The sequence below is a fragment of the Myxocyprinus asiaticus genome, chromosome 35 (assembly GCF_019703515.2).
Source record: "Myxocyprinus asiaticus isolate MX2 ecotype Aquarium Trade chromosome 35, UBuf_Myxa_2, whole genome shotgun sequence".
NCBI lineage: Eukaryota > Metazoa > Chordata > Actinopteri > Cypriniformes > Catostomidae > Myxocyprinus > Myxocyprinus asiaticus.
The window spans coordinates 6,388,699-6,510,594 of record NC_059378.1 but is presented as its reverse complement, the minus strand read 5'-3'; the positions used below and the strand labels follow the sequence as shown (position 1 = coordinate 6,510,594).

At 37.4% G+C, this 121,896-nt stretch overlaps 1 protein-coding gene and 1 long non-coding RNA gene across 4 annotated transcripts; one reads left to right on the top strand and one right to left on the bottom strand.

The window, feature by feature from the left end:
- The first annotated feature begins 2,762 nt into the window (after nucleotides 1–2,762).
- On the top strand, nucleotides 2,763–91,303 carry LOC127426167 (fibulin-2-like). 3 transcript variants are annotated; one of them, XM_051672769.1, is made up of 18 exons: nucleotides 2,763–2,849; nucleotides 4,677–6,546; nucleotides 33,840–33,948; nucleotides 35,266–35,395; nucleotides 36,588–36,774; nucleotides 45,927–46,133; nucleotides 49,331–49,441; nucleotides 55,697–55,798; nucleotides 63,126–63,266; nucleotides 67,686–67,820; nucleotides 73,869–74,006; nucleotides 74,237–74,380; nucleotides 74,912–75,040; nucleotides 79,333–79,458; nucleotides 81,125–81,241; nucleotides 82,669–82,797; nucleotides 87,649–87,772; nucleotides 90,295–91,303. In XM_051672769.1, the coding sequence occupies exons 2-18, from the start codon at nucleotides 4,791–4,793 to the stop codon at nucleotides 90,650–90,652; spliced, it is 4,143 nt and encodes a 1,380-aa protein (XP_051528729.1). In that variant the 5' UTR covers nucleotides 2,763–2,849; nucleotides 4,677–4,790; the 3' UTR covers nucleotides 90,653–91,303. The 3 variants fall into 3 exon arrangements, with proteins under 3 accessions (XP_051528729.1, XP_051528728.1, XP_051528730.1); XM_051672768.1 differs by lacking the exon at nucleotides 2,763–2,849 and having other exon boundaries at nucleotides 4,611–6,546; XM_051672770.1 differs by lacking the exons at nucleotides 2,763–2,849; nucleotides 63,126–63,266 and having other exon boundaries at nucleotides 4,611–6,546.
- On the bottom strand, nucleotides 19,282–20,905 carry LOC127426250 (uncharacterized). The gene is made up of 3 exons (XR_007894759.1): nucleotides 20,768–20,905; nucleotides 20,180–20,234; nucleotides 19,282–19,650 (listed from the first exon to the last, which is right to left on the bottom strand). It is a non-coding gene; the product is annotated as an uncharacterized LOC127426250 (long non-coding RNA).
- Nucleotides 91,304–121,896: the final 30,593 nt, after the last annotated feature.

Below are 121,896 nucleotides of genomic sequence, written 5' to 3'. Positions count from 1 at the left end.
CAGCTTCGACCACTGGGGGCAGTGATTCGAATTTCGGTTAGCACAGACCAGTTTCAAAAGCAGGGCACAATTTTATCCATTTGGAATTGATTGAATCTCAAATGAGATTTTTAGCGCCAGGTGTTTGGAGGGGAGTGGCTTCAAATTGTCATTTGTTTAAAAGGCAGAGGAAGTTATTATATATTTTGATAAAAGATAACAAATATATACAGTATTTTCTTTTTTATTATTATTAAAAATAAGACCAGAAAAGTGCATAAAAAACTAAATAGGGCCAAATCCATTGGGCAACAAACAAAACAAACTCGCACACTTGTTTCTAAATGTCATTGCACTGAATGTCTCAAAATGAACAGACAGCTCCAGCCTTTGTAGCTGCTCATTACAAACAGCTTTGCATTTCGACACATTTGCTTCAAGAATTAATCCTGCTAATGCACATTTAACGGAGGACCTTTTCTTGCTCCAGTTGAGCAAATCAAAACAGAGCATCTAAATGCATTTGAAAGTATGTTAATTTCACTGTCTCATCTCCCTGCTCTGTACGCTGCTGAAGATGTGTAGACCTGGAAAGAGAAGTATCAGTTACAAGGATCAGAGTAAAGCTCATTTATCTTTGCAGCAGACAGACTGCTCTGCTGTCCTAAAGCTAGGTCATTAGAGGGGCCTCATTGGAGCCCTGGGTCAGAATCCTGAACAGGTCATTGCACGAGCAAGATCATTTAGCACATTCAAAGCCAACAAAGAGAAAAATTCCACCACTGAAATTCCTACCAAGTGACAAATTTACGAAACCATACAGATAAAAGACATGGTTGTTTCAGTATAAGTGTAAAACTAAATGTTTTAGCTGGCTTTAACCGGTGGAAAGAGTGGTTTAAACTATTATATTTAGTTTTTCAATGTATTGTTTTTGTATGCTTTTATATAACATTAAATCCATAATATTCTCTATGGAATATCAGGTTCATGTTTACCAATCTTTTTCACAGCTACTTTTATATTTCTGAAAATAATTCCTGCTTTGTGTTAAATGAATCAAGAGTAATTTTTTCTGGATGTCTTTGTAAAAGTAAACCATTTCCAGGATGTCAGATGTAATTATCCTGCTGCGTTTTGTGCTGAGTTGTAAACACAAGAGTTTAGACATATGTTTGATAGCACCTCATATTCTCTGTTTGCGGGAACACTGTTTCTTTCTTCATCCTGCACTACATTTTTAGGACTTCGGTCATGGCAAAATTGAATGGAATTTGAACTTTTATGGATTACTATGGGGCTTTTGTCTTAAGAAACACACATGCACACATACTCACACATACATCACTAAGTTATATGAGGAATTTGAGCAATAGTACATCTTCGTTGCACCTTTCATTGTGATGTTGTTCCAAAACTGTATGACCTTAGGGAGAATGTTAGCCTCAGTCACCATTCACTTTCATTGGATGGAAAAAAGACTAAATGAAAGTGAATGGTGACTGAGGCTAACATTCTGACTAACATCTTTTGTGTTCCATAGAAGAAAGAAATTATGACAGAATGATCCTTTTTGGGTTGAACTGTCCCATTAAAAAATTCCTAGATATGCAGAGCAGTACTGACTGTAAACTATTACAATTGTGGAGACTGAATTGTTCAACATATCTGTATGTTATGTATGTATTAGTGCAACATAGTTCAACATATAGTGCTAAAATGTTATCAAACACCCTGAACAGTGAACAAAATTAGGACATGCATGGTAAGGAAAAATGCATTTCCATTCTAAATGTAAAAGAGTCCAATTCTCACTTTCTTGAGTCTAAACAAGTGTCTAATGTTGTAAGACATTCAACAACTTGGGTGACGATGTTGGCACAAGGTCCTTGTTTAAACAAGGATGCACCCTGCTCTGGGGAGGTACATGTAAGGTACTTTAAAACAGCGTAGGGGACATAAGAAAAGTTTGTCATGGTGTCGATTTCAAGCCCCAAATCCGACTTGGCTTTGAAGGGAAGAACCTGAGAGCACGAGAAACAATTTAACAAGATAAACAAAAGATGTTGTAAAGAAATTTCCCGAGTTTGATCTGTTTGTGATGTTAAGAATTTCACACATGGGTTGGGAAAACCCAACAGAGTTTCACAGCTGTGTCTGAGGTTGAATGTATCTTTTATTTGAGATGAGCAAGAGCCGCAGCCTGTATTTACTGTATTTAAGTTTAATGCTAAGATTGCTGGGACTGGGAATAAAATTGAATCTTATGAATTAAATGAATGCCATATGGGCATTATGTTAAACCTTGTTAACAGTTTTAATTACATTTTTTTGTAAGGAAGGTATTAATTTACTCACTGATGCATTTTGGGAGGTCACCAGGTAAGGTCAAGATCAAGACATGGATTTCCTGCCTAATATTAGTATTTAGTAATATTATGGACTACATCTATTTTAATATATCATTAGTTTGAAGAGCTGCATGCAATTATATATTGTTATTGTGATTAATTAGTACTTACAACTTGTAAAGTGTCACAAGATATAGTTGCTATAAGAGGAATATTATTAACACATGCCTATTAATAGATGGCCTAGGCAGATAATTTTATTCTCATAATAACATAATTGATCATTGATGGAGTGTTGCTTTCAAGTGCAAATACAGCAGGATTTGTGCATCTCATATTCAGACTGAATGGATGGATTCCAGAGGCTACAATGTACTACTGTAGGTATAGAGGTCTTCAACTTTGTCCCTCCCCTTTACAATTCTCAAGGCAGTTTAAGCTGCACTATGTAGGCTTGGTAAGGCTAGTTCGCTGGAACTTCTAATGTATGGACGGACGAAAGAAAATGACTAAAGCGAGGTAAGTCAGCAAAACAATGCTCATCACGTGCACTAAATTCGAAGCTCATAAAAATGACCAAAAGCAAGTTTTATGTTGCAGTGGAATACTATAAAAGTTACAACACCGACGCCTGCATATTGTTTATATAACTTTTTTTGTGTGTGCAAGGGGACAGGTAAAATTGAAAGGGAGCTCGCGCTGCTGTTTGAACGCGCGCTTGAGATCTCTTTCATACTGACGCCTTGTTGTCTCTGACAGTTCTTACGAAAATGTACTATGGTGACCACAATTTCCGTCAAAACTCCACATTTACCTCAGTTACTACTGTAAAACCAGGAAACTTATTATTATTATTATTATTATTATTATTTATTATTAATATTTATATGGGATCCCTTTCAGTCCGTGCCATTTTTTTAAAAAAACGGTTTGCTAATACCAAGTTAATCTTTTTTATTGTAAAAACAATAACTGATTAGGCTATATTTTGACGGAAACTACGGTTAACATAATAATTTTCAAATGTATTTTGAAAAATCGATTCTTGTGAAAAACCTGCGTGTGGTGATTGTCTTAAAGTAATATTCCAGGTTCAGTACAAGTTAAGATCAATCGACAGTATTTGTGGCATGATGTTGATTACAACAAAAATTAAGTTTGACTTGCGCCTCCTTTTCTAAATATAAAAAAAATAAAATAAAAAAAATAAAAAAATAAAAAAATCTGGGTTACAGTGAGGCACTTACAATGGAAGTGAATTGGGGCCAGTTTTTGAAAGTAAAATACTTTTCCAAAAGTATAGCCACAAGACAAACAATATGCGTGTTTACATGATTTTAGTATAGTAAAATCATTTACTAACCTTATCTGTGTAAAGTTATATCCAATTTTACAACTGCATTGCCATGTTGACATAATGCCGTAAACCGGAATTGCTTTAAACAACTATAAAAGCAATGAGTTACACAACTAATATTGTTGACTTCCAAATGGCAATTTGCTGTGTAGTAGAAACAAAGTATTTTGCTTTGTCTTTTAGATATTATGGCAAATTATGTTTTTTTGGGAATCAATAAAGCAGTTCCTTTCATTTTCTATGAAATCTGAACGTTCAGGACTCCATAAGTTTTCCAAAGTAAAGGGAACGTGTCTCAGCTGCTGAAAGAAATCGATTCAATGCAAATGACTCACAACACTTGAAGCAACAGAACACAGTCTATGCTGTAGTCATCACTACTACAGAGAAACACAGCTTTGTTGAATTATTTCAAATCCCTTCTGTGTTTAACCCACAAAACACCTCATCAACTACAAAAGTGGTTTTGTGTCTCGACTGAATGGCTCAAATTAAGTTAATCTCAGTTGGCTTTGCCATCTGCGAATAAGAGTTCAGTATGACTTGCTTCATTATAGTCCTGTACTAACTGAAATGCGGAGCAAAGAAAATCACAGTTGTCCCATAAATGTCAAACGAATCAGAAAAAAACAATAAAAAATAATAGAGAAATCGGATGGTGTGGTTAAGCTTTAGAAGTCCCATCAAATGGAGCATAATTGCTTTATGACAACTCTAATGCTGCTGAAATAATACACTGCTCTGCTTGTCGTATGTCTTTCACTTTATGGTAATGAGGATGAATGGTGCTTCATGATTAAGGGGGAACTTGCTCATGAGATCAGGCTTGGACAACCCTGTGATTTTCAAATGTGGGATGGTCTTAAGAGAGTGAGCTCAACTATGAAGCCAGATGTTGGCTTTTACACAGTGACTTTGGGCTGGCTGGAAGAGCTCCACAGGAAATTTTCAGAGCACTTTCTAACTTGACTCTCCCTTTGTCCTCCAAGGTTTCACTGACTGTTTGCAGTTCATGAGAGGAGAGGTGACTATTTGGGTCTGAAGAGCATAGAGTGTACCGGATACTTTCTCCAGCTGCATTGAACACCAGGTACCAAGTTAAAATGGCCAGTGGCCTCTTGAACTTGGTCCTTTTGCTGAGTATAAGTGGCTGTCTTTGTCAAAGGGATTGCACTGGCGTGAATTGTCCTGTACTGAACAACTGCATCGAAGAGGTCTTGGACACTGGTGCATGTTGCGCCACCTGCGTGCAAACAGGCTGCATGTGCGAGGGCTACCAGTATTATGACTGCATCAGTGCTGGCTTCAGAAATGGTAAGGTTCCAGAGGGCGAGTCGTACTTTGTGGATTTTGGAAGCACCGAATGCTCCTGCCCGCAGGGCGGAGGAAGGATCAGGTGCCATTTTATTCCATGCCCTGAGATTCCAGCTAACTGCATCCAATTGACAGAACCGGCAGACGGGTGCATTCAGTGTGAGCGCGTTGGATGCGTTCACGAGGAGCAGAAGTATGAAGCAGGACACTCTTTCCAAATTGACCCCTGCCAAGTCTGCCACTGCCCGAATGATGGCGGGAACCTAATGTGCTATCCAATTCCGAACTGTGACCCAAGTAGCGTTCTGAAGCCTATGCTCGAAACAACAACTGAAGAAAGCACACCAGAGAGGCGCTACAGAGACCCCATACAGCACATTTTTAACCATCAAGGTTCTAGGGGTGCCTTTACAAAACACCTTCCCGCTTTGCACAGTGATGGAAATCGTTCTTTAAAGCTGCGCCCGAGCCAAGTGGGTGAGGAGGTCGAGGATGTAGAAGACTATGATTATCCACCCACTGATTCTTTAGATCCATCTCTGCGTGATTTTGCCTTTCCTACTGAGTCATCCATCACTTTAACCCCCCACCAGGCCTTCCACAGGGGAGCCAAACAAGAACTAAGGGAGATGTTTGGTTTTCGTAAATCCACAACAGACAGGCCAGAGCTTCCCTTCCATAAAGATGATACAGACAGGATGAAAATTGGCATTCATAAAGACAAACCAAATAAAGAGCTATTCAGCCCTCTGAAATTTAAAACAGACCTAGAACAATTCATCCACCCTGTGGAAACTACAAACAGAGTGGGATTCTCCAATCACAAAGATGCCACAGAGACCCAGAGCTTTAGTCTGTACAAAGACAACTTAAGTCAGGAGGCTTTAACTGACATGGACAGCAATATTGATAATGAGCTGCTTGCATATCCTACAGAAACTACTGATGGGGATATTGTTTATTCACTGGAAGACACTACATACAGTGAAGTGGCTACAGACTCTCCAATGACTGTTGAGGAAACCACAGCTTCATGGCACACCGCTTGGAATAGCGTATCAAAGAGTTCGATTAATATACTTCTCCCCAATACAGTGGAAACAGACAGCTCCAAACAAGAGGAAAGCACGTCAAAGGATGAAGTAGCCATTTTAAATGAAACTGCAAGCGATGATGGCATTCCACCAATCGACGTTGATGAGAATGAAAGTCTCCTGAGCAGTCCAGGTCCTGTTGAGCAAAGTGTGACTGTGTCAGGTATTGACCCCAGCGAAACTTTACCAACACCTTTAGAGGACCACAGAGAACCTTCTGTAGACCATAAACAACATCATGTAGAACACAGAAAACCTGCAGCAGAACATGTGCAGTCCTTTGAAGAAAACAATACCAAGCTTGACGGGAAACATGAGTGGCAGTTGCTCTCTACTGTCAAGTTTAGTCCAACCAGCCCACCTCCTAACAAACAGTCCCACAGTTTGTTTAACTTCAGAGAGGAGGAAGAGGCAGACAACACCCTCGGCTCTCATTCCAGGATGGAGGAGGGTGAGTTAACAAGCAATCGTTTGTCATTTAATCTGTGTTTTGAGTGCTGAACTGTTGTTGAAGAGCTTGAGTGCATAATTAATACTAATGTGATTTATAGCTGACATTCACCAGGTACCACTAACCCTTATTCTGAGTACTTGGCAAACTGCCAAAGACGATCGCAGCTGTGTAAAGATGACGGTGATACATTGCCGAGGAATACAGTGGGTCCTGTGCCCTGCTGTACGACAAGACAAAACAAACAGTCCTCTCTTGAGATGTCTACGGTGACTTGTTTTCATAGCTCACATGGCAGGTTACCAATTAAAGTATTTCTGGTATCACGCAGCGCTTAAGAAAACTGTTTGCTGTCATGTTTGATTTCAGCACGTAAGTGGTAAAAGCCTCTCGCTAGTCCCAGGAATTGTGAGCTGGAGCATAAATATTCAACTCAGGGGGGCCGTCTGGATCGCAAAACCAAACATTGCTCCCGCTGGGTACATCCTCTCTGCTCAGTCATCATATTCACGCGGACACCACCTAACACCCTTGTGTTTTTCAATTAGCGGAAAACATTGCTAGCTATACTATAAACACACCATTGAGTGGAAAATGGCTTGTGACTTTGAACTAAAGGTTTTTGTAGGTTTTTTCTGCGTAATTCATCTTGACTTGTACTGGAACTGTGAAATATTTAATTGGGCCTTTGAATAAGGCACCTAGGTAACGATACGTGACTTCATATGTTCTATAACATCAACGACTTCAACAATACAAGACTCATGAGTGGTGAGGTCAGACAAAATATTAGTTAAAATGGAAAATATATCCCACACAATGTAATGGTGAATGTGAATCTCACAAAACCTGTAAAGAACATATTTACTCAAAAGATAATCAAAAGAAAGAAATAAGAAATTATATTTTTTCTATTGATACAGCAAGACCATTAAAGGGATAGTTCACCCAAAAATGAAAATTCACTCATCATTTACTCATTCTGCATGCCATTCCAGATGTTTGTGACTTTCTTTCTTCTACAGAACACAAATAAAAGGTTTTTTAGAAGAATATAGCTCTGTAGTCCTTTCAATGCACGTGAATGGTGGCCTATAAAGACAAATCCATTAAAGTAATACATAAGATTCCAGTGGTAATAATAGGTGTGGGTAACAAACAGATCAATATTTAAGTAATTTTGTACTATAAATCTCCACTTTCTCCAGCAATGCGCATTCACGAGAGGACCGAGTTCTACATCGTAAGTGTTTTTTGCCAATTCACATTCTTCATGCATATCGCCACCTACTAGGAGGAGGGAGAGAGAAAAAAGGGAAGGATAAAGCAAAGGAAATGAAAAAATAAATCATATTTGCACAATAGCCCAGTAGATGGCGATATGCATGAAGGAAGCAAATTGGCAAAAAACAGAAAAAGAACTCTCGTGAATGAACTCTCGTAGGAGGGCTGGTGAAATCAGATTTATAGTTCAAAAGGACTTAAATATTCTTCTGTTTCTCACCTACACGAATCATACCGGTCCTCAAGAAATGTATTTAACCAATGGAGTCGTATGGATTTCATTTATCTATGTGCTTTTTGGACCTTCAAAGTTCTGGCCACCATTCTCTTGTATTGTATGGAACTACAGAGCTGAGATATTCATCTAAAAATGTTTAATTGTGTTCAGCAGTCATACACATCTAGGATGGCATGAGGGTGTGTAAATAATGAGAGAATTTTCATTTTTGGGTGAACTATCTCTTAAAGATTTTTTCCGTTGTTCCCTCTAAACTGCTCACATTCGCAGCCATGCACTTAAATATCCACATTGATTGCAGACTAAAATGGGTGTTGGAAAACCATGTCCATTGATTCAATTTTCGGTATGATGCTGAAGCTGTGATAAATATTGGAAACAAGGTGGAAATAAGCAGCAAAATGCTGTGTATGCTGTAATGTGTTTACTCAAATATGTTTCATGGTCATAATGCCACAGTTGGTTAAGTCTTGCGTTAATGCATACAGATGCAACTTCAAAAATCAGGTAGGCGACGTATGTGTCAAAATATCGGATCTGTGCTTCAGTCTTTGCTGTTTAAATGCAACCTTTCTATTATGTTTTTTAATAGCCTTTTAATCAAACAACAATATTAAAAAGAAAACAACTCACTTTTAATTTATTTCTTTGTTTTTTACTGCAAAGTTCTTAGTTTAATTATTTATTATTATGACATTTACCTGAGTAATTAAAAACCTGAAGCAATCCTAACTTCATTGAGGAATACTTGAAGGTAACATGCCATTGTTATTTACAGTAATAGCCTAAAAAAATACATATTTTATTTGCTCAGGTTGCCAAAGGTTCCACCCAATAGAAAAAGGGTCTGTTCAGAAAGAACAAAAATTAGAGGGAACATTAGTTGTGACATTATTTTCGTGACAAATGCACACATACCCCTGCCCATATTCATTATTATGTTCCATTCATTACAGTATATGAGAACATAATGAGAATTACCATTCAGAATAATTAGAATTACAAAAAATTAGGCAGACCACTGCCTAGTAAAACATCTGGACACATTTTGTTAATGGGAATTTGGGGAGAAATGTGTGTAATTGTCATGAAAATAATGTCGCAATGCAAAACATCTTAATGGTCCTGAAATAAAGCATAATTATCTATAATTTCTAATTGCTTTTCTTTGATTTTGGGGTGAAATGTGACCTGGCTTTGTTTTCACAAGATTCATCCAAATAGAAGTTGAATGAACGATCATTCTGTTGCCAAATGCAAAACTCTTTTTTCTAAAACTGTTGTTTGCATAAGGTTGATAAATGTATCCCTTTGCATAAGATCTAATAACTCATTCTGTTATCATTTCTCATTGTTTAGTTACTATATAGCGGCCAAGTCACACCATTTTGTCTTGTGTGAGCTTTCATTGTTTATGCATGGTCAGCAGCATATTTCCATAAGATTAATGAACCTCTATTTTTGTATGACCAAGACATTAACTAAAAAAAATTCTCTAAGTTAAGTGTCTTTCCTGATAATACTAAGAGTGAAGTCTTAGACTGGAGAGGTCGGTCCAGATCATTGTGACAAGGCTACTTCAACCAAAAGGCAACATTGCACAATTAGTTAGATAAGCAGAGGAATTAGTTATCTTGCAGAATGCCAGTTGGCCATTGCTCAAAATAAACAGCTCTCACCGGATAGAAACACTTGGAGCTCTCAACAGTTTGCCTGTCGGCATTGCATGAGTGCGATAATCAGGGAAAGTGGAGGCATACTGTACTGATAATACGTTTGGCAGGTTTTGCAGACACCAATATTACCAACATGTGCATTGAATTTAAAGTCAGAGGTAGTGATCTAAACTGGTTCTTTTGCAAGATGCATCACACCCGCCAATTATGATTGTCTGGTATGTGCGATAAGTTTTATGGGAGACTTGTTATCTGGAATCAAAAGACGGATGCAGATTTTGTGGTGGAAAAAAAGTGATGGAAAGATTTCCAAAACTGCTTTAAAAGCAAAAGCTTAGGCAAAATCCAAGATGCCACTATGTATGAATTTTTTAACATTTAAAACACACGATGGACAAGTTAAACACACATATGCTTGCTCATGGACTGTCTGTTGTGAACGTTATTGATAAGTTCTGAACCAAGGCTGTTATTTAAGGAGAGTACTTAATGAGGTTCCAGCTTAATTCAGAGGAGCCCATGTTCGCACTTTTGAAATGTTCAAAACTGAGAGAAACTTCTAACTTTAGGCACTGAAAATAAATAATAAATGATATGTTAATAAATGATATCTGCATTCACCTCATTCAAATGCATCTAGGCTCTGTTCCCATTAAGACTTAAAGAGAGTCAGAGCCACACTGAGATAATGATAAGGACGGCACTCAAGAGATTTATTTTTAACCTCAAGGTTGACACTTATTGCAGGAAGTAGAGTCTACATTTATGTTTATACCCATATTTGTTTGTTTTGTCACATTTCTAGCCTCACACAGCAACACTGTTATCCGTGAATTTGTTTTTTTATCTTTTATTGAACATGCTATAAGATTGTGAATTAAGTGTGCTGAGATCCATATTGATTTGATCCTTTAAAATATATAATGAAGTCAAGATGGTGATTTCTTTGCCAGAGGTGTATAAAAGTAACGTACATCCACTTAAAGGGACAGTTTACCCAAAAACGAAAATTCTTTTTCATGTTGTTCCAAACCAGTATTACTTTCTTCAGTGGAACACAAAAGATGTTAGGCAGAATGTTAGCCTTAAGGATGGTTTCTGCTTCTCCGTCGAACCTATGTCGTATGCTCCGCGTACTGGCCAACGTGTTGGTTAGCATTTATAGTTCTGCGCTGGAGTGTCTGTGTTGTTTTGTGAGTACAAATCCAAAATGCTATTGTACTGAGAAAATATTCCTTCATTTCTGAAATAACTGTACATTTCATTAATAAGCAAATGCAATTAATGGATCCAAAAGTATTTATTAAGTTATTAAAGCATTAAAACAAGTTCATAAAAGTATGTAATATTTAGGTACATAATATGTATTAAACATGTTGCCTGCCATGAAGAGAGAGAATAAATCAGGCATATAATGTATGCTTGCTTTTGTGTCGCTTAAATAATATTAAATAAATATTGTGGCATACTATGACGCTCCATGCTGAAAAAGACCAACACGCAATGTTTGTTGTTTTAAACTCTACTATGCATTTAGGCAAAATAACCAACTCTTACCACAAACTCGTGTTTACAGGGATCCTGAGAGCATACATTAGCCACAGTGATCTGTTTGTTCAATTCCATATGATTTGGACACAAACACGGAGGCCATTCATCTCAGAAATTGCTGAGATGAATCGTCTCAGGCTCTGTTTCTCCTCATGGAATAAAATATTTCTGGCATCAGCTCTTGAACAAAGTGGCCAACATGATTAAATTGAACTATCAATCTTTCTAGTTTAAACATGTCTGATTTGTTAAAATCCAATAACATGCATTTTAATACTACAGTAATACATTATAAGCTGTGATGAGCAACATTAGGAATAAGGAAGAACATAAGGAATATTCTGGGTTCAATACAAATTAAGCTCAATCAACAGCATTTGTGGCATAATGCTGATTAACACAAAAATTTATTTCGTCTCCTCCTTATTTTCTTTAACCAAAAAGCACAAATCGAGGTTACAGTGATGCGCTTACAATGGAAGTGAATGGGGGGTGATTTTTGCAGGATTTAAAGGAAGAAATGTGAATCTAATAATAATAATATAAAAGCACTTCTTCTGTTAAAACTTGTGCATCGGTGGTCCTGGGTAGCTCAGCGAGTATTGACGATGACTACCACCCCTGGAGTCGCGAGTTCGAATCCAGGGCGTGCTGAGTGACTCCAGCCAGGTCTCCTAAGCAACCAAATTGGCCCAGTTGCTAGGGAGGGTAGAGTCACATGGGGTAACCTCCTCGTGGTCACTATAATGTGGTTCTCGCTCTCGGTGGGGCGCGTGGTGAGTTGCACGTGAATGCGCTATGTTTCTGCGGTAACGTTCTCAACAAGCCACGTGATAAGATGCACGGACTGACGGTCTCAGACGCGGAGGCAACTGAGATTCATCCTCCGCCACTCGGATTGAGGCGAGTCACTACCCCATAATGAGGACTTAGAGCACATTGGGAATTGGGGATTCCAAATTGGGGAGAAAAGCAAAACAACAACTTGTGCATCATGTGAGCCGTAAAGTTGTTTTAATCATAATTTTTACGGTTGTTTTAGAGTTTACGCCATTACATCATCATAGCAATGAAGATGTCAAGTTGGATATAACTTTACACCGAAAAGGTAAACAATTGTATCACACTAAAATCATGTTAACACGCATTCTTTTTACGTCTTGTGGTTATACTTTTGAAACAGTGACTTTTTTAATGTTTACGGATTAGCCCTATTCACTTCCATTGTAAGTGGCTCACTGTAACCCAGATATTATTATTTGTTATTTTTTTTTAAGAAAACGAGGGACACGTCAAAATTAATTTTTAGTTGTAATAAACATTTTTAGAGGATACCAACAATGGAATCGATTGAGCAGAAGTACTCAATCAACATGACTGAGCTTAACTTGTACTGAACTCGGAATATTCCTTTAAGGACTCGCCTTTAATAAATACTAAAACACTACAAATGTTGCTCATCACAGCTTATAATGTATTACTGTAGTATTAAAATGCATGTTATTGGATTTTAACAAATCAGACATGTTTAAACTAGAAAGATTGATAGTTCAATTTAATCATGTTGGCCACTTTGTTCAAGAGCTGATGCCAGAAATATTTTATTCCATGTGGAGAAATAGAGCCTGAGATGATTCATCTCAGCGATTTCTGAGATGAATGGCCTCCGTGTTTGTATCCAAATCATATGGAATAGAACAAACAGATCATTGTGGCTAATATATGCTCTCTGGATCCCTGAAAATATGAGTTTGTGGTAAAAGAGCTGGCATGGTAGAGCTCCTCATGCATTGTACTTTGTAAAAATGCACATTTATTCCAATCTTGCCTGTCAACCAAAGACTTTATTCTGCTCAGTGTAAATTGCTGGTGATTGTATTTTACATTCATCTGTGAATAAAATATCTCACTGTCCCCAATGCATGCAAATTCAGATTCAGAATATGATATCAGAGTGCATTAGATATAACAGTAGAGATCTCAATGCCTTCGTGGACTGGGGATGGAGCTTTGCGTTATGAACTTCAGAGTTTGTCTTAAGTAGATCAGAATCTTTAATTTTTTAAATAAGCAAAGAAAATCCACAGTCCTTTAAAAATGCTTGTTCATTCTACCATGCTGCAGCTGAATGGGATAGAGGTAGTGGATAACACAGACACGGGTGATCAATCATCTTCAATCATGGATGCACTCAAAGCAATGTACAGATAGTGTTGTTTTCCTGAGGACTCTGATGGAGCAGAGCTTGGAGATTAAATGTTCAACAGAGATTCCGGCACCATCTGAAACATATCAGCACAGCACAATAGAGTTATGACACAAAAGACAACACTGAGATGAGTCAATGGATGTCAGTCATGGGTGCAGTGTGATCGTTCCTTGTTTGTGATAAATATTACAGGAGCAGCAGAGTCTGTTGTGGAGTAGATTTATCTCTCTAGGATTTTCGCTGTTTTCTGTTCATATTGGAAAGGGCTGGGAGCAAACCGGCATTCTTTCCCCATGTTTCGGCTGAAAGAGTTGAGAAATACAGTTTGATTGAGGGTGTGTTATGTCCCCATATAAAGTCTGAACTCTCGTCAGTGTTTTCAGAATGTTCAAAATGCCTGTCGAGTTGGCACATATGGCTTTGAAGTTGTACTTCCTTTGTTGTATGTAATGGATTTGTTTTTTCAGCATTCACGTGGTACACGTCTTTTGCTAGTCTTGTGGGTGAATATACTGGACTACAGACTTCCCTTGGGCTGGGAACTTGTTAGTGTTTAATGTTTTGTTTTATTTAGACCTTGTTTCCACCTGGTATAAAGATGCATCTCGGGTGATCCGATCACATGTGGTCAGGTGAGACACATGGCTGTTTACACCTGGTTACTTAAATGGGTCTCCTGTGACCACTTGTGTTCAGATTTGGAGGAGAGGGTTTCTGTTTCATGATGACATACATCAATCACTATGTCAGTTTGTTACTGCATGATACTGTATTAGAGCACAACAAAGTCAGAAAAGACAAAAAAAAAGTGCGAAAAAAACCCCTGGCGCAGTGGAAATTTAATGCAAGCACAAACGCAACATGTCAAGCAGAATTATCTGTTATTTTAATGGATTGCCTGTATTAAATGGGCTTCAGGTGTTCGTGCTTGTCATCTGTGTTGATATCAGACACACTAAAGAAGATCTGTGAAGCTTTCGTGATGTATCCGCTTTTTAAAATGTTCAGATCGGACGGTTACTTCGTTTTAAAGCCACTCGTAAATGGCAAAGTTTAAACTCATGTTTTAGCACAGCGGTTGATTGACAGTTGAGGGGTGCCACTTCACTGCTGCCGGTACGCGTACAGGACGAATTAGCGTTTACACCTCAAATGCGAAGTGGTCACATGAATTTTTGACCACTTTCATGTGTGGTTTCTGTAATTCAATCACAAAATGTTTCCATCTGGTATTAAGATGCGTTTCTGGTGACCCAATCACATGTGGTCAGTCCTAAATACAGGTCTAAAAGGTCTGAACGGGGTCTAAAAGTTTTGTGATCGGATTACAAAAAAAACACATACAAATGTGGTCAAAAAACGCAAGTGACCAGATCGCATTTGAGGAGCAAACGCTAATTAGCGTTTGCACCTCAAATGCGATCTGGACACATGCGTTTTGACTACATTCGTATGTGGTTTTTGTAAGTAACCAGGTGTAAACCGCAATGTGTCTCACCTGAACACGTGCGATCAGATCACCTGAAACGCATCTTAATACCAGGTGGAAACGGGGTCTTAGAAGAGTTACCATTACATTGTAGTTTTGGGGTTGCCATTATTGTGAATAGTGGTGCTTAAGCTTAGGTTGAGGACAGGTACAAGTAAAGAATATTCTTAAATGCTTTACTCATTGATAATTACCATGGTAATCAAAGTATAGTGTTTACAATTAACGTAAATCTAATGTACTAGCTAGTTTATAACGGAAAGAGATTATTTTAATTTAACATTCTAATTAGTTGGGTTTATTAAATACTTCAAGGAGAGTGAACCTCATTGAATTAGTTGAGATTACATGGAAATTTTAAGTTCAGCCAAATAATTAAATTTCAAGTTAGTGCCATCAGCATGTATGTGTAGTACAAAATCTGTAAGTTCTACTAACTTGAATTTAGAGTTATTGGCTTAAAAAAATGTATTTAACTGATTACCATACATTTTTTGAGTTCTGCTAATTTCTTTAGGTTTACAGTGTAGCACACATGAAGTGCTTTTACTTTGAAATTTCTCTGTCACTCTTGTGTGGATCCAATGTGAGCATCAAACTGACTGCTTCCAGTTTACTCGGTCTAGATCGCCTGCTTGGAATGTCACTGACTGACCATCATGAAACATTTGTGAGTCAGAGGGACACAGTTTTGATCCAGTTCTGCGAGCACTTTAACATCATGAGCTCATACGTATGTGTCTCTGATATGCGGGTCCATTTAAATGAGACTGTGTTGCACAATGGTCTATTATTGTGGTAACACGATGGCACTAACAACAACGAACTGTGATTGAACTGTCATTTATATGTCTTAGAAGACACCTTCATGTGCATGCAGGTCATTCTCGGTGCTGTCATGGCATAAACTAATCAGCCAAATAGGAAAATTTATCGGCCGATGTGATAATTAATAAATACCAAATATCGGCCGATTTATTCAAGTGTATCTGTCTGCTTCTGCAAGGACAGCCACTTCACAACACTCCCACTACATGTAACGACCCCCCTTGGATCATAAAGCGATGCTGTTGGCTACAAGATCTTTTAAAATCCTATGCAATTGCAGTATGATTCATATTCTCTTAACTCTTTAATATGACAAAAGAATAACTTTTAAATTATATGTCACATATATTATTAAACCGAAGATATAAATGGTAAACTGAACTTAATTGTTTAATATGATATTTTGTGAAAGTGCTCTTTACTGAATTCCTGAAGGTGTTTGTACAATTTTTGCTTGTACAACAATACAATATATATATATATAAATGATAAAATAAACATGTATCTTTTCTGTTTTCTCCAGTTATCTTACAAGCTAATCAGTTAGCCTATTAGCTTAGCATACTGCAAGCTTCTTCTCTTCATTTTCATCACATTTCTCTTCACTGTTGCCACCTAGTGATACGGAGGTATGATTGCATTCAAAATTACATTTAATTTGCTGTATATTTAATGATTTTACAAACTTTTCATTTTTTAAATCTTTGTGATTATGGTTAGGTTTAGAATTATGGATAGGTGAATGTGTAGGGTTGCTGCAGGACTCCAAATAACACAACAAACAGTGTATGAATGTGGCATCCAACTGTTCCAAGACTTAAGGATTTCGTTGGTTATTTGGAGGGGGCGTAACTTGTAGTGGGCGTGTTTTGTAGTAATCTTGCAGGATGCAGACAGACCCTTCTCGATTTATTGGCCTTGGCAATATACCGGTCGACCACTAGAGAGAATGTAAAACTTATATTGAAGGGACGTAAAATATTGCGAGGGAACATAAAACGTTTTGTGAGAGAACTATTTCAGAAAATAGATTCCCTCCCTGTCCTCTGGGGCTCCATTGTTAGCTGTCCTGTGTTGATGTATTTCCTATTGAAACAGGAATTTTGGGTGGGACATATTGAAGGGATTGTGCCTTTTTTTTTATAGCTTATACTGTAGTCTTTTGATTCCTAGTTGGAGGGAGGTGGCATTAAGGGAAGAGGCATTCTCATTCTAGAAAGCATTTTATTGGACAAATCTTAGTTTACACCCTTGAGTGCAACATGAGTCATCAATATTTTTGGGCTGTTTTCCTGAAAGATTGGATTTTAAATGTGTATATCTGCTTAAATTTAATTCAGTCCACTTTTGGAGTACACTGGCATATAGATGGCTTCAAAGCTAACAGACATGGACTAAAAGCCACAAAAATCCCGTTTTGATTCAATAAGGTCTTTAAGCCATCCGAAAACTGACTGGCAAGCGCACATAAAGCAATCACATGACAGCACATAGTTTTAGTAAAATTACAAGCTGAATATTCTTTGTAATTGTAATATACTGTATATACTGTGTGTGTGTGTGTGTGTGTGTGTGTGTGTGTGTGTGTGTATATATATATATACACTCTACTGGTCAAAACTTTTGAAACACTTGACTGAAATGTTTCTCATGATCTTAAAAATCTTTTGATCTGAAGGTGTATGCTTAAATGTTTGAAATTAGTTTTGTAGAAAAAAATATAATTGTGCCACCATATTAATTTATTTCATTATAAAACTAAAATTTAATTGAAAAAAAAAAAGTTTTTGAAATGGATGACTTGGACCAAATAATAAAGAAAAGCAGCCAGTAAGTGCCCAGCATAGATGGGAACTCCTTCAATACTGTTTAAAAAGCATCCCAGGGTGATACCTCAAGAAGTTGGTTGAGAAAATGTCAAGAGTACATGTCTGCAAAATCTAGGCGAAGGGTGACTACTTTGAAGATGCCAAAATATAACACAGTTTTGATTTATTTTGGATTTTGGTTAGCCGCAACATAATTCCCATAGTTCCATTTATGTTATTCTATAGTTTTGATGACTTTACTATTATTCTAAAATGTGAAAAAAAAAAAAAAAAAAAAAAAAAACAATTATAATGAAGAATGAGTAAGTGTTTCAAAATTTTGACCAGTATATACAGTATATACATACAAAAAAAGTGATGACATGAAATGGAGAAAACAGAAAATTCAGAGCCTTGTGAAATATTATATGCCCTATTAAACCCTGTCCTTATGCCTAGTTTGACTGGAGCATTTAAAGTCACAGTCAGAATACATCATTTCACAAAATGGTTGAAAAAATCCAGTTATTGCCTCTTGAAACCTACCGACTGGGTGCTGCTTTCTCAGTAAAAGTGGTTTCTCTATTCCCGTGGGCCCACAATGCTTCAAAAAACCTTGCAAATACCAAAGACCATCTGTAAGTTTACGTTCTTTAATGAAGGTCTCAATCAAATGTTCTTGTTTCAAGTGGACATCTATCCACCAACATATGAAAATTGACCAAACATGTGCTTCTGCTTTTGAAAATAGACGCCCATTACTCTTTGAGACAATGTCGTAGGAAATATAATTATGTGTGTGACTTCTGCCAGAGTGCCTCAATGTTTTACTGTCCTTGAGAAATTGCCCTTTTATTCTCTCTGCACCTCTTGCTAAAAAAATGTGAGCTGTAGCAGTAATTCTCTTTTCTAAGCTGACAGACCGAGTAGAAAAGCAGCCATGACTCTTTCTGAAGGAAATGAATTCAAGACAGCCTCTGAAGCAGGGCATTTACAATACAAACCCCATATGAGATTTTTGAGGGGTGAATAATGCCACAGTCGAGGAATGACTTTTTCTATGGTGAATTTTTTTTATGCCAATTTCAAGCACATACACACCAAAGTTTGACTTGTAGGTCAGTGGCACTTTTGCTTTATTAAAGTCTTTTGGCTTATCTTTGAACGCAGTAAGACAAATGGGCATGCTTGGTGCTTTCCTCCCTTTGTTTCTGGTTTTACATTTACATTTGGACACTTAGCAGATGCTTTTATCCAAAGAGGAACATAAGCAATTCGTAATAAAAAAGCCAACAATATCTGCAGTATCGCACTGCTAAATTCTAATCATAGCTTTGTAGCCACTTTTCACTTCACCCTGGCCTTTTGTGCATGTAGTCCATAAACCAGAGCATCACTACTAGCCATTAGCAACTATTGTTAGTTTGGTAGTAGTGAGTAAAAGGTCTGTGTTGAATATCATATCTGGAAATCACTCATTGAGTTCTTTAAATGCCATAAGAAATCAAGGTTTTTTTGCACAAGAGAGTTGATTGCACACTTTTATTTTCAAGAGCAATTAAGATAGGAATCTTTCCCAATGTGGAACAATGCCACTCTCAGCAAAGATTTATCCATCACAATCAGTAAACAAACATAGGATTTGAATGTGTGTTTTACACTAGTCTACACAAGAGCATTGCACATTGTCTTGTAAGGAGTCTCTCTGGCCACTTACACACTGCAGGATAAATATGGTTGTCTATTCAACTTTGAGTGCTTAATCCTGTTCTGTACACACACAGTTCAGAAATTACGGGAGTGAGAACCGCATTCTATATCTGAGTTAACAAGTAGTTGTTAATTAAATCGTGTTGTAGGAGTGCAATGCATAATATCATGCAGATATGGGTCAGGAGCTTCAGTTAATGTTCACATCAACCATCAGAATGGGGGAAAAAATTTGATCTCAGTGATTTCAACCGTGCATCATTGTTGGTGCCAGATGGGCTGGTTTGAGTATTTCTGTAACTGCTGATCTCCTGGGAAAACAAAAAACATCCAGTGAGTGGCAGTTCTGCGGACGGAAACACCTTGTTGATGAGAGAGGTCAATGGAGAATGTCCAGACTGGTTTGAGCTGACAGAAAGGCTACAGTAACTCAGATAACCGCTCTGTACAATTGTAGTGAACAGAATAGCATAATTGATAAAATAGAGATAATTGGTAAAAGATTTCTGATTATGATACTGAGGTCAAAATGACATTCCATCTGCTGAAACATAAACCAGTTAATGTCATTGTCTGTCTTTACAGTCACATACAACTAATTTTGTCTGCTGTTTGCTATAGGTGAGACCGAAGCTAGTTTTCACACTTTTTATTCCAGTGAATATTTCTCAGGTTGCATAGCCACATACCTTGAAGTCTTGGCTACAAAATAGTTAATAATCAGTTTTGCCGTTATTGCCCAGTAAAAAAGATACAGTTCAACTGTATCCTTTTGTGACAACCTGCATCAGTAGTGGGGTATGTTGTCACAATATATGAGGTTGTCGCAGTGGAACTTACCATTTAAGCAGTAGTGTAGGTTTCATGTAAACATTGATGAATTCTTCGCCCGCATCTTTTCAGGAAAATTGAAAAAGTAAATAAAAAAAATAAATAAAAAAATGTATTAATAAATTGTGTATACAGTATAAACCATAACGACATTATGACATTTAAAATGCGTGTGACAACGGATTTAAAATGACATTACTTTTTTAAGCAAGTGAACTAGAACACCCTAGAAACCAACTACAGTAGCAATGCCCTAGCAACCACTTAGAACATCCTAACAACAATATAGCAACGCTCTGGCAACGATTCAAAACACCCTAGCACTGTGGCAGCCACTTTTGCACAGGCAACCACCAGTCATTTTTTTCTCAAAATGTTAAAATCTAGTTTTACATTTTTAAAGATATGATTTGTAGTGGCTAAACATCAGAGGGTCTATTTTGCACAACCTAAAAGATCAGTCTAAGCAGTTCTGTATTAGTTTTAATTTGTTAATTTTGTTAATTCTTTAAATAAAGTTTATCACTGGGCAGTGTGCAAAAATGTTTGTGTTACGTTAGTAGTGATATCGCTTAGCAGAATAGGAAATTACTTGACCTGAAATGCAAGTGCTGGAATGCGGGACTCCAGACTAATTCCTCCGCAACTTCATATTATTAGAAACTCAAGACTCTTACACATGCTGGCTTCACCTCAGCCTCTTTCCTGGATGTTTCTTTGTACGCACAGGCTTTGTTGATGTGTGCCTGAGAGTGATAGATTACTAGATGCAAATGACTTAATGTAGGCCAGAGAACAGGATGAGGATGCAAGTCACAGCGAGAGATTAGATTAGTTAACAAAGAGACTTTATAAACAACAAAGCCTGGGAGTTCATTGTTTTGGGAAGTGCACTATGCATCTGTTTTGAACGCTTTAGTACACTTAGAAAAGGGCGTCTTGTGTAATTTAAAAGGAGGAGTTGATGCTGAATTTAATATTAATAGTGACTATGTTTTCATGGACACCAGAAAGCAGCTTATTGCGAGAAAGTGATGTATTGTGAGAAAGTAGCATTCCTGTTTACACACACTATATAAGCAGCTCACTCTTTACTCCCGTATACATGCGGCTCGGTCAGTAAATTTTCCCACAACATTTCTGTAAATAGCAAACATGGTATTCGAGGAAGACTTCACTATTCTTTTTCCACGTTGCTTCGCTTTATTTCCAGAGTTGTTGCTGTGTTCGTTTTCTTAACTTTCTATCACAACCTGCAGTGAAATTGCGCTGCAATAGTGGGGTTTCCCTCTTACGTAAAACTCTGGGATTCCCCCATTGTACGAGCGCATATACGGTATGTGAACGTGAGGGACCATCGATATTTGACACTGGTCTGTATAAATGGGTATAGTTTAGAGTGCATGTGCTTTTCCCACTGTACCCTCAGAAATGTTGAATTATTTCCACTTTGTTGACTTGGGCTCCATCCCATGACGTCTGTTATCCGGTCTGTTCAAGCACATGCACACTCTTCAAAAACCTGTTACAACACCGCTCATGTGTTTACATGACCACTTTTTAATTAGCAGCCATATCACCCTGCAGCTCTCACCTAGTTGCCCACTAAAGCTAAGCAGGGTTGAGCCTGGCCAGAACCTGGATGGGTGACCTCCTGGGGAAAACTAAGGTTGCTGCTGGAAGTGGTATTAGGGAGGGCAGCAGGGGGTGCTCACCCTGTAGTCTGTGTGGGTCCTAATGCCCCAGTATAGTGACGTGGACACTATACTGTAAAAAAAAAAAAAAAAAAAGCACTGTCTTTTGCATGAGACGTTAAACTGACGTTCCAAGGCACTTCTCGTAAAGAGTAGGGCTATAACCCCGGTGTCCTGGCCAAATTCCCCCCATTGGCCCTTATTTATCATGGTCTCCCAATAATCCTCATTCCTGAATTGGCTACATAACTACTCTCCTCTCCACCAATAACTAGTGTGTGGTAAGCGTTCTGGTGCACTATGGCTGCCGTCACATCATCCAGGTGGATGCTGCACACTGGTGGTGTTTGAGGAGATTACCCCCTATACTATGTAAAGCGCTTTGAGTGCCTAGAAAAGTGCTATATAAATGTAAGGAATTATTATTAATTATTATTATTATCATTACATAAGCCACGTTCTGCAGGAGAAACCTGGGTGTTTAACCATTTTCTCTTAATCCCTTAAACGGCGTTCTTGTTTACATGATGTTTCAGTACGCCACTTTCCGCAAAAACCTGGAATAAACCGTTTACTTAAGTGCATGTAAATGTGGTCGAGTGCTGTTGAGCATAATTTTACACTCACAGTCGAGAGTTAACATGAACAGAGACTGTCAAAATGCAGTCAAACTTGAACACAAATATTAATGAAAAATGTTCAGGTGTATGTTCCAAACCCAAATAGCTTGCTGTCCTCTGTGAAACACAAAACGAGATGTTGGGCAGAATTAAACTGTGTTAATCTCATCAGTGAAATTACTGACCAAACTGTTTGTTGATGAAGGTTTTTTTATTTTTTATTTTGTTAGCGATAACAAAGAGGATATGGAAAAGAATGCAATATCCGAAACTGTCTAAATGTGAGGAATTTACAAAAGAGTAATTTCTAAAAAGTAGCCAATACTTCAGTGATATGATTATAAGCTATCAAGAGCTAAGGTTTTCAGGACAGTTTTCTAATGTTGTTTAATCTTAGATATTAAAAATGAATGTTTAATATGTTTAATCTATGTTTAAATAATTGTAAGTATATATTTTTCAGAATATTTGGTTAAAGTTTGGTCTGTTATAGTTTGATGCATGTCTTTTGTAACTTTGCACATTATCGTCAACAAATGATTTTGTCGACTTAAATTCTATGCCATTTTAGTCAAATTGATTAAAACTAATGAAAATGACATGATGAAATATAGACTAAATATAATGGACATTTTAGTCAAAAGGCAAAAATTATGACTGAAATAAAAAGCCTCAGTCACCATTCACTTTTATTGTATGGAATTAAGAACAGCGTCAGCATCATTTAATTGTGTCATACAGGTTTAGAATGAGTGAGGGTGAGCAAACGATGACAGAATTTTCATTTTTGGGTAAACAATCCCTATAAAGACTCTTAAATTATTACTTGAATGCTTCATGATTACTTTTGCGCATAATTACTTGATTTTATGCCTTTAACCGATGAATTCAGTTGGTAAAATGTATTTTTATTAACAAAAAAGGTTTTTGGCCAGATATGAATTTCATTTCTGTTCATGGGCTAGAGTAATACCAGAATAACTAGGGAGTAATAGATGGAGAGGAATTCACACTGTTAGAGAGTTAGAGAATGGCTATAAGGTGAAAGATTAATGTGTCATTTTCCATTACTAACAGGCCAGTTATTATAATGATTGGAAACAAATGGATGTCCAGAAGATATCATGGTTTTAGATTTGCATTAAAGGGGTCATGAAGTGCTATTTTTTATCATTTTATTATATTCCCTGAGGTCAACTGATAATGTTATGAAAGTTTTATTTGCATCAAAATAGTCACAATTTAGTCATATATGATTATTTTCCACCCTGTTTTTGGCCCTCTGTCTGAAACGCTCAGTTTAGGCCTAAGCACCTCCTTAAAACTTCAACGTAAACACCCACTGTTCTGATTGGCTAACATCATGCAGCCCCTCAAATTCAGCAAACTCAATCAGAAGAACATTATAAAAAAATTTCAGGGTTTACACATAACACACATCCAACACATTGCATCAGAGTATTAAAATGTTCATCTCACACACAACTGTAACACTCAGCAGCATAATCTATCAAACAGTCATGACATTTGAAATATTCATGAATAGTTTACTTAAATTTTTTAAGTGTTTTTAACTGCCCCCTCCTTCAATAACAAGCCGAAAACAAAACACACATACATAGTCCAAAGAATGGTGAAGTGACACACATACATACTGAAGGCGCATTGAGGCGCACATCGGCGGAAACACACCGAAACGGTCGAAGACGTCCATAGTCAAAGACGTCCATCGTCAAAGATGTCCTGTGTTTACATACACCAACAATAAAAAATAGCGCAGATGGGCGAAAGAACGCGTCCATGACGTGTTTGTGCTCAAAGCAGCACAGGCAGCAGCTGAATGAAAGAGAATTGCTTCTCCCTTTCAGAGTTGTAACTTGACACCGAATCTTTTAAAAGCAGCACAAGATATGTATCAGGCGGTCAAAGATGTCTGTCTAGTGCATGAATATATTCAAAATTTCAGATGGGTCCTCTTAGGAGTTATTTTAGGAATAGTTAGCCATGGAAGGCCTGCTCTCTTGACTTGAACTGTGCGCCAGCGGGCGGGGCCAAGGGTGCGATGACGCATGTTGTGGGATGTGTAAATACAAATGAGCAATGTTTCATGATGTCATGAACAGACAGATTTCAAAACGAGATGTTTCAGCAGGGTGGCAACTATAAATGCTCTTTTTAGACTGGGGAGGAAGATTTGAGTTCTGAAATTTACGGTATGTTTTTATAGTTCAGTTATTATATGTCTATTATATTATACATCTTATATGTCTAAATATCAAGGAAAATTTTATTCTCCCTTTAAATCCATTCCTCGTCACTGTTACATTATTTCAAACCTGTTTGTGCAGTTTTTTTCCATTAGTTGGTTTTGCAAAACAAAAACGGAAAGCACTCAACTGGGGTAATGTGAGAATAAGAACTAATTTGGAAGAAATACATTTTCATTCATGGGCAGAGAGTGGCATGACATGCACGCTGGAAAGCTTCAGGCAATTGTTCAAAACGCTGAGTTTATAGATATTGTTTATTAAAAACGGAGGGTTAAAGTATGCCGCACCTTTTAGAAGTACATGGGAAAATGTACATACACTACAGGGCTCAGTGCTTAAATGTAGCCAGAAATAAAACCAATGTTTAAACCCCTCCAGTGTCATGTCAAATTGATATACTTTGCAAGTTAGTGGCCCTATGTCTGGGTTTGGGAGTGTATTTGTCACTGTTAAAGCCTTGTCTTGAGTGCTGCTCAAAATTTAAATTGTGTCCCCTGTGAAGTGACATTTATCATTAGTCTCAGAGTGTGCACTGAGTTTTTAAATGCTTTAGAATTGCTGTCATTTTTAGTGTTAATAGCAGGCATCGGAAAACCTGTCATTCACAAAGTTCTACGCCTCACCCAGCCCTTGTGCATTTGTTAATAAAATATTTTGGCTAATTTGATTATACTTTGCGCTTCTAATAAGAGTGCTAGTACTCTTATTAGTACTCTCAGCTGTGTTTAACCTATTTTACCGTGCTTAAATCCATTCTGCTGTATTCCACAGATTTTCCTGTAAAACCAGCACAGGAAAGTCTGCAGGTTCTGTCTGGGCCTAGTTAGGAGTGACAGGGTGTTTAGTTCCTCAATGCCTTGTTCACAGTCTGACTTACTTGAAATACTTGCATTTTCTCAAAAATATCTTGCTGATAAACATTATGTACAGCCTTTGTATAAAGTATGCCATACTGATGCATGCGCAATGTTGATGTTTCTTCCTTATCTTGTCCTTTCTAACCCACAGAAATGCACAATGAAGTTCACTTTGGACTTCCTGATGCCAACTGGGGTGGAAAGACTGATTTGTGGCATTTGAGAAAGCAGTTTAAAATAAAACAGAATAAATATTTTGGCAGTTAAACATCTGTTGTTTCTGTGAGAATGAACAATGGATCTTTTGTGTCTGCCTTGGGGAATATATAACCTGTGGATGATTTTAAGTCAAAGCCTTTATCGAAATTCAAGAGCTATTCAACTTGGCTATGTTGATAATTGTCGCTTTGAGGTCAAAATGTGACTCCACTAGTAGTTAGAGGGTCATTCGGCTACATGCAATTCAGCTTCATCACAGATACAGAATGTCATTGAACTCCAGTGGGCCATGAATGCTTTTGAGAAGATTTAAAATGAGATCATTAGGGACATTACTCTGCATTTTGTGGCTGATTATGACCTTTGTATAACCCAGTTTCATGAATTACATTTGAATCATTAAAGGAATAATTTGCCCAGAAATGAAATTTCTGTCATAATTCATGCCACCATGTTGTTCCAAACTTGTATGACTTTCTTTCTTCTGTGGAACACAGCAGAATGACAGCCTCAGTCAATATTCACTTTCATTGTATGGAAAAAAGAGGCAACATCTCTTGCAGACTTTAACAACACCTCTTTTTGTGTTCCATACATGGAAAAAAGTCATAAAGCTGTTTAAAATCATGTTATGTCCTAGTGTGATTATTAAACCACAAAGGCTGAGATTTAATGAGATAAATACATAGTTTGAATGTGCTGCACACTTCAAAGTAAATGTGTGGTGCTGGTATTGTGCAGACACCAGTTGCTCATCCCTTTTAGAGCTCCTTGGCTCATACATAGAAAACATCATCATGAGCATCTTTTTGGAGCAGATGACAGTGAGCAGAAAGCTAATTCACATTGTAGTGTGAGGCACATACAGACTATGTATTTATTTAATTAAACAGCAGCCTTTTTGTGATGTAATAATCACATTGGGTCACGTAGCGACCTGCTTTTCTGGAGGAGAGAAGCAAACGTCAACACACAGAAACAGAAAGGGCTTCAACATAAAAGCTTCTACCAAAATAAAAGCTCAGTTTAAATGGAAATAAGTATGACAGAAATATATCATTACTGTACAGTTATGTAATATTCACTGAAATATTACTACTACTACTACTACTACTAATAATAATAATAATAATAAATAAATACGCAGCACTTTATTTGACAAAAATAACTCCAATGTTGTATTTTGAATTGTTCTTTTTTCATTTGATTAAGGTTTTAATGAATTAATTTATTTAGACATGATTCTGATGAAAAAATTCAAATAAACTGTTAATAAGGAATTCAGAAAAAATTAAACAAAAAAACATGTATCATTTCGATTTTGGCAAGTACCAAAAAGGAAGTATTGGTACTCGTAATCATTCTCAAAAAAAACAAACAAAAAAAAAATGGTATTGGGACATCGGTGAACTATCCCTTTTGTACCTTTCCTTTACACGTTTACACAATTTGCTGTTTAATAATCCTAGGCCTCAAGTTATTTAGATACAAACATTCTGTTCACTTCCAAATCCATGGCTTTCACAAATCTCCCTTGTTTTGATCCTGATGTTCTGTGACCATCTGTGAAAGAAAAGACGAAATCTGCTGAACTCAAAGAGGACCTGTTTTGAAGAGTGCTTTGTTTTGTAACCATCTGCTTTACAGATGACCTAATGGTGATCTAACACAACAATGGCAATAATACTTGTTTTAGCACCACCCATTCATGTGATCATTCAGCACAACATTCACATGAATCAGTGGGATGTTTTCAAGACCGACCTCAAATTTCTCTGAACAACATGATTAATTGTGAGAATTAACTGCTCTGATCCTTTTGAAATCTCCTCTTATATGCAGGCTATTGGAAGCATACTTGAACAAAATCCTTAAGCAGGAGGTTTTAATGAAAGCAAAGTCTAAACATTAGCTTTGTTTAAATTCACGCACAAGACCTTCATGCAAACTGAGATTGGGCTTAAAGAATGAGAGACACATATTATGTTATTTTGAGCTGCCATTGAAGAGCACTCACAAATTTCTTCAGTGTTAAACAATATTTGTTGTAAGGAGAGTATGTGGCAATGAACAGAAATTGAAAGCCGTTCATGAATTATCACTCAAGCTCTCCTGCTTTTATGGCATCATAAAAATGACATCAACATGAATACATGTATGCCCTTGTACAAATAAATAAACCCAAATATACATTTTGAGGTTTAGAAAAAAGAGCATCAATCACTTTTTATGGCTGTGAAAATTAAATAGGAAAAGAGACTTTTTTCTAATTGATTGCTGTGAGACACAGGTTTTTTTTTTTTTTTTTTTTTTTTTTTTTGTCTCGGGGGTCAGTTTTTGTATTCTTTAATGCTGTAAATGCTTATTTCAGGTCACTCGCAGTCTCCTGGGACACTTTCCTAATGAGTGTTTCCTCTGTTGTATTCAGGCCAGTTTTAAAGACAAAACTATTAACTCTTCCTTTTTAAAGGCAACTTTTTGTTGATGATGCCTTATTTATTGTATCAGTGCCAGAGCTTATGCTGCTCAATTTATCATATATAAGTTTGCCCATGCAGAATCTGCAGACTTTTAATATCTTCTGTGCTGATTTGGAATGGATTTAAAAATAATAAAATGTGTTAAATAGAGCTGAGCGTACTGCTATTAGCATAATCAAATAAGTCAAAATATTTAATAAACACTAAAAGGGTGTGATGTGAAGAACTATATGAATTTCACATTCCAGGTGTGAAATTTGCAGAGCTTTTCCATGTGGCAGTGTTTTAACACCTCATGACCAGTTAATTTCCATGATTACTGTATAAGGATATAAAAAAATACTTTTATAGAGATAGCACTGACAAAGAGCAATTTCTAGCTAAAATGTTAAAGCTGAGCATAACTATAAACATATACAGTATATTCAATTTATAAATTTCCTTTCATTCATTTCATTACAGGTGTGCACGGGCCTTAAAATGAAACCTGTTACTAGAACGTTACTATAACTACATATTTGCAAAATGACTTTCCATGTTTCGCTGTAGTTTCCTGCTGAAATTAACAATAGGCGCTACAACAACTGTGTGTTTAATTTACTTTCACACAAATCATGAATACAATGGCTGATTATTACTTTATAAACACTTATTTTTCACACTATTACTCTCACACTGACATGTTATGATTTTGAAACACTTTTACTGTAACGCATCATTTGAAAAATGCTACATTTTGACATTTGTATTACAGACCCACCTACATTTACACACATTTTCCAATGTGATTAGCTCATGCGGTAGTTCACCTAGTAGAATGTTGGACTTTAGACTCAGAAGACCACAGTTTGAGCCCAGCCAAACACTCAAGCAGACACATGAGATGAAAGTGTCATAGAAGTGACACGAAATAACGTGGTTGCTTCAGAAAATGTGCTTTTCTTGTCGCATTTGTTTTTTCTACACTATCGGTTAGGTTTAGGCATTGGTTTAGCCAGCCTGATCTCATTAATATACACTGATCAGCCACAACATTAAAACCACTGACAGGTGAAGTGAATATCTCATTACAATGGCACCTGTCAAGGGGTGGGATATATTAGGCAGCAAGTGAACAGTCAGTTCTTGAATTTCATGTGTTGGAATCAGGAAAAATGGGCAAGCATAAGGATCTGAGTGACTTTGACAAGGGCCAGATTGTGATGGCTAGACGACTGGGTCAGAGCATCACCAAAATGGCAGGTCTTGTGGGGTGTTACCGGAATGCAGAGGTTAGTACCTACCAAAAGTGGTCCAAGGAAGGACAACCGGTGAACCGGCGACAGGGTCATGGGCGCCTAAGGCTCACTGATGCGCGTGGGGAGCGAAGGCTAGCCCATCTGGTCCGATCCCACAGAAGAGCTACTGTAGCACAAATTGCTGATAAATGTAATGCTGGCCATGACAGAAAGGTGTCAGAACACACAGTGCATCGCAGCTTGCTGCGTATGGACTGCATAGCCACAGACAGTTCAGAGTGCCCATGTTGACCCCTGTCCACCGCTGAAAGCGCCTACAATGGGCATGTGAGCATCAGAACTGGACCATGGAGCAATGGAAGAAGGTGGCCTGGTCTGATGAATCACATTGTCTTTTAGATCATGTGGACGGCCAGGTGTGTGTGTGTCATTTACCTGGGAAGAGATGGCAGCAGGATGCACCATGGGAAGAAGGCAGGCCGGCGGAGGCAGTGTGATGCTCTGAGCAATGTTCTGCTGGGAAACCTTGGGTCCTGGCATTCATGTGGATTTTACTTTGACACGTACCACCTACCTAAAGATTGTTGCAGACCACGTACACCCCTTCATGGCAACGGTATTCCCTGATGGCAGTGGCCTCTTTCAGCAGGATAATGCACCCTGCCACACTGCAAAAAGTGTTCAGGAATGGTTTGAGGAACATTACAAAGAGTTCAAGGTGTTGTCTTGGCCTGCAAATTCCCCAGATCTCAATCCGATTGAGCATCTATGGCAGGGGTGTCATTGTGAGGGCCACAGTCTAGCAGAGTTTAGCTCCAACCCTAATTAAACACACCTGAAGCAGCTAATCAGGGTCCTCAGGAGTGCTTGAAGATTACAAGGAGGCATTTTGGAGCAGGGCTGGAACTAAACTCTGCAGGGCTGCAGCCCTCCAGGAATTGAGTTTGACACCCCTGATCTATGGGATGTACTGGACCAATAGGTCTGACCTATGGAGGCCCCACCTCGCAACTTACAGGACTTAAAGGATCTGCTGCTAATGTCATGGTGCCAGATACCACAGGACACCTTCAGAGGTCTTGTAGAGTCCATGTCTCAATGGGTCAGAGCTGTTTTGGCGGCACGAGTGGGACCTACATGATATTAGGCAGGTGGTTTTAATGTTGTGGCTGATCGTGTACGTACAGTTGTGGCCAAAAATATTGACACCCTTGGTAAATATAAGCATAGAAGGCTGTGAAAAAAAAATCAGCATTATTTATTCTTTTGATCTTTCATTAAAAAAAAAAAAATATATATAAATATATATATATATATATATATATATATATATATATATATATATATATATATATATATATAACTTTTAACTGAAGTAAAACAATTGAAACTGGGGAAATATTGCATTATTAAATAAATATTTTTCTCCAAAATGCATTCCTTTTATTCAATACTTTTTGCAGCCTCCCTTTGCCAAGATAACAGCTCTGAGTCTTCTCTTATAATGCCTAATGAGGTTGGAGAACACCTGGCAAGGGATCTGAGACCATTTCTTATAGCCACTTCCCATTTTGTGAAGCTCAGCATCCTTTTGCCTTATGCCGACTATATTCTTTTCACAGCCTTCTTTGCACATATTTACCAAGGGTGCCAAAATCTTTGGCCACCACTGTATCTATTTGTATGTTAATATTTGTAACATTTAAACGTACATGTTTGTACATTTGGATAGACACTAAAACAAACAATTTGGATATTTGAAAGCATCTGAAATTTAATTTTTTAAACGTATTTACAGCTTTAGAAACTTAAAATATTGATGAGTCCATTACAAATATATTTGAATACACAAATTGATTATAAATATATTTGTACATTTTTACTGTTTTATAGATATTTTAGATCCCTTAACCCACAACCTCTAAACATAACCACTTTTCAACAATATAAAAATATATTAATTTATATATATTTTACAGCCGCTAATCCCACCCCTACTCCTAAACCTAACCATATCCATTTATTAAGAATGTAAAACATGTAACGGGCAGATAAATATAATCACAATAATTTATTCCGAAAAACTGCAAAATTCAGTACAAAAGTAGTCCAAAAGGTGATGCGCTGCATCCGATGTTCTCCCTGACGGCATACAATAGCATTGTGTGAGGTAGAGAGTGGAATTTAAATTATTAATCGCTGTAAATCTTCTGCTGATGCACACTGTAACAACGCTGTGATATCTCATTCAAACATAAACATTGCAGAATACGAAATGTCGCAAACGGTCACGAGATTACTAGATTGCCAATGAGCATTCAACATAATTGCCGTAAAACCGGTGGTTGTAATGCTTCTTTAGGCAGCACTTTTTGAATTTTGAAAACGAAACTAACGTGGGTTGACAGTTACACTGGATGGAGACGGAGATCGTTGAATAGGCTTGAATTCGGGTCCGTTCTTCACAGAAAACAATCTGAAGATTTGGTTTATAGCTAATAAATGTATGGATTAATTTTAGTAATTTTTTATGGTGCTTTTTGTGGTTTATTTTGTTTTTGGGCATATTCAGAAAACTCCTTTTGTGACACATAGAAGTAAATGCTTAATAAATTATTAAATGATAAATAATAAATGATCAATTATTTGACCAATCTTTACTAAGAATACATAACAATTCTCATGAGATCACGTTGGTTTAGGGTAAGGACATCTGTTTTGTTCACCTCTCATTTGCACATAGAACACTATTGGTTAGGTTTAGGTTAAAGTAATAGGTTAGGGAGGTATGTTTTACTCATTACAACCTCAATTCATTGTTCACCTTATAAACCTTGTCTGGGGGGACCCCGGGTAGCTCAGTGGTAAAGACGCTGTCTACCACCCCTGGAGTTCACTGGCTCAAATCCCAGGGCATGCTGAGTGACTCCAGCCGGGTCTCCTAAGCAACCAAATTGGCCCGGTTGCTAGGAAGGGTAGAGTCACACAGGGTAACCTCCTCATGATCGCTATAAGGTGGTTTGCTCTCGGTGGGGTGCACGGTGAGTTGGGGCGTGGTTGCTGAAGTGGGTGGCATGAAGCCTCCACACACACTGTGCCTCCGCGGTGGCTGGGATCCGTCCTCTGCCACCCGGACTCAGGTGAATCACTACACCATCATGAGGACTTAGTGTGTACACTGGGAATTGGATATTCCAAAAATTGGGAGAAAAAAAAAAACCTTGTCTGATTACAACAATATTTCACTAATTTTAATGTAATTTCGTTTTGCAAAAATGTCACGTAATGTTCATGAGATCAGGCTGGTCAGATTTTAAGCCTGCACCCGAAATTGCTCAATCTCTTTATAATTTCTATGCACATTGTGCTCAAGGGGGCATATTCGCATATCTTCCCCTATGTAAACTGATTAGCTGTAAATAGCTCAGCGGCCTTATTATTTTTGAGATATTAAGTACAGATGGACGTTTAAGTGTAAACATTCAGCTAGAACAGTAGCCAGTGACCTCTGTCAAGCATTCCAGGAATCTCAGAGCACCCCAGGCCTCTCGAATGTCACAACTCTAGTGCTTTTAGTATCAGATGTTCATTGATTCCAAGTAGATTACAGATTATGATAATATCTGGTTATATTTAGTCCACTTGATTTTAAATGTCACACATCAGGTAGGCAGGAAAGAACCCTTTGCCCTGTTTTAGAGTTTTCGTCTTTTCAAAATCCAAACTCCTTACAGTTATCAAGCCCTCTCTACATGTATATACCCTCCACACCCCAAATATGTAATTGCTTATAATCATGTAAAATTCATTTAGCTGATTCACAGCATGTCTGACTTTGCGAAGCCAAATTTTTAGACCGTATTTATACAGTTTTCATGTTTTTTTCCATTAAGCTGCTTTTGTAAGCTTAATTGGATTCAGTCCTTCATTCTCACTAAGGGATGAATTATTCAAAATAACACGAGTTTGAAATGAGTCATTACTAAATTCTTGTTTTCTTTGTATAGTGACTCTCACAATTTGTTAAAAAGATCAGGCGGATATGCTTCTCGAATTTACTGAATAGCTGTCTCTTGCATCGCTGTCTCATTGAAATTTGTTGCTTTTTATAGTCAAAGATATGAAAGCGAAGTCAGTTCATAATAATGCCTATGATGATGCTGCAGATTAGATCTTTTATCCTTCTTCTATGGATCCAAGTCGGCCTAAATAGCTGACTTGCTTTTGGGGTTCTTTCAAAGCTAAATTTCTTGTTAGTCTGTCTGCCTCTGAACATTTACTGTGTTTTCAGCTCCAGGTTTGGTGGAGAGCTGTTGCGTGGCTGGACAGAAATGGGCCGAGGAGAAGCAGCACTGTAACCATATGCCTGTCAAAACAAAAGACCTCAGCTCTGTGTGTGGGTAAGCTGGCTGAGCTTTTAAATTTGCTTTATTTTCTGGCTGTTATATGTCCTCTGACTTCCCTAAAAACCAACAACCACTAAAAATTACAACACAGGACCTAAGGGAGCGCAGGATCCCAGTTGTAGTTGTGTGTGGCTTTTTGTTTCATGATTCTCCCTGTAACACCATAGGAAGTGTGTTAATTGGTTAAAGCAGTGGTTCTCAATTTATTTGGTCATACCCCCTTAGATAAACTTTTTAATTAAATAAAATGGCTTAAAATGTCCAATAAATAAATAAATACAGTGATACTACTGTGGAGCAATATTAAAGGAATTGTTCAAACAAAAAGGAAACTTCTATCATCATTTACTCACCCTCATGGCATTAATTTGCATGGAACACAAAAGGAGATTAGATGATGGTGATTGTGATGGTCAAGCTCCAAAAGCACATAAACATAGTCCAAAGGACTTGTAAAGGAATAGTTCACCCAAAAGTGAAAATTAGTGATTCACTGGAAGTCTTCCTCTCCACCCATTCAAATGCACATAATACGTGCGAAAATGTCTTTGTTTACATAACACAAAGCGCAATGAATGCACATCACACTTGTCAACGTGGCAGATTTGAATGTGCAAAATTAAACGAGATTTGACAATCAGTCTCACTTTGAGAACCACTGGGTTCAGTGAAGGATTTAGGCATGGGTGACATGGGCAGTTGCCCAGGGCGGCATCTTGTGGGGGGTGCGGCACGAGGCACCCACACAGACAACCGGTAAACAACTTTGGGGGCGTGTTGAAGTGGATTTCGCCCAGGGCGCCATACAAGCTAGAACCACTACTGACTGGGTTAATATGCTGTAACGTGGTTCAAGGATGGAGGAAACGGGAAAACGTGGGCTTCAACTCAAAAGGTAGGGTTTTAATAACAAGTAACTCAAACAGTTTCTCAGCTTCCACACATAAACACATTGACTGGCTGTTTGAAGCGCGACTCTCTCTCCCAGTCTCTAGTGTGGTTCCTCCTTATATCGCTCTCCCCATTGCTCACTGCAATCAGAAACAGGTGTTAGACATATAGCGCTCAGGTGTGTGCACCCTTAACGCTTTCTCTCTCTCTGGACGAACGCTCCACCACGCCCCCACCTCCACATATACCTACATTTTTGCAAAATTGCTCTTTGCACATACCTCAGCAGTTTCCTTGTGAAATAAACACTAGAACCGCTACAACAGCAATAACTTTTATTCAGGACCTGTCTTGGTTTTAGAATCAGGATTTATTTGTCATTTACAATGCGTTTTTTTTTCTTTTTTTTCTGCTTCTTAGTGTTGTCCAGAAACAATGCTGTACAGGTGCTCTGAGAGAGAGCAGGTGTCAGGCTGGCATGAACGCAGCGAAGGCCGGACTGGTGTGTGAGGGAGGAAACAGCACACTCTGTGAAGAAGACTCTCAAAGGGTAAGATCTCAAAGGTGAACTGAGCAATTTCTGTGCTACCAGCGGCACCAAACAAAGCTGAAAAAATAATGGCTATTTCCAAAGATACAGAAGTCCGCAGAGGCCATAAAATAAGTTGTGATGTCACGAAAACAAGACAGAAAAATAATAATGATGCATGGCTTCTTTTGGCTCCCCTGTGTTGGGAAACAATCATTTGTGCATCACTGTTACTGTTGCTTGTACTTAAAAAAAAAAAAAAAAACCTTAAAGGTGCACTTAGTAACTTTTGTCTTTGTGTCATTTGGGACACTGACACCTAGCGGCTTGGATGCAGCATCATTTAAAATCAATAGTTTTCAGTTTCAGTTGCCATTGTAGAAATTTAGTATTCACAGTCAGCCATGATTACTTCAATCAATGAGTAAAAGTGTCAAATAACAGGACAATTACTGAGAAGTATTCTGCTGTTCATGTGATTCTAAAATTGCAGCCCCCATGTGCAGACCCACTCCATGTAGAATAAAACAGCTTTTATAAGGTTACTGATATGACTGGAGTCTTCATTTTAATGTGAGTGGTCATGATGTCCTACATATATTGCAAAATTACAATTCATGTCTTTAGGAGTTAAACTTTTTTAATGAGGAATAAATTACAGCGTGCTCCTTTAAGTATTACATTTTGGTGAGTACCTCATCATGCACTATTTGTGCTACAGACATGAAGGATACCTCAAATTGTGGCGTTTGTTAAGAAGAGGTGTGCTATTACTTTTCTAAACAATCTGACTAACCCTAAACCTAACCTAACCCCAAGTCTAGACTTCCACTGGAGGAGGATCCCAAGCCATATCTAGGGACAAGAATATCATAGAGACTTGGGGGTGGGCACTTTTGATGTAAGCAGTAAGTAACCACCTAACAACTACCCACGGCACCCTTGCAACACCTTAGCAACCACTCAGAACACCTTAGCAACACCCTAGTGGCAAGTTTGCTTTCACATTTTATTCAGAAAATTTAAAAATCGAGTTATTTTTGCATTCCGGTTAATGCCACTAGTGGCATAGAAATGACACACTTTACCTACTAATTACTAATCATATTATTTACTAAAAACTGTCTGGTCATGTGGACAGCTGAGTATAACACAACCAAGACAATAAAGTTCATTTTCAAATTAATTTTTCAGCTGCCTTTTTTTCATGTAGGATTGCTGCAGCTGCTGTGCGTTGGGTCTGCGTCTGCACAAGGAAGGCAAAGGATGTGAAGCGCATCAGTACCTGAGCTACCCATGTGGACACGTCTTCCTCACATGCTGTGAAGAAGAGGAGGGGCTTACTTCGCCCACACTGAAGAAAAAAGATAGGCCTCAGCCAACCACCCTTCCTAAGAGAGGTAAAAGACTGGCACACAAGCACACCAACACAGTCAGGTCTTTCACACCAGTTGCTCTCAACTGGTTTTGCTTCAAGACCCAGATTTTATATTGGACAAAGTGCCGAAATTTTTTATCATATAAAAGTAAACAAAAATGGCTTTAAAAAAAAAAATCACAATTTATTAAAATGACCATATGCAAAATTATTAACATACATAGGCTAAATAGGAAAATTAACAAGAGACTGTGCGTTACAGTGATTTTACCACAGGTAAGTGTTCTTAACCCTCTTACCCGTGGTAAAATCACTGTTAAGGGGGTCACAAATATCTGTCGGTGGCGCCCAGCTACGACTCCAGAGACTGCTCAAATTTCAAATCGTGTATTTTCCATTCAATTCGACCAAAATCATTATCAAAGGACATCGTTTATTTACTTTAGCCTTGTTCATTCTTGAAGAAGGGAAAATCTTCTTTAGTATCTTTTGCGTGTAGTGTCTGCAACCTGAACTGCATCGACATGCCCTTTGTTTGATACCTGTGCCACGTCCTAGCCGCGACTTTGTGCATTTAAGGAATATGCAGCATTCAATACAAGTTGAGTTCAATTGACAGCATTTGTGACATAATGTTGATTACCACAAAACATTATTTTGAACATTCATCCATGCGATTATTTAATCAGCCAATCATGTGGTAGCAGAACAGTGCATAAAATAAGATATGGGTCAAGAGCTTCAGTTAATGTTCACATCAACCATCAGAATGGGGAAAAAATGTGATCTCAATTATTTGGACTGTGGCATGATTGTTGGTGCCAGACAGGCTGGTTTGAGTATTACTGTAACTGCTGATCTCATAGGATTTTCACACACAACTGTCTCTAGAGTTTACTCAAAATGGTGCCAAAAACAAAAAGCATCCACTGAGTGGCAGTTCTGTGGATGGAAACACCTTGTTGATGAGAGAGATCAACAGAGAATGGCTAGACTGGTTCAAACTGACAAAGTCTACAGTAACTCAGATAACTGCTCTGTACAATTGTGGTGAGAAGAATATCATCTCAGAATGCTATTCTGAAATGCAGGTTGGTGCTGTTTTGGCAGCAGGAGGGGGACCTACACAATATTAGGCAGGTGGTTATAATGTTGCGGCTGATTGGTGTATAGTTAGCTGTGTTTTATTATTCGTACTTAGCATAGTTTTTTCCCTGCTGTCCGCAACCTCACCAGAACAGATGTGCAACCCGTTTCTGGGTTGCGACCCACCAGTTTAGAACCATTGGTTTATACTACCAAGAATTTTGTTTTTACAGCAGAATGAATGCATGATATTCAATGAGTAACATGTAGTATATGGCAGATTTGCCATATCTGGGGGGTGACAGAGAGTTCATATTTTTATTCTGATGTACAGATCTAGACTGGCTGTCATGCCAAGAAATCGTTGTGATAGAAAGATGTGAAACCACATGAGGACCTGGAATGTCTCAGTTACTCTTTGAGCTCCATTTTTCAATGCTGCGTCCCAGTTCTCTCTGAGCTTATTTCTTTAAATTGACATAAAAGCATAACTGTGTCACTTCTTCATTATTTTGCTTGTTTGTTTTTGAAGCATGGATCATATTTGGAATCGACCGAAGTCTTTGGCTGTGCCTTGGCTTTCAGTTTCACATTCAAGTTTGGCACACTGCTGGCCAAGGGGTTGACATTGATGGATCAGAGGAAAGAACAATGCCCAGAGCTGATTGGTCAGGTGTCACGTTACTGTTCAGAATAACGTGCAAAGATGCTGGCAAGCTGGGCTGAATCAGAAGCAGATGGCAGAGCAGGCTGTTGTCTTTCTGCCCGTGCCAGCAAACATTCACTCTGTCTCAAATGTTTTAACCAACTAATTTCATAAATTTTGGCAGGATTTGCAAGGAAACATTGTTCTCTTGCTAGATTTCTGTTGAGCCTGTGCCTTGTGGTATACACTGGGGTTCAAATGTCTCAGTCGACCCTTGTAAAATGCTTTTTTTATTTTTTTTTTTATTCAGTAGCTTTTAATTTTTATCATGACAAATTATATTATTTGCCAATTAAGTGAAAAGCTGAACTGAAAAAATGTACTTGAATTTAATGACAGCATGCACTAGTATGGAGCCCCTTAGAGGACAGGGCGGGAATTTTTTTTTTTTCTGAAATGGTTTTGCGTGCAAATAGTTTGTGTTCCCTAGCAATAGTTTTGCATTCCCTGGCAATAAATTTACTATGGCTTTCCAAAAATAACCATATTTAATGTTGATATTCATAGTAAAACCATTGTACTACCACTGGAAAACAAATCTATGGTAATAAAAATCATAATTTTGTGGTTATTTTGATTTTACTACAAATACCATGATATCTGTAGTAAAACTATAGTAACCACAAGATTAACCATGGTTAATCTATAGTAAAACCATAATTACTACTGTATGTAGATATATAGTATGTAGAATATACTGTATTATAAAACCATGGTTTCCGCCAAAAAAAAAAAAACATGGTTACTCACTTTTCATAGTTACTACAATATTACTATAGTAAAACCATGGTCTCCGTCAAAAAGAAATAAATAAATAAAAATAAAATAATAATAATAATAATAATGTTTTCCGCCAAAAACTAGGGTTACTACAGTCTACAATATTGGAAGCACTTTATTATGAGGTAACATTTGTTAACATTAGTAAATGCATCGGGTATCATTAACTAACAATGAACAACATATTTTTTTACAGTATTTATTCATCTTTGTTAATGTTAGTTAATTAAAATAAAAATGTTCATTGTTAGTTTATGTTAGTTCATAGTGCATTAACTAATGTTTACATAAAATGTTTGATTTAAAAAATCATGTGTTGAAATTAACATTAGCCAAGATTAATAAATGCTGTAAAAGTATTGTTTATTGTTAGTTTATGTTAACTAATGTTGTTAATTAATGTTTACAAATGTGACCTTATTTTAAAGTGTTACCACAATATTACTATAGTAAAACCATAGCTAAACTATGGTATTTGCATAGTAAAACCATGATATCCACAAAATTATGATTTGTATTACAATAGTTTGCGTTTTCCTGCATTATCACTATGGTTTCACTATGAATATCATGGTTAAAATATGGGTACTGTAGTAAAGCCATGGTAAATGTATTGCGAGGGCACACAAAACTATTGCGACTGAACGCAAACTATTGTGAGGTAACACAAAACTTAATGTGAAGTAACACAAAACTTAATGTGTGGGAAACGTATTGCGAAACTATTTATGAAAAGAAAATCCCGCACTGTCCTCTAAGGGGCTCTGTAAATTTTTTCTGAAATAGTTTTTCATTCCCTCTCATTAAGTTTTGCGTTCCTTGGCAATAGTTTTGCATATAGTTTCGCAATAAGTTTGGTGTTTCCTTGCAATAATTTTGGTGTTCACTCGCAATAAATTTCGCGTATCATCGCAATAGTTTTGCGTTCTCTCGCAATACGTTTTGCATGCCCTCGCAATATGTTTTTCGTTATCTCACAATAGTTTTGCGTGCCCTCGCAATAAGTTTGGGTTCCCTCGCAATAAGTTTTGCCTTCTCTCGCAATAGTTTTGCATTCTCTCGCAATATGTTTTGCATGCCCTCGCAATAAATTTAGCATTCCCTCGCAATAAGTTTTGGGTGCCCTCGCAAAAAGTTTGTGTTCCCTCGCAATAAGATTTGCATTTTTCTGAAATAGTTTTGCATTCCCTCACAATAGTTTTTCGTTCCCTCTCAATAAGTGTTGCGTTCCCTGGCAATAGTTTTGCATTCCCTCGCAATAAGTTTGGCGTTTCCTTGCAATAAGTTTGGTGTTCACTCGCAATAAATTTTGCGTATCATCACAATTGTTTTGCGTTACCTCACAATAGTTTTGCATTACCTTGCAATAATCTTTGCGTTCTCTCGCAATAGTTTTGCGTTCCCTCCTAATAGTTTTGCGTTCCCACGCAATAGTTTTGCATTCCCTCGCAATAAGTTTTGCGTTCTCTCGCAATAGTTTTGCATTCCCTCGCAATATGTTTTGCATGCCCACACAATAATTTTGGGTTCCCTCGCAATAAGATTTGCATTTCCTGGCAATGCGTTTTGCGTTCCCTCACAATAGTTAGCATTCCCTCGCAATAGTTTTGTGTTCCATCGCAATAAGTTTGGCGTTTCCTCGCAATAAGTTTCCATAAAAATAAAAAAAAACAACAACACAGTTACTGTAATCACGGTTACTACAGTATTACTATAGTAAAAAAAAATTCTGGCAAAAAAAACTATGGTTACTGCAGCCTACAATATTACTATAGTAAAACCATGTTTCTCTAAAAAAGAAACAACAAAGTTACTATAATCACGGTTACTACAATGTTACTATAGTAAAACCATGGTTTCCGTTAAAAAAACGACAACACAGTTACTATAATCACGGTAACTACAGTATTACTAAAGTAAAAAAAAAAAAATTCTGCCAAACAACTATGGTTACTACAGCCTACAATGTTACTATAGTAAAACCATGTTTTCCTTTAAAAAACAACAACACAGTTACTATAATCATGGTTACTACAGTATTACTATAGTAAAAATTCTGCCAAAAAACTATGGTTACTACAGCCTACAATGTTACTATAGTAAAACAATGGTTTCCGCAAAAAAAAAAAAAAAAAACACACAGTTACTATAATAATATTTACTACAGTATTACTATAGTAAAAAAAAAAATTTCTGCCAAAAAAAACCTATGGTTACTACAGCCTACAATGTTACTAAAGTAAAACCATGTTTCTCTAAAAAAACAACAACAATACAGTTACTATAATCACGGTAACTACAGTATTACTACAATAAAATAAAAAAATCTGCCATAAAACGATGGTTTCTGCAGTCTACAATGTTACTAAATTAAAACCATGGTTTCCGCTAAAAAACAACAACACAGTTACTACAATCATGGTAACTACAGTATTACTATAGTAAAAAATAAATAAATAAATTAAAAATTCTGCCAAAAAACTATGGTTACTGCAGCCTACAATGTTACTATAGTAAAACCATGGTTTCCGTTAAAAAAACACAACACAGTTACTGTAATCACGGTAACTACAGTATTACTATAGTAAAAAAAAAAAAAAAAAAAAAAAACTTCTGCCAAAAACCGATGGTTTCTGCAGCCTACAATGTTACTAAAGTAAAACCATGGTTTCCGCTAAAAAACAACAACACAGTTACTGTAATCACGGTTACTACAGTATTACTATAGTAAAACAATTTTTTCTGCCAAAAAAACTATGGTTACTACAGCCTACAATGTTACTATAGTAAAACCATGTTTCTCTAAAAAAAACAACAACACAGTTACTATAATCACGGTAACTACAGTATTACTATAGTAAAAAAAAAAATTTCTGCCAAACAACTATGGTTACTACAGCCTACAATGTTACTATAGTAAAACCATGTTTTCCTTTAAAAAACAACAACACAGCTACTATAATCACGGTAACTACAGTATTACTATAGTAAAAAAAAAAAAACCGGCCAAAAAACTATGGTTACAGCAGCCTACAATGTTACAATAGTAAAACCATGTTTTCCTATAAAAAACAACAACACAGCTACTATAATCACGGTAACTACAGTATTACTATAGTAAAAAGAAAATCTGCCAGAAAATGATGGTTTCTTCAGCCTACAATGTTACTATAGTAAAACCATGGTTTCTGCTAAAAAACAACAACACAGTTACTACAATCATGGTTACTACAGTATTACTATAGTAAAACAATTTTTTCTGCCAAAAATCTATGGTTACTACAGCCTACAATGTTACTATAGTAAAACCATTTTTCTCTAAAAAAAACAAAAATAAAAAAGGGAACTGACATGGTTACATATAATAAAGCCATGGATTTACTATAGTAACCATAAGTAAACTATAGTATTTTTATAGTAAAACTATAATAACCACAAAATTATGATTTTTACTACCATAGTTTTCGTTTTCCTGTATTATTACTATGGTTTCACAACGAATATCATGGTTAAAATATGGTTACTGTAGTAAAACCATGGTAAATTTATTGCGAGGGCACACAAAACTATTTCAGAAAAAAATTCCTGCCTGTCCTCTAAGGAGCTCTGTAGACTTGAACTCTGAAAGTTGTTGTGCAAAACCTGATGATCATGTTGGCATGATTTAAGAATGTTCCAAAGAGCATCTTGTGTGATTCAGTGGAAGCAAGGAAATCTGACCTTTTGTACAAAGGAGTAAACATTGTTAATGTCACAAATGTGCTTATTTGAGACCTAGAAATAGTACAGAATTGTAAGTATTTTTTATTCATTTTATAGCATTTCTTTGTTTTACATTTTTTTAAATTCTAAAACGTTTTGTTTATTGCCACGTTTAAATTAGATTCCAGATTGTAAATGGACTCAGACTTTTGAATCCTACTTGAAGACCTGATATTAGCTTTAGAAATGGACTGTGTACATAGTGAAATGGAGGTTATGTTGATTAAAGCTAAATCAAGTTTTTCAACACTGTCCTGGCTTTTATTCTTTCACCCTGAGCACCCATATCAATGTAACGGCAGACGGTTATTGCTCAATCATTACTCCCACAGTTATTAACCAAGCCCCAGTCAATGGATCCATGTCTGCTGTCCTTTAAATGAGACATATAACCCAGACTTTACCTTTTGCCATCTCTCAAATGGCACATTCCTTTGGCCCAGTGCTTTTTTCCTCTAAAAAGCCTACCTGATATCTTGAGGCAAGGTGAAATTAGCTATAGCTGTGTCAATACATTAGGGACAGTCTCATTTCCGTACCGTGATGCACAAGGAGATGACATCCTGCTAAAATAGACCCAGTTAAATTGCCTCCATACAGGTACCCATGGAGATGCCTTTTTCCCTTTCTTTCGGGAGACTGTAGTAAAAAGTGCAATAGTAAAATGGCTAAGAGGTAATTATTTCCATGAGGGATGCTTTCTCAGAGCCCCCCACCACCTCGCACCCCAATGTGATTAATTATAGCGGAAATGTTTAATCTCTCTCTCCCTGCATTGCATGTACATTCTGTTAATGACTGTGAGAAATATTTACTTTACACCACTGTGCCGTGTAAGGTGAAACGGAGTCTGTTTTTTATGTTTAAGCAGACGTTAATTACTAAGTCAGTCGAAGGGCAAGTGCAAGTCCCTGCCAAATTGGTGCACCATGTTGGAAAGACTGTCCATAACTTTATCAGTCGTTCTTTAGGATTAGGTGACTATGCATTTGGAAGTGATCGGATGTGATTGGCAGATGGAGAGCTCTGAGGGCATTACATAAACAGCTGGAGGAGCTGGAATGGCAGATGTTGACTGGCGTGTCACTGTAATATGTGTTAGGTTTGCATATGGGCAGTTGTCGTTGTGGGGTCGTTCTGGTTGACATCTGGTTATCCTTGAAAAGAAGTTAAAACATTAATTAACGACACTTTGATGTTTTTACAAGTGAAACGAATACGAGCATCAGATAAAAAACAACATCAACCATCAACCTAATACAGTGGTAAGTCTCATCTCATGTACCATCGGTAAAAAAAGAGAGCTATGTACTGTTGTGACATGAAGCTCATTTTTGTGTCTAGATCTACTAATAAACTGCATTTAAAAAAAATATATATTCATACAGGCAGTATGAATATGTTTTCAATTTATTTTGACATTTTTGTGGAGCATACAGAAAGAAATGTCAAGGTGGTGTAACTGCCCTAAAATCATTAAAAAGAAAGATAAAAAGTACACTCTTAAAGGTGCACTCGGTAACTTTTGTCTTTGTGTCGTCTTGGACTTACACTGACACCTAGTGGCTTGGATGCAGCATCATTTAAAATCACTAGTTTTCAGTTTTAGATGCCATTGTAGAAATTAAGTATTCACATTCAGCAATGATTACTTTAATCAATGAGTAAAAGTGTCAAATAACAGGACGGTTACTGAGATTAAGCGAGTAGTATTCGGCTGGTCATGTGATTCTAAAATGGCAGCCCCCGTGTGTGGACCCTCTCCATGTAGAATAAAACAGCTTTTATAAGGTTACTGATATAACTGGATTCTTAATTTTAATGTGAGTGGTCATGAATTCCTACATATATTGCAAAATTACAATTCATGTCTTTAGGAGTTAAACTTTTTTTAATGAGGAAACCTTTAAAAGCCCTATACATTTTATTAAGTAGCTTGGCTTGATAGGCATTATTTATTAAAAATAATAAAAAGTCTGTTTTTAAAAAAATACTGATATATATATATATATATATATATAAAACTTTTTACCACCAAATTTCACAACCCAAAATAATTCCTTCAAATGGCCCTACAAATAGTTTTCTTTGTGTCAAGGCCAGTAAGTCCATTAAAATATTAGATAATTTGACCTGGCATAGTTAGTTCAAGTTCACATATCAAATGGTATGAAAAATGTATAAAAGTTATATACTTTGAAAATTAATATTTTTAACATAAATGTTTACTTCAAAAATATGTTTAAAAGTTTATATTTGAAAATGTACACTCACGTGTATGCAAGTTGTAAGGAAAATATGTTATTGCTTATTATTTAAAGGTGCACTCAGTAATTTTTTGAATATGTCGCACTGCCACCTAGGGAATTGGATGCAGTATCATTCAAACGGTATAGATTTTAGTTACCAATGCCATTGACCCTCTCCATGTACAATAAAACAGCATTTATATGGTTACTTATATGACTGGAGTGCTCATGATTTTATACATTTTAAAATTAATAAAAAATTTCTTTAGAAGGAAAACAATTACTGAGTGCACCTTTAATGGACACGACATTTTCAAAGTCAAAACTGTTTTTTTCCCCCCTTCAAATATGTGAAACTAACATGAATACAGATAAGGAATAAATATTACATTTCTAAGAACTTGGCACATGCTTTTAAAACTAGATTTTTTATTGTCATGTTGTCATGAAAATCCTCATCTTGAAAATCCTTATTTGTCATTGACCCAGTAACCATGTAAATTGAATTATTAGTTGGTAGTGTCAATAAAATCTATTCAAGAGATTTACAGACATATCTGATTTTATTTTACTCTCTTTCCCTTTCCTCAGTTTCAGACAGTCAATTCCCGAAGCAAGCGCTGTCTGTTGGAGATGTGGATCATGCAGCAAATTCACTAGAGGATCTGGAGCATGATGACAGGTGTCAGAGGTCCCCATCACTCTGCCATCACACCTGCATCAACACTCGTGACTCCTACATGTGTGGCTGTCACCCTGGATACACACTCCTGCAGGATGCACACACCTGTGTAGCAGGTATCGGCCCCTCTTTTTGTTGTGGAATGCTCAAATACAGGAAAGCCTGCTAACCTGCTTCATAAATAGGTTATTTTCCATATATAAAGTATATGTTTAGGAACATACTAATATATCAAAATTTTTAATTATAAGACAATTATTTGTTTAGTGTTTCTTCAACTTCCAAAAATAAAAGGTTTCAACTTTCTTTTTGTAATATGAAGGCCACATTAAAACTGACTTGGAAATTTTTACTAGGCCTTCATCATTTATTTTAGGTACTTTTTAAATTCCTTTTATGTATAGATTTCATTGTTTTAATTTTGTCCCAGACTTTCAAGATTAAACTATGGAAATCCATTATACAACTACAAATGAAGATATGTTTAAAACAATAATCTAAACAATGAGTGAAATAAACATAAACCAATTCAATATTTATAGTGTGAAAATGATTTCTATCAATTGTTCAAAAATTACGACCTATGTCTCACAGTTGTGGCACAATTTTTACCACAGCTAACAATTTTGCCCCTATTAAAGTTTTTTCAAACGTTAGTGTACTTGTTAACCAAGTCAACAAAATTGTCAGTGAAGAGCATGTTTGAGATGAAATATGACACAAGTGATGTTTGAAGAAAACAAAGAAACTGTATTGATAGGACTGATAAAAATGTATGTTTTGGGAGTCATTTCCAATCAAGCTGTGATTTTACCAAATATTGCAAAAAATGTGAAAAAAAAGGTTGTGAAATTAGCCTTAACAAGACAAAGAGTCTGCCATTTTTTTTTTTTTTTCATGTTTGTCACCATTATTTCTAACACAGAATTCTATTAAGCACAATACAGAATTTGAATGTGCTGAAAATTACACTGTGGTGGGAATTTCTATAACTTTCAAAAAAATTACCAAAGACTTTATAAATCCCCTGTGATGCATGTACATACAATGTTCCACACTGTTAATAAACAAATTAAGTTAACTAGGGGAGAGTGTGAAAAATGTTTGAATTAGACCTTTCTTACAAGAAGTCCACAACGCTAAAAGTGCCCGAAATTGAAGAAACACCCGAATGTGTTATGGCCGATAACTGATGTGATAGTGATATTATGAATCTATACACTTTTACCTGATTTAAAAATATAAAGCAATGTACAGCAGAAAGGACGGATAACTTTTTAGTACTTTTAACCCCTGGCATAGGAAAAAAAAATATAGCTACTGGTTGAACTGGAAAATTGTTATTGTCTACTCCCAGTTTTGGCTTGATCAGAGTGATACCAAAAATTAAATGCAAAAATTTGGCTGATACCATAAAGTAGGCCCAGACAAAATCTGCAATCTTTTCACATTTTCTGCACTGACTTTGAGGGTACATCTGCAGAATTTTGTGGAATGGAATTATTTTATTTTTTTAAATGTGTAAAATGGAGATGGGACTACAACCATCTTATTAGTAGCTAATAGAATACTCATATTAGCTAAATATATTAGATTCTGTGTCGATAAGGTCATACCACGCATCCCTAGTTCTGTGTGCTTTTTCTAAAGGAGGTGAGTACAGAACAATTTTGGGATAATATGTAAAGGTAATTTTTACACAAACAGTTTTCTAAACATTCTTGAATTAAAATATATGAGTGAGAACAGGGTTTATGTTGTTTATACACCCTCACAGCAGAGAACTGCTTCTGCATACAGTGCAGCATATACAACCCTCATGTTTATTCACACAACACACACAGTATCAGTTCTGCATTAAACAGAGGAATTGGTCTTCATACCTGCTTAGCATACTGAAATGATTTAAATTCAGCTCATATAACACTGTGTATACAAAGACTTTGTAATGCACTTACTTGCATGCCAATGCATAAAGCCACTGAGACAATGTTTTAAGATGAGTCAGTGAATCAAACTTCCTGATATATTTTTTTACCTTACTTACCTTTTGAATTCTTAACCTGTTGATGGGCCCCCCAGAACTGATGTCACTTTGCTTAAATGAGTTCACATTTACTATAGGACTAAGGATGTTATTTCTCCTCCACTTTCTGCGCAAAAATAAACAGCTTTCCGGAATACATCCTCCATCTGGTATTAGTCAAAAAATTGATATTCCTGCCCCAAACTCATACCACTGGTCGAGTCACTGTTGCTGTGTTGGGCTGGCTGTGATGCTCAAACAAACAGAGCAATGTTTTGGTAGCTCCACAGTGTTTACAGTTTTCGGGAAAAATCAACCTACGATTGGCTTATATTTGACTGAGCATATTAAGCGGGAATAGGAGAAAGTATTTTAATATACAAAAATCAGCTTTAGAAAGCCTACATGATGCACAGAGCTAAAATACAGTCATAACTGCTTTTCAGCATTATCCAATTTTTCATTTTGAAACTCTAGAGGAAATTTAACAAGGCTCTGGCGATGGATGTACTGGCTGATATGAGCAGACAATCTTTATTTTGCCTGATTCATTTCAGTTTGTACTTATTTGTCCCGTTCCCTTGGTTATATGGACAAAAACTAACAATGCCACTGCATGTGTCAGTATTGTTTTTGTGTCCCTGGTGACATGTAAATATTGAAAGAGATAGTGCTGGCTCTAATGAAAAACTTTACAAATGATCTCATGTCAGTAATGAACTGATACAACAACTAGTAACTTCTCTTTAACAAACTTTATCTGACTTTTGGAATGGTAGGAATTCTGATGACAGATGTGCATTATCAAATCACAGAGCACTTTCCATAATTTCTCATCTGGTTATGATTAAAGGTGGAGTAAGCGATTCCTGAGAAAGATTGTTGATATTTGAACTCAACAGCCAAACAAACACACCCCTCCCTTCAGTGCTCCTTCAGAAGCTCCGCCCCCCCACCCCCCCCCCCCCCCCCCCCCAATTCATGCACGCTGGAATAGTGTTGTGTGGATCGGTCTGATCCACTTTGTTTATTTTCCCATTTACAGAGCCAGGGCTGTGTACAAACACCAGATTTTTTTTCAGCGCACACACAGAACGGACAGCTAGTGGACCATGAAGAGATAGTCGTAGAATTTGACAAAAAGTGCATTGGATTAAAATGACTTCACCTTTAAATGTTGCAGAGAAACTCTCAATCAAATGCAATTACCAAAAATATTATGTGTTAGGAGGCCAGATGAAAAAGAATGAATCATCACTGTGAATGTCATTCATTTTCCTCACACAGATAACCAAGAGGAAGACAACAGAGTCAGTGAGGAAGACAGGCTGACCTCAATAACCCCAGCAAGACAAGAAACTACCACTCAAATCCCAGTGTTACGTAATCCATGCGCAGGTATGTAATGTCAGAATCAGAATGAACTTTATTGCCAAGTATGCTCACGTACACAAGAATTTTATAAGGAATGTAACCCATGAACGAATCACATGATTAATTACATGGCTCTCTGGAATACTTGATTTTGATTGATCCATCGCGGCACTGAATGATGAAATATTTTTTGTATAATGGCTCAAGTTCTCACATATTAAAAAAAAAAAATCTGAAATCAATACAGGTCCAAATTATGTCCATTTTTTATAGCCATGTAATAGTTGGATATATATACAATAAACCCAATTTAGGGTTATACAAGACCCCTTTGCTTGTTGGGGCTAATGAAAGGGATAATCTACAGTCAGGTATTCTGGGACTATAGTAGAAAAAGGACATACACTATAAACTATACCAATTTATGAACATAAATTTAAAATATCGACCACTGTCCTTCACGTCTGCCTATATGTGCTCAAGTACAGATACACTGGGGGAATCCTTGAGTTTGAAGTAAGAGGGAAACCCCACTATTGCAATGCTATTTCGCTGTAGGTCTCGATGGAAAGTTAAGGAAACAAACACAGTAATGACTCAAAGCAAAGCAACACAGAAAAAAAATAGTGAAGTCTTCCACAGATGCCATGTTATGTTAAAATTACATTACTGCCGAGAAAGCAGATAACACAGTGCATGTAAACTGTAACGCTGCTTTTGAGTCATAAGCAGCTTTCTCACAATAAACAGCTTTCTGATGTCCATGTAAATGAGCTCATTGATCATCTGACTGCTCATTATCCCACTTATTACACAACTACTTGCCAAATAAATAAAGAAATGGACATTAAATATTGATTTGAGTTCTGTTGGTGTTTATATTGCAAAAATGAATGTCTGACTGCCATTATCCTGCTTTTTACATGGCTGCTTACCAAATAAACAAATACATGGGCATGAAATAATGATTTGAGAAGAAATTTTGTTATTATGTGAGAAGAAAGAGACCGTGGAGTCTCCAGAAACAGCTAAATTCCTTCTCCGGTTTGCGTCAGAGTTCTGTTGGTGTTTGTATTGCAAACATGACCATTTTGACTGCTCATTATCATTATTACATGACTACTTGACAACATTTTTTATAAATGGACATGAAATATTTATTTAAGCTGAAATAATTTTATTAGTTTACTTGTAGAGATTGCAGAGTAATATGAGATGTAGGAATAATGACTTGCAATACCTGGATGACCGGTCTAATATCACTTTATCCCTGGATGTGCACTCATTATTCAGAAATATCAGACCACTGGATGGTGCGACCGACCAATCAGAATAGAGTTTTCCAGAGAGTCGTGTAATAATTTGAATTAATAACCAGCTGACTGTACATTATCTCTTGCTTACTGGTACTATAAAGGATCTCTATCTTTCAAAAGCACTGTATAGTGCTTAGCTTCTCTATAGTAATTGCATAGCTTGCAAATACATGTACAATATTCCTGTTATTTGTTGCATATTCTCTCCATATTAATTTTCATTATTAAACTGCAATCCCAACACACTTGCATTCATTCTTAAACACGCCACATGCAATATGCATTACAGTGGCTGTCCTACAGAACACAACCCTCAATTTCCTAAACCTCTCAGCAGGTAATGAGGCTGATACCCATTGGACATTCCCTTAAATACACAGAGATCCCCAAAACATCTGCCAGGTCACATTCCTCCAACCACACACTATCTCATCCATACGTCTTCATTTTAGGCAAAGCTGCAGAAATCCATATTCCATATCATCTTCCACAGAGAAAGTCCTCTGTCTCCACATCCTCCCTATTTAGAGCTGGAGTGAATCTCTGGCAGACACGGATAACAGCTAAGACGGGCTTACATCCAAAGGCAAAATAATGTGCAAATGTGTTTGCGGTTGGAGGAACTCAAAGTCCTCTGTTTGAAATAAAGTGATGTTATTAAGCAGCCGATCTTTTAGTTTTGTCTTGGCATAATGAGTTGTTTTGATGTACATATAACGTCCTTATATTAATATGTAATTTCAATAATCTGTAACACTCTGGCACCATAATTTCTAGATCTAAAGTCCTGTACACTGGCTATTCAGTGGGCCCCAAAAATTACTGCTTTAGACAATTTGGCCACTTAAGTCAAACTTATCAAACAAGTAAATACAGGGTTCCCACAGTCATGTAAAACCTAGAAATATCAAGAAATTTTAAAACAGTCTGGAAAAGTAATGGAAATTAACAAAAATGTTAAGTCATGGAAATTTCTATAGTAAGTGTGCTTTTTTTCTTGTTACGCTCTGCTCTAAAATATTTAATGAGCTAAAAATTGCTTTTGGTTAGAGCTTGTGTGGAGGAACTTGCTCATGTGACGCTCCTGTTCTACCTGCTCCGTATGTGACTCGAACCGGCGTCTCCAGTGTGGGAGGCGAGTGTGCTAACAAGGAGGCTAAAGGCTATAGCCCCTAGTGCACCTCTTGAGGTCAGGAGAGTGAGATTTATACACATTGCACAGCTATCTATCAGCTGGCTCCCGTTACACTCACCCCCCTAAATCTCATTCCCATCCGGGTCATGGCACCATTGTGACGCTCCTGTTCTACCCGCTCTGTACGGGACTCGAACCGGCGTCTCCTGCATGGGAGGCGGGTGCGATAACAAGGAGGCTAAAGGCTACAGCCTCTAGCGTCAGTCGCTAGTGTACCTCTTGAGGTTAGGAGAGTGATGTTTATAGACATTGCACAGCTATCTATCAGCTGGCTCCCATTACACTCACCCCTCTAAACCTCACTCCCATCCGGGTCACGGAACCATTGTCACGCTCCTGTTCTATCCGCTCCGTATGGGACTCAAACCGGCGTCTCCAGTGTGGGAGGTGGGTGCGTTAACAAGGAGGCTAAAGGCTACAGTCCCTAGCGTCAGTTGCTAGTGCACCTCTTGAGGTCAGGAGGGTGAGGTTTATACACATTGCACAGCTATCTATCAGCTGGCTCCCGTTACACTCGCAAGCCATACTGATGTCCGATTTGTGAGTTAATCATTCTTTTGAGTAGGTTCTTTTCAGTTAATTGTTTGAAATGATTCAGAAATCGGTTTAAATTAATTAATAGCAAATTAGTCAGAAGATGATTTAAAAAAAAATTGGTTTCCACAAATCACAAAAGACTGGAAAAGTAATGGAAATTAATTGGTCAAAAAGGGAGGGAACCCTGTAAATATCAAACCAAGTTGCATCTACAAACATACAGTTGTGCTCAAAAGTTTGCATACCCTGGCAGAAATTGTGAAATTTTGGCATTGATTTTTAAAATATGACTGATCATGGAAAAAAACTCTTTTATTTAAGGATAGTGATCATCTGAAGCCATTTATTATCACATAGTTGTTTGGCTCCTTTTTAAATCATAATGGTAACAGAAATCACCCAAATGGCCCTGATTAAAAGTTTACGTACCCTTGAATGTTTGGCCTTGTTACAGACACACAAGGTGACACACACAGGTTTAAATGGCAATTAAAGGTTAATTTCCCACACCTGTGGCTTTTTAAATTGCAATTAGTGTCTGTGTATATATAGTCAATGAGTTTGTTAGCTCTCATGTGGATGCACTGAGCAGGCTAGATACTGAGCCATGGGGAGCAGAAAAGAACTGTCAAAAGACCTGTGTAACAAAGTAATGGAATTTATAAAGATGGAAAAGGATATAAAAATATATCCAAAGTCTTGACAATGCCAGTCAGTACTGTTCAATCACTTATTAAGAAGTGGAAAATTCGGGGATCTCTTGATACCAAGCCAACGTCAGGTAGACCAAGAAAGATTACAGCCACAACTGCCAGAAGAATTGTTCAGGATACAAAGAAAAACCCACAGGTAACCTCAGGAGAAATACAGGCTGCTCTGGAAAAAGACGGTGTGGTTGTTTCAAGGAGCACAATACGACGATACTTGAACAAAATTGAGCTGCATGGTCGAGTTTCCAGAAAGAAGCCTTTACTGCGCCAATGGCACAAAAAAGCCCGGTTACAATATGCCCGACAACACCTTGACACGCCTCACAGCTTCTGGTACACTGTAATTTGGAGTGACGAGACCAAAATAGAGCTTTATGTTCACAACCATAAGCGCTATGTTTGGAGAGGGGTCAACAAGTATTGTGCTCCTTGAAACAACCACACCGTCTTTTTCCAGAGCAGCATATTTTTCTCCTGAGGTTACCTGTGGGTTTTTCTTTGTATTCCGAACAATTCTTCTGGCAGTTGTGGCTGAAATCTTTCTTGGTCTACCTGACCTTGGCTTGGTATCAAGAGATCCCTGATTAATAAGTGATTGAACAGTACTGACTGGCATTTTCAAGGCTTTGGGTATCTTTTTATATCCTTTTCCATCTTTATAAAGTTCCATTACCTTGTTACGCAGGTCTTTTGACAGTTCTTTTCTGCTCCCCATGGCTCAGTATCTAGCCTGCTCAGTGCATCCACGTGAGAGCTAACAAACTCATTGACTATTTATACACAGACACTAATTGCAATTTAAAAAGCCACAGGTGTGGGAAATTAACCTTTAATTGCCATTTAAACCTGTGTGTGTCACCTTGTGTGTCTGTAATAAGGCCAAACATTCAAGGGTATGTAAACTTTTGATCAGGGCCATTTGGGTGATTTCTGTTACCATTATGATTTAAAAAGGAGCCAAACAACTATGTGATAATAAATGGCTTCATATGATCACTATCCTTAAATAAAAGACAATATTAAATTCAAAATCAATGCCAAAATTTCACAATTTCTGCCAGGGTATGCAAACTTTTGAGCACAACTGTATGCTAGACCTTTTCATAGAATAAACTTCACTTAGCCATTTTTGCGATTACTTTTTAAGGTGATTTTTAGTGGATGTATGAAGTCAGTTTCCCTCAAGTTTACACGTGTCCTAGCAGAGTAACCACGGGTGTAGTTCATTACTTTAACTATGGACATGTTCCACAAAGTTTGATCAGAATGTGTCCAGATATTTTTTATTTTTTTGAACAGTATATCAATTGTTTTATGATTTTAAATCTAACAAACTGCTGTGCTTGAAAGGTGTGCTTGTGCTACAGTATCTTTCCTTAAAATAAATAGTTTTGATTTTTTTACTGTATCTAATGCAATTAGTGTGGCTTAAGTATCCAAATACTCTTTGCGGCCATTGTATGTTATCTTATTTGAAAACATGCTGAACATAATCGTCACATGCTCCATTTCAGCTCATCCAGGAGTCCATCTGGAAGATTTAGCATTTTACACTATGATCTCTCCTAAGTTCACACGCCACAATGTTTAATGTATATCTGGGTGGGTTGGATGGTATGTTGAAGGACTTATGGATTTACTGTAAATCTGTGTTCTGTCTGTGGCACAGTCCCATCTCTGGTTTCTCAATCAGTACTGAACAGGACTGGATGCTTCTGGGCAACTCGTTAAGTCATGCTTATTATACATTCATTTTTAACTAAATCTGTTAGGACCATACAGATCACCCATAGTCAGCCAAGTCAGTTAAAATTAGGTTGAGGGCTTTTACTCTTCTTTAGAGATAAAGTAGAGAATGATTAGAGAGAGGAAATTATTTCTCCAACCTTTGTCACCCGCAACGTGTCTAGAGCATGTACTCTAGCCTATGCATCACATTGCCATCCGCTTCTTGATCTCTCAGATTGTATTTTTTACTACACGTAAGCATTCGCCGTTTAACAGCTAACAGAAGTGTCACTTCAGACACATGCAATGTTTTGCCGCTAACTTTAGCGCGTTAGCCAACCTAAGTTTAACACTTGTATCTCAAACAACGTACATATTCACACAGCGTGGGGTGATGGTAAAGCATTCAACTGACATTTGTGAGGTGCTGTATCCACTAAAGTTTCGCTAGTTGCCACATTCACCATTAATTACATATGTTTTGTCAGACCAGCAATGCAGCCAGGTAGCTCAGCCTGCAAGCACGGCAAGCCACGGGTGGTGAGTGCATGAAGTGAACAACATTCCACACGATGAAGAAGTACATTATCCGGGTACTCCTAGTACACTTCTTTTTGTTGTATTTTCAGTGTAAACATACTACTCGCACTACTTACACTACAAAATGGCTTTTTTTTTATTTTTTTTTTTTTATTTTTGCCTTAGTAAGCACCCCTAATTAACCTGTAATGTGTAAATAAGAAGTGTGGTACATGCAGAGTTGTACTACAGTAAACTCCTTCACTCTCTGCAGGTAATGGTCTGTGCTCTCAGCAATGTTCTGTGATCAGAGGACTTGCCCAATGCTCCTGTTTTCCAGGATACTCTCTGATGGCCAATGGACACACATGTGAAGGTAAAGTGAAACTTTTGACCAACTCCCTGAGTTTCTTGCCTGCTCTCTTTTTGTACAGTTTACTAAACACTAAGTAGTCTAAAGCTACACTCAAACATTCATTCCTTTCTCAATGGAACATGTCACAACTGTCAAGAAAAACTGATAAAACTGTCATAAAACAAGTTGTAATTGTACTGAGTCACTCATGCACATCAGTTTTTCCCACAGGATTATGACAAGAGATTTTTCATGTCTTGAACTCACTTTACAATCTTACCTGAGGATTTTGCTTCCTTCAGCTTCACCGATCCATGACTAATTACTCCTGTTCAACCCTGACTACAATAATAAACAACGACCTCAGCTCTGGGTTCGACATTTCCGCTGTTTTACCATACATCTTCCTGTCTGATCTGACACTTTTACTGTGCGTTTATTTACCATACTAATAGTGTTGCAGTAGATATTCTGTATTTCAAGGTCTTTCTATTCCATATCCTAAACTTGCCATGGAGGGTGCTAATAAAATTGCCATGCACAGCTGTTGCAGACTATAAACTGACCCAAAAACATTATTTTGATAGTGTTAGCATAACGGTGAAGATTTCTTTACATAATTTATACCACCTGTGCATTGACTTAAATGTCTATAGCAAAAATATAGAAGTAACAACCAGTCCTTTGTTCAAAGTTCTCACTCTGCATTCAATTTGAAGGAGTAGTTCAGCACAAAATAAAAAATATGTCATTATTTACTCACTCTCCTGTCATCCCAAACCCATATTACTTTCTTTCTTCTGCAAAAAAAAGGAGATATTTAAAAAAATGTTGCAACCGCTGGTTTCCAAACGACAGCAGTTGATATTGACTCACTTTAAAGCACTTAAAACAACTCAAAAGTGTCATATGTAGTTTTCCATACGACTTGTACATAATTTTGAGAGTCTTTTTAAGGCATATAATCACGTTGTATGATGAACAAACTAAAATGTAATTTATTCTTTACCTTTAAATACCAATCAAGTAATTGATCAGCTCATGTAAACTCACTGAGCACTTTATTAGGAACACCTGTAGACCTGCTTATTCGTGCGATTATCTTAAAAGCCAATGGTGTGGCAGGAGTGCAGTGTATAAAATCATGCATATATACGGGTCAGGAGCTTCAGTTAATGTTCACATCAACCATCAGAATGGGCAAAAAATGTGATCTCAGTGGACCGTGGTATGGTTGTTGGTGCCAGATGGTCTGGTTTGAGTATTTCTGTAACTGCTGATCTCCTGGGATTTTCACACACAACAGTCTCTAGAATTTACTCAGAATGGTGCCAAAAACAAAAAACATCCAGCGAGTGGCAGTTCTGCGGATGGAAAACACCTTGTTGATGAGAGACGTCAATGGAGAATGGCCAGACTGGTTCGAGCTGACAGAAAAGCTATGGTAACTCAGATAACCACTCTGTACAATTGTAGTGAGCAAAATAGCATCTCAGAATGCACAACACATCGAACCTTGAGGCGGATGGGCTACAACAGCAGAAGACCACGTTGGGAACTTTATTAGGACCATAGTGTTCCTAATAAAGTGCTCAGTGAGTGTATACAGGTCCCAAATTAAATATGACGACACGTCAGTAACATCAAACCTCATTGGATCTTGTGTCGTGACGTTAGATATTATTGACATGTCGCCATATTTGATTTGGACTCTTGCTATGTTAGCTCAATTTTGTGCCTAGTTGCGTTCCAAAATGAGTTACAAATAATCCATAAGTGAGTTGCATTTTCAACTTTTTGTAAGCATTATAGCATATGTTACATTATTGCCATACAGCGTTATTGTCTTCTTCTACTGTCAGTTTTCTTATTCCGTCATGGCGGAAAAACAGTTTGAAGTGAGTCTTACTAAACAAGTTGGTTAAAGTCAACATGTTTATAGCTAGCTTCCCAAATAAAAACACATCAGGTTTAATGGCACAGACATTTGAAGGTAACTCTATCACCCCCTTGAGTACCACCCCACTTTAGGTTTTTGAGTTCACCTTGATTTCAGGAGACAGGATCTGTAAATCATTGCACTTTCTGAACGTAAAAACAGTTTAATTGTGTATATAATCAAAATCTATTCAGCTGAGAGGGCAGTTTTCACCGTTGAATTATGTCTGTGTTTAAAGAATTATTTCATTCTCTCTTTCTGTCAGTCTCTGTCTTCAAAGTGTTCCCATATGGTTGAATGCGGGTGGGCAGAGACCTTGATTTCATCTTGGCAGTAACAAAATCAGGCTTGACTGGATTTGCTGTGGAGCCAAAGACTAAGCCACACTCTGGAGGAAACTGGAACGAGGGATTATTTATGAAATGTTTTAGTATTAACTGTCATTGAATTTATGATAGACATTTACAATCCCAAATGTATATTCTCTATGTGGCCCACTGTCCACCCTGGAGTTTCTCTCGCATCTTTTTTCTTCATAAGCAATTATTCACGTGATAAACATGAAGTGTTATAGATTCATAAAGCCAGAGATGCATGCAGTTTCACCACAAAGAAAACCCCATTTGAAAAGACAATAAAATGGATGATTTATTGAAAGCAAACCTTACTATTAGAAACAAAACTTGATCTGATCTCACACCTCGTAAAAAGCTAACATAACTTTGTGATGGTGTGTATGTGTTACAAGTGTGTGTGTGTGTTTGTGTCTGAACTAGGGCTGCACAATTAATTGAAATAAAATCGAAATCGGGATATGACTTCGTGCGATTATTACATTTAATAAATAAATAGTCTGCTCACTTCAAAGTTTATTTGCGCTGCTCTATCCAGTCTATATTAAGTTAAGTATATTAAGTATATAAGAGCATTATTACAGTGTTTTCAGAGCAATTCTGTGCTCCACAACTCCATCTCATGCTTAGAGTAACAGAAGTGCTCAGAGTTCATTTCAGTTTGCTTACGCGTGCTAAGCGCTTTATTTAAACTAATGCTGGGTTCATACATCCTCTGTGAGCAGGGCGTGAGCGGCACGGTCGTGTTGGACGTTCACATTGGCCACGTCTCTTCAGCGAGAAACAGCAGTGTCTCTGCGCAGAAAATAAAGTTATCTATGGTCCTACGCAAACTTTGCACTTTAATAAGGTCATAATAAGCTGAGGATATTGCTGCTTCAAAGACAACAGCGGGCAGTCATGAGCACTTCATCTTTATCAGCACACTTGGTTGTGATTGGTTAATGTTGTGTCTATACTGTACACCTATATACACAGAATGGCAAAAGGTTTGGCATTTTATTAATTCTTTCCTTTATTAAGTTACTTTATTGAGTTTACTTGCATGCAGACAAATAAATTGCAGTGTACTATAAGTTCAGTTTGTATAATTTTGATTTGCTTTTGTGTCTTTTCTATAATCTCCTGATTATTTTAGTGTTGTACTGCACCCAGGCTCAACACAAAAACTATCCGCTCACTGCCGCGTCGTCACATTGTGACTCATGCTTGCAGTGGGAACGGTGTAATCTGTTAATATGGGCGCCGAAAAGAAAACGTGCCACTCACGGAGGATGTGTGAACCCGGCGTAAACTGGCGTGTCCTGCGTGAAGTGGTTTTTATTATCATCTGCGGTAGCAGCATCTCAGTCTCCGCCAGGCACAGGTTTCATAATAATAACGCGCAATACAAGATGGGGTATAATTCAAACATATTTATTAAATGATTGCTGAGCAAACAGCATTAACAGTAGCACCTGTAGATTCCAGAAACATGCGCTCTTTCTCCAATCTCCTGCCACCTGTTTACCTCACGAGAGAGCATGTTGCCCTTATTACACTCCCAGTGGCAACAAGTGAAAGCAGAACTAATATTACCAACATCCAACATAATGAAAAGGAAGGAACTTGCATATATATATATATATATATATATATATATATATATATATATATATATATATATATATATATAATATTTAGATACTATAATATAATGCATTATTAAATTAATTATAATAAAATAATGAATACAAATAATTAAATGAAATGGTGACAAACTAACCAAAACTTTCACTTTAAGTTGGTTATCAGATCAACTTCAGTTTGACATTAAGCCTCGTTCTTTAGGACTGTCTTATATACAGTAGACTAGAGAATAGTTTGTATATGCCTACTTGTTTTTAAGACTTAGAGTAAAGAGTCAAATGGAATATTTTTGGAATGGAATGGAAAGACAGGTTCACTGTGAATGGGTACATTTTGAATATGAAGAAGACAGTGTTTTTTCTTTGTTTAACTGTTTATATATTTATTTGTTTGTGGATGAACTGAAAAAACAAAATGTCTCAGTTTAGTTCTTTTTAAGAGGACTTACCATTACCACAAAAACCTTACCATTTTTTTTTTTCATAATCACAATATTTTTCAAAATAATTGCAAGTCTGAACACAGAGCATGTGTTCTTTTCTTCACATTACATTTACATTTATGCATTTGACAGACGCTTTTATCCAAAGCGACTTACAGTGCACTTATTACAGGGACAATCCCCCCCCAGAGTAACCTGGAGTTAAGTGTCTTGCTCAAGGACACAATGGTGGTGGCTGTGGGGATCAAACCGGCAACCTTCTGATTACCAGTTATGTGCTTTAGTCCACTACACCACCACCACTGAAAAGTCATGGAAATTCATAAAATCATAAAACAAAGTCTTGGAAATGTATGTAGTAAATATGCTTTTTTTAATTTTATTAAATACAGCTCAGCTGTAAAAAATGTCAGCTTGACATAGCTTTTTGTGAGGGCAGTCTCTATAAAATAATTGGTTTTGGTTAAATTAATCTTGGTTAATGTTAATTACAACATATACTAATACATTTTTGACATTAAAATTTGCATATGTTAACATAGTTAATGCAATATAAACTAACATGAATAACAGTATATTTATATATTAAGCATTTTAATATATAGAATTATTTGAATTATTATATATTACACTGCCTGGCCCCCCAAAAATGTTGCATACACTAATATTTTGTTGGACCGCCTTTAGCTTTGATTACAGTGTGCATTCGTCGTGGCATTGTTTTGACAAACTTATGCAACATCACAACATTTATCTCCGTCCAGAGATGCATTAATTTTTGGCCGAGAGCTTGTATTGATGACGGGAGAGTCGAACCACTCCGTAAAGTCTTCTCCAGCACATCCCAAAGACTTTCAATGGGGTTAAGGTCAGGACTCTGTGGTGACCAATTCATGTGTGAAAATGATTCCTCATGCTCCCTGAACCACTCTTCACAATTTGAGCCCGATGAATCTTGGCATTGTCGTCCTGGAATATGCCCGTGCCTTCAGGGCAGAAAAAAATCCATTGATGGGATAACCTGGTCATTCAGTACATTCAGGTTGTCAGCTGACTTCATTTTATTGCCGCATAATGTTGCTGAGTCTAGACCTGATCAATTGAAGCAACCCCAGAACATAACACTGCCTCCAGAGGCTTGTACAGTGGGCACTATGCATGACGGGCTTTGGAATAGGGTAAATCTGGACTCATCAGACCACATGACCTTTTTCTTTTGCTCCACAGTCCAATCTTTATGCTCCCTAGCAAACTGAAGTCGTTTTTTTCCGATTAGCCTCAATAACAAGTGGCTTTCTTGTGGCCACACAGCTGTTTAGTCCCAATCCTGTAAATTCTCGTCGCACATTGTGCGTGTGGAAATGCTCTTAATTTCACTATTAATCATAGCCGTGAGTTCTACTGTCGATTTTTTACGATGTGACTTCACCAAGCATTTTAGTGATCTCCAATCACAATCAAGATTTTTTTCCAATTTCTTCCGCGAAGCTGACGGGTCACCACTATCCTTCCAGGTTTTAATAATGCATTGGACAGTTCTTAACCCAATTCCAGTGATCTCCTTAGTTGTTTTCTTTGTTTGATGCAGGCCAATAATTTGCCCCTTCTGAAACACAGTAAATTTAAGCATAAGTGTAGTTCTAGAAATAAGAGCTCGGGATTCTTCTATCAGGCATTTCATCCAATCACAATACAGCTCTGCTTTAAAAGCCGGTCAGCTGTCTCTCATTGTTCGCATACCTTCATGTTTTTACCCCCATCCCACCCCATCCTCACCAGTTCAGGTCCCGTCCTGGGCGGGGGTAAGCTCCGCTTCCCTCTCCTCATCGCCTCTGGCAGGATATGACGGTCCAAGCAGCATCTGAGAGCTAAACCGTAGGACGGGGCTTACGCCAAATGATATAAATATCTTTTCATTGTATTAATTCCAATAATCTCAAGTCTTTCTGATAGGGATATGTCTTCCGACATGGTTGTTTAAGAAATTAAAAGCTACATATTGCATCAGTTAGTGTTAAAAATAATTTTTCCAGCTGAAACATATTAATCACTGCAATAATGATCCAATCATAGGCTCTTAAGTTTCTGCTTATTTAAATCCAAACAGTGACTTTTTTTTTGTTGGCCAGGCAGTGTAATTATATTGAATATTTTACTTAGGGCCTTTCTTATGCATGTCATGTAATTAATTTGCTTAAAAGTTTTAATCGATTGACAGCCCTAATATTATCATTAACATATATGACAAAATGCTCTCCATATTATGGTTCATTGTTAGTTCATTATACCTAATGCACAAATGTTATTACACGGCTCTTGGGGATACTCGATTCTGATTGGTCAATCAAGCCATCCAGCAGTCTGATATTTCGGAATAATGACCGCACGTATATTGCAAGTAGTTTTTCATACTTCTCATAGCACTCTGTAATCTCTAAAAGTAAGCTAATAAAATATTTTCAACTCAGATCAATATTTCATGACCATTTATTTATTTATTTGTTAATTAGTCATGTAATAAGCAACACAATGAGCAGTCAGGAAGTCATTTTCGCAATATAAACACCTTGAAATCAGTTTTTCTGGAGACTCTGGTGTCTTTCTTCTCACATAACATAATTTCAACTCTAATTAATATATAATGCCCATTTAATTATTTATTTGGTACATAGCTGTGTAATACGCTGTATAATATACAGTCAATCAGTCATTATCGTAAAATAAACCCCTTTAGGGTGATACAAGCTCACCACGCTTCGTGTCGTGGTCCTGACCACCCTGTCTGGGTTTATTTTATGATAGATTAGATTATCCCTTACATAACGGATAGAACCTTATTATTGTAATGCTTTACCAAGTAATTTTATAAGTCCTTCAGTAATCACGAATGACTGGAAAGATCATGGAAAAGTAATGAAAGTTCATTGGTGAAAAAGGTGTGGGAACACTGTCTCCAACTGCACTCATCTGTTATGTGTACCGTAGATGTGAATGAGTGCACAGGCGGCAGACACAACTGCTCCCTGGAAGAGGTGTGTGTGAACCGAGAGGGCTCCTACCAGTGTGTGCCACTGAATGAGATGTGCGATGAGGGCTTTATTCACAACCAAAATAGAGATTGTGTGGGTAAGAGGTTTCAACCAGCAACGGCCACTGGCATGCGCTTTTAACCAGCTCACATGCATGTGGTTGTGTTATGGGTATCATGTTTGCTCAGGCTTCTCACCAGAAGCTGTGGGGCCTGGCCGAATAAGTTTTGCATTCCTCCAGACATAACCAAAACATAGCATTAATGATAAGCTTACAAAATTGTCTTAAGCTATTACAAAACAGTTTTGATTCTTGTGGTAGTCAATGGGACTCTTGGAAGAATCTCTAAACCAGATAGCAGACAAGCTTTGTAGCAGCTTGATGGAAAATTAGGGCATTGACTTGAATTGTACTTCATTTTAGAGATGGCCTGAGGTTTTTTATGTTTCATGTTCAAACTTAATGCATGTAAAACATATATGGGTGATTCTTCAACTTCTTGCACTTTTAGCCCTGTGAATTTAACACTTTTTTGCACACTTTTATTAGTTTTTTGTCTACGAACAATGTCCAACAGTGTTTGTACAAGCATCACAGTAGATTTATGTCATTTTACATTTTATGTCAAGCACACTAACTTTGAAAGAACTTAGTTTTTTCTCACAACTGATATAATTTTACTCTTTGTTTAAATTATCATAGTTTTAAATATGTAATCATTTGTATTTTTATAATGGATTTTCATAGTTTAATATTGAAAGTCTGGGACAAGGCTAAAACAGTCAAATCTGTGCATTAAAGACATTTGTAAAGTACCACAAATTATTTATAAAGGCCTGGTAAAACGTTTCTAGGCCAGTTTTAAATTGACTTTCATTTAAAAAATAGAAAAAAGTTCAAATCTGTTTGTTTTAATAAAAATCATCCCCTGGGACATGAAATTGCCTGAAGTTGAAGGAACACCCACTCCTTAATGCAATGTTTAAAGACCCCATGAAATTTGATGAGCACAGTTTTCTTTCCTGTAGTCAGTGCTGGGTAGTTACGGATTGCATGTAATCTGGATAATGTAATCAAATTACACAAAAACCAAGTACTTGTAATTAGATTAAATACAATTTTAGAATACTTGTAATCAGATTACAGTTTCTTTTTATGGATTACATGATTACATATTAGTCAGGCAAAGGCAGTACATTTTTTTTAAATTAATGATCCCTCTAATTCTTATTTTCAAATATTTTGCATTTTTCGTTCCAAAACAGCCTACAGCTGATATACGTTCAATAAGTCTTTTTCGAATGGAAGGGGATGGGGGGATCGAGACAGACCTGATACTAACCATCAGCCATAATTACACTGAAGATGCCGAAACAATTGCATTAGTATGGTAAAGTTAGGTTTAGTTTCGCAAATTGCTTTTGTACTCCGCTTCAAAAATGTACATGAATGCGCTTTTGCGACAACTTTTGACACTTTTTTTTTTATGACGTCGATTTACAAATATAGCTGTCATTGATTGCCGTTTATAATGGCAAAATTGCCAGAGTAAGAACATTTTAAGTACCTTCTTTATTTCTCTTAGAAACAGACAAATACATCATAAAACACACAAAAATATCAATTTCAATTCTCATATTTTAATCCATTTTAGTACGTTTTTTACTTTACATTTAAGCAAAACAATGTCAAAATGATACAAGCTTATCCTACTCATGTGACATCAAATAAACAAGAATTATGTCAGAAGTAATCTAAAAGTAATCCAAAAACTATCATATTAGATTACCTTAAAAGCGTAATCCAAGGGATTATGTTAATAACTACAATTTGAGTCATGTAATTTGTAATTAGTACCAGATTACAATTCAGAAGTAATCCCAGTTCTGCTTGTAGTGCTGATGTATTTCGTATTGAAACGGGAAGTTGGGGCGGGATATATCAATAATTTTTTTAAATAGCCAATAGCCTTTAGTTTACATCACAGCCATGAACATGATTTGCTACTTGCTATGCTAGTCAGAAATAGTTGGTATTTTGGGGAGGAAAGTTCTCATTCTAGAACGCATTTGATTGGACAAAATGAGTGAGTGCAAGATGAGTCATAAATATTTTTGATCCATTTTTCTGGAAGAGAAAGATTGTGAATTTGAAATGGGTGTCATAAGTTTCTGCTAAAAGTGAAGGTAACACTTTCTATGAAGCCCATATTTATAATGCATTGTGAAGGCATTATACTGCATTCATAATGTTTCATAAAACACCTTATAGTAAGTTATAACTTCTCATAAATAATCATAACTAAATGTATAATACATTATAATACTTACATATTCATAGTTATACCTTAGAGTATAATGCATTATAACACAAGCAACATCCAATTTTAATGCAGCATAAGTTAATAAAGTTAATTGTATAAGTGCTGTCATGCAAAACCAGCATAGTGTAAACAGTCAAAAGGCTTTATGATGTGATCAAATTATAAGTGGTCTTTGCCTGCTTTAAATAAAGTTACAAAAGCAATATGTTCTTATAAACAGCTATAAACTTTTAACATACAGTACATTACATGTCAAACTTATATAATAGAAGTTATTTATAAAATAAGTCTTCAAATAAGATGCACAAACATTAAAGTTCATTGAATGGAGTGCAGTATAGAATCAGTTAGAATTTTTTTTCTTCTTGGGTGTGTTTTCATACATAGTTTTTTCTCAAATGAGAGTTCCTGATATATTTTAACCTTGTGACTTTACAAGTGTTTTTCTTAATGTCTCAAAATGTACATTGAATGTGTGTTATTTTGTATTTTGTGCATGTGTTATGTATATAACTTCCAGCATGACTTGCAATGTCTTATAACCACTTAAAAATATCTTATGGATGTTTATAAGAAGACATTGCTTTTGTCACTTAAAGCATATCTATTATATATATCAAATATACTATATATAATAATAATTCTGCAGATAAAATTGGATATTGCTTGTGTTATAATTCATTACACTCTAAGGTATAACTATAAATAAGTAGTATAATGTATTATAATTGTGGTTACTATTATTTATGAGAAGTAATAACATATTCTAAGGTGTATTATGAGACATTACTAATGCATTAAAATGCCTTTACAATGCATTATAAATATGGGCTTCACAGATAGTGTTACCAAAGTTAATAGTTTGGTAGTCTTAAATGAATCCTTGTAAATTAATTGATCACCTTGCAGTTCTACCAAAGTATATGTGTGTGCAGTGACGTGCGCAGAACGGGGGCTACAGGGGCACAAGCCCCTGCCCCTTTCGTTCACAAATTTAAAGGTGCCCTTCACAACCTTGGATGGTCATCATCATTACCAATTATAGCAGTACTACTGATATAAAGTCCACAGCCCATAATCCTCATCGCTTGCACTGCAGTCATGTCTCTTTGTGCTAACCCACTCCCATTTGCCTCCAGTCTGCAGAAATGCATTATTCATCTAATGCATGCCCTATAATGCATTTCAGATTACCATATTTTGAAGGCAATTCACCATATTGTTAAGATAAAGCATATTTTTAAATAAGCGCCCATGGCTCATGTATGTTTATTAAGCAGCTTGTTGACACTTCTGTGCCGGATCGTCGACATAGTGCAAAAGAGTGCCAGAACTGCTTTCAGCGTGCCTGTTGGGGCTAACAATGTGTACATTTCAAAGAGAGTGATGCCAGTAGTTTGCGATCTGACTACCAAGGGAACTACACTAAAGGCTGCACCATTGCCACAACCTCCAATCCTTTTCGATTATTGCTTCTCAGATTAAACGATATGATCCCAGTGAGATCTTGGGTAAAAGCCATGGCACACTGTGCAACTTAATGTCAGGCTGTACGATACTCATCGTAGCAAAGACACTGGTGTCAGTCGTTCTGGTTCTCAAAATCTAATGGACAGTATTTCCTTCTGGAAATGCAAATCTATTCTGTCTAAATATGTGTTAAAATCATTATTCTCTCTATGGTGTTACCAGCCATTGTGTGGAATACAGATAAAGTACCATGTGCTCTTTTCTCTGTCCTAATTTCCTAATGCATTGTAGCCAGCAGAAAGCACAAACATTTCCACCTTGTCCCCCAAAATTATTTACTCTGGCAATAACATGACAGATTGAATCCTTTTCTTGGCCCGCAAATCAGCCATTGTCTAAGCCTGAAGTAATTATCCTCTCCTCTCTCTGGGCTGCGTCTCTTTTCAACCTTGTTTAGACTTCTTCAACATTGCCCAGAGTTATTGCCTAAAATAAATCTAGCATACTACAATCTTGACTCTTCATCGGCGCGCCAGAACATTTATGTAAACTGTTGAACATAACATGAAGACGAATGCTTGACATGAGCCATGCTTACAAAGAAACACAACGCCACCCAGCCTGTTAATGGCTGTTTATAGGACTCCGCTGTCTCATCTGCTTGTTGCTCCACCTGCTTTAGCATAAGATGCTATACTGTCACTTGTTCTTTTGCTTTACAGATGTGAACGAGTGTTTGACGGACACACACACCTGCCAGACGGACGAGCAATGTGTGAACACAGTGGGAGCATTTATGTGTGAGAGGAAGATCTCATGTCCGAGCGGCTACCAGCAGAGAAATGGAGTATGTGAAGGTAAGTTAAGGGCTAAGTGATGCCATGGACTTATGTTTTTTTGCACACAGACAGTGCAACAGAACCTATACAACATTAACACAGGGCTCCAGATTAAAATCTACTATGACTGAATTATTTAGGAGCCAAATGGCTGTTTTTAGTTGCCAAATAACAGAATTGCTCAATAAAAGCTCAATAAAAAGCCAAAGTAAGGAACGACAGCTGATAACTGATTGATATACTGTATATACACTCACTGAGCACTTTATTAGGGTACACCTGTACACCTAATTATTCATGCGAATATCTAATCAGCCAATCGTGTTGCAGCAGTGCAATGCATAAAATCATGCAGATATGGGTCAGGAGCTTCAGTTAATGTTCACATCAACCATCAGAATGGGGAAAAAATGTGATCTCAGTGATTTCGACCATGGCATGATTGTTGGTGCCAGATGGGCTGGTTTGAGAATTTCTGTAACTGCTGATCTCCTGGGATTTTCACACACAACAGTCTCTAGAATTTACTCAAAATGGTGCCAAAAACAAAAAACATTCAGTGAGCACCAGTTCTGCGGACGGATATGCCTTGTTGATGAGAGAGGTCAACGGAGAATGGCCAGATTGGTTCAAGCTGACAGAAAGTCTACAGTAACTCATATAACCACTCTGTACAACTGTGGTGAGCAGAATAGCATCTCAGAATGCACATGTCGAACCTTGAGGCAGATTGGCTACAACAGCAGAAGACCACATTGGGCACTTTATCAGGACCATAGTGTTCCTAATAAAGTGCTCAGTGAGTGTAAATTAGATTTTTGCATATATTAGATTTTTAAATACTAATTAGATTTTACAGTGTGTGTGTGTGTGTGTGTGTGTGTGTGTGTGTGTTGTGTGTGTGTGTGCGCGCGTGTGTGTGTATAGATAGATAGATAATATAGATTTTTTTAAGGCAATCAGTTTGCATGCTTTTTTTTTCTTAGTGAATAATATATATTAAAATGTGTTTAAAAAAAATCGTAGTCTTCCCTTACTGTGACGATGTGGCACTGACACAGAGGCTACAAGAGTCCAAATTGAATGAAATCCCAGATGCAGTTTATTGTGCTACCAAAATACCAGTAATAACCAGAAAAAATTACATAATGCTGGACTTTTAATTATGAACAAGCCTAAAATACACAGGGGACTCTTATTTTGAAATGTCTGCGCTCCAAGTTGCTCTCACAATTAGATAAAAAATATGCACTCTTAAAATAATTTACAATGTATTACAATATAAACACTACAAAGTGAACATTTTCATAAAACATTGTATAAATGTCCACTATTCCAGTAATCCACTTGTCAGTTGTGAACTCACTGACTCTGATTTAGACTTCTAACCTGAGCTCCTGAGTTCAAAACCATTTTGTGAACCTTTTCGGCTGATTCGTTAAAGAGACCTGATTCAAAAGAGTAATTTGTCCAGGAATTGGACGTCATGGCTCGCACTGTGTTTGTTGTTGCCTGCAGTGAGCTCATCGTAATAAAAAGGGTAATAGTAGCATAAGCAGGGGTTAAATTGGGGTGGACAATTAAATTCTGGCACCTCCGATTCATTTTGTTGCCAGTTTGTCCTTTTTATTTTTGAGTGAACTATCCCATTAAATCTTTAAGTATGCTGATAGTTATGCCTGCGTGAACTTTGCTTTTATGTGAGATCAAAAGAGCAAAAACATGGCACTCCAACTTCCCCCCATCTTGTGAATAAGCTATCAGAGATGCCCGGTGATGCATATGGACAGAATCAATAATAAACAGTCTTCCATCCTTCTCAAAGTCCTCTAGGCCCACACTATTTCACAGATCTGAGACCACTGTCTTCAAACACACCGCCATACCGCGAGTGTAGCCAGAAAGTGTGCATCAATCTGTGCAGCAAAATGCAAGTGTTTTTTTTTTTTTTTTTTTTTGCAGGTCTTTGCCGTTCAAAACAGGCCACAGCTGATCACCCTAAGGCTCTCGCTTACTAACATCTAAAGCATCCAGCACTGTGTTTTTACACAAAGCAGATGCCTAGACACATCTAACCATTTCAAATTGCCTTTGAACATAGAGAAAACTTTGCAGGAGTCTCCGATCTTGTCAGGACTTGACATGGTGCATGCTAATAAGTGTGGAGGGATAATTATGATAATATCTGACAAAATGATGGAAATAGTGGAGTTTAACTAATTATAGGCTTTGGGAAGATGATAACTTCCCTGTCTAATGCCATAATGCAGCATGAAAGATTGGGAATGGCCTCCTAAAACCTGAAATTAAGAGCTCACCAATATCTCCCAAGTGGATTTAATAAGTCTTTTTAAAGGAATAGTTCACCCAAAAATGAAAATTCTGTCATTGTTTACTCACCAACATGTCAAACCAAAACCATTTGACTTTCTTTATTCTGCGGAACACAAAAGGAGAGATTTTATACAGCAGAATGTCGTGATCACTGATTTCCATATAATGGCAGTTGATAGTGACTTAAAAGTGTCATAAAAGTAGTAAATGTGACTTAAGACTATTTAATTTGATTTAAGAGAGCAAAACGGCTTTCATTTAGGTCTGTTCATGATACAAAGTGACCATGTGCCTTAAACAGACTTGGAATATGACACACAAGTTGCAAGGACTACTTTTGGGTGCTTTTTTAAGTTTTAAAGTGAGTCACTATCAATTATGGAAATAACAGTATTCTTTAACATATCTCCTTTGGTGTTCCGCAGAAGACCAAGAAAAGTCATATTGGTTTAGAACAAAATGAAAGTGAGTAAATTTTGACAGAATTTTCATTTTTGGTGAACAATCTGTTTAAGGCAAGTCAGTTCACTCGGCGGGTGTCTTGGTAACACCCTAATAGGCATACAAGTATGGCTCCTATCTACATATAAGGGGAAAAACCGAAATCTCCAAAACTGTTATTCAAGATTATGTTTATTTCTTAAATGCATGGGCGTTCTGCCAAACATCATTACATACCTCGGGTGTTTAGCGACCCGGCACTTCACAAATGGATCTAAAAAATGCCCAGATAGTGTAACATTTTCAAAGCATTTTAAAGTCAATTAGAAAATAATAGAAACAAATATATTATTTAATATTTTGGTATTTATATATACTACATATACATATATATATATATATATATACACAGTATATAAAAAGTTGATGCAGCAAATGATATAACAGGATTCATTACTTCCACCCTGGTATTTTATGAGACGCAACTGGCTGTAAAATGCATACTGAGCTACACTTAACAAATAAGCTACACATAATTTACACATTATTATTTTTATTGAATCTAAAACAACTTACAGAATTTCATTAGTACACACAGATGTCAATAGCCATATTATACTGTTAATTTGTTTTATGTAGTTTACCTCCATGTTGCTTCTTCATCAAATAGCAGTGTCAGATGTAAACCAAGTCAGTCACTGAAACAACAGCGGCATCTTGAGTAACAAATAACATGTACTGTATAATATGTATGTGTACACACATTTGTCTTGTAATAAACAAAGAAATAGATATCCTGTGATAGTAAACTATAATAGATATGAAATAATCATAAAAATATGATTTGTAGAAGTGGAAATATACATTGTGACTTTATTATATATCTTGGGTCACTAAAAACCCTACACACTTTTGATAATTAACCCTTTAAGCTCTGAAGGTGCTTTTAAAGATGTCCTGTTTCAGTGTCATCCACAAAATTAAAGGCTTATAACTTGTAAAATCAAAAAAAAAAAAAAAAAAAAAAAAAAAACATGGAGGGTCAAGTGTTTGGTATCATTGTTAAGAAAACATTTAACATTTTTAATTATATAAATTAGGAAACATTCGGATACTCTCAGCCTAAGAAACTGCTGAAAAATTATTTTAAAAACTTGAGCCAAAAATGTTCTTTTTTCTTATTTTTCTGATTTTACATTATGTATCTCAGGGTGCAAATAAGGTCCAAAAAACTGCTTTTGTTTTGTTCCCAGTCATGTCAATTGCAACTGAGGAACATTATGTGTTGATTCGACAAAGCAATCAAAAGTTATAGCATTACAAAAATAATTTATCCTAGTGTACAAAAGCCTCTCCAAACAAATAAAGCATAATAACTGTACATAAGAACTAATTACACATGTAATAACAACAGTGACTAAAGGTTTGCATAGCATGCAGACATGATTTTAGTAATGAGATTTCACAGAATGAGTTTCATTCTGTGCCATTTGAGTCATCATTGAGCCTGTGTCATTAACTTGGTGCCATCTCCTGGTAACATTGTGCTTTATGTGGATTATCTAATGATCTTTGTATCCGATTACCTTGTGTGTGGGCTCGTTTGAAAGATAATCACCTCCTCTAAATAATGCTATGTGATATTTTATGTTCAGTTTATTTTTTGTGAAGTTATAAGCGGAAACACGGCATATAAGCAACACCAACATAAATGTCAAAGACATATACTTAGCTATTTCTTGCTTTTTGTCTGTGAGTAAATCAAATAGGCTGGTTGTATTCTACTGTTTGAGAGATTTCCAACAACATATTTGTGGCTATTTGATGAGTTTGATGTTTTTACTGATTACAATAATATGTACAGTGCAAACTTTTTCTTAAATTATCAAAACGGAACACTTCTGATTTGTCTGCACATTTCAAAGCACTAGTTCAGCTTTGATAATAATGCCTGCATGCATTGGAAAGTAGAGCTTCTAAGCTTTAAAACAATACCTATTTTGTGTTGGTCAGGACTCTAGTTATTAGTATTTAGAAATGATCTTTTTTGTTTTTTTGCTAGGCCATCTGAGATTTGTATTTATTTATTTATTGCAATTTTGGCATTTTTTATTGTTAGATGATTCATAAGAGAAAGGTTAAGGAATACTAAAGAAGTGGGGGAATAACACAAAAAAATTAATGAGGTCCCGAGCCACAAAAGACCTGAGGTATGCATTTAAGAGTTAAATATTATATTTCAAATCAGCAATAAAATCTGATAGAAAGGGTATCATAAACTGTGCTTCTTGTGCTTAAATCATGCTTTAACAACAGCATATTTCTCAATGGTCCAGTAATGCATGTTCTAGAGTTAACAAACAGGCAATGCCTCTATCAAAAAAGTGATAGGCAAGACTTCCATTCTTACAAACACCATATTCTCCCATTTCTTTTTTCTACAAGTGGCCCATCTCTTTTGTTTAATGCATAGTGTTTGCTTTGGTAATGGTGCTGATTAGTTTGGGTTACACTCAGTTTAACTTTATAGGATAAAGGAAATCAAAAAATCATTTAGTTTTGCGATTGCAAGCATGCTCTAAAAAGTGTGGATGACTCTAGAGAAATGTGCTGGGGTTTGATCATGTGAGATCAGCTGCCTTATAAGTGTAAGCATGCTTTCTCAACCTGTTATTTAGCCACAGTGCCACCTACTGAGAAGTTCTAACCTGTAATTGTGGACTGTTGTGATATCTGTCCAAACCCATCTCCTCCTACAGATGTCTCAGATGAGGCCAGTCTATTAATTATGTGTCTACGCTTACCAAATTTGGTGACATATCCAGATTTTCCTGACAGTTTAAAAGGGATAGTTCACCCCAGATTGAAAATTCTGTCATCAATAACTCACCCTCATGTTATTCCAAACCCATATGACTTTTAAATATATATATATTCATGGAACACAAACAGAGATGTTGGGCAGAATGACAGCCTCAGTCACAATTCACTTTCATTACATTGTTTTTCCATACAGTGAAAGTGAATGGTCACATCTCTGTTTGTGTTCCATGGCAGAAACAATGTCAAGGTTTGGATGAACATGATGGTAAGTAAATGACCAAGTTTTCATTTTCAGGAGAACTACCCCTTTAAGAGAAGAAACTTAATGTGTTTGAACCTTAATAACAGCATCAATCTCGAAAGGTAAACAAATCCTTCAGCTTCAGTGCAGGTATCCGACTGGATGGCTTCCAGCTGTTTAGTCCATTGGCCTGGTTTTGACATCTGGTGCTCTCTTTTTAATTCTAGACATTGATGAGTGTGTGATGCGTACTCATAACTGTGGGATAGACCTCCAGTGCCAGAACACTGATGGCTCGTTCAAGTGCAACCTGAAGCAACGCTGCCTCACAGGCTTCACTCAGGACTTACAGGGCAACTGCATTGGTAAGACAGGGCAGAAAGTCCTAGAGTCACACAGTGCCCCCTAGTGGACAGATGCATGAACTGTACCACAATTGCAATTACAAAAGTGGTATTTACAAAGGACAAACAAATAATGCAAAGCATTGCTAATAATAGAGTTTTACAAGAGCAGAGTTGCCTTAATAATAAAATTAATTGTTTTCTTTGCTTTCGTTTTACTTAAAAACTCTTTCTCACTCTCTTTTTTATAGACATAGATGAATGCAGCAGTGTGAGAGAACCATGTACTGCTGGCTTTAACTGCATAAACACAGTGGGCTCATACACCTGTCAACGCAAAATTATCATATGCAGTCAGGGTTATCATTCCAGCCCTGATGGAGCACGTTGCATTGGTGAGGATATACACCCCTGACCCTTACCCTTACAGAAACAGTTTTGCATTTTTAGATTTTAATTAAAACATTATTTAGTATGTTTATTGAGCTGTTTTTCATTGACTGGTCCCACAATGTCAGTGTTTTCATATTTTACTGTCAATAATGGTAAAACCAGACCGAAACACACACTGCTCGAGACATTTTGTCTCATAACATTTCTTCATTTTGAGTACTTTTGATAGAAAATATGTATTTAAATGTTAACAAAATAATGAACAGCATACTTACTGTACTGTGGCGGCACTATGGAAAAGCAATGGTATCAAATGGTAATAACATTGTACTTTAATTTATGCCATGGTACTGAATGATTGTCATATTCATATACTGTATGCACTATTGTATTTACATGGTACACCAAGGTACTTCACAGAATACCATGATATTACTATGGTACTTTTTGATGCTTTTTTGTTACTCTACCTAGGCTAACCACACCAGTGAAGGTTGCAAGAACTAGTAAAATTGTTGATTGTTTGCTTGCAGATGTGGATGAATGTCAGACCGGCACCCACCGCTGTGGACAGGGCCAGATCTGTCACAACCTGCCTGGCAGCTACCGCTGTGACTGTCAAACTGGATATCAGTACGATGCCATTCGCCAGCTTTGTGTGGGTGCGTATTAACACACACATTAACACACTTTGAATATGTGTGACTGAAAATGGCACTGAAAGTGCCAAAAATGCCCTTTTTTTTTTTTTTTTTTTAAATATAAATAATATTTTTAAACCCAATTCTGTTTTTTTTAAATAACATGCCAAAATTTCTTTTTTCAGGAATTTCAGCTTTTAATGAGACTTTTTTTACTGTCTCTGGACACCACATAAAAAAAAAATTACTTTAGGTCCCAGAAATATATCAGTATGACTTTAAACTCAGAAACTGAAAATATGCTCATCATAGAAGAGGTGTATTCAAGTAAATGGTTTGTGAATTGCATTTTTAATGTATTTTTAATTTATAGATCTGGACAAAAATTAACCATTAATCATTGACATTAACCCTCAGGACACATGGCAATAATATGCACCTGTTACCCTCTGTAATAGTATTTTATGATGAATTTTGTGAAAAGAATCCACGCTATTATCATGAAAAGGTTTTTTTCTAGATCACTCGCCCGCTGTACCAGACATGCATTTTTGCTACTCCAAGAACCGAACTAGTAAAGAATGTTTGGGCTGTTTCTATGATGGATGCTTAAACAGTGGTGTAAAAAATTTGTTCTACACACAAAAGTGTTTTATGGGCAAAACACTGAAAATTGTTTGAATTAAAAACATGTAAATGCTGTAACTGTACACTCGTCATAGTAATATCTTACCTTCTGTTGTCGGCATGAAATGAAAATTCACCCTATCTATTTTCTAAATGCATGTTATTGATTTTACAGTGAACGATTCATCCGTGCTTGTTTTGTTTTTTTATGTTGACCTCATAATCTTTAATCAAAATGTCATTACTCGATCTTCCGGTGAAACGACAAACTTCTCTCTGGTGACATATGTAGGACTTCTCCAATCATTTAGTCTGCTTAAACCCTGCCCCTTTCTTATAAATACCACAACCTTGTGTAGGTTGAATGAAGCATCAATCGCATGTTGGTGAAGATGGCAAGGTGTCTGTTTTCCTTCAAAACTATCATTCCTTAACCCAGACTTACATTTACATTTATGCATTTGGCTGACGCTTTTATCCAAAGCGACTTACAGTGCCCTGATTACAGGGACAATCCCCCTGGAGCAACCTGGAGTTAAGTGCCTTGCTCAAGGACACAATGGTGGTGGCTGTGGGGATCGAACCAATAACCTTCCACTTACCAGTTCAGTGCTTTAGTCCACTACACCACTACCACTCCACTTCTTTGGTTACGGGTCAGCCGGCTTGAATTTACATTTCGAATGAGGAGGAATAACGGCGAATCCACGGTTGTGTTCGAGACATTTCATGCCTGAATTGCTGGGGTGATGACTAATGAATACAATGCTTCGGATGGAGTTTATGTTTATTTTTGAATGCAGTTATATTGGGATGCACAGCATGAGTAAATGTTTTTTTTCCTTTATATTTAGTGTATTGTGATTCAAAACGTTAAAATATGGTTATCTTTTACTCACTTGTTTTTCAACGGCTACAGCCTCTTCGTAAGCAAAGACCGCGATGTACTCATGCATTTATGTTGTCAGTTTGATCATAAATGTGTTGAGATCACTGCTCAATTTCACCGATACCGGCTCTGTATCAAGCAGCACGGTGGTAGGGTTGTGTGTGTCCACTGCGAACTCTCATTCAGATCTGCCTCAGTTCCGCTATGCAACGCCTATATTTTTACAATCCAGTCAACAACCAATGAATAAACTCAAATCCCCTCCCTAAATTTTTTTCTTGTTCGATAAGCTGTTTCACTCGGAAATACATCACAATACGGAAGTCGGTCGCAAGTTCCATTTCGTGCCAACTTTAAAGACAAAATATTGCTGTTCTCTTGTCCAACTGTGAAAGTGCGTGAAACTTTTGAAAACTTGCATTGCCTTCAGAGGCGTACGTTTCATGTGACTACTAGGAAGGACAAGTCAACCCATCGCTAAACTCTAACATACCTGTTTGCCATTGTTTTCTGAAAACTGGCGTCTTTTTAGAGAGAGCTCGCGCGCTCAAGGTTGGCAGATTGCGTGATTAAAACGTCACCCTGGCAGAATATATCCAAACTGTACAAGTGTCAAGATCTGATTGGGGGATTTCATCTATAGAAATCTGGCAACCTCACACGTCGAAATCTAATTCTGACCTGCTAATCGCCCTTATTTAAAGTCTGTTATTTATCAAATTATTTTTAATATTTTGATTGCACGCTTAGTTCTAAGTAATACTGTACATGTACTGTACTGTACAATCTATCTAATGGTAAGGGGGGTGGTGGTTTTACAAGGTGGATGCTTTTTGGTATTTCTTGCAACAAGGAGGGGTGGCATTCCCTCGCATCCCCCCTCAACTCGAGCCCTGTATATAACATCAGATGATATTATGCTGCTAAACAATTAGGGTGACAACATTAAATTGAACATAAATTTATACTAAATATAAACTAATTAAAATAGAAAACATGAAATAGAGTCATTGTATGGTGATAAACAGCAGCAATTAACTAACTTTTTTCACTTAAAAAAAGAAGGCAAAGTCCATTAACACTTGTGTTGTGTTCATATGTACATTTTGTGTTCCTAGTCAAAAATGACCGGCTCACTAAAATTGTTAATAAATCTCTCATATTGCATATATTATCCCAAGATATTGCATTCAATCTTTTTGTCAACTTCTTTTTTGGGGGGGGGGATTTTCTCCCCTTTTCTCCCCAATTTGGAATGCCCAAGTCCTCGTGGTGGCATAGTGACTCGCCTCAATCCGGGTGGCGGAGGACAAATCTCAGTTGCCTCCGCGTCTGAGACCATCAATCCACGCATCTTATCACGTGGCTTGTTGAGTGCGCTACCGTGGAGACCTAGCGCGTGTGGAGGCTCACGCTATTCTCTGTGGCATCCACGCACAACTCACCAAGCGCCCCACCGAGAGCGAGAACCACATGATAGTGACCACGAGGAGGTTAACCCAATGTGACTCTACCACCCTAGCAACCGGGCCAATTGGTTGCTTAGGAAGCCTGACTGGAGTCACTCAGCACGCCCTAGATTTTAACTTGCGACTCCAGGTGTGGTAATCAGCATATTTACTTGCTGAGCTACCCAGGCCCCTGTCAACTTCTTTTTTAGTAATTTTGACAGGTTTTGTACTCCTTTTTTTGAACATGTTTAAAAAAAAATACAGATTTTATATCAGGCTAGTGGGGGGCACTCACTGCAGAAAATTTTTTAAATAATAATAATAATAATAATGTAATAAATGATAACCTCTTGCTTGATCTAAACAAAATAGGTGTAATTTTAAAGCTTAGAATCTGAACTTTACAATGCATATAGCTGATCCTACCAATTCTTTAATAATGCTTTTTAATTTGCTGACAAATTTGAATGGTTTTGTAATCATAATTTGCAAAAAAAAGATGAGTTAGCCATGTGTTATATATTTTTGGAAAGGTCTCAATTAGTAAAATGCAGTGAGCAAATTTGTTTCACTCAGAGGCCAAACTACAGTGAGTATTATTATATGAAATTCCCACTGACACAAATAAATATAATAAATGGTCTTTTTTGTCACGCTTTTCCTTATTACTTCCAGAAACATACATATAACAAAGACAATGACATATTGTAACTTACAGCAGACTTTCCCAATTCAAATGAGCCCAAACACAACATAATATAAGTAGATCTTGAAATATTCCTCAAAGAGTGTACATAGAAAGACGATACTCAAAAGTGCACTCAACACACTTTGTGTGTATGTGTGTGTGTGTGTGTGTGTGTGTGTGTGTGTGTGTGTGTGTGTGTGTGTGTGCGCATGTCCGAGGACATATTTTATTTTTATTTTTTTACTTAATCCAATTATTACTTACTCCCCAACACTGCTTAACATTAGCAAATGTCCAAAACAGGCCTCTCTGTTATATAACGGTATCTATGACACAGGAAAAATTTAAGTGTTACTCATTCTTGGAGTATCCTAACCCCTAGCAACAAAATACACTACATGCAATGCTTAGTTTGGATACTGATGCACGACTGGATTTCCCAAAGGACATCATCTCCTCTGTGGTTAGCCATACTAGCAGCTTGCATATAGATTAAGCTGAAAGCAGCTCATGCTCCAGAGAGTGTGCAGATTATCCTAATCTCTTACTAGTCCTATAGCAAAGAGAGAGAAGGACAGAGTAAAAGAGAGAGAGATGCTCCCCAGACTGCAGTATGTCTGTAGACTAAAACAGTTATTTACACCTCCTCTTCTGGCAGATGTAAATGAGTGTTGGCGGTACCCGGGCCGCCTGTGTGCCCAGACCTGCGAGAACACGGCGGGCTCCTACCAGTGCTCCTGTACAACTGGCTTCTCCCTGGCCTTCGACGGCAAGAACTGTGAAGGTACATCCATTTGCACTGGCACAACTGAATGAATAACTGTCTGCCTGTGAAGAACATGCTGTGCTTCAAAAGTGAAGGATTTTGGATGTACTCTGAGAGCATGAAAGTTCAGTCTTTTAAATGAAAATGAACATGAAAGAGAGAGAATGAAAAACAAAAAATGAGAGCGAGAGAGGGAGCTGTCAGCCAGAGTGACTCTTGAAGATGTTGTTTTTTTAGGGAACTGAAGTGCACTTTCTTGCACTCTCACACTGCAGGCAAATGAATGAATGAACGTTACATTTATATAGTGCTTTTCTGACACTACACTCAAAGCCCTTTACACAGTGAACAGGGGACTCTCCTCAACCACCACCAGTGTGCAGCACCCACCTGGATGATGCGACGGCAGCCATAGTGTGCCAGTACGCTCACCACACACCAGCTATTGGTGGAGAGGATAGAGTAGAGTTATAGAGCCAATTAGTGGATGGGGATTATTAGGAGGCCATGACAGAGCAGGGCCAATGGAGGGAATTTAGCCAAGACACCAGGGTTACACCCCTACTCTTTACGGGAAGTGCTCTAGGATTTTTATTGACCACAGAGAGTCAGGACCTCGGTTTAACGTCTCATCCGAAGGACAGTGCCTTTTTACAGTATAGTGTCCCCATCACTATACAAGGGCATTAGGACCCACATAGACCGCAGGGTGAGCACCCCCTGCTGGCCTCCCTAATACCTCTTCTAGCAGCAACCTTAGTTTTCCCCAGGAGGTCTCCCATCCAGGTACTGACCAGGCTCAAATCTTTTCATTAATTCAGTTAGTCACTTAGTCGGTGAGATCAACAATATAAACAATATAAAAATGAAAAATAAACAACTCAGTGTCTCATATGGCAGATGAAAATAGTTAAAGGAGTAGCTCACCCTAAAATGAAAATTCTGTCATAACTTACCCTCATGTCGTTCCAAACCCATATAATTTACTTTCTTATGTGAACACGAAAGGAAAAAAAGAAAGAAAATGAATTGTGTTTTCAATACAATGGCAACTGTATATTTTATATTTTAGAATGATAAGAGTAGTCCATGCGACTCGTGTGTCATATTCCGAGTCTTCTGAAGGCATTTGTAGTAAAAAAATCTTGATGTCCGTTGCACACAGGGGTGGATTTAGGCATGGACGACATAGCCAGCCACCCGGGGTATACAGTCCGGGATATTCATAAATAAAAATCCTCATGCAGGTTTGGAATGACATGAGGGCAAATTAGGACAGAATTTCAATTTTTGGTTGAACTATTCCTTTAAGGTACCTTGCCATTTGTGCAGTACAAGGATGTGCAGATATAATCAAACTGATATTTGCCTTGGTATGACACACCAAAGCCTGGTAATTAAAGGTGAAGTGTGTAATTTCTAAACCATTAGTGGCACCAAACAGAACTGCAAAATTCCCTCACTCCCTCCATCTGCCATTGATTGGATAAAAATATAGTCCCACCCCAAACTCATTACTCATAGTTGCTGTCTAGGACTAGTCGGGATGCTCAAACAAACAGAGCAATGTTTTGATAGTGCCACAGTGTTACACTCAACCTATGAATGCTTTACTTCTAGCTGTTTCTGCATATTAAGTTGGATAATGAGAAAGTAATTTAATATTTTTTGTCTCCTGTAACAGATCTTAATGAATGTGACAACAATCCCTGCAGTCAGGAGTGTGCAAACATCTATGGCTCTTACCAGTGTTACTGCCGAATGGGCTACTTCCTGAAAGAGGACGGACACACATGTGAAGGTGAAGTGTTTTTAACTTTATCAAACTTGTTTTCATCTTTCCAGTTGTACCAAGTAAGGCTTCAACACAAGGGCACATACTCATTATACATTATGTTAATTAAAATTATGATGTCGCTTTTATCCACTTTGGATAAAAGCGTCTGCCAAATGAATAAATGTGTTTATTTCTGATGGAGAGATCAGACTGACCACATTTAGAATCATGTCAATAAGGATCGATTTTTCTTCTGCATAATCAACAGATGTAGCAGTTAGTTTGTTCTTGGCAAACCCTGCTAAACAAACTGCATAGCTGAACACCAGCATATGTTGTGCTTTGAATGCTGGTCCACAACACGGGATGCTGGTGTGCTGGTGTTCCAATAAGGCTTTTTGACTAGCTTAACCAACAAGATTTCCATTGTTAACCAGCGTAACCAAAAAAAAAAAACATAGACCCCGTTTACACCTGGTATTAAGATGCGTCTCGGGTGATCCAGTCACATGTGGTCAGGTGAGACACATCGCTGTTTACACCTGGTCACTTAAATGTGTCTCCTGTGACCACTTGTGTTCGGATTTGTAGGGGAGGGTCTCTGTTTTATGACGACATGCATCAATCACTATGTTAATGTGTTACTGCATGATAATAAAGCACAACAAACTCAGAAAAGACAAAGAAAGCACGAAAAAAAACGGGGCACTGTTTCTCCAAGATGCGGTTGAAATTTAACCTAAGCACAGATGCAACATGTCAAGCAGAATTATCCATTATTTTAGTGTATTACCTTAATTAAAGGAGCTTCAGGTGTTTGTGCTTGTCATCTGTGTTGATATCAGACACAGTAAAGAAGATTCGTGTAGCTCTCGTGATTGTGTACTAAATGTATCTGCTTTTTTTATTTTCCGATCAGAAGTTATTTCCTTTTAAAGCCGCTCGTAAACGGCAAAGTTTGGCAAAGTTTAAACTCTTGTTTTAGCGCAGCGGTTGATTGACAGGTGAAGGGTGGCACTTCACTGCTGTCGGGACGCATACAGGACGGACTAGCGTTTACACCTCAAATGCGATGTGGTCACATGCGTTTTTGACCACATTCGTATGTGGTTTTTGTTATCCAATCACAAAACGTTTTAGATCCCATTTAGACCTGTATGTAGGGCTGACCACATGTGATCACCCGAAACACATCTTAATACAAGATGGAAACGGGGTCATACTTGTCGACCAGCTTAACCAGTTTAAATTTCTGGTGAACAATATGGCTATGATAGTCCACCAACACTAACCACCATAAACTAGCCTAGATCAGCATAGGAATTAAAAGCTGGTCTTTTCAGTAGGGCATGTGCCTGGTTAGTGTAAAGAGCCATCTAACAGTGTGATGTTCTATATAAATGGCTAGTTTTCACTGTGATAAAGACGAAATGCTCTTATTTGGTTTCTAGATATTGACGAATGTTCACAGAGCATCGGAAACCTCTGTGCGTTCCAGTGTGTGAATGTCCCAGGTAGCTACAAATGTGCCTGCCCTGCCCATGGTTACTCAATTTCAACGAATGGACGTACCTGTCAAGGTAACACTGATGTTACTGTATCATATTACAGAGAACTGTTTGCTAACATCCCCTACATCAGGGGTTTTCAAAGTCTTAGACAGTAATATATATATATATATATATATATACATACACACACACACACACACATGTATGTATACTGTATATACATACAATAAAGTTGTATATAGGCCTATACAATAGTCAAGTAAATCTAAATAATAACCTATGCTAAATGTCAAATAATATCTTTCTTCCACTGAAAAATTCTGGAGACTTAGTTTTATCATTGTCCTCTAGTGTTATATTATCAGAATTCATCATATTTCATTGGAGCAGTTTTGCTTGATTAATGGCTATAAATATTTCTATTAATAAAATGAAACTGCATTTTGAATTGTTTTTATTAAAAATACATGTTTGTCCTAATGACAGTGGGATTAATAAATTTTTTGCCTATATGTGTGATAAACTCACATCACATGAGCCAGTCTCCATCTCTTTGTGAAACTGCACTTGTCACTAACACATGAAGACACACTGACCCAGTATCATGTTGAACTCATTATAATAGACACGTTGTGATTTTGTTCCACATATTTTTGACATTTTCTACAGTATGTATGTGCTGCCACATGAGTTCTGAGAAACTCCTTTATGCATCCTAGATAAACTTGTGCAGGTAAGTTTTTTACTTAGGTGACAGTTGAAAGAAGATGCAACAGATGCTGGTTACATGTCATTTGATTTGCTCACATCTCTTACATCGTCAGCAAGCATCAGAATATAATTCTTACAATATGAGTTTAGCTTTGTATTATATTGCAGTTCCTAAAAAAGTTAACGGTCAAATGGCAAGTTAATTCTTCAAACTCCGGTGTTGTTTCTCCCTCTATATACCATGTCTACAGAGGCAGAATATTTGTACGAATGAACAGAGGCAGAGCTATATAGCGTTATAATATATTTGCGAGTACACAGTACCCATTTTTAGCATGCATATGCACTCTGCAAAAGCAGGGAGATTCCATATATATATATATGGAATAATATGGAATAATTATAAATAGTTATACTTAAATTATTACTATATATATATTAAAAATATATATATTTATTTAATTAAAATGCATTACATTGTTGTGACAGTCGAGTAAAGCATTTATAAGGCTGTACAAAATGTGGCTTAAGAATCCAATTTATTGTTTATTTCCATATTATTGAACATAAGCCAATCATTGGCCTACAGTCCATAGCAATCCATTTTGCAATTAAATTTGCCAATCAGTCCGAGTCTTATTATAAGGGCTTGTCTATGGATGCGTCAGTGTACACATGCGTCAGACAAACAATTTTGGAGCATCTCACTCTGGCTGTGTCGCATCATTAACATACTGTTTTTAGGTCACTGTGTGAAGTTAAACGTTGATTCAAAACTTAGAAAAACACACCTTGAGATCCCTAAGTTCGGATTTACACTCCATCAAGCTGTGTTTTGAATGCAAGAACACATCCTGGTGTTGTGCTGCCTGCTGAAGGGTTGGTTTGTTCTCTACATAAGCTGCGTGTTGGCTATACAGCTGAAGTTTCGCTTACTGCCCCCTGAAGATAACAGCTGGTACTTTAAGCTTGAATTGCTCCAATGGTAGGAATATTATTATTAATATTATTAATAATATTATTACGGACCGGGGACATGATTAATTGCATACATTATTTAACATGTTATTTTCTATATAATTAATTACACAGAATTAATGTGTTAAATCAACAGCCTTAATTATAAAATAATAGAGCTACGGTTTATTAAGATGGACTATGGTCTGTTAAGCTATTCATTTTCATTTATCTTCACAATGCATTTTTATTGTAGTTATTAAACTTTCGATTTTACTTGGTGAAATTATCATCATTCATCACACCTGTTGTTTCTCCAAAATGTTTATCCAGAAGTATTAAAGATATCTTAATATCTGTTTAGATTCTGGTTCAGAGATATTTAAGACCCTATGTTGTAAAATTCCAGAGATATGTGGGATTTGACAAAATAATGTATTGCATAGTAAAGATTGATCCTGGTATGCTGTTATGGGGTCTGTTCCAAAGCCTACATAGGCAGATTCTTTCCAAGGTAGTATCCTAACTGAAATGGAAACGAATAAGTGACCAATTTGGAATGCTCCACATAAATGTACTGTAGCACTACTCACACGAAGCACATGGGAGACTTGAGTTCCAATTCATTTCAACAGTTTGTTGTTAGCATGTTGCTAAGCTAAGTATATTTTTAAAAAGCATAAAAATAAACAGAATTACACAACAAATATTGGGTGCCTTTGTAGGCAGCTCTAGGATTAAGAACAGTCATCTTCGAAAGAGTAGAATGTCACTAGGTGAAAATGCATATGATCTTAGATGTTATTTTAGCTAAACATGTTTAAACTTTCAGACTGTCAGGTGCATACTCTAAGGAACACATTTCTAAAGGCCAAATGCTACAAACTCTTCATTCTCAGCCTTAATTTGTCTAATTGGCACATTGAGTTGCAAAAGGCTAACCTCAGGTTCAACACGGCACATCTCTGTGTCTTCCATCTCTCTCCAAAAGATCACAAAATTGACGAAACTCCCTCAGGCTATCAAGATAGGAAAGTCAATGAGAAGTGAAGAAGAGGCTCTGCATGCTCCCAGAGGTTAGCGCTAGCCTGCGCCAAATGAATTAGTCTGCGGATTGGAGCCAGCGAGCTGTAACGAGGACTTTGCTTCTGTAAAATGAGATGCATAATTAATTACTTTTGGAAGGGCCAAAATTGACTCCAAGCAGAATGAAGCCTGGCGGTTAGTCACCACAGACATCAACTGCCCCTGACAACACCATCTTGCTAGCATTGAGTAGGACTGGTGCAATTTAACGTGCATGCAATTTTTGCCTTAGAAAAGCCCAGTAGTGTATATCAGCCTCACTACTGAGTTTATATTTACTCCTGGATATGCATAAAGATAAAAATAAATTGAATATGTAGGATCAGAACAATGGATTGAAAGCTTTAAACCTGTTGTTTTCATGTTGCTTTTGTACTTACAGTGCATCTGGAAAGTATTCACAGCACTTCACTTTTTCCACATTTTGTTATGTTACAGCCTTATTCCAAAATTGATTAAATTCATTATTTTCCTCAAAATTCTACAAACAATACCCCATAATGACAATGTGAAAGAAGTTTTTTTGAGATCTTTGCAAATGTATTAAAAATTAAAAACTAAAAAAAAAAAAAAACACATATACATAAGTATTCACAGCCTTTGCTTAATACTTTGTTGAAGCACCTTTGGCACCAATTACAGCCTCAAGTCTTTTTGAGTATGATGCTACAAGCTTGGCACACCTATTTTTGGGCAGTTTCTCCCATTCGTCTTTGCAGGACCTCTCAAGCTCCATCAGGTTGGATGGGGAGCGTCAGTGCACAGCCATTTTCGGATCTCTCCAGAGATGTTCAATCGGGTTCAAGCCTGGGCTCTGGCTGGGCCACTCCAGGACATTCACAGAGTTGAGCGGTGCCTGGTTTCCTCCAGACATGATGCTTGCCATTCAGGCCAAAGAGTTCAATTTTTGTTTCATCAGACCAGAGAATTTTGTTTCTCATGGCGTCATGTCTGGAGGAAACCAGGCACCGCTCATCACCTGGCCAATACCATCCCTACAGTGAAGCATGGGGGTGGCAGCATCATGCTGTGGGGATGTTTTTCAGCGGCAGGAACTGGGAGACTAGCCAGGGTCGAGGGAAAAATGAATGCAGCAATGTACAGAGACATCCTTGATGAAAAAATGCTCCAGAGCACTCTGGACCTCAGACTGGGGTGAAGGTTCATCTTCCAACAGGACAACGACCCTAAGCACACAGCCAAGATAACAAAGGAGTGGCTATGGGACAACTCTGTGAATAACCAGGCATCGCTCATCACCTGGCCAATACCATCCCTACAGTGAAGCAAGGTGGTGGCAGCATCATGCTGTGGGGATGTTTTTCAGCGGCAGGAACTGGGAGACTAGTCAGCGTCGAGGGAAAGATGAATGCAGCAATGTACAGAGACATCCTTGATGAAAACCTGCTCCAGAGCACTCTGGACCTCAGACTGGGGTGAAGGTTTATCTTCCAACAGGACAACGACCCTAAGCACACAGCCAAGATAACAAAGGAGTGGCTATGGGACAACTCTGTGAATGTCCTTGAGTGGCCCAGCCAGAGCCCAGACTTGAACCCGATTGAACATCTCTGGAGAGATCTGAAAATGGCTGTGCACCGACACACCCCATCCAACCTGATGGAGCTTGAGAGGTCCTGCGAAGAAGAATGGGAGAAACTGCCCAAAAATAGGTGTGCCAAGCTTGTAGCATCATACTCAAAAAGACTTGAGGCTGTAATTGGTGCCAAAGGTGCTTCAACAAAGTACTGAGCAAAGGCTGTGAATACTTATGTACATGTGATTTTTTTTTTCGTTTTTTATTTGTAGTAAATTTGCAAAGATTTCAAACAAACTTCTTTCACATTGTCATTATGGGGTATTGTTTGTAGAATTTTGAGGAAAATATTGAATTTAATCCATTTTGGAATAAGGCTGTAACATAACAAAATGTGGAAAAAGTGAAGCGCTGTGAATACTTTCCGGATGCACTGTATGAGCTGTGATGTCTCCTCTCCATTTAAGTTAACAAGCCTATTTATTTTGCTCTCCTAAATATGCATGATTATATCGTTAGTTAAATTTATTATTTGCATTTAGCATTGTTTTTCCCTGCTGTCTGCGATCCTTTAATAACAGAACTGCTTATATAACATCTTTTTAAGTCTTGTTTTCCCTTTTTTTCAGATATTGATGAATGTGCCATTGGAACACACAACTGCTCTGCTTCCCAGACCTGTTTCAACATTCAGGGAGGTTTCCGTTGCTTGTCCTTTACATGTCCAGAGAACTACAGGAGAGTGTCGGACATGTAAGTAGGGCCCTCTGATTTTGTGTCTTCCCAGCCTTGTGCCGTGTTTATTGAGGCCGACTCCTAACAGAGCACGATTTCTGCTAAGCAGGAGAATGGAGCCAGATTGCTTTGATCAGGCAGTGGTTCAAACACACACATCTGCGCAGTGTCAGAGAGGACTGTAATTGGTGGGAACTCCCACTGCTCACCATCAGCCCTCCAGAGATTCACAGCTTTATCAGAGATTTAACAACACAGACAAGTCAGCAGGGGCAAAACACCTACAATGACTGTGGTCATTTTAGCAGACAGTATCGCTCTAATGTCTCTTTAAGAGTGTTGTGCTGTACAACATGTTTTGTTAATCTGTAGAACAACTCAATCAAGACCCTGTTTAGGGACCTCTATTTATTTACAGTACATGACAGATTTTTATTAATAATCAAGATGGCAGATACGTTTATGTATACTGTAATTAATAACAAGATTTAAAAAATTTAGGGGGAAAAGTGAGTAGTGCTTGCCCATGTAAATCTCACAGCCATGATGCCAGGGCATTGCTATATAGTTGCTGAAGTGTTCTTAGTGTTTTTAGCTTGTTGCTATGAAGATGCTAGGTGGGCTATTTGGGTGGATGCCAGGTGGTTGCTCAGTGACCTCAGGTTAAAGAGGCCATTCCAACATCTAATATTCTGGTCCCTAGATATGGTTTGTCCCAGGTCAATCCTTCAATGTAAGTCTGAAATACAATACAATTTGAGCATTGCATTACTTGTCAGGAGCCGCTGCAGTTACCAGAACCAGCGCAATTGGTGGGACTTAAGCACAGGAAGCAAATTTGTCCGCCAACATTACACTCTAAAGTAACTCTAAAAAAAATAATTCTTACTGTGGTGTACATGTTCATGTACTGTTCATGTGAATTGAAATAGTTTGGAATGTTTTCTTTATTGTTGAGCAAATCAACCACAAACTTGTCATCGCTGCTGCAGCTTATAGAGAAATACGTTTTCTTTGATTTCTGGACTACCTTGCTTGTCTTTCGTACTGTGATTCCATGGTTGTTTTGCAAACTTCTTAAAGGAATATTCAGAGTTCAAAAAAAGTTAAGCTCAATGGACAGCATTTGTGGCATATTGATTACCACAAAAATGTATTTCGGCTTGACCCTCCTTTTCTTTAAAAAAAAGCTAAACACTGTGTTGCAGTGAGGCACTTACTATGGAAGTGAATTATGGAAGTGAATGGGGCCAATCTGTAAACATTAAAATACTCACTGTTTTAAAAGTATAGCCACAAGACATAAACAATATGTGTGTCAACTTGATTTTAGCATGATAAAATTGCTTACTAACATTTTCTGTGTAAAGTAAGTTATATCCAGTTTTACAACTTCGTTGCCATGACGACATAATGCCGAAAACCCCAAAACGATCTTAAAAATGGCGATTTAAACAGCTTAACAGCTCAAATAATACAGGAGTTTAACAAAATAATTAATGTGAGTGCTTAAATTTTTTTTCATGTATTTAAAATGTAATACAATTTCAAGTTTCACATTTCTGCCTTTAAACCCTCCAAAAATTGGCCCCATTCACTTCAATTGTAAGTGCCTCACTGTGTCCTCAATTGTTTTGGGACAAGCTTAAATTTTTGTTGTGGTAGTCAACATTATGCTGTCATTTGAGCTTAACTTGTAATGAACCTGGAATTTTCCTTTAAGTAGTTCTTCTCTGCCGGCAGATCAGCTGAAAGGTGCATTGCACCAACTTATCGTACTGAAGTACAACTGATTGCCAATTAGCGCCACCTGTTATAAAGGCGTGAATGTGATAATGGCTGCTTTTGGTGTGATGGGACCATTTGTTGGCAATTGGGCTCACTTTTTCACGTTGCGTTTGGTGTGAAAGGTCCTACTAATCGAAGCACTACTAATAATTTTGGGCATTTTGTAGATCCATTTGTGATAGATATACGTGCCGGGTCTCTAAAGACCCGATTATGTAATAATGTGAAATCCCTATGCATTTAAGAGTTAAATAAATTTGTTCTTTGTTTTCAATATCGATATTTCGCAATACTTTCTTCTCACTATATTGTATCGATGCTTTAGATCCCTGTATCCATATTTTTATTGATTTATTTGTGTATTCATATTATGTGCAAGTGCAACATTTCAATAATGAAGAAGCAGGTCATTTAAATAAGCACAAACTCTGAGATCGGCGTTTCTCAGAGCGGTCAGAGCGACTTCTATGAGGCGTGTGAGAGACTGAAGCCGAACCCGCATGAATGTGCTAACTGCTGCTTCTGGTGTGATGGGGCCATTTGTTTGCAACTGGTCTCGCTTTTTCGCATTGCGTTTGGTGTGAAAGTGTCTTAAGCATGAGTAGTAGTGCCTTTGCAAGCACCACTAATAATTTTGCACTGATGTTTTAAAGAAGAAACAGTTTTAGAGGATCTCTAATGTAATAAGTGCGATTTTAGATGTTTAACTGTTAAAAAATGTAACTTCTCTGACTTCTCTCAAATCTGTTTAGACGCTGTGAGCGAATACGTTGCCCCAACTTCCAGCAATGCCAGACCATGCCATTGCGCATCACATACTACCAACTGAGCTTCCAAACCAACATCGTAATCCCCGCTCAGATCTTCCGTATCGGACCCTCGCCCGCCTACTCGGGCGACAACATCATCATTAGCATCCCACACGGCAACGAAGAAGGCTACTTCAGCACACGGAAACTTAACAGCTTCACGGGCGCCGTGTACCTGCACCGCCAGGTGCGTGAGCCGCGGGACTTCCTCATCGATGTGGAGATGAAGCTGCTGCGTCAAGGAACTTTTACAACTTTCCTGGCCCGAATCTACGTGTTCATCACAGCAAACTCCATGTGATATTCTTCTGCTCTTCTGTGACGCCTTTGATTTCATGTGGTGCTCAACTCTTCAAGCTTCTGCCTTGAAGTTGTTTGTCATCTGGCAGTTCTGTAGACTTCTGTTTGGCTAATGGATTTTGCACGCAGATACTTTGATGGGACTCTCCCACTGGGATCCAACCGCTTGTTTTGAGTAGAGTGGGAACAAACAGGATGGAGTGCAGAGACTGACAGAAACACTCGGCTTTTAAAAGTCCTAGTTTTTCCTCTTCAGATGTATTGAAAGTATTCTACACCAGATGCTATTTATACTGTACCAATTTATCTTGATTGCCTGAAATAGCTTTTTATAGCACTTCCTTACTTTTCTAACAACAAACTTTTTCTCCTCTGGGGTTGGCAGAATACAGTTGAAGCAGAGTTAGACATTTCACAAAATTGTAATGCTGTCACAGTTCCTCTGTTGGCCCTTAAAGCACTGTGTCACCTCATTTGAACGTCTCGAAATTTCACAGCTCATTTAAAACAACTAATAAAGTGTATTTGAAAACGTATGCATCAAAACTCAAGATCAAACCCAGACTACAAAAAAAAAAAAAAAACATTGTGTGATTATATCTGTAATCATTGTGTTAAACACTTGCAATTAAAAGGATGTATGTTTTTTTTATTTCTAATATTTGTTTTTCGAAAAACGTGCTCTCTTGCTAGCTCTAAATATCTCGGAAACATTCGACACACACACCTGAAGAGTGTATGAGCTCCAAAGAAGCACTAAAAATGTTTCATTGTTATACTTATTTTTGTATGTCTACTTTGTAGTACTGGGCCCATTTTTATGTATTACTGTCTTGTAAATTCATCTCAGGGTAAAAGCGTACAATCATCTCACCATACTCTCATGCACAGCATATATGAAATCATAACACATATTAGGTATGATTCTGACATAGTGCAGGCTATTGTACAATAAGAGTGTTTCATACTCATTTCATCAATTGAACAACCGAATGCTTTAGTAACTATTACCTGCCCAAGTGGAGTCACTTCCATTGTAGTCTAATACTGACTTTTATTGCTCTGGCTCAATAAAGCAACACCAACCCTTTTCTTAAAAAGTTTGTGATTTTTTTTTAAGGTGTATTTTGCTTGTTTGCTCAGTGGTTTATTTATGAAAAGTGAAAGATTGCCTTCTAGTGGTGAAAGTAAGAACAGCAGATTGTAGCCTTGGGCTACCTTTGCTCTATGCAACTGCTAGTTCATTATGCATCATCAAATTTTATGCTGATATGATTTCACTAGTAATGGAGCATTTTTGTAGTGTCAGCTGAGTTTTAAATCTTCCAGGAAATGGATAGATTTTTCTGGATTGCCTTAAAAGCAAAAATAACTCTGTATTGTGTGTTGGCATTTACTGTATATTGGAAAGTTGGACAGTTTGGAGCAGCCTGGAGAATTGAGGTGCTTTGCTCTTTACTCTCATTGTGCTTTCCATAATTCTCATCAGACCTCTGTGCTATCATTTTGTGTCGCACCCCGGAGGCCGCTCAACCCTGCCTCTCATTGTGTAGGTATCAGAAAAGGGCGTTCATTGTTCAAAGCTGGCAGCACGGTCGTGTATGTAGTACATCCCTGCTGATAACCTCTGGCTGCTATCAGCTAAGTGGGATGAATGATACGATTTGTCAGCTCAGCAGCACACCATAAATCACACTTACAAAACCAGTTTGAAAACACACTATGACTGTAGAAGTTGGTCAGGAAGTAAGCGTAGTAACTGCTATTGACTCAGGGAGAACATACAGTTTAAACTGCAGGTTAATTAAAAAATTCCAAAGGGAAAACATCTGAGATCTCTTAAAAGGGATAGTTCACCCAAAAATTGAAACCATGCTATCATTTTATAATTTAAAAACCCTTGTGTTGTTCCAAATCCGAGTGTCTTTCTTTCTTCTGTTACACGCATTTTGTTTACGTCTTGTGGCTATACTTTTGAAGTAGTGAGTATTTTAACATTTAAGGATTGGCAGGCCATTATCTTACTGACCCTCATGCCATCCCAGATGTGTATGGCTTTCTTTCTTCTGCTGAACACAAATAAAGATTTTTAGAAGAATATTTTCCGCTCTGTAGGTCCTTACAATTCAAGTCAACAGGGTCCAGAACTTTGAAGCTCAAAAAATCACATAAAGGCAGTATAAAAGTAATTCATACGACTTTAGTGGTTAAATCCATGTCTTCAGAAGAGATATGATAAGTGTGGGTGAGAAACAAGTCTTTTTTACTATAAATCTTCCTCCCTGCCCAGTAGGTTGCGATATGCATGAAGAATGCAAATCGACAAAAACAAAAGAAGAACTCTTATGATAGAAGAGCACTTAAGAGGGCTGTTTGAAAGTGGAGATTTAAAGTAAAAAAAATAAAAGCACTAAAAATGTATCTGTTTCTCACCAACACCTATCACATCACTTCTCAAGACATAGATTTAACCACTGGAGTAGTATGGATTACATTTATGCTGATTTTATGTTCTTTTTTAGCTTAAAAGTTTTGGACTCTGTTGACTTGTTTGTATGGACCACCAGAGCGGATATATTATTCTTAAAGCTACACTATGTAACTTTTTTTTTTGTTAAAAAAACAACAAAATGTTATTAATGAGACAGTGCAACAAAAATCCATCTTCCAAACCATGTCTTTACCCAAATACACTTTTATAAACCTATAATAATGACTTATATTTTAGAGCCGTAGGGACAGATTTCGTGGGAAATTGCATACATATGTCATTCTCCCGTGCATGTCACGTCATATCCGTACACAGAGAAAATAAGCTCCGGCTACTGAAGCGCGTGTATGGGGTGGGAGTAGCTGAAGCTGAAAGTTTGTTGTCACAGCAAACGATAAAAACTGACCATGGATCATTCAAAATGGCAAACCTCCGGGGAATCACCGGTTGTAAAAACAAAGAAACCACGAACAGAGCAGAGTCTACAAGCAAAAAGAGAAAGTGACAGAGTCCGTAATAAAACTCGAATCAGCATCGGCTTGGCTTTTCAGAGGTGGCGACAACTCCGAGATCTGAAAGGATTTAAAAGTGACCCAGAGATGGCTTTTTTCTTACTCAACAGGTAAGATATTTTATTGATATGGTTTATGTATAGTTGTGTATAGTGTGAGATGATTAAATACGGCTACAGTCCAGACTTGGGACCTAACTTTTGTCCTAAAAGTGCTTGCAGGGCCCCCCTTTGAGCCTTTGGACTGGTTGATTTGTGCATGCTCTCCATTAAGACCGCATTACTGCTGGCTCTGGCCTCAGTAAAACGGGTCAGTGATTCACATGCACTATCAATTGACAATTCATGTCTGGAATTTGGCCCCGGACATTCAAAAGCCACTGTCAAACCCAGAAAAGGCTATGTGCCTAAGGTTCTAACCACGCCCTTCAGAGCGCATGTGGTTCACCTTCAAGCTTTCTTCCCTCCTCCATTTAATTCAGATGAAGATCAATCCTTGCATTTGTTATGCCCTGTGCAGGCACTACACGCATACGTTGAGTGCACCCGCCAGTTCAGACTGTCTGATCAGCTCTTTGTGTGCTATGGAGGACGCACGAAAGGAATGTCCATCTCCAAGAAAAGACTTTCTCACTGCGATTTCCCTGGCTTACGAGTCACAGTGTAAGATTTGCCCAATTGGTGTTAAAGCACACTCAACTAAAGGCATGGCCTCCTCATGGGCAAGGACGAACGGTGTGTCTTTACAAGACATATTATGTTTGCAGCAGGATAGACTTCTCAAAACACATTCGCAAGGTTTTAAAACCTAGACGTAGCATCACTCTCAAAACAAGTCCTCTCTCTCTAGAGCGCTTGCTATTTTGTTTGCCAAACGTATACTTATGCCCCTCCCCTTAAGTACAGGCTCTCCGTCATTTTACACAACCACCTGCATTTAGGCCGTTGTAATTTACCATAAAGTCACAAGTACTTTCATTTTAAATAAACTCCCTTCCCGACTGGGTTCATGAAGGGGTTCATTCATTGTATATGATTATAGTTCATATATTCATTCTGAGTGCTCCCCTCCTGGCCAACATGAGGGTCACTCACTTGCGGCATACTTATGTCGGTCGCCATCCCACAGGACTGCGGCGTCATGTTTCCTATCTGGAAGGTTATGTCGTGTAGTTTGGCGTGATGGGATTCTGTTCCCCATATGTGTTAGCATGCAATGTCAAGTGTACTGAGTCGTAAGGAAACGTCTCGGTTACGTATGTAACATTGGTTCCCTGTGATGAAGGGAACAAAACATTGCAAACGTTGGCCGCACTACAAGACTCAAGAGTTCTTTTGAGGTGCGAGCGATGCGCTCCTTGTCCCTCAGTCAGAAAATTCTGATGTTTGTGCACCTGCTTTTATAGCGGACAGCTCGAGCCTAAAAAGGCAGGGCTCAAACACCATAGCCAATATTAGAACATTGGCATTATTGTAGAGAGGTTTCAACTAGGTTGTTTGGAAGGACACTCCCCATATGCGTTAGCACACAATGTCTCGTTCCCTTCGTCTCAGGGAACCACGGTTACGCAAGTAACAGAGACGTTCATAGAAGAAAATGTTGTCATTAAAGTTTTCGAGGAAAATACAGTTTTTCAGTATTAAAAGTGACAAAATAACAACGCAATGTTGTATTTTATAAGATTAATATATCAGTTTGACTAATATGGTCATAGATCTCTTAATACAACAATCAGGAACAATCACAACAAGTTCCATTTGATAGTGCCTTGCGGGTGGCCCCTGTTCTCCCTGTCGACAGTAAGGGCTCAAACACTTCCGCCCATTGATGTGCCATCCTCCCACACACACTTAGGAGTGTGCTGGTTTTTACAGATTATCGTCTTCCCTCTTCATGCTTATCAGTGTGGCTAAATATACATTGTTGTGTTTCTGGAAAGCAAGTGCTCAGCCCAAGGAGGGGAAGCCACCGAGAGACACATTGGCTAAAGATGCTTACAGGAAGTTATGAACCTTGCGATAATATTCACATGAAGTCTTTAGAATTCTCTAATGATTTCGCTGTAAACACAACAGTGCTATGGTTTTAGCTTAAAGAGGCTAGAGGTAATGCTTTATACAGTTAAAGCATTTAGACACTTAAACCACAACACATACAGTATGAATGTCATTGCATCAATATAAAACTATCAAACCAATAGTCATCTGCAAATAAATGATACTAGAACTTTTCTAAGATTAGCTTCACCTTTCTTAACCATTTTTGAGATTACAATACATTTAACCATCTAGTAATTAGCGTGTTTACATGCACACCAATACACTGATAACTGCCCAAAATCAGCTTATTCAAAAAAATCCGACAACGAAAAAAAAAACGTTTACAAGAAACTTGAAATCATCGGGATATAGACCTTATTCTTAGTAGCCCAATCTTTGATTTTTGACGTGAATGAAAATGAGGATGAGGGATAGATCAGTCTCTTCAATGGCATCTGCTGTATAAAGCTCCTAGATCACTTCGAATTTTCCACAACTCATGTTTTTTTTTTAGATGTTTTTTCCCCTCAAATGTTTTATCATTGGAATGATCCAAAACACTTTAAACAACAGTATAACCCATTGTAGAGGCTGTTAATATTTCTTCTTTGCAGCTTCGTTGTTATTCCCGTCAAAAATTAAAGTGAATAAAGTACATTCTCTGCCTTTGACGCCATCACGTAAACAGGCATGCGCACAACACTTGCACAAATCGGATAAGCTGGTGAGAACGTCGGTAAGGTGTTTATATGCAATGCGACATTAGGGTTATGAGCAACAATTCATTTACCGTAAATGTTAATTAATGCTTAAACAGTTTATGACCTTTACCCCGATAAAAGAACATTGCCGTTTACATGACCATTTGATGTACTGTAAACGTGCTACTGTAGTGGATGTATGAAGTCAGTTTCCCCTCAAGTTCACACAGCTGTTCTAGCAGTAACCACGTGTAGTCAATGGACATATTCCATTAATGTTAATCAGAAACAGTCCAAATTACTTTAGTCTTAATTGTATTTATTGTTTCAGAACTTAAAAGACAACATACATTATTTAGTGAAATGTTTTAAATAAAAATAATTTGGTTTGATATTTTGTTTTCTAATGTAAAGACATTCAAAATTAAGTGACTAAAGTGTCCAAATACCTTTTGGGGCCACTATATAAAAATAAAGGCACGGTTAATAAGATTTATATTCCCTAACTGGATCTAACAAAGATCCATATGCAATATCACTGCAGAGACAGGCAACATCACTACAGTTGCTGGGTTTCCATCCAAAATGTTTCACATTTTTGAAGCACATTTCTAAAAATTAGACTTAAAAAAAACATTAATTGTTGCGCATTTGCATCCACTACGTAATGCGCATTATCATGAGGGAGCCACCTTGTCATGATGGAGCAGCTGAATGACCTCCTGAATGATTGGAGCAAGTATCTCATTTTATTAAATGCATCCATTAGACACCACAGAATAAGTGTAATTTCTGATATAATGTGGGCTGAAATAGCTGCGATGCCCACACAACACCAGTCTCCGCATACCTGGGAGCGGCCACTCTCAAAACTGCTCTGGCCGATTGTGCAGACCCACTTTATCGACCAGCTGTGGGTTAAACACTTCCGAATGACAAGCGCTATGTTCAAAGAATTGTGTGCCAAGGTCGGACTCTTCGGTGGGCTAGTCACATCAAGCTATTGCACACTCATAACACATGCACGAATGGTCAAAACATTGCAAATTAACCGTTTCCATCATCTCAATGCGCATTTTAACTAATGCGAAACTCTAGAAAATCCACCTCCTCCTAGTGCATAAAATTTTAAGCTAATTTAGAATGTTTATTTGCATATCAAGCGTTTCCATTCAGGGTTTCTTATGCGCATTTTGAAAAATAGTTGGATGGAAACCCACCTAGTGAAACCTACTTAAACGCTCTGAAGTCGAAGTACTAATAGGCCCAAGATTAGGTATAACTGGTTTTAACACATGTCAAACCCTCATACTAAAAAAGGAAAACTGTGATGTGTACAAAATGCATCACTGAGATCTGGCAAATGCAAGTGCTATCATGCTTGTGACAAAATGCAAGTTAATTACAGAAGTGGATCATTTACGGTGCTATTTGAATGCCCTTTAGCAACATCTGTTTTGATTCTTTGATGCCAATCACCCCTAATTGTACATCTTTAATCTGCGTGCTTTCAGATTCACAATTTTGTTCTTATCACCCTTGTCGCTTTTCTCCATACTTGCCTTCAGTCAATGAGATGGGTAAACCATCTGAGCTCAGTCAGTAAGGGCTTAAAAAGGGTGTAATTAAATAAAACTGAATCACACTTGCACAGAGGACCTATCTGTGTGTGAGTGCATAAGAAGCTGGTGCTCGTGCCATTCACCATTTAGAGACTCAAACTGGGCCACCCTTCAATGTAAAATGTGTATCTGAAGATAAAAGAGGGAATTATTACCTGTGCATGTTGCTTGGGGTCAAATCGTAGGCTTTCATCAGTGGCTGGTCACTACAGATTGATAGTAAGTGTTGTACTTCAAACGGCTTTGAGTTAGACATCAGTTCCCCAAAGATGACCTTCTCATGCTCCTCAGGTTAGCTTGAAAGCATGATTCTTAATTGCTGTGCTGTTATTGGGATACTGAGATGACTAAATTCAGAACAAGGGCATCTCTATTTGTTTATGCCCACTCACATCAATAAATTCTGAATGGTAATGATGACAGCAACTTGCAAAATATGGGTTGATGACAAGGAGTATTCCAGGTTCAATACAGGTTAATCTCAATCAACAGCATTTGTGGCATAATGCTGATAACAACAAAAATAAATTTTGACTTGTCCCTCTTTTAAAGGGAAAGTGGGGAACTTGCAATGTAAGTAAATAGGGCCGATTTGTAAACGCTGAAATACAGAGTTTCAAAAGTACAAGATGTATAAAGCATTTGTGCTAACATGATTTAACATGATTTAACCAACATGAAGTGCTTTTTTTAAATTGTAAGCTTCACATTTCCAAAAAATTGCCCCCAGTCACTTCCATTGTAAGTGCCTCACTCACTATTACCTCGATTTTTGCAAATTTTTAAGAAAAGGAGGGACGAGTCAAAATTATTTATTGTGGTAATCAACATTATCCTCCTGAGACCCAAGCATGACTGCTGTGAGCATTTTCCATTTCTCTTTTTGTTTTGTAATTAGTATCACCTAATAAACATGAATAATAATAATAATAATAATAATAATAATAATAATTTCTAGAGCAAATAGTTTTCCAAAAAATGTATGGCAACATATGTGGACAACAGAAGTTGTGCAATTTTAAATAATACCAAACTGTAGAAAGTCAGATTTTTTAAATAAAATTGTTTATTATTTTTCCAGGAGTGTTGGTTATTCATGTTTTTGAGACATTGCAGACATAAAATAAAAAAAAAATTATACATTCTTAATCTATGTACTGATAACCATTGTCCCATTTCTGCCATGGGAGTGGTCCAAACATCATCTTCAGCCTGAAACTGAACTTTTTAAAGGAAGTTTAGATTGCATGCACTTAGCTGCATAGAGAGCTATATAATGGTCCCTTGCTCCCTATTTAGTGAATGACTTAACCTCCAGTGTGCTGTCTGTCTGCACTGGTCTCAGAACAGTTCGAAATGCACCTTATTTTCATCCATATAACGCCTCTGAAAGCAAAGATTTTCAACTTTTGGATGAACCCATTGATTCTCAATGTGATATTGCACAGTAAATAAAGGATTTCTAAGGAAAGAATGTGCTAAAGTACATATTAGTGTACACTGTGTTTAGCAGTGTGGCATTTTTCGATAAATCGTTAAAATTAAAAAATGGCATATCGGATGAAACTAGAGACTCTAATCGTTTGACTCAAACAAGTTTCAATGTAAAAACTTAATTAGGTTTCTTAACAGATATAGTTTTGTTGGTGTTTCTCCAAAAGAAAAACTCTGCTGTGATTGGTGCCATGTTGTTTGGTCACATGACACTGTGCGTCGAAACTTTAACCCTTTACTTTTTTTTATTTTTATTTGGAATGCTCAATTCCCTATGCACTTTTAAATCCTCGTGGTTGCGAAGTGATTCGCCTCAGTCTGGGTGGCGGAGGACGAATCCCAGCTGCCTCCGTGTCTGAGACCGCCCACGAAGACAGAGTGCATTTGGAGGCATCACGCCATCCACCACGGCATCCACGCCCAACTCACCACACGCCCCACCGAGAATGAACCACATTATAGTGGCCACAAGGAGGTTACCCCATGTGACTCTACTCTCCCTAGCAACCGGGCCAATTTGGTTGCTTAGGAGACCTGGCTGGAGTCACTCAGCATGCCCTGGGATTCGAACTAGCGAACTCCATGGGTGGTAGCCAGTGTCTTTTACCACTGAGCTACCCAGGCCCCAGTTTAACCCTTTACTGAGAGCACAGTGTCTCCTGAATTGAGATCAGTCGGTTTAAATTAATTTAAATTATGTGTTGCGTATAGCGAAGCATAAATACAACGTCACCGCATGTGTACGTGGGGTCACATGAGGTTATGCCACAAATGCTGTCAACTGAGCTTTACTTCTGTTGAACCCGAATTATTCATTTAACGTGTAACTGGTCACCCAATGTAGAATTCTACAGAATTACAGCTCTGCAGAATAGAGCGCAACAGTTTGTTTCCGGAAGTAAAAAAAAAAAAAAAAAAGAAGCGCTTCCTTGGATTGTTGTTCATTCCCTCATTAAAGACATTCAATACACAATCCTGTACCATTATCTTTTTGTGGGGGGAATGTTAATGAGGCTTTGGCCTGGAAAGCCTACTCTAAAAAGAATAAAAAATCTGGAACTAATTTAAGGTAAACATGACAGGATTTATGTGATTTGGCATGAGCCAGGCTCATAATTAAGTTACTTAATAAAAGGTTATATACAAAAAAACACAAGCCAAATTCATGTTATTGATCTGCTGGTATATAAAATGTAGGCTGATTATTTTGTCATTACATTTGTCATTGGCAATGTTTTCAAATTAATCAAATGGCTACATAAACGAGTGCATTTACTGTACATACACACCAATACGCTGATAACTACCAAAAATCAGACAACACAAGAAAACTGCACTTGAGATTTCGTCAACACGCAACAGGCATGCACACAATACTTGCACACAGTGGATAAGCTGGTAAAACACTAGTAAAGGTAATTACATGCAGGGCAGAAATGTACATGTGCTGATCGGTTTATGCTTTAAAACCATTTATGACCTTACCCCAATGAGGAAAGCCATTTAAGGCGTATACATGACCTGCACATTGTCGACTTAGCATAATTGGTGTAAGATGCATGTGGCATGACAACGCGTTAATTGCAATCCCATACTACTTTAGGATGAACTTAACGCTGAAGAATATAGGCTGAAAATAATAATAGATGATTAAACTTAAGTGCCCCAACTGTTGTCCCACCTGTATTAACCTTACAGTATCTTAAATGTATCCATGCATTTCTCTGTGCATTCTTCTTTGCATGTGTGTATCTGTGAGAGTGTGTTTGACATGTTACCACACAGTGCAACATGCAGTGTAGATGGTTATCAGTAGGTGTCTTTGATAACTCAAGTGGTCAGCACCTGAGGGGGTGGGAAAACAGGAGGAGGTACTCGGGGTTGCAATAAAGTGCATGCAAGTGCTTGCTCTGTTGCCCTGCCAAGAAATGATTCCGGGGTAGAAATCACTGTATGGCCAAAAAACTCCAGCTGAGAACTTTCTCTGCACACTACAAAACATACTGTACATACAAATTGTATAAACTGTGTATACATGTAGATCTGTGTACATGAGTCTATCTGTGTTTCATACTGCCATAATTAAAATGATTCAAATGGGGTTTTTTTCTTCTTCTTTGTTTTGAAGGAAAGTTTAAATAATGTAAATGGCAAGATGTCTTATCCTTATCTTGGATGTTGATTTTTCAAAATCCCCAAGGTAGAATTATAACAATACTTAGATCATAAGGAGAGAAAGATTTGCTTTAAAAGGAAGTATGTTCTGTTCATTACTATCCTGCCACTGGTGAAGGAATGTGCACAACATGCTTGCGTAACCTGTTTTAACGTCAGCCCATCAAATACTATATGTTCACATTTTCCATTCCAGCATGAGCAAAAACACAGTACTTGCCCAGTTTAAAAAATATCAGTATGCCAAACAGAGAGCACAAAGTCCATACCTTTGACCTACTTTAGCTTCTTCAATTATCAAAAATTCTAATACAAACACTAAGTCAGCAGATAAAGATGTGGGATCTGCATGAATTTGTCTATTTTGTCCACTTGAGAGCTTTTTCATGTGGTTTTTGTGCTTCTACAATCAAGACACCCCTCATAACCTTAAGCCCAAAGTATACTTTTGTCAAACACGAACGCTTAGTATCTGCATACAGGACACGTGATGCAAATCTCGTCATAAGCAGAGTGCGCAAACACTCAACGTGTGTTGTTGTTTAACATTCAGTAAACAACTGAAAAGAGAGCAGAATACTGCATCAAATTGATAATAAAGAAAGTGTTATTAGTATGATATTCAAAGATTTTTTGTCTCATTGGTCTTAAGGTAGTAGCAGGTGGTGACAGAGAGTAATATTGCAGATTGTGGCCCATTATAAATGGATAGTTCTAGTGCTGGATGCTGACAGGTTAACAGCCATGCTTTATTTATGATACAGCACAGCTCTGAACTTTAGTTTGTATCACTCCACAGCACCCATAGCTGACAATTATTCTTGTTGCCTAGCAATGTTCTGTTTACTCTTTACTGCCAGGGACTACTTTTTCTGGTGGAAGGATGGTATTTACTTACAAAATATAACATTTTAATGAACAATTGTGTCCTTAATATTTTTTTTATGTGGTGACCGTTTTAAACAATTAATAAGGCACTCAAGGCTGTGCCATATTGTGAATACAGTCACGGCTGAACACGTTGTTAGGCACAACGCCAATAAAAAGTAAAGTTTTAATGAACATTTGTGTCCTTTATATATTTTTTTTATGTGGTAACCTTATTAAAACAATAAGTCACTCAAGGCTATATTGTGAATATAGTCACGACTGAAGGGGTTGCAGGAACATCATTTCGCATCATGCCTAACAACGCCCTTCAGCCGTGACAATATTCACAATATAGCACAGCCTTTCAGTGCCTTATTGCTTAAAGGTGCTGTAGGCGATTTTTTTATGGAAAGGTATGCAAAAAATTGTCCTACTCCCTAAACGATATTAATGAAATAAGTGTTGTGAGATATATCACCGGTCTCTGTGACAGCACTAGACTCTGTAAACAGCAACAACAAAAAAAGTGTCCACGGGCAGCGGTCTCTGATGCTTTCTGCCTGTCAATCATTTTTCACATTCTTATAGTATCTTAGTATTTTATTGAGGCTAAATGCCTTTTTAATGTCATGTTGCTAATAACAGCTGTCAGTTTAGGGCGCTATTTTGCTGCTGTTGTTTTTGACAACTGCTCCTGCTCGATATCGTCTTCAATAAAGCTCATTTGGTATCTTTTGAGTGTGGGGTTTTAGAAAGAGTGGCCATGGCTAATCCAACGGTTTAGTTTGTGGAAATTCTAGAACTGCTAAAATCGCTTACAACACCTTTAAATGTGCAATTACTCACGATTTAAGGTGCCAAAATATTTTAATTATGTAGGTTTAATCAGTCACTTAAAAAAAAATACACTAAAATAAATTACGTTTAATATATACGCATTTAAATTTCATAACAAAATTCCATCAAATTGAATTGAGCAATAAAAAAAATTAATAAAAAAAACTAAATATGTTTACATTTTATTAAATTAAATTTGTTCAAAATTACACAGTTAATTTGATATAATTTTTTATTAAATTAAAAATAAGCTAAAATAGTTTTTGAGTGTATAAAGTTCAGCCCCAAACAGGATCCACTGTAGGGCCAAAACCCTTCAAAAGTAAGGAAAGGTATATCATTTCAATAAACCCCAAGCATGCTTGTAAGCTGAAATGCTAAACTGCTGTTCTATTAGTTTCAGACAGATGTCTTATTGGAGGTAGGCCCAGTGCATCCGGTCGAGTTCTTATTCCACAACAGATTTGGTATTAATCCAATTAGTTGCATCCCTGCCTTACAATAACAAATCTAGCACCGTCATGGTGGTCTACAGCAGTTCCTCACCTGAATGTGGCACCTCAGGTCAGTGCATCAGTTCACAGAGTGGGGTTCAGAGATGAAGCTTCAGCGCTGCCTAATGTAGCTTAACATTCTGCTGGTGCATTGAAGTCTTGTCACATAATCAAGCATCGGGTGGGCTTTGATTAAGCCTCTCTGGGTCTGTAAGATCAAACATTTATTAAAACTTTTATCATCTATGTCTTCTGATTAAAAGTTGTGGGGTTCTTTGATTTTCAAGCACATCTAGACTCTTTTCCATTCTGTCTTTTTATTTAATTATTTTCTATGAATAATTTAACTTTATTTGATCCAAATAAAGGCTAAAATGATAGCATCAGAACTGCCATCTTTTTAGATGTATATGAAAGCAAATACATATAAAAAGATGACCATAGCCAAGCCTTAAAGGAATATTCCGGGTTCATTACAAGTTAAGCTCAATCGACAGTGGTGGCATAATGTTGATTACCACAAACATTTATTTTGACTCCCTCCTTTTCTTTAAAAAAGCCAAAATCTGGGTTGCAGTGAGGTACTTACAATGGAAGTGAATGGGGCCAATCTGTAAATGGTAAAATACTCACTGTTTCAAAAGTATAGCCACAAGACGTGAACAATATGTGTGTTAACATGTTTTAAGTGTGATAAAATCGCTTACCAACCTTTTTTGTGAAAAGTTATAGCTATTTTACAACTTCGTTGCCGTGACGATGCAATGTCAACAAACTCTAAAACCCTAAAATGACTGTAAAAATTACGATTTAAACAACTTTACAGCTCAAATAATGCACAAGTTTTAACAAAAGAATTAATGTAAGTGCTTTTATAAAATTATTAGCTACACATTTCTGTCTTTAAACTCTCCAAAAATTGGCCCCATTCACTTCCATTGTAAGTGCCTCACTGTAACCTCGATTTTTGCTTTTTTTTTACAAAAAAGGAAGGGACGAGTCGAAATACATTTCTGTGGTAATCAACATTATGCCACAAATGCTGTCGATTGAGCTTTACTAGTACTGAACCCGGAATATTCATTTAAACACCAAATATGATCGATCAGTAAGGGTTTAGCAATTATTTTCAAAATGGACATACCCTTTTACATCAGACATCATGATAATATAACATAAAATGAATCTGCACTTACCTAGGGCACTTGGCATGCATAATCTACTGTATATTCTGGGTCATTCAATAGAAATAACCCCCAGAAAATATTTTACCTCAAAGACCATTAGGTCAATCTTATTGATAAAGTTTACTCCTCTTATTTTTATCCTCTTCTTTAATTTTTATTGTTTAAGTAGGCACCACAAAAGAGGGAAAGAATAACTATAACAGGGGAACATTAATAGTTTTATAGTATTTAATATAAATGGCAAAAGCGTTATGGTTATAATTGTAGAATAGCCTTTACTAAGAGGTTAAGGAGCTTTTAAGACATATGACAATCTAGTATATATATATATATATGTAAAATCGAAGTTACAGTGAGGCACTTACAATGGAAGTGAATGGGGCCAATTTTTGGAGGGTTAAAATGCAGAAGAGTGAAGCTTATAATTTTATAAAAGCACTTACATTAATTCTTCTATTAAAACTCATGTATTATTTGAGCTGTAAAGTTGTTTAAATAATGATTTTTACAGTCATTTTAGGGGTTGTTGACATTACATCATCATGGCAATGAATTTGTTAAATTGGCTATATCTTCATACAGAAAAAGTTAGTAAGTGAATTTATCAAACTATAATCATGTTAACACATATTGTTTACGTCTTGTGACTATACTTTTGAAACAGTGAGTATTTTAATGTTTACGGATTGGCCCCATTCACTTCCATTGTAAGAGTCTCACTGGAACCCAGATTTTTGCTTTTTTTTTTAAAGAAAAGAAGGGGCAAGTTAAACTTTATTTTTGTGGTCATTAATATTATGCCACAAATGCTGCCGATTGAGCTTAACTTGTATTGAACCCGGAATATTCCTTTAAAATTTGCACAGTTATTGATACAGTGTTGTGTTATTAGCCCACCTGTGATACAAATGCTGAAGTACTTGAAACTGATAATTTAATCCATTAAAAAGACAAAAACAGAAGGTTTTGCCTTTCATTTATCAACATGTTTGGTATGATGGTATTCTCTGTGCACTTGATGCATTTCATTAATGCAAAAGATCACAGAAAGTCTGGCCTAAAGCATAAGGCCCAAGAGATACTGTTAACTATAAAGGGGTTTTATACTGCAGAAGTGATGCAAATAAAGGTACTGTACTATCATACAGTAGATTTCTTTGATCCCTCTTCAGTGAAGTAATTTTGAGTATTAACCATGAACAGTAAAGGAACATTGTCAGAGTTGAATAATAATTTTATGGGTAAACAATGTGTCAGCGCAGCTTTAACAGACAGATCCCATTCTGTAAAAACAAAAAAAAAGGCTTTTGCATTGATGGATGATAGCAGAGTTACCATTTAGATCTATCACAATATATATCTATATATATGTCAAGCACAGCTTTATTTGTGTTCTTGTTTGTGTACCCCATGCTATAATGAAAATGTTTTCAAGCATGAGGTGTCAGTTTGATTGATGGGTGGGTGGGTGGATATTTATATCTCAGGTGCCATCCCCCCTGTATGCGATAAGAGGTGTGTTTGTCTTTGCAAGGCTGATGGGTAGAAACAAACGAGAAGGCAGAACCATAGCAGACTGCTTTCACCCTGTCTATGAGTAGAATGTTCCGAATGACTTCATGCTATCCGATAATCACACCTTGTATGTTTGGTTTTCTGCTCACACATTTGAGAGGATGTTTAAAAAACGTGTCAATTATATGTAAGATTTATTTATTTTATCATAGCTGTTTATGTTATACACTACCAGAAAAAAGTTGGGACATACTTGACTGAATTTATGTTTCTCATGGTCATAAAACCTTTCTATTGAAATGTTAATGCTTAAATGTTTGAAATTAATTTTGTAGGCAAATATAATTAATATCTGTGCATGAGTTTCTTTAAATAACAATACTAATACTAATACTAATTATTATTATTATTATTATTGTTGTGTTTATAATAATACTAATTATTATTATTATTATTATTAATGGTTGAGTTGGACCGTGTATTGAAGGAAAAGCAGCCAAACAAACACTTAGCATAAAATATTTCCGTACTGCTTAAAAAAGTTAGGAGAATGCCAAAAGTGTACAATGCTGTAAATGGTGGCTAATTTGAAGAAGATAAAATAAAACATAGTTTTGATTTGTTTAAAATGTTAAATTTTCTGGTAAAGTCCATTTGTGTTATTTTTTAGTTATTTACTATTATTTTTAAAAGTTGAGAAAAGCATGAATGAAGAATGAGTAGGTATATCCAAACTTTTGACAGGTAGTGTAGCTTTTGGCATAAAATAAACATTTAAATTCAGGATAAACTAATTTATATAAATTAGTTTTATTTATATAACTAATATTTAAAAGTAATATGTATAAATATATGTATTGCAGTTAGTTATAATTAGTGCTGGTTATACAAATTAAATTAAGAATATCAAATATAAAACATGCTTGGTAAAAGGATACATTAAAACATTATGAAACACTATCTAATTACACTTAATTCTCACTTAAAGCAGCCATTCCTGAATAATAAGGGATTCTTTGGTTTGTATCTCCTGCACACGGTTATGAATTTATTATCACAGAGCTAATTTATTTCTGGCCACCAGAGGGAGCTCCACCAATGCTGAGAGCTCTAAAGTTTGTTGCCAAACCTCATCTCTGTGAACTTCAAGTTTCACCGCATCACCTCAAACAAAGGCAGGTGAAACAACTGCTCAGATTTCCCACCTATTATTATCAACATAATACAGGGAAGTTCATTGCTGAGTCAACTAGTCAATGTTTAGACCACCTTTACAGTAATGCATACGAACTTCTCACCTGGGGTGTCACTTTCAATGAGTTTCCAAATCGTTGAGGAAAATCCCCTTTTGTCCGACAGAAAAACATTAGCCTCCTCTTTGGAAAAAATATTTTTTGGGGAAAAAAAATCGTATTAAGAAATACGAGGCAATGTGAATGTTTTATTAGCTTTCGTTTGGAGCGTAACAGAACATTTATGAGGACACAACTTTCGCACGTGCGATATAGAGAAGGCGGGAAAAAATCGCGCCTATCACATATTACCGCCCTTTCTTGTAAACACAACAGAAAAAAGGGGCTTTAAGGGGCCGTGTTTTTGCGTCAGTCCACGCTGTTTTCAACGGTTTTCCTATGTAAACATGCGATAGAAGGACGTGTTTGATTGTTGCACCGCATCTCACTGTTTTTTCAGCGTCTTACGCATAAGCGTCGTGTTTTGTTTAGACGCCTTATTAAGTTAAAGGAATATTCCAGGTTTAATACAAGTTAAGCTCAATCTACAGCATTGGTGGTGTAATCCTAGATAGCAAAATTACCTTGGCCCGGATCTGGCTTCATTCCGCCTGTGAGTTCGGCCCACATTTGGAATTTCAGTTTCAGAAAACAGCCAAACAGTTTGCCGCTGCCGCACCAGAACTCGGCCATAACTTATCCTATTGATATGTTGTCTAGATATATCTGTATATCCTATATGTTGATAACCGCATAAGTTAATTTCGACTACACCCTCCTGTTCTTTAAAAAATCTGGGTTACAGTGAGGCACAATCCGTAAATGCTAAAATATTAACTTTTTTAAAAGTATAGCCACAAGAAGTAAACAATATATGTGTTAACATGATTTTAGTGTGATAAAATTGCTAACATTTCCTTGTGAAGTTAAATATAATTTTACAACTTGGTAGCCATGAAGACGTAACGCCGTAAACCCTAAAACGACTGGAAAAATTACAATTTAAACAGCTTTACAGCTCAAATAATACCATAGTTTTAACAGAAGATTTAAAATAAGTGTTTTTGTAAAATTAGAAGCTTCACATTTTTGCCTTTAAACCCTCCAAATATTTTGTGTTTTGAGACCCGTGTTCTGTTCTATTATGCTGTGTCTAGCTTTTTTGAATGCAAGGACGTGTTCAGTGTGAGCGACCCTTAACTCATCCTCTTGGATCACTGTGGAAAAGGGTCGGAAGCTGGAGGACGTCCCCTGAGAGTGGCGGTTTGTTATTTTCCGTAAATTGGGTTGTTCCCAGGAACTTGCGTTGGTGGAGTTCCAAAGCAGGCCATGGAAAATATGCCACCTGTTAGGAGTGGTACTGCAAAAGCGCACAGGACAGTGTCCAGGCACTGATCTGTCATGAGCTATTTTTGGATATTAGGGGCATTGCTGATGTCAAGAATGTTACTTTTATATAAATGTGACTACAGCAAAACTTTAAAATCTGTGCCAGCACATGTACGGTACATCATGCACCTTCACTGTGTTCATGGCTTAAACTGCAAATCCCAGATCACCACCATAGGAGTCATGGTCATGCGTGTTGCTGGTCCTTTTCTTTCTTTCTGCTTTTAGGAATTGTGTTTATTGTACATAGCTTAAGTTTAATACGCATAGCAGAACCACACCACCTAAATGACTGGAGATGCATTGTTACAGTCGTGCAGCTGTCTCACCTCAGAAAGCACAGGGAATGTGGCTACATGAGACTGCGCCTCTTGCATTTGGTCCTTGCTACTGCACTATGTTATCTTCTGCAGTCTTTGTAAGGGCTGTGCACCTTCTCTATCGGACCGATCTGTTCACTTTGAGGGTTTTGATAAGAGGAAGGGTGAGTGCGTCTGATTCTCATCTTGCCCAGTCAATGGCCTGCGCTGCCCAAGTACAAACACTTTCATTCATGCTCTCTTATCTCCACTTAAAGGCCTCAGATGTTAAGAGACACACGGACTGTGTTCTTTGTTGGATGCGTGGGACAGTTTGGTTTTGCGTATTTGAGTTAGCATTGTGCTCAGTTGTATAGAACTGATGTAATGTGCTGATGTCATTTGTCAGCACACACTATATTATACAAGTGAAAAAGGACATTTCACTATATAAGAAAGGCAAGACATGACCTGCTTTTTAACAGACAATTTTTTTAGTTTGTTGAGAAATCTCTGTGTTGAAAGGTGTTGAATAGTATTAATTAGCGATGAGCTCTTGATTAACCCTTGTTCTCTTTGCATTTCCCCAGAGGCTGGAGAAAAATTGCTCTTCAATGCTGTTTAGAGAAGCAGCACTTGTGGATTAAGATCAGAGCAGACAGAATTCTGGCTTACGCAGTCTGTCAGTCCGCAAGCTCATTCATCCACCCCAAGATCCCATCACACCATAGAGTTGCTTTTGTCAGGTGAGCAACACCAACACAACCCATTTTCTCCTGGGTATTTTTGAGAAAGATGGCAAAATTTCACTGATGCATTACAGTGGCAAAGAGCATGTTCGTGTTGTGACGTGTACATGAGGTGTGGAGATCAGATCAGAATAAGGAAAATCATTTGCAACTACTGAGAAAAAGCTAGAGGGATTTTTATTATTATTTACAAACTCTATGAATTGACGTCATATAAATTCTGGCTTTCTCAACAGTTGGAAGTTTTTGTCTTTTCACAGCCTTGGAATCTAAAGATGAAATCTAGGTTTGTGACCAAACTAGGCTCTGTGTTTTGACATGTAATAGCAAAAGCATTCCTTACATGCATAGTTGCATCAAACCATAGCACACATTAGTCTATAGGGCTTTATCTTATATATTTTGTGTGTGTGTGTGTGTTGAATTTACGTATGTGGCAATTTACTGGAGTTCATCTAGAAAGTGGAGCATAAATTTAGCAAGTGACAGAAGAACATGTTCCATCATGATTCTCTGCAACTAAAATTTAAATAAAAACTTAAAGGTATAGTTCACCCAAAAATTAAAATTCTCTCATCATTTACTGACCTCATGCCACTTCAAACTCGTATGACTTTTTTTTCTTCTGCGGAACACAAACTAAGATATTTTGAAGGATGTATGATGTGTTTTAGTTCATACAATGTAAGTCAGTGGGGTCCAAGACTTAAAAAAAAAAAAAAAAAAAAAAAAAAAAAAGAGCACATAAAAGTAACCCACACACGTCTTCTAAAGCAATATGATCGCTTTGGGTGAGAAACATACCAAAATTTTAAGGAATGTTCCGGGTTCAATACAACTTAAGCTCAATCGACAGCATTTTTGGCATTTTTAACAGAAAACAAAGAACTTTGAAAAGAATCCTGAACATTTAAAAAACTAATTGAACAACTAATTGACTTCAACAATTATAAGCCAGTTGCTAATATGTAGCTAGGCGCTAGCTGCAAATTTAATAACCGCAAGTTCACACTGTGTGGCAATGTAGGATTGCGTTGAGTTCCAACTTTAACTTAATATTGAAATCATCATTGTGCCGCATTGCCATTATTAATTAGAGGACTTAGTATTAGCTGATTACAACTGTATTTTAGTTGTTACTATAAGACGCAAACTTTTACCTTGTAGCTAGCTGAGTTTTAGCGAACTACTCTTCCGCCACTTGAAAGCAAGCAACACATTATCTGAAAATGGCAACAGTTTACTTTCTTTGTCATCTTAAGGCTATATACTTTATATAGTATAGTATAGTATATATTATATACTTCCGGAGATTATCTTCTTCATTCTTCATTACAGTATACAGGAAACAGTATACTGTTTCCGAACATTCAGACACCCGCCACACTGCTGTGGGAGGTGTTTAGAGGAGCATTTGAATATGAGGATGCTCAGTAAAACCTTAACTAATGTGACATTTAAAATGTGTTATCAATGAATTTATGTCTCATTCCATGAGTAGACTTCACACGAGGTCAGTAAAAGAAGTTGTTTTAACTACTCGATGATTTAAAGTAATATATGCAGTAGAATTTTTTTAATTTGTCTTGTTTACATTGTTAATTCGTAACACTTATGTGTTAACACGCGGCCATAATATGTAATTTATGATGGCACTGATACTATTGCAAAGATGAGTGTATAAAAGTTTTAATGTCTAGAATAAAGACAAAAGAATGATTATAGGCTTACTTTGGTTTTCGCTGCAGATGGCACATGAGTGAATGGCCACTTGAGGGAGTTTGAGTAGATTTGATTCCCAAAAATCGCATGACATTGTTTTGGAAAATGTCTCTGTGTACAATCGTACAGTTGTAGGTCAATTTGCACCAGCTCGCTAATAACGCTACATGCCGGTGTGTTCATGTTGACTGGTTTTGACTGACTGAACAAGATAAACAGAATTAGCTGTCAGCCTCAAGGTAGGTGGAGCTCCAGGTCACACCTACCGTTGACGTGGACCAATGTCAGTAAGAAGGTGATTAGCAGCCAGTAAGAATTTTTCCTAAAAGTTCGCACAGACAAGTTGTTATGAACCAACAAAATTTTTTTTATTTTTAGCCATATTTTGTTCTAAATGACGTCATACCCGTTCATTCTTCGATTTTGTATTAAAAGGGGTCATGATATACTGTTTTTTTTTTTTTTTTTCATATATAATTTTATCTTTCCTGAGGTCAACTTATAATGTTAGAATAGTTTTTTTGTTTGTTTTTTTTGTTGCAAAAAAACAGTCATAATTTAGTCATATTTAATAATTTTCCATCCTGTCTCTGTCCCTCTGTCTGAAATGCTCGGCTTTAAGCTGTCTGTCCCTTTAAGACTTCAACATAAACACCCACTGTTGTGATGGCTAACATTGTGCAGCCTTTCCAATAGAGCCATATTCAAAACGCAGTCCGAATTCCACAAGACCACAACATTTATAAATCTAAATTTCAGGATTAACATACACCGATCAGCCACAACATTAAAACCACCTGCCTAATAGAAACAGTAAGATGGCACTGCGGATGCCTGCTTTGGTGTGGAGCTCTCTAGCATTTTTGTTACTTTAATTTGTTTGTCATGTTTTTTGTTACTCTTTCCCAATCAATTTCACCTGGGATGAACTGCTGAATATTCAGCAGAGCATACAGTACCTGATCATTTTTTGCTGGTGTTTGATTATTCAGACATTTTATTAGACATCCTAGTTGGAGGCGCAGCAGTGTTCTACAAGTGCTCCAAGAGACGCAAGCGAGGGAAGCGCACCGCCACGCTTGTGAAGCTTCGTCAACGTGGCTTTAGGACTTCATCTGGTGAATGTCCGCTCCCTCGCCAACAAAACGGACGAACTGCTTCAGCTCACTCAAACAAATAAGGACTTTTCTAACTTTGCTGCTCCGTGTTTCACAGAAACCTGGCTGAATGAAGCCATCCCGGACAGTGCGTTACATCTGCCGGGCTTCCAGCTGTTCAGAGCGGATCGCGTTGCGGAATCATCGGGGAAAATGAGAGGCGGTGGAACATGCTTTTACATCAATGAAAGTTGGTTTACAGATGTAAAAGAACTGAAGATGTGCTGTCTTAATTTAGAAGCACTCTTCATCAAATGTAAGCCTTTCTACTTGCCACAGGAGTTTTCATTGTTTATTCTCCCGCCACAAGCATGCATGAACGCAGCTTGCAACAACTGGCTGATCACATCACAGGCATGGAGCAGCAACACCCGGACTCTCTTATCATTATTCTGGGAGATTTTAATAAAGCTAACCTCACCTGTGAACTGCCAAAATACAAACAACACATCACATGCCCCACCAGAGACAGAAATATACTGGAAAACTGCCAGGGCTCCAAGCTGTGACTAAAATAGTCGCAAATGCGACCAAAAATAATTGATTGCAACAATAATTTAAAATCTAGTCACCACTGGTGACAGTCGGGTTGTGTGCGTTCATATGCGGTTTCGTCAGATATCATCTTGTGAGTTATTGAATACATCTTTAGAGCGTGCACCACCAGTGTGTCTCGTGCTGCTTTTCACCCGTTCTGTTTCTGAAGAGCTCGCTGAACCACACGCAACAACAAACACAGGACAAGAGAGTCGTGATTCGTGAGCAAATGACTCTTTTGAACCGGGTCTTTTTCATAAATCACCCAAAAAGTACTGAGGGTTTGAACTCAGGAGCTCAGGTTAGCAGTTTGAATCAGATTCACTTTCTCAGAGAATCAGCCGTCACTGAACTCACAACTGGGAGTGCAGACATTTCAAATGAAGAGTCCCATGTGTATTTCGGGCTTCTTTATAATTAAAAGTCACGTATTATATACCAGATTTTTTTTTTCTTCTGGTAGTTATTGATTGGGATTGGAGTAGCACAGTAAACTGCATCTGGGATTTCATTCAATTTGCACTCTGTGTCTGGGCCATCTAGTCACAGTAAAGAAAGACTTAGGCAATACTTATATATATATATAATATAATACTCAAACCAGCCCGTCAGGCACCAAAAATCATCCATGCGATTATCTAATCAGCCAATCATGTGGCAGCAATGGAGTGCATAAAATCATGCAGATGTGGTTCAGGAGCTTCAGTTAATGTTCACATCAACAATAGGGAAAAAATGTGATCTCAGTGATTTGGACCGTGGCATGATTGTTGGTGCCAGACAGGCTGGTTTGAGTATTTCTGTAACTGCTGATCTTTCACACACAACAGTCTCTATAATTTACTCTGAATGGTGCCAAAAACATCCAGTCAGCGGCAATTCTGCGGACGGAAACACCTTGTTGATGAGAGAGGTCAACAGAGAATTGCCAGCCTGGTTCAAACTGACAAAGTCTACGGTAACTCAGATAACCGCTCTGTACAATTGCGGCATGAGGGGGACCTACAGAATATTAGGCAGGTGGTTTTAATGTTGTGGCTGATCGGTGTATGTACAGTGCATTCAGAAAGTATTCAGACCCATTCATTTTTTTCACATTTTGTTATGTTGCAGCCTTATGCTAAAATGCTTTAAATTATTTTTTTCACATCAATCTACATCAATCGGTGTATAACTCACATTCAAAACATTTAATCTGAATATATTAAACTGTTCACTCAAGCAGCACCATAAACTATCAAACAGTCATGACATATGAAATATTCATGAGTGAAATTGTTTACTTACTGATTTGCAGTCCGATAGTGTTTTAACTGCCCCATCCTTTAATAACAGTTCCTGTGACTGTTTCACAAGTATACAATACAATCCACATTGAAATGTTCTGAATACACAAACATAATACAGTCCATGGTGATGTTGGGATGCTTCAACCAGCTTCAACAGGCCAAAGCTGAGACACTGGTCTTTAAATCTCACATCTTCCATGTTTGTTTACACACAGGACTGCGAGTGTTTCTCCCAGTCAGTGGCAGCAGCAGAATGAGACGTGTTTTTAAAAGTTGTGCTTGTATGCTATTAAAATGCTGTGACAAGGAGGAGGGCGAAGCCGGGCTGTGAGGACACACTGCCGTCCGCCGAGAAGGGGAGGAGCGGTTCCATCTGCCAAGGGTCGGAGGGCTCGCTGCCGTCCGCCGGGGGAGGAGCGAGCTGTTGTCCGCCAGAGGGCAGAGGAGGCCTCTCCCAGGGCTCCAGAAAGGGATGGAAGACCTTCCGGCAGGCACGGCCAGGAGGGGAGGGGAGTGCGTCATGCTGGGGGTTTTCTTAATCTGAGTCGGGCGATGGAGGAGGGTGGGGCCGGGCCTTGAGGACACACGGCCAGCCCTGAATCGGGCTAATCAGCCAGGAGGGGGATAAAGACGAGCCGGAGGCACCAGTTCGAGAGAGAGAGACGCACGTGGCCGCGTTGTGTGTGTCTGTGTGTCTTTATGTTTTATGTTGTTTTAAGTTCATTTATATAATGAAACTTTACCTTGACTGTTCAGCCGGTTCCCGCCTCCTCCTTGCCCATCCCTCTCCCCGTTACAAACGCAGCGCACATCATCGGTGTTGTGCGGAAACCAATTAATATGATCAAAGATGTATATGTTTATAAAATACCAACAATTAAAAATAGCACAGATGAGTGCAAAAACGGTCTAGGACTCCTTAAAAACAGCACAATAGCATGACAGCGCAGCTGAATGAAACACAATGGGGGTCTCCATTTTAGAGTTATAACTTGACATTGCGCCTTTTAAAAGTGATGCGAGATGTACGATAAAGGTCAAAGCTGTGCATGTTTATGTAGAAAAAATGTATACCTCATGTCATGACCCCTTTAATTATATCTGGACCTTTAGTTGTCACATAGCTTGCTGTCTCTTAGAGTGTTGTCTTGCTGTTTTTAAAAACAGTTTGGAAAAATGAGCAGAACTGTCTCAACTTAACTTATCTTTCTGAATTGCATGGGATGATTGTACTGCAGATGACTGAACATGTTGGAGGTGTTCCTGTGTTTCTATGCCACTTTTCGGCCACATGTTTGCACAAAGGGAAACCATCTTCAACCAACTGAATTTTTATGGCTCCAAATTACTTCCACACTTCAGACTTAACCCTTTTAGAAGACGGATAAAGGGTCGGCTGTGTTCCTCTTTCATCCGTGCTTCTTGTCCATGTTGGTTTTGTTACATCAGAGTGCGCATGTTTCATTTATGCTGCATACATGCATTATTGTGAATCTTGATTCGTTGATGGAAAAAAAACTACTGTGCGATCAGTAAAATCTAAACAATTTGGCTAAAAGGTTATCTAAAATTATTTATGGTATTTTGAAGTGCCCACGATAACAATATCTTGCATGTTAATTAATGTGTGATATACCGTATTACCAAATACCTGCCTACTTGGCACACAATCATGAGAAAAGCTTGTTCATACTTTAAAGTGCAAGTTTTGGATCCCATTGACTTACATTGTATGGACAAAAACACATAATACATTTTTTTAAAATATCTTTGTGTTTGTGTTGTAGATAACAACCTAAATTGTTCTTAATGATAACTGATAAAATTGCTTGGGTGTGATGTTTTCATTCAGCTTTGTGTGAAAACCCCTAAAATGCTTAATTTTTAAAATAACCTAATTAGTGTGCATTTATATGTGAGCAATATGTCAATGACTGTTCTTCAAACCACTCTGGGAATTTCCATCAGAAACACCTAACAGATACACTCTTCTTTGTTTTGTCTGATCTAGTGTCTTGTTTGTTGTTCTGCAAAAGTTTTGGCGAAATGCTTGCCCAAGGCATAATATGTGCTTTCAGTATTAGAACACTCAACTCTGAACTAGTTCCATTAGACAGTGCATAATGTTTACTTAACTGATTGTCAGTGTGATAAATATATCTGAGATTATAACACAGAGTTAGAGGATGTGGAACAGCAAATTATATTATTATCAATATGAGGACAACCTTGCTGCATGACCTTGTCAGTCTTAAAGCATCATAGTCGATTGAACTGCTTACATAAACTAAATTACAAAGAAAGTCGCTCCTAATGAGTAGACAAACTTTGTAAAGTGAAACCGCCAGACATACATGAAATTGTTCGTCTACAACTTCAAATGTCTAGTGAATGTTAAGGATTGCGTTACCCAATGGTTGTCTCAGAAGTTGTGTTGTATGGCTAATTTCATTAATCTATTGTTGTGCATGGCTTACTTCGCTCAGAATCTCTTCATAGATGGTGTGGTTATCCAGTCATTCAGTTAAATCCTTGCATGATTTTATTCAACATTATCACATTGAGATGGATTTTACACCCTGCACACAAACCATTAAGTTCTATCATTCAGCTTCTGTGAGCTCAAGTAACACAGCCACTTGCAAGCAAATTGTTTAATGAGACCTCAAAGATGTGAATGTGTTGCAGTGTTACGCACTCATTGTGCAAAGATTGGAATGTATTTTGAAAGGCTCTCACTCAGGCTAATGGTTCAGATTGGGTTTCTCATTCTCTTCAATAAAGGCTTGGTCCAGAGACCACTAATGGCAGCAGTTTAAACCTTAGAATGCTTAGTCGCTGCCCACCTCGAAATGACTTAGTTGGCCGTGCCTGAAAGACGGCATTGTGTCTGTGTAAAAACTACTACAGTGACAGACAGCAGGACAGGCCTTCAGTGGACCTAGCTGAAGTAGCTTTTACTTTGTACTTTTCCAAAAGGGGGCACTATGTTACGAAAAAAAGTTTACACTTGAAATGTTCAAGACCCTGGAGACATAAGTCAGGTAAATGTATGGTATGGTATGGTTTGAAAGCTTAGAATCTGAAATTTGAACTCTGAATCTGAACTCACTTCTGCATTTATGTCACATAAAATAACAAAATAAGGCCTTAAAACATCTGCGTCGCAAATAAGCGCCACCTAGAGGTAATGTGGTAGAAATGTTAATATGAATATAAAAGTCTTTCAAATAGCACTTAAATAGACAAACCATATATCAAATGTCAGGAATGTATAGTTTTTTTTTTTCCTTTTTTTTCTAATACCACAGTTCAAAAGATTTTCAAAAGAATTACAGAGTGAAATATGATTTCTGTATGATATCAAATACAAACTAGAGCCCGACCAATATTGGATTTTTGATACCGATACGATACCGATTTTAGAGGGGGAAAATTCCTTGATTACCAATATGATGGCCCTTATAGTTAATTTTTGAGCTGGAATGAAAACAGACCTTTTCTATGTGGATTGTGCACCGATTCTGCACCGATATTACTATGCTCCGAAGGCTGCTTTCTTAAATATTTTTATCAAAGTATATTTGACATTATTATTATTATACAGTGTCAACCAATTCTAGAAATGAACACTGAGAAAATAAAGAATAAATAAAAATACATTAAATAGCTAAATAAACATCAGTTCTGTTTAGTATCAGTCAATTACTGACCATTCAAATAAAGAATAAATAAAAAAATTTTATAAAATAAATAGCTAATAAAAACATCAGTATTATTGTTTAGTATCAGTCAAATGCTGACTATTTTAATACTGCCAGTCAATTAGGGGCAGGTTGTAAAACAAGAAGCACAGCTTCTCTGCATTTACACCTGCCGAGTCAAGAGATAAACAGCGGCAGCAGTGTTACTCCGTATTCTGCTATACAAGTTCAGGGGAAACTTTCAACGGTGGAAAACCAGACTTTTAAATATTACATTTTGTAAATGCAATGACTGGAATTGTTCAGTTGAAGGGGGTAACAAACTGCGAATCCTGAACAAAACAGTTTGGTGAATACATGATTACACATTAGCTTCCACTCAGCTGACAAGGGATGGAAGTAGCTACATGGTTAGCTAGTTAGCTATAAGCTCGTTGTCACGGAGAGTAAAAGATGGACATTGTTTATTTTCTTTCCAGCACTGCGTTTCACCAACTAGGTAACAATGTAGCATGAAATCAACACTTAACAGACATAGTCCATCACCACACTGTTATCTGTTGAGCTGCAAAAAGATGCTCTGATGCTTACCTTTCAATCTGCTACATTACTGACTGCACTGACAAAATATAGCTGGCTAACATAGCAAACAGATGTGATAAACATGAGTGACATGGTTGTCAGGGACAGGGTTAACGTTATATTAGTTATATTGAAAAGGGAAAATGATGGGGTCATTGTATATTAACTTTCCAGAATGTATTTCACAATCTAGTTAGCAACTTACCGTGAAGACACCGCTTACTTCCGCACTGTCAGCAGAACCACCGTCAGCTCAACTCTGTAAATAATGGAGTTGCCGCGCTCTGCTGGACAAACTACATTATGACACCAATTCTAAATCACCCCAAGCATTGTTTTCTGCATTATCTGTTCTGGAAAAAAAGTATCTTTTATGCGCCATTCACTGCTGCTTTAAGTCCCAAATGGCTAAAAACATTACATCTGCTCTTACCTTAGGCAGTTTTCTACAAAAGAGCCATTTTTTTTTTTTTACTTCTCTGTGAACTTGCTTGTGTAAATAATCCAATGTTATATCTTATATGTCCAGATCAAAATATGCCATCCAGCAGGAAAAGCATGCTTAAAAAATCATCGACTATTGATGATAAAATGTTATACACCATCACAAAAGGGAGGATCTCAGCTTTCTAATGACACCTAGACTGGCCATACAGGTTTTCTGATGCATGGCACAAAGCGGAGTTTTCGTACAATATTATAAAAGACATGAATTTTATGAATTTTAGAATCAGTATTGAGAATCGAAACTATCTATTGTATATAATGCATTATTTTGGTTTTTGTCAGTGGTCTTCAGCAGGGCTAGCTATCATTATAAAAAGCTACATACTAAGCAGTATAAAAAAGGTACTCGGAGGCATTCTTTTGGTATTCTCCTAAGAAATACTGAATGTTTTGATTCAGGTCTTGGCTTCTATCTTGTCTCCCAGAATGTAACTCCTCAGTCTGTTTACTGCGCGTGAAGCACTGTGCCATCCACGTATTGCACAGCCAGTAGTGTTGGAAATCAACATGCGGCTCATTGAGCCAGCAGTTCCCATGGATATGTGTGCTTTTGAACCCCAGCCAAATGTGGGAGATGAATATCAGCGAGGGATCATGAATCCTCTGATTTCTCTTCTCCAAAAACATTGCTTTGTGCTGCATTTCTGACAGAGAATAGGCTGGGTCAGCTCTCTCACTGCATGCTTCAAACTTTGATAAAGAATTCCAGCAGTGTTTCACCTTAGATGCATAGTCATCCAACATTAATGTGAATTCTGATGTATTCGCTAAATAATGATCTTACATCTACATAAAAGCGTTTTGTGCCTTTTGGCAAGTTCTCAAACTATTCAGTGGGTCGGTAAAGTATTTAGAGTTTTAGACACTTAAGCCAAACTTAAAAAGTATGAATGTGATTGCATTAGATAAGAAAGTATCAAATCAAGCAGTGTTTGGTAAGTTACTGAAAAATGCAAATCGTCCAAATTGTTCAGCCCTAGTGTAACTGTCCAAATACTTTGTGGACCATATATAGTGACTCTGGTGTGTCAAACCCAAACGAAAAACTAGCAGTCCAAGTCTAAGTCAAGGTTATTGCGTTAGGGGTCATTGCAGAGTGGAATGATGGGGTGCCACCTGACCAGCCGACAAAGCCTGCCAATGCTTCCGTTCCATCAGATGTCTTTCGACACAGCCATAAGACATTCCGCCTCTGCTCTCCATGAAGAGAAGCTTGAGGATTTTTCTCTTTTTAAACCTGAGTGGCAGGTATCTGCGCTCTTCTGTTTACTAAATAAGCCACAGGAGTTAACTACAATAACTATGCCGTGGATGAAAGGTAATGGACCTCCCAACACACTCTCACTGAGAAATCATACAGATTTGTGCGAACGATTTTATACAACTTTTGCATCAGCCAATCAGATGACTTTCATTTGTCACCTTAATTAAAGACAATTACTTTCTTCCGTCATAGAAAACATACTCTTTATGCTTCAAATCATCCTTACAGACTCTACTCTATGGTTAGGTTTTAGATATGGGGTTTGGGTTAGGGCCTGAAATTAATAAGCATGTACACAACGTCTATATGCGGAACTTTCGCTTACTTCTGCATTACACATTCAGCTATTTTCACATCTAGGTTTCGACTAACTCGTGCAAACAAACTTTTCAAATGATTTTATACAATTTCGCCAACTTGTATGAATTTGTATGACTTCTCATGAGAACGGTTTAATCCTCCCTCAAATAGGTGGACAATTAAAATCTACCTCCACTGGGATTTAGGTGAAAAGAGATTTAAAACTAAAAACAAAAGTGCTGTTTTATGCGATTTTTAACAGTGTGAGTTTACTACGTACAGTTAGTGACTTGATGCCCATTTTACAAGCACTATACATCAGAAAAAAACATTGGCCAACTGCTTTGTGCACACTTGGAGTTCTTGGGCAGATGGAGAAGCGTGTTCTTAAATTTACCTTGGCTCTGAGCTTATCAGCAGAGATGGGAACTATGTTCTGAAAGGCATATTTGTGGGTGGCCTTATGTTTGTGGTTAATGTGCTTGCAGACAACTTAAGCATTTATGGTTGTTCAGCTAACTGTGTCCATGTACCAGGAACAAATGTACTTCAAATGCTTTGCACTTTCAACGATGTG

Excerpts from the sequence above, each read along its gene's own strand:
- LOC127426167 (XM_051672769.1), top strand. The coding sequence starts at position 4,791 with ATGGCCAGTGGCCTCTTGAACTTGGTCCTTTTGCTGAGTATAAGTGGC. Across the intron at positions 33,949-35,265 it reads GACCTCAGCTCTGTGTGTGG|TGTTGTCCAGAAACAATGCT; the intron begins GTAAGCTGGCTG and ends TCTGCTTCTTAG. Across the intron at positions 55,799-63,125 it reads CAATGGACACACATGTGAAG|ATGTGAATGAGTGCACAGGC; the intron begins GTAAAGTGAAAC and ends TGTGTACCGTAG.